This window comes from Halichoeres trimaculatus, unplaced genomic scaffold, assembly GCF_033239565.1.
Source record: "Halichoeres trimaculatus isolate MK-OKI-2021-1 unplaced genomic scaffold, fHalTri1.1 fHalTri1_scaffold_13, whole genome shotgun sequence".
Taxonomy (NCBI): domain Eukaryota; kingdom Metazoa; phylum Chordata; class Actinopteri; order Labriformes; family Labridae; genus Halichoeres; species Halichoeres trimaculatus.
The window spans coordinates 17952182-18074077 of record NW_027437191.1 but is presented as its reverse complement, the minus strand read 5'-3'; the positions used below and the strand labels follow the sequence as shown (position 1 = coordinate 18074077).

General features: G+C 39.8%; 6 protein-coding genes across 10 annotated transcripts; 3 read left to right on the top strand and 3 right to left on the bottom strand.

Moving 5' to 3' along the window:
* Positions 1-14051: 14051 nt before the first annotated feature.
* On the bottom strand, positions 14052-22368 carry cpsf2 (cleavage and polyadenylation specific factor 2). Its single transcript, XM_074685890.1, has 15 exons — positions 22231-22368; positions 21702-21868; positions 20911-21070; positions 20718-20823; positions 20501-20630; positions 20270-20385; positions 19892-20079; positions 19414-19704; positions 19156-19256; positions 18694-18897; positions 18390-18542; positions 17919-18141; positions 16984-17295; positions 16288-16422; positions 14052-14483 (listed from the first exon to the last, which is right to left on the bottom strand). Exons 2-15 carry the CDS (start codon positions 21848-21850, stop codon positions 14391-14393), a joined length of 2361 nt encoding a protein of 786 aa, XP_074541991.1. The 5' UTR covers positions 21851-21868; positions 22231-22368; the 3' UTR covers positions 14052-14390.
* A 207-nt stretch (positions 22369-22575) lies between these two features.
* On the top strand, positions 22576-24681 carry ndufb1 (NADH:ubiquinone oxidoreductase subunit B1). 2 transcript variants are annotated; one of them, XM_074684559.1, is made up of 3 exons: positions 22576-22655; positions 23290-23434; positions 24513-24681. In XM_074684559.1, the coding sequence occupies exons 2-3, from the start codon at positions 23295-23297 to the stop codon at positions 24547-24549; spliced, it is 177 nt and encodes a 58-aa protein (XP_074540660.1). In that variant the 5' UTR covers positions 22576-22655; positions 23290-23294; the 3' UTR covers positions 24550-24681. The 2 variants fall into 2 exon arrangements, with proteins under 2 accessions (XP_074540660.1, XP_074540661.1); XM_074684560.1 differs by lacking the exon at positions 22576-22655 and adding an exon at positions 22689-22855.
* A 62-nt stretch (positions 24682-24743) lies between these two features.
* riox1 (ribosomal oxygenase 1) lies at positions 24744-29466 on the bottom strand. Its single transcript, XM_074684558.1, has 15 exons — positions 29308-29466; positions 28943-29083; positions 28708-28853; positions 28334-28433; positions 27822-27935; positions 27434-27540; positions 27248-27355; positions 26849-26883; positions 26585-26763; positions 26148-26252; positions 25928-26069; positions 25718-25838; positions 25496-25595; positions 25324-25410; positions 24744-24976 (listed from the first exon to the last, which is right to left on the bottom strand). Exons 1-15 carry the CDS (start codon positions 29389-29391, stop codon positions 24917-24919), a joined length of 1629 nt encoding a protein of 542 aa, XP_074540659.1. The 5' UTR covers positions 29392-29466; the 3' UTR covers positions 24744-24916.
* A 497-nt stretch (positions 29467-29963) lies between these two features.
* On the top strand, positions 29964-74440 carry extl3 (exostosin-like glycosyltransferase 3). Its single transcript, XM_074685191.1, has 6 exons — positions 29964-30159; positions 63369-65991; positions 66604-66731; positions 68666-68810; positions 68930-69058; positions 71336-74440. The coding sequence occupies exons 2-6, from the start codon at positions 63853-63855 to the stop codon at positions 71543-71545; spliced, it is 2751 nt and encodes a 916-aa protein (XP_074541292.1). The 5' UTR covers positions 29964-30159; positions 63369-63852; the 3' UTR covers positions 71546-74440.
* A 982-nt stretch (positions 74441-75422) lies between these two features.
* syt14b (synaptotagmin XIVb) lies at positions 75423-94783 on the bottom strand. 2 transcript variants are annotated; one of them, XM_074685374.1, is made up of 9 exons: positions 94566-94783; positions 90768-90815; positions 86689-86835; positions 82565-82711; positions 81230-81489; positions 80152-80589; positions 78764-78944; positions 78359-78415; positions 75571-77492 (listed from the first exon to the last, which is right to left on the bottom strand). In XM_074685374.1, exons 1-9 carry the CDS (start codon positions 94576-94578, stop codon positions 77176-77178), a joined length of 1608 nt encoding a protein of 535 aa, XP_074541475.1. In that variant the 5' UTR covers positions 94579-94783; the 3' UTR covers positions 75571-77175. The 2 variants fall into 2 exon arrangements, with proteins under 2 accessions (XP_074541474.1, XP_074541475.1); XM_074685373.1 differs by lacking the exons at positions 86689-86835; positions 90768-90815; positions 94566-94783 and adding an exon at positions 82936-86659 and having other exon boundaries at positions 75423-77492.
* Positions 93784-107816, top strand: scml4 (Scm polycomb group protein like 4). 3 transcript variants are annotated; one of them, XM_074685376.1, is made up of 6 exons: positions 93784-93922; positions 101552-101754; positions 102694-102823; positions 105184-105396; positions 106230-106375; positions 106640-107814. In XM_074685376.1, the coding sequence occupies exons 2-6, from the start codon at positions 101557-101559 to the stop codon at positions 106763-106765; spliced, it is 813 nt and encodes a 270-aa protein (XP_074541477.1). In that variant the 5' UTR covers positions 93784-93922; positions 101552-101556; the 3' UTR covers positions 106766-107814. The 3 variants fall into 3 exon arrangements, with proteins under 3 accessions (XP_074541477.1, XP_074541478.1, XP_074541476.1); XM_074685377.1 differs by lacking the exon at positions 93784-93922 and adding an exon at positions 100475-100678 and having other exon boundaries at positions 105187-105396; positions 106640-107816; XM_074685375.1 differs by lacking the exon at positions 93784-93922 and adding an exon at positions 100478-100678 and having other exon boundaries at positions 106640-107812.
* The last annotated feature ends 14080 nt before the right edge of the window (positions 107817-121896 follow it).

Genomic DNA, 121896 nt, shown 5'->3' with positions numbered 1-121896 from the left:
ATACACACATGGCCTCCTTTGCCGTCTGCAGGACCCAGAGAACGGCTGCTGATCTGCAGCAGAGATTATATCCAGTGTGAAATGTGGTTTTAGCTGCAGGGAGGCAGCGAGAGATCTGCGCTGTAGGAGTGTTTTTATGTGGGCAGAATGTCAAAAGGAGCAGTCAGAGTAATGTAAATGCGTTGTTTGATATAAATGCCAAGCATGTGTCATGTCCTTGCACTGCAGATCACTAATGACTCGGTGTCAAGGGTGTTAACAATGAACTGTGTGAGTGTTGCACAACAATTGCCGATTTGACTCAGCGTTGTTCATTTCAGCTTCCAACACCATTATTACTGTGATGATTCATGAGGTTTATTCACTGTTTAAGTGCAGTGGATAAGAACCAGGCTTTTTAACACACAAAATCAAAATGAAGGGATGTGTATTCTACCTGTATGTTTTACACAAACAATGCATTGTATATGGAATACCTATACTCTGTTGTAGTTACCTTTTTAGTTGTTATCTCCATAATTTAGCAGTATCACCTGACTAGATAAATAAAAAAATATGATGATTATGTATGATTAATTCATTTACCCTGTTGGGAAGTTTGTTAGCAGCAGTCACGATGCATGTCAACAAAACAGCACAAAAGGTTCCAACAGACAAACTCCTACACTCGCAGATAATAAGCTGTTAAAATAACAAAAGGCTTGTGTATCAAGTAAAACTCAGGGACCATTGTAGTCTCCAGAAGATAGCAAATTTATTGCCAGCATGCCAGAATATATATATTTATGTTTGTGACAGCTGCCACCATAATCCACTTCACGTGTTCTGACACTGATAGAAATTTGACTAGCCAATCAGAGGAAAGGGGGTTTGTGGGGCAGGGAGTCTTAAAGAAACAGCAGCCCAAAATAATGTGTTTCAGACAGAGGTTAAAATAAAGTTTTCTACGACACCAGTGTGGAAAAAATAGGATTATATTGAGCTGTAAATCATGCAAGCTACTATGAGGGCACCAGAAGGACACTACAAAGCTTAAAAAGTATCACAAAACCCCTTTTCAAACTTTTGCCCACTGAGCAGGGCTTTAAGTGGGCCCATATTGTCACTTCTGAATTTTCATGTACAGAGACTTCTTCTGCATACTGGGTGTTCCCACCAGCTGTCAAAACACTTCCCTGGCCTTTTTGTGTAGTTTCTTGCTGGCAATTCATATTAACAACAAAAATAAAATACCCATGGTGCACCATGGGGTACTACAGTCCTATATCAGGCATTCACATTGCTAGGCGCCGCTCTGTTGGCTATGGCTGCATTTTGCAGCAGCTCTCTCTTCTTTATCCATTTCTTGTAATTTTTTCTCGTAACCTTTGTATTTGGAGTGGATCATTACTTTGTTTGGCTCATTTGTTGGTCATGGACACCAAACTTTTTGTGGCTTCAGTGATATTTTTACTACTTTTTCTCCTGTGTTTGTCTGGAGATCCTACATGTATCAATGCTAACTGGTGTAAGGCCTGATGTCTTCCAACAAGGTGAGGAGAAGGAGGTGAGGACGACGTGCTGGTTCTCAGGTGTGAGCTAAGAAGTGACGACATGGACCTGTCCTTCCATCCATCGTTATTGGGAAAGTAAGATCCGTCTCCAATAAGATGGATGAGCTAGCTGTGCTAACCCAGCAACAGAGGGAATACCAGAGGGCAGAGAAGCATCATGCTATTATCAGACATGGCTAACGGAGCTAACATCATACACCAACGCCATGTTGGAAGAGCTTCACCTGCTGTGAGCAGACAGGATCCAGGAGACAGAGATGGAGCATGACTGAAGAAGCTCAGTCCTGGACCCTGTGGAGGTGGAGGCTGGCTGAACTAAAGAATGATGGACAAGCTGTCATCATCTATTTTCTTATGGACCTTTTTGCACTTTCTATACAGTTTCTTACTTTTGTTTTCTTGATTGTTGCTGTGACTTCAATTTTGTTGTACTTGTTACAATGATGAAGTTCCATTCTGTTCTATTCTATTCTATTCTATTCTATTCTATTCTATTCTATTCTATTCTATTCTATTCTACATGACACTCACAGGTCTGTTTTTGCTGTTGAGTTATGTCAAATTTATACATACTTACTACTCTACACAAAGTTAGTGAAACAGAGAAATTCTGAGTATAAGTAGCCTCACTCCAGCTGAAGCCGATCTAGAAAATGGATGAAAAATGTTCAAATCTCGAAAAACTTTATAGAATAACTGAAACTCCTGGAATAGCTTTGAATTCTCTGTGTTTTTGTTTTCAGGTGGTACAAAAGGAGAAAAGGGCAGATGGAATACAGTATGTCCTTTCACAGTGGCTACACAGTGCTGGGATATCCCGTGTATATGTGGGGCTGATTCTGCTGACGTGTGTTTGTGGTGGATGGAACTAGCAAGGTGACACCGTGCCAAAGATGGAAGTGTGACACCGTCCATTAACGCACTGCTGGCATTGTAGCTAATATTTTACTAATTATCAGAAGCAAGTAAACAGATGGAGAGAGAAATGCTCTGAACCTTTTCCCCCCTCTCAATCTGCCAAATATTGCTGGGCCCATTTTAGCTAATGGCTGGTACTAACAGTACTGTACAAGCTCAGTCTACATGCACACAGGAAATGTCTCTGGAGACCTGCTGATTTTACTCCTTGCATAAGCTCCTCAGTCAGCTGTGGGGAAAAATCAAATATTAATCACTAGTGTTGAGCATTCAGTGGCAGCACTGCAGGTTTATTTGTATGCCTGCTCAGGTGTGAAGAGTAAACAGGGCAGAGAGGAGCAACATCAAGTCTAATCTGTGTATTCTAGAGGCAGCAGCCCTCTTCTGCACTCTTCATCTCCCAGGACATGAAAAATTACCCGTACAGCTGTTGACAACATAAGAAACTCAGTCACCTCAAGACAGCCAACATCAGCAGCTAATATTATGATTCATATGGTGCATTTGATTCTTTAACTACAGGGAACGTTTAGGTGCTCCAGAAAACAACAATTGATGATTTATGTATGTTCCATTCCTTCTGACTGTGAGCTTCCATTGCATCCAGAACTACTAGCAAGCTCCCAGGCTCTGTGTATAATGGCATCAGGACTTAAGAATTACAGTCTAAATCAGTGTTTGTGCAGAAAAGTGTACTCAACCAAATGTGGGATCTGAGTTGATGGATTGATGCAAAAAACATAAGGATACTTAGAATGCAGCTGTGCTACTGATATTGTTTTGTACACTGCAAGCACCACTAACCTCCATTTTAGAGCACTTTCTAGTAAAGGTTACGAAAGCGGTCCCTCGGCACGCCTGCATCTTTTAGTAGCTGTTAAAACTGTTTTGAAATGCTTTGTATGCCTCATATCTTCTTGTGGTCAGTGGCATTTTAAAGTGAAAATGACCAACAAACAATGTGTAGAAGTATCTGCAGCAGCTCAAGACCCAGAAATCAAACCTCCAAAAAACAATTGGTAGTTTGTCCTCATTACACACTGCTGATATTGTTGTTGACAAAGTTGATATCAGAAGTCCTGCCTCTTCTTCCCTTGGATTGTTCTCTGATGAAGAAGGCATTACCTTTGAGCGCAGAGGATCTGCAGCAGCCTAGACAAGCTTTGTTGGGAGAAACTTGCTGTGCCGTACTGAGCCAAATGCTGCGAATCCAAAAACACAGGAAAGCAGAAAGCATAAAGATTAGTGCTCCAAGCCTGTAAGGGTGCTAAGAGACACAGCTTTACAGGGTAGGAAGAAGAGCTGACAACTAGTTGTTTAGACTGATGAAAAGTGGCGCAGTCCATCGGGACTTGGCTTGTCAACCACCGGTTCAAGTCCCGTCATGGGCCAAGACTGGGAATTGAGCTGAAACCTGGAGAGGTGTTAATATAATATCCTGAGGACTATCAAGGTGCCCTTAAGCACAGCGCCAAACCTCAAACAGATATATTGCCCCCCCCCCTGAGGAGATTAATAAAAGTATGTCTAGCTTAAGATCGAGCTGTTTCTAATTGCCATAGTTTGATGGTGCAAGTAATATTTAAAGGTCCCATATTCTGCTCCTTTTCTGCAGTTAAATATGGATCATTGATGTCTTCAAGAAATGGTGGTAACATGTTTTGGTCCAAAAAGCCAATAAATCAAGCACAGCAGCATTGTTTCCAGGCTCTCATAGCCCCTCTGTTCAGAACGCTCTGATTTAGTGGGCGTGACCTTCATGTGTAAATGAGCCACTGCTGATACCGCCCCGCTCTTCCACGTCACTGAGAGCGGCGCCACGAGTGCCGAGGGCACCATGTTTAGAAAACAGTGAATCTCGTTTACCGTAACATTACAGGCTCAAACAACAGGCTAACCGCAGCAAAAGATAGCATCCTGAAGCTAACACAGAGACAGGGGGGACACTGAGGAAAAGCTCTTACATCTGCTCCACAGCACACAGCATTTAAAATACTCACATTTCCAAGGTCCGGGGTTTGTTGGTGGATGGTTGGTAATGTGCCTGGATTCAGGACCAGTCTATTGGCTAGCCCTCTGTTGTACTGTCCAAAGTTGGAAAACCAGTCGGCTGTGAAGTACTAGCACACACATGCACAGTTTTACTGAGTGTAGCTGGAACATTTCCTTGATAAATGAACTCTAGCCACTCAGTCTTGTCTTCTTCTGAGATGGGAAACTTGTGCATGGAACTATGTTGTTTACAGCCAAAAACAAAGCAGTAATGGCTCTTCAACTTTGGCATTCTCCTCCCCACTCTCCAGCAGCAGGGAGAGGAGTTTGGGGTATCTGCTCCGAGGGACCAATCAGGTCGGACTTCCTCCTGATTGGTCAAAAAGGGAATCGCTGACGTCGGCAAATCCTCAAAATCCAAACAGCTGGTTTTAGGTCAGGATTTTACATTCACAAGCACTACTAAGTACAGGTTTTGTCATTAAATATCACATTTTGTGGGCTGGAAGGAAAGCCAAACACCCACAAATTTCACCAAAAGACTTAATAAACTGATTTTTGCATAATATGGGACCTTTAAGTTTTCAGAAATGAGGTTGCAAAATGGTGGAAAATTTCCAGAAACTTTTGTATAGTTTAGAAAATGATGAAAGATATTGACTGTTTCATCAAAACTTATTTGATTTTGTGTGGTCTTCAGGTGGTGCCTTTAAATGATCTTGTGCTGTGGTGATGTGGGCATCATGCTCAGTGCATGAAGGGAGTGTGGCCTCAATAGCCCTTCAGTCAGCTAAGTGCTGCTAAGTGATTAAGGAAAGGCTAATGAAGTGAACTTGTATTAAATATGGTTGTTTTAGCCAAAATTATGCCATAAAATATGCACCTAGCTATATCTAAGTCACACATTATATTTTCCCAGTTTACTACAATACATTCCTGTTTATTCCCATAAATTCCTGTGGAAAGTTTAGAACTTTGAAAACTTTTATTTGGCAACCCTAATCAGAAACAAATTGGTGACATCAAGAGATTACATTCATATTTTTTTACAGTCTATGTGTGACACTGGTGAAAGGTGTACACATGAAGGGGGTGGGAGATGTTAGGTCATTGATTGTCTCTCTTCTTTGGAGGCCTTGAATCGGGTTTCTGTAAGACCAGGATGCCTACACCTAGCTCCAACTGTACAGCTTGTGTCCATAACATGTCAGTAATTAGCTAATTGTACCCAAAACTGGGCAGAGTCAGCTGATCATACAACCATACATTTGTATGCATATGGTGCAGACAGCCTCATTCTGATCAATGTATTGGTCTTGCTCATGTTAAAAGCTTGATAAAATAAAAAACTGATGGATTTTGATTGATTCTCCTTTAATTTAGAGTCTTCATTTGGACACCTACCTGTGCTTGACAAATATCAACAGGAGCCTAAGAGAGAGACAGGGAATGTGCTCTTTTTAGGAGATCTGTCCCTTTAATTCTTGTGATGAAAAATCTCAACACTTATTATGTTAATCATTCCCAAACTGTCACATCTTGTCATTGTTCTCCTGATAAATTCTGTTAACAGTTCCATCAGTCCTTTATTTTATTCATCTGAATACTCCCCCCTGAAAACAGTACTTCCACAATTGAAATTCCACCTGGGATAGAGACATCCATTTGACTTTTTGGAATAGTCACATTCATTTGAGTATGAGCAACAGCACTGTGTGAAATTGGATGAAGGTTTTGGTGTTTGGGGCTGCTCTGCTGCATAACAACAACAGACAGGCTGCAGGAAAAGACCACATCTGAGAGAGTCTTACCCTTTTGTAACGAGCTGCACACAAATAACTTCATTATTCTTTGTCTGCAGAGGAGGGAGAGGGGAAGTTAGGTAGGCAAAGAGCAACCCTTTCCCCTTGTAAAAGGACAGATGGGAATCCCGTTCAGACCCACAGCAGAGAATTTTCCCAGCAGAAACATGGAGCCAATTCATTTTAAGTTGATAGCATCAGAGTCTTCGAGATGAGGCTATAAAGTGTTTTTAATACAGGCAGCAGAAAAACAGAGGGCAAGTGAGGGAGAGTTCTTTCTCTTCATTCACTTGGAGCTGGAGGTGGAGGGGTGTGCAATAAAGTCAATGAGCCAGTAGATTTCCCTGCAGTGTGATTTGTTCACACCTCCATACTGGACACAAAAGTTATAGGCACAGTGTCGTAGGAGGATGAGTAGGAGTTGTTAATGTCATAGTGTTGTTATTCATGAGCAGGCACGAGGAGTAGAATGTGATTTTTGATGGAGAAGTCATCAGAAGGTTTTTTTTTTTTTTTTTTTTTTTTTCCAAAGTTGAACTTCATCAGTATTCAGGCACGAAGATCAGTTAACTTGTGGTGAGTTCCCATTTCATTGAGAAAATGTTGCTGGCTTCAGTTTCATCAGTTAATCTAATTGTAGACCTATTGATCATTTCAGTGAAAACCAGATGAGGGGGCTGAAGAATGGAGGTCCAGTGTTTGTTTGATAAAACACACATTTGTTTTGGTGCTACTGCACCAGAGCCAAACTGTAGTGACATGGGTCTTATTGTGACATCTGCGTCATTACATAATCAAGAGGCTGGCCTTGTAGAAGGGATACAGCACTAATCTAGTTTATTAGTCAAGTCAGTTTATCTTCTGCTTACATGCAGTTTATTCATTACAAACATGTCTTCTTTTACAAGTTACCACAAACTAGTATGTTCAAAATGTACAGAGAGAAGAAAAAGACGAGAGTAAGCGGATAATCGTCTGCAAATAAAGCAGTTCCAATAGTAAATGCATTACATTTGAATAGTTTTCTGATCAAATGCTTTACGAACTAAAATATACTAAATTAACTTAAATTATGGTGATCACATACATAAGCTAGTTTTTACTTTATATGATCTGCTCAGCAGCCAGGCAGAACCACACTGAGTGACATGTTTTATTGTTGTTGATCTTTTCTTGGTAATTACATTTTTTTAAATGGTTTGAAGTTTTGAGTTTTTATTTCACAATGCTTCTTTGGACATTTTTTAATCCCTGAAGCCATATCACAAAAAAAGACTACAAGTTACACCTGAGGTAATATAAACAAATATTCATTCATTCATTCATTTTCTTAACCGCTTATCCTGTTCAGGGTCGCGGGTGTCTGAAGCCGATCCCAGCTGTCATTGGGCGAGAGGCGGGTACACCCTGGACTGGTTGCCAGTCAATAGCAGGGCTGACACAGAGACAGACAATCATTCACTCACACACTCACACCTAAAGACAATTTAGAGTGCCCAATTAGCCAGGTGGGCATGTTTTTGGACTGTGGGAGGAAGCCGGGGTACCCGGAGAGAACCCACGCATGCGCAAGGAGAGAACATGCAAACTCCACACAGAGAGGCCCACCGGCCGAGGTGGGCATCTGAGCCGGTGACCTCCTTCTTCTGCTGCAGCCATTGCACCACCGTGCAGCCCATAAACTAATATGTAAAATAAAACTAAACTAAAACCATGCATCTTCAAAAAATGTGTACCTTACCTTGAAAACCCGCTTTAAAAACTAATCAAAACTAAATTGAAGTTAAAAAGAAAAAGTCAAAACCAAATAAAAAACTAAAAACTAATGAAAAATGTAAAACTATAATAACCTTGGTGCTAACTTGCTAGTGCAACTTCAAGCTAGAGTTAAGCAACAGACAAAAGTTTTTCAACTTACCTTGCTGACCTACTCACTCACTTTCCTCCATGTGAGCCCGTTCTTGTTCCTATTCACATAAAAATAGAAGTAGTGTTTAGGGAAGACACAACCAATATGTTTAATCTTTTCCCACATGAATTAATATTGCCCGTCTGCTGGTTGGCTGTTGTTGCACAAATGGTTTGCCGGAGTTCAGATTCGATTTTTTTAGACTTAACTCTTCAGCATAAAGCTAAAAGAGTCTTGACCACATTTGAAATTCTCGCCATTGGTCCATGTAATTCACATCGGCCAGTTTGCGTCATTTCATCCACCTGTTCACTTCTACTTGTGCCATCATGTTGACTTTAAATGAAATTAACACGTGCAAACAATTATATTCAAAAAGTACATCTTTGTGACAAATCTTTATGTAACCCCAAGAAAAAAAAAGTTGCACCCTCAAGATGGGTCACAAGAATCAACAGGACGTGTGCTTTTAAAGAGGCAGTATTGTGTTTTCCCATTTTAAACATTAACAAGTTCTGTCATGGACCAAGATTGGGTGTTGGGTAAGTAAGGATATCAAGCATTGTTGTGCTTAATGTCCTCACTTAAAGCAGGAGCCTTAAAGAGACAGCAGCTAAAGTGAAGCTCATGTCTTGGGAGTTTTAGGACGAATCAGGCGATATATAACAAAATCTAGCACTCTCTTGTTATTCAGCATTACCTGGTTAAGTTGGGAGCTCACTTGAATTGTGAAAGTGTTAAAGCATGCATAATAATTTGGACATCTGCTTGGCCAAGGTCTGCAGGCCGCCACTCCAAGAGCTGGCAACGAAACTAAACTGCACAAAGATAAACAGTCGTAGTGCTGAGTCACTTCTCTGGATTCACACTCCTCAGTCTGGCCTCGACTAGTTTTCACATTGACATCATTCTCTACTGATGATTCAGGCTCATTACACAGCCCCTTGTCATGTCAGGGACTTGTCCTGAGTTTAGGAGAGACGTCTGCAGGGGTAAACACAGAGCGGGCTAATCCTCATCATGTTTCCTGAGCTTGAATTAATCATCGGCAGGGTCCCCTCACAGCTCTCAAGGCAGTGTCAGCCATGTCACATCAGATAAGGCCGGTTACCTCTGATGTGCTGAGCGGAAAGAGCAGGCCAGCCAGGTTGCATTTTGCTGACTGGCTGGAACCACATGTCAGCCTGAATGCAGTTTGCTAAGAGGCTGATACTGCCCTCATCAAAGAGCGTGTTCCCTGATCCTATTGCCTGTGGCGCCTCAAGTTACGGACAACCAAACGGTCAGGTTTGTTTTGCTATGGGAGGAGAAGAATGTCCTGTTTGTACACAAGCCAAGCAAAACAATCTCATGTGATCTGTCCTAAATATCCACTCACATACACATGATCGCTAAGTCATCCACATGTCTCTGCCAGAGAGCCAGCCAGGATCAGTCCCAGACCTGAATGCACCCAACAAAACGCATTGTTCCATCAAACAGGAAAAAATGGCAGCTGCTCCATTGTGGACTGTGGATAATCTGGCGGCCAGTGCCTTCGTGGATTTGTACTCATGAGCAGTCCTGCTTTGAGGCCCGGTGTGGAGAGCAGTTTGCACAAGAGGATCACCTCTGTAATGGTGTGAAGCAGGGCTCTTGGTCAACACAGCCTTTAATTGTGCATCTTTAAGAGTAATGCAAGTAATGTCCCAGATGTAAATCAAAACTAAGATTAAACAAGATTTAGTCATGCACCACCGTAAAGTCTTAACATTTTCACCTTACAGCAATAAGGACAATAAAACTATTCATCTATATCAAAAACATTTTAAAACTATGAATAATAAGTTTGAACAGCATAACCTCTAAAAAGTATATTAAGATAAATCAAAAGTAAGCTCACAGAAAAGAAAACTTGTGTTGTGCAACTACTTTTACAATGAATACAGCAAAATACATTGTTCTGGTGTCACATAGCTATTTGATTTATTAAAGATTAAAATTACTGAATACAATCAAAAATGAAAAAATGCAGATTTTATTCTCTTTCTTTAAGAAAACAAAGAAAAGCCACCTACCGTTGACTCCAAGCGTAACTGTCTGAATTTGTGAAAGGCGAGCTATCAAACAAAACAAAAACAAAACAAAATTTAAGATCCAGTTGATTATACACATAAGGATTCAGACTCAATTTCTGTCAAACGTCATTATTTTGTTTTGGCCAACTATAGAACCAGAGTCAGGAGCTAGCGTAGCATAGCAAATGAAACTGATTCAGAGGCAAACAGCTAACAATAATCCTGTTCTAACCTTAATTGACAAATTTATCATTAACTACTCATTAAGATTTAGGATCATGCACCTTCAGGGTCAGACGACATCCAGAAAACAGTGAGAATCGAGGATAATGTAATTGAAGCAGCTAAACATGGGAGCACAGAGTCTGGGGTAAACAATGTCTAATTAGTTTATTAGGGTTGGCTAGTGCTAGCAGAGCTAGCATAACCAGCCGTCAGCTAATTATATGTTAATCAGGTCGAGGGGTTATATAAATGATATTCAAAGGTTTATTTTACTATAATTTACAACCTTTGTGTCTAATAATGAAAATAGAAACATCTCTGTAGCCTATATTTTTCTTTGGACAGAGGCTATTAGTTTTTCTATGCTGATTCCATGCCTCATGCTAAGCTAGCCAGCGAAGCTAGTAAAATGGGAAGAAATAAGAAAAATAGTCCTGCAACAAATCCAAGTATAATCAAAATAATCTGGGTTAAATTCTTGTGACCAAGTGAGAGATATCTTCCCAGCTGTTTTAAGAAAATGGTTTGTACATTTTTGTGACATGGAGTTAGATAGCGAACTTTTTAAAGACGCGGCTTAGACCCAAAATAAAAGTATTTATTTTCACATAAAGTGCGAAAATTTCTGCATTAGTAGTTACACAATCACCGCTCTGTTCTTTTATTGTGTTAAAGGTAATTAAAACCTAAGTCTTACTGATGCCTTTATAAACATGTTTCTGTTGCAAGCATAGCAGTAGTGTTTTGGTGTTCCTGTAAAATCATATCTGGGACTTAAATTAAAAAAAACCAAACTTTTAATGTAAGAATTATTTACCATCCAAGCGGGTGAGTTTCATCACAGGATTTTTCCATGTCTTTATGCTGCGTTTGCATATCATGAGATTTCATAGACTAGTCTGCTTTTCACATTATTACATTGATGTCACAGGCATTAAGTGGTCTGCTTAGTGAGTAGACCGGGAATTCTAAAGGGATTAAACTCATTTATCCTCCGATCTACACAGATGAATGGAAGCACACCACCAAGATGCTGTGTCTGGAGTGCAGCTCCGTGCCAATGGGAACAGTATGAGAGTCAGAGTGAGGGGTGTGCACCCTGCAGTCAGGTTATGGATTTATGCTTTGACACAAATGGCTCTGACAGATTGGCAGGGGCACTTGTTGAATTGAGAGCAAGTTTCTCTCTGGCCTCTAGGGGGCAGAGCTGCCTCTGTGCCCCAAGGCAACTCAGCCCTGTGCTGTGGGCTTAGCTGCTCGTTACATTAAAACAGGGGCTTCTGTGACAGAGTCAGCATTATGAAAGCTAAGAGGATTAGCTGATGGACATTTCTGGCGTTCGTGGTCAATTATCAAAATGAAAAGCAGTGACTGGGCAGGGCTGGCATGCTCTGTGCCACGGAAGAGATCCTCTCTCCTGCTACTCTTCGTCCTCTTCTCCACTCTCACTCTCTATCCTTCACTCAGCTTGTCTGTTACAGGTTACTGAGGTTCAGGAGGGAGGGGGCATAAATAAAGGCGTCATTCCTGAACTGGAAGGTTTTTAGTGTGTGTCTCTCTGTGAGCTACGGATTAAAAAAGAGCATTTAAATTTTAATGTTTCTAAAGTGCAAAACTGTATGTTATGCAACTGTATAAAAACAGGCCGGCACGTCAGCCAGCCATCCGTGCTCAAGTCTAACTCCTTCAACCATGTGCATGATGATCACCCCCCCACATACACTCCCCTACTTGTGTGAAAATGTGTGCACTCTTATGATTGCTCAGGCTGCCAGTGTAGGAGGAGTCTCCCCCACTATGGTGCACATGTACTGTTGGAGAGTTTGGGATGATGAAGAGGAGTTGTGAAGAGGCAAGGGAAGAAAGGAAGAGGGGGTTGTACCGGTGTATCCATAAAAGTAGCACTCCGCAGCTGTTCGTGTTAGGGATCTACCCCGGGGATTCACACAACACTGAAAACGTAATCAACTGAGTCAATGTGCCACCACGGCTGCAGTCTGCACATCACTCCAGCAGCGACACCTCCACCTCACTTCACCTCCATCCACCACTGCTGGCAACATCCCAGCTTATCACACAACTTTCTAATACACCAGTTAGACCTCACTGGAGCACGGCAGAGGTGAGGTGTAAATCCATGTGTGCCAGAAAAAGATAAGAAAACAAACTGCTCATGCATCACATTTACACATTTTTTTACCCTGTTGCAAACATCCAGCAAGGCAAAACCTTTTTTTTTTTTTTTTTTTTGAAGCTGTTAGAGACGATCGCCTGAAATATAAAATGATTGATGTTAATCCTTGTTTGCCCCATACATATCAGGCTGAATAATATTCAATCACGGTTATCACTTCAGGGATATTGTCATCTCACTGCTGTATGTGTGATGGTCCTGCTGCATGAGCAGACCTTATATGGGAATTTTGAGGCTTGCTACATCCAGCTGAAAATGTCTCCATCTGGTGTTAATGCAGTAACTAGTTGACATGGTACAAGGGAAATATAATTGCAGGGGCAGCAACAGAATGTGGGTTTTGATTGAAATATTTATGTACTGAAATATATTTTGAATAGATGCATGTTTGAATTCGGGTTTTACACAATGCATCAAAATTACATTAAAGAGTACTATTGCAAATTTCCCAGCAATTTACCCATTTTGCACTCTACTATTTAGCCTTAGGGAGAGTCGTCTCCTGCAGCTCTTTAAGCAGATGTCTGTATAAAAAAAAACTACAGTGATGATGCCATCAGGGTTATCTCAGTTCAGGCTTGAGACGTGAACATACGACAGGCTGCAGCAAGCATTACACGCTGAAGTCGTGGGAATTTATAGGGGCAGGGAAGATGTGTTTAATTTGATGATTGTTGCCATCAGAAGTGCATTATGGGGAATGTAGTGTAGAGCTTGACTTCTTTAAGAGCTCAAACTTGGCGTGCTTTGCACTTTTTTCTTTGACTTTGAATTTGTTTGGCTAATATTATGCAATTAAAAAGGTACTTCTCCCTCATGTTTTTGTCAGTTTATCTGTCTTTTTAAGTCCAGATTTCTTGTGTGCAAACCAGCAAAACTATCCCATGAAAGCTTATAACTCCTAAATGTTAAAACTAGGGGTGCTCCGATCACAATTCTCTGGCCATTCACCAATCTTTATAAAGCCTGACCTGTCAACGACGGTTGGGGCAGATACCAATTTTTATTTGTTATTTTTTATAACTGACAGCATATACCTTCAATGTTCCAATCTTATTTTGTTGAAAATCATTCAACACTACCTTTAAAACAATAAAATCTTTATGTTTCAAATAAAAAAATATAATAGAGTGTTCTGAGTTTTAGGTCTCAAAGCAAAAAGCAACAATGGCTGGCTGTCAGACCTTCCCAGGGGTATATAAGATCAGTTTCATATGTAAGGATGGGTCGATCGCCGATCACCCAAAATTAAGGAAATCGGCACCTATCTATTGGCCAGCTGATCAATCAGTGTACGTCTAGTTACAACTCTCAAAAAGTAAAAAGAACAAAAAAAAGGGAGGAAGTTTAGATGTGACCTGTGTAAGAATTGGGGTAAACGATTTCGACGCAACTTTTCTCTGAATCTCAGAGACAAACATTTGACAGTGATTCTTACTTGAAAAAGACTGGTTTAATGTCAGAATCAGAGGGGAAATGCATCATTTAGGAAGTTGCTGTACAGTTGGAGAGCCTCAGGATTGTTTGAACAGTGAGGTCAGTCTTCTGTCTGTCACACTATGCCAGTAAACTAACAATAAAAAAGAACTGGGACAAAACTATAAAAGGGGAAATGTACAAGGTTTTGCAGAGCCACCAATGAGTGTGTTTCACTCCTCTCAGTAAAGTCCTCGTGAGGATTGTCTCTGTATTGCCGTGGTTTGCTCTCTGCAGCATGTCCTCCTCCGCCTGCTGCTGCTGCTATACCACGGCGTACTGCTGATACAGCAGGTCCCGGATCTTATAGTAGTCGTCACACAGGCAGCCTTCCAGGCCAATGCGTCCGGCCTCCGTCTGGACACAGAGTACAAAGATGCAGGGGTCACATGGGTCCACATTTAACACTCATTTATACTTTGTACTGTGTGGTTTCATCTTTAAACACAGAATCCAAAGAGCTGGATTCTGACCTCTAACAAAAACAGAAAAACTCATTTTGTCTGCAGACGGTCACAGATTTAGGATTTAAATGTCTAATGAAGCAATCCACTTTCAAGATTTTAAATAGCACACTCACGCCTTTAAAAGTCCCACTTCTCTTTGATTTCACTTTCTGGGTTGCGCCTATTTTGAGTCCTTGTCAATTATGCATTTAGTTGTTGGTGTCCTGGCTCACTTCTACTCTTTCCTCTAACTTCAGCAGAGTTTGGCCTCACATTTTTCTGATGCGATTCTTCTGGGGTGAGATGTTCTTATGAGCCACAGAGATTTTTTATCCCACTTAGGAAAGCTGTTTGTTTACTCTCCATGTTGAAAGCTTGAGTTTGTGTTAGAGGAACTAGTATATTTCACAATTGGTTATGAATACTTCAACCTCAGAATCAAACCTCTTAAATTTTCCACTTGTAGACAAATTTCAGCCCTTAAACAACCTCACAGTGGCTCATTAACTATTCATAAAAGAGACGCTGCATCTCCAACTCAGACACACGGCATTTTATTTACTTTTTTTGTTGGTTGTTAAGTACAGCTGTGAATACTTAATTAAAAGCAGGTTTTAAGTGGGGAGGACTAAGAGTTACAGCATGTGAATAAAAGACACCAAGGGCCTGTTTCAACTAGCAGTGCTTGTTTTGTGCTGACAGTGTCTATATTCATGAACAGCAGCTCTAAGCTGAACTCTACAAAAATGTGTGAGTTAGTTTCTCATGAACTACAACTACTGTTGATGACAAAGTTGATATCAGAAGCCCAGCCCTTCTTGATTTCAGCTGGTCAGTGGTGGAAATAAAAGACACTCTCAGTGGGTACATGCCCTAATGAAACTTTTGGATCAAAAACAGCAACAACTCTGAGATTTGTTTTTCTACACCCCAGCACTTCACTGTTTTGGAAAGTGAGTAGATCACTCAATTCCAAACTGGAAAGAAACCAACTTTAATGTTTTGAATAAAAACTATTTCTTCAATGATGTATTATCGGTCCTATAACAAAAAAATACCAATCGTCATGCTGTAAAACAGTAACTTAAGCATGATGTTTTTTGTAAAGATAATATCAAAGGCGTCTTTAATAATGACAATCATCTTCTGGTTGATTGCTGATGCCGCTGAAAGAGAGATGTTTATCAGTAAAATCTACAGCATATTCCCTTTGTCTGTGTTTCAGTAAATTTCAGAGTGAGCATAATTCTTTATTAAGTGTAAGGGAGAAGGTTAAGAGCACAATTTCACTATTTCTTATGCTCAGTCAATGAAAACCAAGGGAATAAAATACTCACGTCACTGGAAATGTATTCTGTCTGTACCTTTTACTGCAGTGATAACTCATTCTCTTCAAGTGTTTCTATGGCATTTCAAGGTATAATACTTGGAAGGTACAGACAAGAGATGTTAAAGAAGTATTTATAGTGATACGTTTCTTTACATTGTTGTTTGTCACAATCCTTTAAGCCTACATTTTATTTTGTTAGAACACTGGCTACAAAGACCTTAGCATGGATGAATTTGGGAATCTTTTGATTGTGTGGTTTTGGCAGAAATAAAACAAGCCCGCGCCATATGTCTTCCTTGCTGGCCTCTTTTCCTTTTTATCAGGATTGGCTTTGCAGGGGACTGATAGATATCACGCTCACACAGCCTGTGGGAAGGACACTCACCCTGCGGACGGCCACCATGTTGTTGCACACTAGTACTCCTCCTACGAACTCGGCCTGGATGCCTTCTCTCAGCAGGACCTGCTTGAAGTCAGACAGGCGTGGCTCGTTGATGAACACCGACTGATGGCCTGGAATCTGCAGGGAGGACAGAAGACAGCGCCGGTAAGAGGGCTGTCTTGATTACTTGTATGTCCTTTAGGAGACATCCAAGTTGAAACATGACAAACTGTGGAGTCTTAAGGCATGAAAAGAAAAGTTTTTGTCCTTCTGGTGTCTGACATTAACCGGGCAGAATTATGTGTGTACACAGAGCTGTTCAGTCATTAATCTGCTGCAGGGGAAGCATTTCTCAAAACTGACCTTGAATCTCAATTTAAAGTGTTTTCACTGACATGATTCGTGATTTAGCAACTAGAGTTTAAGCCACTCATGCCCCCTACAACTAACAGTCATTAGCATACACAGTGAACATGCTTCTAAGCAATGTGGGTGAAATCCCTTTACTGATACTTTAACTCATTAAAAAATAACATTTTCCATATTCATGGAGTTTATCCTTCAACATTTAAGGAGAAGAAGAGGTGGTAAGAAATTTCAAAGGACAAGACACTCAAAATCTCGGAGAGATAGGTGGAGGGAACTCAAAAGAATCTGAAATAATGATCTATAATTGGTAGATGGTGTCCTCGAGCTGACCTCATGTGGAGGCAGAGGCTCCAGCGTTGGGATAACGTCACTCTCCTCAGACACCTCCTTCTCGTCCTCCCCAAAAAGGCTCTTCATCGCCCGCTGTGCCGCTGCTGCAGCGCTGTGCTCGATACCCAGATCTGGTGCGGTCTCCATGGCCACTTCACCTTCTTCTGCTTCCTCTTTTGCGCCTTCCTCCAGCATCACGCCCATGTCTACCTTCACCACCCGCATGTCCAGCACTCCGTCGATCCAGGCCAGCTCGGTGTCTTTGGCCTTGCAGAACTGCAGTGAGCTCACAAGCGAGTCTTTCAACCGTACCTTTGGCACCAGAAGAGTAGAAAGGATTAAAACACAGAAAAACTGGTGGGAGGGCTGAATCAGGCCCTTAAGCCATCTAAATTTTTCATGAGCTTTAATCTTAGAGAAGAGCTCAAACTTGGTGCTCTGTTTGAAACAAATTCACGGTTCAAAAGAATAAAAATGATGCTTTCATTTTCAATGCTTAGGAGGTGACGGATAACTAGAGGATCATCAACCTTTAAATGTTTATCTTTATAGTCAGATAAAGTTAAACTGAAAAAACCCAAATATTTAAGTCTTGCATTAAAACATCTCAATTTGTAGTCTCACATTTCCCATAAAGGAAATATCAAAACCTTGCTTCTTCTCCCCTCAAGCCTCTTTGCTCTTTTGAAAAATGTGGCACTTCTAAAACAGTCACTGAAAACAACCTTGAACCGCTGTTAAGAAATAAATCAAACAGCTGTTCAATCCTCAGCTCACTCTCCAAGCATTTGGAAAAAAGAATAATCACCACCTTGAAAAGACAGCTTTATCAGGTCAGTAGTGGAAAACTTTAGATTTCTGAAGCTATGAAACACATAAAAGGGATAAAATGAGAACACATTGATCTCTTCAGCCTGACTTAAGCTACGTCTGACCTGGTAGATGTGTGTTTCACTGGTAGCGTCTATAGTCTCCTGCAGTTTCGGGGTGTACACTTTGATGTCCTTGCTGAAGGCCTTGCAGGACTCAGCCAGGTCCAGACTGGCTTCTGGCGGCCCATGAACGATCACCAGCTGCCTTGGCTTCATCTGATTTATGATCTTCTTGATGGAGTCGCCATCAGAGCGACCTTCGTAGTCTATGTATGATATCCTTGCTCTGTAGACAAATGGAGACAAGAAAGGGAAGAGGTTTTTATCTGCTGATCTGTCAACGACTGAGTTTTGACCAGAGTGGGCAAGATAACTTGGTGGATTTGTTAAATACAGGAGAGGTTTTGTGGAGTAGACATTTACAGGAGGCTGTCAACTCAACCCTGTACCTTTGACCACTTTTGATGGGGAGCGAGAAATATTGGACACATCATCAAAATTGTTGTAGAAAACATATTTTCAAAGGTCACTGACCTGATTTCCAGATTTTCCATGCTGGAGATGCATTTTGTGGGAACAACAGACAGATCCTGATCCATGGGCTCATCACCATTCGTCAACCCAGACTCCAATTTATTCTTCTCCTCCTCTGTTGCCTGCAGTTCAGGCACCAGGAACTCTTCTAGTCTGTAAGGAGAACAATAATGGTCCATTTAAGATGACTGCAAATCCAGATCAGAGCAGTTTCTCTGTATCTTCAAATAACCTGGTGTATATGTGTTTTGTTGGCTCAGTTTCTTCTATTGTTCCGTTTTTTTCCCTTCACAAATTGTAGTACCTGATAATTTCACCGTACTCATCCCATTTGATTCTCTCTTCATGTGTGGGGAACATGGGATAAGACTTTTTGGCTTGTTTGAAGAAACTGCCTTTGCGGCTGCCCTCTGCTTTCATCATCAGGTCGTGATGTTTGGTTTTTGCTGCAGCCGGCTGATCCAGATCATCGTCCATGTCACTCTCATCGCTGGAGTCTACATCCACCCTGGAAGTGCGAGAAATAGAGTTTTCAAGTGTTGTGACTTTTTTTTCCAGTTCATGGATTGTCGTTAAAATTACTTGTTTTTTTGTATGCGACTTAGACCATTGTTTGATCATTCATTGTTTTATGAGCACTTTTTACATGAGCTGCTGTTGAAGTTGTTTACAGATCATGAGAGCACAAGAATCAAATATTTAGTCACTTTAACAGGCATGGTAAAAAAGACACTGAATCACCAAGGCTGATTCTGCTGAGACTTACTCTTTTGCTTGTTCCAGCTTTTTAGCAGCTTCTTTCTTTATCTTATCCTTTTCGAGGTAGTCGTCCAGCTCCTTGCCTTCAAGCTTCACTCTTTTCCTGACCTGCCATGACAATGAGTGAAGAGGTAGATGTTGCAAATGACAGAATGACACTTGGTTGATTCTTTAGGTGGGTTTTTGATGTGAAAAACAGGAGCTTCCCATGGGGTAGGAGGCAAATCTCACTACAGTAAATCAGCAAACCCACAGCTGAACTTACCTCCAGATCCAGCATCTTCTCTCCTGGGTTGTCGATGAGGTAGCGGGCAAGGGTTCCAGGTGTAGTGCGGTAGGTAAGGATGACAGAGTTCTTGGCGTCTTGGCACCACTGGATGAAGAGTTCTCTGGAGAAGCCCGACTCCAGGTCTGGCTGGCTGCAGAGAACCACTTTGGGGCTGGGCACCCTAGCCAGATCTGCCAGACTGTGGCAGAGTGTCAGGTGACGGAACTGGAAAGGGTTGTTTCTCTTGTCTTCAAAACACCTCATGAGCTTATCACTCATCCACTCCACCTACGGGACGACAGTAGATTAACAACAAATCTGGTTAATCACAGTTTAACAGGCAGAATTCGCAGCAGAATCTAAAACCAAGTTAACAAAGTTGTGAGCATTTAAGTGATCCTGTTTCAAAGTTTATCACCAACCAATGACCAAACAGTCATATCAAATGTGAAGAGTAATAATCCATAACCGATACCTGGGACTTGGAGAACTCCACCACATTATAGCTGACATTGTTGAGCAAAGCGAGTGGGTAAACTCCGAGCCCCGCATCTTTTGTCCTCCAGATCTGATCCAGCAGCTGAGCTAGCTCAAGCACACGCCCAGCTGTATCCACGGCAATAAGGACATTACCGTCACCGCGCAGGGTCTCCATTACATTGGCTGTGAGTTAAAGATTTAAGAACACCCATTAAAACAAACAACTTCTTTTTTCCATCAAAGTGAGTTTCACATGTTGAGGTTATATAATTAAGAGCAAGGGCTGAGAGATTAATAATCTATAAATGATGAATAACTCTGTAAGTGTAGCTGGATTAGGAGGACTTGATAAAGTCTTGTGAAAATGACTTACTCAGCAGCATCTCATCTCTTTGTTTGCGGCGTGGCTGTACATACGTTGCATTGAAGGAGTCTGTGATAAGTAATGAAGGGCGACTAATGCTCTCTAGTGTGCAACCGTTGAGGTGGCTGGAATAGAGAAACAGGAAAATAAGGCCACAGACATAAAGACAAAGTAAAAGCTAAGCACAACTTTAACAAAAAAGAAATGTTCTACTTGATATGAATGTTTCTTTCTGCTCACATCTCTCTCTTGTGGTTGAAGTCTACAGCATACACAATCTCCTCCTCCCCATCCTTAACAATTTTCCAAATAGTGCCTCCAATCATATGACCAGCTGGAAGTGGCATTATGGAAAGACCATGCCCTTTCCCTGTTGAGGAGAAAAAAAGATTTAAACACTTTGATGCCTGTGAAAACATAACTGTGGATTACTCCTAAGGGTCTGCAACTAACTCACCTTTCAGATTGACAATCTGAGAGTACTTTAGCTGCTGGATTTTATCAAAAGCACTGTCCACATCGTCAAGGGTGAAGAGTGTGAAATCTTCACTGTTGTTTCGAGACTAAATGAAGAAAAGGATGTGATTTTTAAAGAACAGGGGGTCATTCAAAAAAAAAAAAAAACATAACACATGCAACTCATTTCTCACCTGATATAGATCATACATGAACATCTGACCCATCTTGTAGACAGGGATTGTTGCATAGATAGTACAGTTTAGACCAAGTTTCCCCACAGCATATGGCAAGGCTCCCAGGTGTATGGGATCGGGGTGAGAGAGGAGTACAGCATCGACCTGATGGACATATCTGCGGGAGGAATGGATATCACACTTTTAATTTACAAAAGCTCAAGCACAGCGCTGCTGCAGGAGTCTTAACATGTTAAAAGAAAATGGATCACATCACCCCTCCATAAATTGCAGGTTCAATTTTACTTTGTGTTCCAGCTCAACTACTGACGTCCTCAATTGTCCCCTTCAGAAGCACATGTCTGAGAGCTTTTTGGTTTTACTCCCCTAAACTCTGGAACTTTCTGCCTCTGTTTATCAGGCCAGCTCGCTAGGTGTTTTTAAGAGCAAACTGAAGACCTACCTCCATCTGAAATAATTTCTATCTATCTATCTATCTATCTATCTATCTATCTATCTATCTATCTATCTCTACCTCTTGGCATCAATTATTCTTATGCAATCCATGTTAGTTTTTTAATTTTTACTCACTTTATTTGGCTGATTTTATGGAATTCATTAGATCATACTGGTTTTAATCTGCTGATTATATTTTTACTGTAATTTTAGGACTCTCCTCACACTTTGCAGTTTTCTCCTGTCTTAGTTCATTTGCAACACTTCACTTTGTGATGCATGTGCTATATAAATAAGTATGAACTGATTTTGAGTTACAGCCGATGTGATGAGAACATTATTAGAGTATTCACCGTTTCATAGCATCGATGATGTCCACTGAGAAGTTCTCGTCCCAGCCACAGTCCAGGAGGAAACGGAATTCATCCACCTGTAGAAGGTAACAGAGCGCCGACTCCTCGTGAACCCCCGACACGGCTGTCAGCTTTATAATGGACGTCATGGTTCTTTAGTTGTCACACTGAAATAAAACCAAGATTTGTATCAGGAATTGCTTTCCTCGCATAATAAACAAATAAAAATCACCATGGTTGGCTAATGTTGCACTCTAGCTTCGGCTAAAATACAACACAAAATCAACAACACTTGATGCGAAGGAAAATTGAACAACTTCGTCAAATGCTAAAACTGCACGAGTCCTGACTATGGGGCTGAGTTTTCGAGCAGAAAGTGAATTAAAAGCAAATAAGTTGGTTGCTAGCTAAGGCAGCTTCGCATGGTCTAAAACGAATTACCCGGCAGTCTTTGTATTTAGCATACAAGCTATATGCACTCAGCGTGTGATTACAAATGAAATTTTCCAAACAGGACTATGCAACATACCATTAATTACGATATAATAATTTCCCTCTCGTTGGAAACAGAAACACTTAACGTGAATGTTCTGTTAATCCAACATTATGACATTTTGTTTGGCGCTTCTAAACACAGATGCACACAGGACATGTTACCCACTGCGTCATGTGTCAAAGAGCACGGAGTGTACCAAGTCTAGGGGTGATAAACTAGAGAATTTTATTACAAAACGCTCTATTGACATCATATCTGAATCATTAGAGCCAAGTTCCCCTAATAATAATAATTTTATTTGTATTGGGTGCTCAAAAAAGAAAAAACACGTAATAAAAACATTAGGTAATATAACTGTTTATAACTGTAATACACCGCCCTGATGTGGGAATGGTAGGGTCCAATGTCCTCTGCCTGCTTAGTGAAGATCTGAAGGCCACGGGCTGAGTATACACAAGGTGATATATCTAATATTCCGATATTGTGCATTTCTCTTGTTTATGTCAGTGCTCATAAATATGTCAAGTGTTATAAATTAAATTAACGTTTATTTGAGAAAGAAATTTGCATCGACAAAATAACTAAGATGTATCATCGATGCGAGCCAGCTAACTGTTTAGCTAGCTAGGACGTGCAGGTTGTGGTTCAATCACTACAGGTTCGTGTTTAATATCAGAATATGATGCATTGCTGTTTTTTAAGATATGAAATCAATAAGGTTGGGAATTGTTCCGTATCAGCAATGAAATTACGGAGATGTTTACCCCAGGAAACGTAACAGTGAAACGTAAAGAGTTCTCTACTCCTGTATTACTTTTGGTAAGCATACTCTACAGATGCACTGAGACAAACTGATCAAAGGAAGAACTAAATCACGTAGTTCTTAAAAGCAGGTAGAAGTGCGATCCTATTGAGATGAGCTGAAAAAGATTCAAACGATTTGTCTAACCTGTAGTGTGAATTTTTTTGCCTTTACAGTATCACAAACAACTCGTTTGATTCTGTATATTTTGAAAGCATCGTTTTGTTTTTCTTTTATCACTGTAAACGTCAATCTAAAACACGGTACGTGTTTATTGTGTTTCTTTGCAGGAACCATGGTGAACTTCGCGGTATTCGCCCGGACTCATTGGGTGAACTTACTGGTACCCGCTGGCTTTTTGTTTGGAATGTACCTGGACAGACTACAGGAACAGGAGCTAACATTTTTCAGGAATAAAAGCGCTTTGTACAGCAGGTAGGTACCAAATTGCAAACCTACTTAAGCAGTAAAAAAAAAAAACAGTTCCATTGAAATTTAATACAGTGCTGTGTATTCATTTTTAAATCAGGAGATGTGGCGTGAGGGGTAGAAAAGATGAAAGATGTGACCTCCACATAATGTCAAAACACATTTTCTGATGGTAATAGTTTAAGAATAACCAATAGGACACCAATAGTATGTGAAGAAATTGATCTAAAAAACACTTGAATGAGGTTAGTGAATATTTTGTGTTGTCATTGATGATATAGACAGTCCCTACATCAAGCCACAGCCTGCTGTAAATAGAGTTCACTATGAAATGTCCAGTTTGCAGGACGGCTTGTTCTGATAAAGATAAGGTTGTTGCTCACATTTTACCAGTCAGACCACAGTCATGTGGCTGATGTACACTATGTTACCTTTCACTTTTTTATAACCCAGCAACAGATGCTTTCAAGCCAGGTTTACAGGAACTGGAGTAAATGTAATTGTTTACTTCCACCCTTGTTGGTATTATGTTGAGGTACTGTGTTAGTGAAAACCATAAACGTCAAACTTGAGACAAAACGACTTCATGATTTGTGTTTTTCTGGCAAACTAACATTTCACAAAGCCTGTGTGCTTTTTATTGAACAAGAAACAAAATACCGTAACTAGCAATGAACTTTTTTCCTTTGGCTCTAAAATTAACTTAACATTTCAATAAAGGTTTTGGCTACTATTTTCCAAAAGAAATAAATGATTTCAATGCTTTTTTGAAGATATGAAGCCAGATGATGGTGCAAAATGAAAACAACAGGGACACTGAGTTTTTCAGCAGTTCAGTTTTCTGGTACTTAAATTCGGCAAACCTAAACATCTATGAGTTGTTACCTGTTTCAGTTTGAAACAAAATACAGATTCCAGCCTCATATGTTTAACGTGCTGTCTGAAGTTAAAACAAAAATCATGGGACTGTGGAAAAGTGTGTAAATAGTTATCTGTTGAATTAAAAAATGTTCCTAATATGAGACAACCCCTGCTCATTGAAATCTATAAGCTAATGAAACCCTCTGACTTTTGCTCTCTTTAGGGAATTGAAGCCTGATGAGACGGTGACCTGGAAGTAGGCCGTCCCAACCTGGAGTGCAGCCCGTATGACTGATGGGTGGACGTCAAACCTATATATTTAGAAATACTTCTGTATTTCTGTTTATGAGTTGTATCAACCAGTAATAAACATGTTTGTCATCAAAGTCATTTGAAAATTAAGTGGTTGTCTTTGCACAGTGCATGATGACATAATTTCATTTTTGCAAAAGCTGGTTTATTTGTTTCTTTTCAAAGCGAGCTCAAATGAGTTTCTCAGAGTGAAAATTTCAGTCAAGCTAAAGAAGTCTACCTGGGACAAGAAGTGTTTTGCATCCAAGAGCTTATTTGTAAAAAAGAAATTTGAATCTGTTCATGCAGTCAGCATGACTGAAAAGTTTGTAGCCTCTACAGGGGTTCTGCGGTGTGGATAACTCCTCTCTCAAAAAGCAGCTCAACCAAGGGAATCTGGAGAAGGAAAAAAAGACACTCATGTTAATCAGACTGGATATCTGTAACACAACATTTGTTTTAATAAGTCTACAGAGAGTAGGGGAACCTTTCTGTGCCGGAAAGCTTGCACACTTTTTTCAAAGATACCATTTTCACTTTCCAAGTATAACTGACAATCATTAACGGTATGTAAATGTAGATGGCACAACTCTCAATAGGAGCTCTGAACGTTATGGCTTTACCATGGGGAGCTGTAGAACCATCCACTTTTAATACAGATCTGTACACAAAACAAGACAAACAATGCCTTCTTGTGCAGTTTTATTACATCTCTGCAAAAAAAATACAAATGCAGAACATACCCTGTCCTCTGCTGACTCACAGGGCAAACTTCCTACTGCCACAAATTTGGGATATGACTGGATCAGAAACTCAACGGCATCTGTGTGCTAAAAGAACAAAAGGCAGTTAATACTGGTGACGACCTTCAGAAAATGACTGTTCATCACACATAAAAAAAAACAGTCTGTATACCTCTGTTTGTATTCCAAAGCTCTTGGGCTCCTCTTTGTGGTAAACTCTGGAGTTGTCAGTTGTGTAGTAAAGATGTACAGCTTCTCCATCGCTACATAACCTGGGGAAATAGAAAGCCTACTGTATCACCTCATAAATCAATAGTTTAATATTTCTGTGTCACAGACCACACCACATTTTAAAAAGTCAAGGAGCTTAATTCTGCACATATCGATGCATTACCTGGCACATCCAGCACGGAGAAGTCTAACTTGGGTCTGTGTTGTGATTTGGGCACCTGCATCCTTGACCTGCCCTTGCTCCCACCTTGCAGGTGCTCCCTGAACACTGCTGGCCAATTCCTCTGTGGGAGATTCAATAAAATATTTACAATGAAAAGCATGAAATTCAGGAGTATCACTTTCTCCTTAATAGATTAGAACTATCACATACCCGGACTAAGCATAGGAGGAAGGCAGTCATGCAGGAAGTCTCTAGCTTTCTGATCCACAGCAGCATCAACTGGGGCGTAATTTGTTAGCTTCTTCATTAGACTTTCAACTCTGGAGAAAAACTGTGTCCTACGTGGGTCATCCTAAAAACACAGAGGAAATTTCAGCAAAAGCCAAGGATGGTAACAATGATAACTGGTGTGTAATGACTGGTGTGTTACCTTGTCAGAGTTCTGGACACCCATGTATGTCAGGTAGTCAAGGGGTAAGCCCTGTCTGAACTCCACATCCTCCTCCATCGCAACTTCTAATGCTGCAGGGACCAACTGCAGGGAAGACAGTTTAAAAGTTTACAGACTTTTACTTGAAGCTCTTAAGTTTTTGTTTAGAGCTTCTACTTTTATTTGTAGTTATAACAGAATTTGTTTCCAAGTCCCTTTTCAGCTGAGGAAATGACCATCCAGTGGTACTTGTGGTTTGCAACTTTGTTTTCAATGGAGATATTAACTGGGTAATTGTTTCATAATCTTTACATTCAGATCTGGAAATGTGCAGTAAAACCTTTCAATAAGCTTGACCATATATTAAGAAAAACTTTGCTTATGAACTTTAACTGTTTTTGAACCATGTAAATTTCTGATAAGACCACAATCATCACCTTCTGCAGCAGATCCCCCCAGCTGTTCTTCTGGTAGGAGGAGATGGTGATGTGAAGAGAATGGGCGTCTGGGAGGCAGTCGCCCTGGTGAATGAACCCTCGTGGGAAATAGAGGAGATCTCCTGCCTCGAGCACAACTTCCAGGATTGGTTTCCCAATGTCTGCCTGATCAAAATTTGCTGGAGAAGAAAAAAAAAGGCAAAATTATCCATTTAGCTGAATGGCTACACAAAAAAAGACCAAAACAAATAAATAACAACTTACGACTTGAAAGTACAGGTAAGACCTCATCCTCTGTTCTGTGGGAAAACATCAGAAAACTAAGTTAACAGCGGGTTTCTTGGTATAAATGTCCCAACAACTAACTTTTTTGAAACTACATTTGTACTAAAAAGCAATGATTAGTGTGTCATTTGATATGGATGGCAAAATGAGGTAGCCTCTTTAACCTGAAACCCCTTAATACCTGGTCAGGAAAAAACATACAACCTCAAAAGTCATACTGAGAAGTTGATGGAACACTATGTTCCTGGACTTCTTTTTAAACAGTCGCTAGCTCAGGTGATAACAGCAAAACATAACCCATTTAACTGTTTTTCCATAATGTTTATGTCCCAAAAACAACTTGGCATGAATTCAGTGTGCTGCCTCATAACATCTCACCTTGGGTTGTACACTCTCCAATGTTTCTTCCCTTCTAGCTGCACCACAAACGCCTCAATGTCGTCATAATGTGGAGCAAAGCCTTGTGTCCCAGGTGGAGTCAGATATCTAGACAAGATGAGACATATACTGTATGAAATGATGGTTTGACAGAGAATATGAGATGATGACAGAACAGTTACTCACACATTGGCTCCTGCCATGCTGCCAAACTGCTCCTGAAGGATGGAGAGCACGTTCCACACAGTGGAGGAGAAAGCCTGGGGGTTCAGCATGCGGAGGGAGCAGCCACTCTGGGAAACAGAGATACAAAGATGAAGATAGTTACTAATCAGCAATGAGTGGATACGCTGTACTTAACACAAAATGCCTTCATACTCGTAACGCAAGCACCTTCTTCTAACTGCTTTTTAATGATAGTGGTGCTGAAAGTCTTAAAGTGAGAAGAAACCTAAATGACTATCACAGAAAAAGCTGGTTCAGCTAATGTGAACAAAGGGTCCATTTGCAAGAGATGTTAAAGATATTAAAACAGTGCAGAATCTGCAGATATAAAGTATACACAAATCTGTACCTCATAAAAGTCCCACACAGTGAACGGCAGAGCTCTTCCTGGTGGATTGTGCGTCTCTCTTTTGCCATTTTTATAGCTTGTCACATCAAGATTCACTCCATATTGAACATCATCCTGAAATTAGACAAAAGCTGACTGTTACATGAAACATAATCATACTGCAACTATCAAACAACATGCAACAGAACAAATCTTGAACAAAGCTTTCAGGTATAAAACAAGACCATATTTTAGATAAAATCCATACCATAGTATTCATTAAAAAAAGGGTTTTTAAGTTACATTAAGTGTTCTCCTCTACATGTAGACTTCATATCAGTATTCTTGATTATGAGAGGACACTTGTTCAGAACATGGAGTCCTCATTTGAAAAATGAAGTTCAAAAAATTGAACTCTTATTTGAGACATACATTGTTAATGATTTTGAAATATATGTCTGAGTGAGGAAAATAAAATGGCTTTTTTTTAAGATGAATGTAGTGTCTTTCTGTGTATTCAGTCATATCTTTACCTTTCTTAATATACGATCGAACTCTGCCGTGGAAAATAGTCCCTTGTAGTAATGTGGATTCTTTCGTTGAACAAGAATGGGCTTCTTTTCCCATGTATCCCTTGAAAAAACAGGTTAAGATTAGCTGGTATTGGAAAAAAAAACATCCAATTTATGTATAATCCATGAGTTTGGTACAGCCCACATACTTTCTTTTTCTTCTTTTTTTTAATATTTAGACTACTATTTTAACGGAAATAGAACAATATCTGAAGTACATGTCACAATTATACCCTTACAGAATGACACAACTTGCTTCTAAAATGTGCCCAAACATACCATAATAACGCTATCAATATTATCACCAGTGCATTATGAAAAACATAAATCCGTACTTAAAGAAGGACTTTGCAGGGATGGGGCTGATGAGCCACTGGAACAGCTTGCTAGCTCTCTCCCTGCTGTTATTGACTTTCAACAGGTCAGCCAGCAAATCATCCAGATCCTCACCAATCCCATTTACACCCTCCTCATCCTGCAACTGAAGCAAAAATAAACAAACAAATAAATAAACAACAGCATGAAGCTTATTGATGATGATCTTGTGTCTTTGCATTTTGTTCCCCTTACCTCTGTCATTTCCTCAAAGCTCTCCTCCCTTTGAGCTGCTTTCTGGGGCTTCTTTCGCATTTTCTTCCCTTCAGGCTTTGGATGGGGTTTGTTGATCTTACTGATGCCATTCTCCTTCTTCTTTTTCTTTTTTTCTGACACCTACAACATAATGCAGGTAAAACTTAAGACTGGACACACAACCAATATAAGTTATACATAAAAAATTAAACAATTAATTAATAACGATGAAACTAAAAAGCAATCTAAAGGTTGTGATGACATGAGCACTGTTCCTACACATGTAACTGTAACATAGACGCCTCTATAACACAAAGCAACAAACGTCAAAGCAGCATTTATGACGTTAACTTATTGCCTTTTACCTGCAGGGAAGGCTTCTTGGGAGGGGGCTCGCTGGATGAAATACTTTTATACAAAGCAAAGGCTGACATGTGTTTTCTCTCCATTTTCCAGTCTCACGTTATCACGCTGCGACTGCTCGAGCTTCTTCCTCGAAGGTCTTTTTGCGTCTAATGGACTCGCTACCGCCATCCAAAGAGCCGTTGGAGAAGTTGAAATAAAGATAAATTATGAAACAAAATTGTAATAGAATAACATAAAATGTGCACATTAAATTGATACAGCAGCCTTCATATGCCTACATCAAAGACATGTTGAGAGTTATCTCGCAGCCTTATGAACCGTTTTTTTTTTTTTTCATTTTCCAGTCCTGAGTGCTTCTTTCTGCTACATGTTTAGCTTGTCGTCCCTCCGATTCCATGTCATGCTTTCACCTATCAAAGCAATTTGTAAAAAAAAAAAAAAAAAAAAAAAAATTAAAAAATATAAAAATATTTTTTGGATAAATAATTTAATAAACCTGTGCCAAATCTTTCAATACTTCATTATGCGTCACTAAGCAACACCAGGACTGACAACGACCACAAGGTGGCGTAGTTTACTTGATAATTTGTGTGGTTTCAATGGCACAGTTAATCAACACCGTTTCCCACAGTGCTTTGCGGCGCGCTGTCGGTGCTGTTTGTCCATCCGTCGCTCCAACAATGCAGCTTTTAATGGTGCTGTGAGCTGTGCGAACTGAAAACGCAGCAGCATCGCAAGCTTGTCCGGAGACTGTTCGGAGCAAAGTCTTCACCACGAGACTTTTACGTTTTGACAAACCTACCGGAAGGCTGTGGCTCGTTTTGTTGGCCACACTGGACTCCTGTGCTGGGGTGAGTAGCTCATGAAGCTAACATTACTGAGGCGCTGTGTTGAGGAGCATTTTGTTGTGACCACTGCTGCTGGCTAGCAGGCTAGCTAATTGGCCAGATGAGACATATTGCCCCTTGTGTGTGTGTTCCCCCTGCAGTCCTTCTTTATTACAATATCCCTGAGCGCTCTTACATTGATCATCATGCGCCATTTGTAAAGATTTAGTAACAGTAAAGTAGTACAGTCAAATCGTTCGTTGTCAACATTAAGACTTAGTTGAGTTGTCCCTGTGGACGCTGTTAGTCGTGAGTATGTTTTGCTTTGATCTCTACTGAGGCACACGTCAGCCGAGCCGGTGTTACTTTGCCGCGATGTTACTTCAATTTGGGTATGACCTCCAGAGCTTGTCTGAATCGTGTTGTGTTTGGAGCACATTAAAAAAAATAGATTCACCTATTATCGTTGTCAAACCCATAACAGTGTTACAACGTGCTGCTTTTGTCGTGTGAGCAAATGTCAACCTGAGATCAAATAAAAAAGATCAGGCAATTTATTACCAACTAGCATTAAACATTGGTACAATTATAAATGCTATCGTTTAGAAAAAAAAAAAACGTCATTAGATTTTCCCGCTTAATATATTAACAGTTTTTTTGTGACTGTTATTGTTCCAGACTACCTCTGGAAATGTAACTTCTGTTGTCTGTTTAGCATAACGTTAAAAACATTTGGCTCTGTCAAATAATAAACACACCTTTGCCACAGAGCAAGATTGAGTTACTTCTAATCTCTATAATACAGTAAAATGCAACAAGAACAAGCTACTGCTTGTTTTTATGTCTTTTTAAATAAACATGTCCAATAAATGCAATATTAATTACATCGGCTCATCTTTGTAGTTCACTGTGTTGTACAATGCAGTTCAACAGCACCATAAACTACAGCCCCCTTAAGGACTAGAAAATTGAATCAATACTTGGCTTCAACACTTTACATTTTATTACAAACAACCAATACGATGGTCTGTGTATTATGGAGCTGTTTTATTAATAATGCATTCATTGCTTGTAGCTAGTTTTGCCTTTGAACTGTGCCCAATCAACCAATGACTGGTGTGACAAAAGCCCTCTTTGAAGTTTGGGAACAGTAGCAGCTTTTAAGTACAACTTTGGCATGTTTGAAGGAACAATGAGGTTACTAGAAGAGGCATTACTCTGACAAAATGTTTCAGTAACCAGTAAATCCCTTTCTCTCTGATTTCTAAGCTCATACTTGAGCACTTAATAGCAGCCCTACCAGACCTGTCGTCAAAAGCTTTGTGGTCAGTTTGTGTGTGGCTGTATGGAATTGAGGAGTATGCCTGTGTGTGTGTTTCACTTGGTCCCATCATTTAATACAGGTAATCTGGCAAGTTTTGATACTAGAGGATAAACTTTAAAAACATTTAATAGTATTTCATTATTTATGGCTGATGAATTTCAAGGTCATTTTATTCAAGGTTTGATTGAGTTGGGGCCTGTGTCCACCATGCCATTTAATTTATGTTGACAGGGCCTGTTTTCTATGTAAAGCTAATTATGTTCAGCAGTTTTAGCAATCACGTGCCTAAAAGCAAAAAAGTTCTTGGCAATAGGTGGACTTTAGTAACATCAAACACCAAATGTCCAATCAAAATTAAAAAGAGGTAGGACTTCTGATATGAACTTTGTCAGCATTAGTGGCAGAGAAGAGACCAATCAGCCTTGCTATTTTGAGGTTACAACTTCCTAGTCGTAAGCTGCAGTTATCACCAAGAAACTATACATCTGCATGTTTTGTTTGTTGTAAGATGTTCTTGAATAAAAGTGGATGTGAGACATTCATAGAGAGCACTAAAAAAACTGGGACTGTGGCCATGGGTGCTGCTTGCACCAAAAATGTAGTTAGTGAAACCAGGCCCTTACTATCAGACAGAGGTGTATATGTTGTGAAGTTTTTATCCGCAGATTGTTCCTAATCATTGGTTGCAAGTGGATTTGATTAGTGTTTTTATGTCGAATACTTTCTTGTCCTCTGGTATTATGTTTTATACTGATACAAAACAAAGCAGCGTTGTATTAAAATGATTCTAAGCAGTGAATTAATCAAAGGCCTTTTGCAGCTATTATTCATTATAAACTCTTTCACAATATTCCAAATGATTTCAGCCATGACAAATGAGCAACAAATATTTTTGAATTCAATCAAGCAGCTATTCCTGTAATAGCAATATTGAATCACAGCATGTATTAATAAGAACTGTATGAGGCTTTATGTATCTCGCTGTGGACAAAGGTATTGATCTTTTTCTCACAGAGGCATGATTGCAACGCTGTCTGTGAATGATTTTTTTTTCCTCCTGTGGTCACACAGTAATGAGCGAACGCCACGATGCAGAATAATGGCAATATCAGCATTTCATTCTGTGTCAAGGTGCTTGTAGGTGTGCTGCCCTCATTAAACAGCCTGACACCTGCCTGCTGCTGCAATTTCTTGAATCTTCATGTGTGCAGGGACCATTCCTGTGCTGATGCTCAGTGGTGTTTGGCCTTATATAACGGCTGATAATTGGATGGGCAGTTTTCCTGCTAATTTAATTTCAACTTTGAGACTTAGTTTTAAAAGTTCTACTTTTGTATAAAACTAAACATTTCTGCACTTTTGTAGAAACTGCACAGCCTTTGAGTCAGTCAAAGTGCTTTACATAACAGCTATCTCACATACACTTGCAAAGATTTCTATTTCGCCTTTAGAGCCACTTCACTGTTTAGCACCTCTTATTAAGTCCCCACTTGAACGTGCACATTGATAAAGAAAGAGGTTGAACAAATCTTCTGATTGGAGGACAAGTCACTATATTCCCAAGGTAAATCCAAATCTCGCAAAAGTAGCATAAGACAGTAAACAAACTTTTTTGGGGTACAAAAAAAACCAAAGTACCAAGGTAAAAACAAAATATAGAAGAATAAACTGAGTCCCTGTATGGTGGATGCAATGTTTTTTCTATAGATAGACACATTTTTTTATTTGCACACACTAATCCCTACATGTCCAAACAGGCACTATTCAGCCATGCATGAGCAATGCAACGGCAGCTAAAGAAAAAAGAAAACAACATTGAAGATTACAGAATATTAGATTAAACATACTTTTCTGAGCCCAAATCAAAATTTCCTGGCAAATAGTGCATAAAGAAATAAGTTGAAAAGTGTAACTTTATGTACCAGAAAAATAAATGAATAAAATCAATCAATAATAATAAAAAAAAGAAAAACAAATCTGGCAACAATCAATACAGATCAAGCAAAGCATGGAGATAAACAAATGAGAAGAAAATAATTCACAATCATGAAAAACTGAAACAGTGAGAAAACTTAGCTCCCACAGTTGGTGGTGGGGACCAAAAATGAGCTAAAAGAGCTTAAGATTTGTGGGAATTTCTGCAGAAAATGGTTGTATTATTCTGACGTGCTTGCACCAAGAAGTCAGTATTTACAGGCATAAATAAAATAAGGCAAGATTCAGTATTACTAGTTAGACGCAGTATCTATACGTCTAATATTGTCTCTTTTACATGTCCCCTCCTGAACATTTTTAAAAACTCCCAGTAGCTCTTCCCCATAGTTGCTCTGAAGTTACTCGTTCACACATGTCCCTCACAGTGTGCATGTTGAACAGGGAGGGGGTCTAGTCAGGAGAAGTAGTAATAAGTCTTGTAGGCAGGATGTGACATCAGAAGCATGTTGTGAAAGCCACAGCACTGCATATTGTTTGTAACGTGGTGATGAATTAAGCAGCAGAGACCTTTACTGTGATGACAGTTTTAACATATATGTCAATAGCATGTGTTAATAGATGTGCAAACATCTTTGCTTTCCTTGTTTTGAAAACAGTTCTCTTACATCTGTAGAAGTTTCCATTCATCCTGTTGGATCTGCGTGTTCACTCATATTTTCCCAAATATTTGCCCTCAGAAATTTTACCAGTGTGCCGGCAGGATATTGTCAGGACGACAATTTCAGCTTTTTGTGTTCACACTTGAAGCTTCTCCCCAAAAATCAGGAATATTTTGGAAGTTTTGTTGGATTTGTGAATTCAGTGGATTTGCATGTGTTGTACGCTTTTGTTTGGAAAAAAGGCGTGACAAGTGACGTACTAGATTACTCATCAAGAGCGTCATCCTGATGTAATAGACTTGCTTTCACAGCAAGCGAACTGTAATGTAACTGATAAAGATATTGATTGTATTCTCTAGTGGAATCGTCTCATTGACCACAGCAGTGATCCACCAAGCAGAATACCAATGCACTGGCACTGTGACAACATTTTCCATACTGACATGCCAACATGACTGCAGGAAAAATTCTTCGCTGTAAGTAAAATGGTTGATCCCAGTTCTTCACTGTGTTGACAAACAGTGCAAGAGCTATCAATTTTGCAGTTCCAGTCACATTTATGTCAGAATAAGTATCTTAACTGTTACACGCTTGTAGCAGCCAAGGCATGATCTAGCTCATCAAATACCATCAAGATACATTTGCTTTCCTTTCAAAACTTGGTGCATGTCTGAGAGCTGCCTTTCATGTGGATTACTTTGCCTCTGGGCATTCACTGAGTGTATGATGTGGTTTTTGGTGCCTTTTATGTGGTCAATTCATATCAGCTGAATAAAGCTGTTCTGGTGAAAAGTTTTGTCCGCTTCACTGAATTAACAATCTTTCTGTTAAGTATCACCTCAGAACTAACAGGCACAGTCAAAGCCTGTAATTTATTTCAGCTTTCTGACACATGCTCACTAGTTGTGCAATGTGAGAGAAAGTGTTGTGTTAACGCCAGACAAAGAATTAAGTCCCATTATAAAAGGCTGTCAAATAGGTTATTAAATGGTACAATCAACTGTTATAAATACCAAATTAAGAGGCTACTGTTCATTTGTTTCTGTTTATGTGTAATAAAAAATGTGCTAAATTTTGACAGCTCTTACTTTTAGACTCATTGGCTTTTTTGAAATTCTATTTCTGCAAACCAACAGGGAAATTAAGCCAGAAGTGACCAAGGTTGCAAAAGTTAACTAAAACGAAACTAAAAATGAAAACTAAAATTTAAAATACATTGCAGTTAACTCAAACTAATAAAAATTAGAAAAGAAAACAAAAACCATAAGTAAACTAAAACTTTATCTTGTGTTCACAAAACTAACTGAAACTAACCAGAATTATGGACAAAATGTCCTTAGTTTTAGTTTCTGACAATATTAATAGCCTTTAGGATTTAAATTAATCCGACATATTTTCTCAACCAATTTACCAGCAGTTTTCTGCAGTTGTCAGCGCCGTACGGCACCATCACAGCGACGTACTGGACATGCTTGTTTACTGCACTGACTGGCTGTGCGTTGTGCTGCGATGAAACGTGGTGGAGCAATGAATTAGAGTATCTGTAATAGTTTAATTTCATGTGAGTCTGACTTTATTGTTACAGAGTCCACGTTTCTAATTATTAAAGCTCATATTATATTGTTTTATATTATTTATGTTTATAATATTTTTGTGTAATTTTTGTTAACATTATTTTTATATAATTTACGTTTTTTTTATTTTTTATACTGAGTCCATGTTATTTTCTTGTGTTGAAGGCAGCAGCCAACAGTTCAGTATCAGCATTGACTGAGCAGTGAGCACTATGTTGGACTGGAAAATAAACAGTATCACAAAATATTTACTCTGACCTTCTTCAATCCTGCACCTGGTTAATAAGATATGAAAAACTAAAACTAAACTAAAACTAAGCCTTGCTGCGAAAATCAAAACTAAATAAAAACTAGAAAGCCCACTCTAAAACTAATTAAAAGTAAAGTGTAATGGAAAAAAAAAATTCAAAACTAACTAATACTAAACTATAATGGAAAAAAAAATTCAAAACTAACTAAAACTAAACTATAATGACAAATTAAAAACTCTTATAAACTTGGAGGCGACTTGTGTGTCAGTACTGTAATAAAACAGAAATTAAGTTCAAAATAATCTATTGGTAAGAAGGTAGGAAACACCCAGGAAATGGTCAAATATTAACACGGCCAAACACTGTGTGGCAGTCAGAGCATGCAGCTAGATGATGGTTTTACAGATTGAAGCCTGGTTTGCATTCCTGCATTGACCAAACAACGTAGTGGCTGAGGCTCTGATGAGCAACACGTACTTCTGCGACAATGTGCCCATGTTGCTCCAAAATACTCCTCTAAATCACACGAAGGCAGTGTAGTCTGTAGGGGTGGGAGAAAAAAAATGATTCACTTAAGTATCGGGAGTTTTTGATTTATGATTTTTTTATTGCAATCCTATGTTTAAAACTCTTTTTTTTTTATGTAAATTCTTCTCTTTAGTCTTTTTCATAAGCTGGGTTGGAAAAAGGTTACTGCTTTTTTTCGGCAGAGGGTAAAATGTTTGTCTTCGACTTTCTAGTAACATGATGTCATTACCCCTGAATAAACCTAAAAGCTGTCTCACATGTGATGTGCATCTTTTGGGAAAATATGGCTTGGGATAAAGCACATTACACTATTATCATCATCAGTCAACTTTTTCAGTTGACTGGGGTTAAAAAAGCAAACTAAAAGCAGGAGAAGGGCATACCGTTCCAGCCCTAGTTGTCCGTAAGATTAGTAGATCACCTGGTTCTGGTCCTGCTCTGTTTTCTGCTTGCTGTTTCAGTGGACCAATCAAAGAGCTTGTGGTCTGCATCATTTATGGTGCATAGTAACATTTTACAAAAGGTGCACATCAGGACACGCACGTAAACTTTTACTTTTTTGATAAAGCAGGAAGCAGAGCAACGCCAATTCACCGCGGAAGCAGAAACTGTAGACCTATAAATAGTCAGTGATGATCGGAGGTTGTTGCTTGGTAGAAACAAGGCTTGACATTGGCAAAGCTTGCACCACCAGCTTTCAGTCCAAATTGAGAAAAACATGAATTAGTGGGATTTTTAAAATGGTGAACTCGGTATTAGAGCTGTAATGCTCCTCAAGTTGTCCATTTAATGGACACTGCAAAGTCAGTCATCCAACGAACATCGTCCATAAATTTCTGCTAATGTTGGACATTTAGTTGAGCATCATCACTAAGTGAATGCAACCATGCATGCTTTGCTGATATCCAGGATGGATTATACATCTTTATGGCAGCCCTGATATGAGACTCCAGCCTGATATAATTTCCCAAACCCACGTGGGAGATTTCTAGCTGTGGAGCTGAACTCTGAGGAGCGGGCATTAATTGCAGTGTCCTTGTAACGCGAGTCCTGATGAATCACGGCGGGGAGCTGCTGCCTTTTGGCTCGCACGCTGTCAAACCGGCCAGCCTTCGTCTGAGAGAGAGCAGAGGTTTAGCTCTACTTGAATAGCTGAGTGCTCCCTTGTGTGGAGGCGCGAGCGCTTCTACTCTAATGAACATCTTTTTTTTTAAGAGGCGAGGAGAGTGAAGCTGCATTAACCCAGGATGGCCTGCTCTGTATGTTTATTGAACAAAAGCAGGTTTTTAAAGGGTGAAATGAATGGCATGGATGAAGTTCTGAAAAGAAAATTGAGAGCGGAGGTGAGAAATGCTGGGGAGGAAGCGAGATGTGCTGGTTTTATTTCTGCAGAGTAAGTAAACAGCAGATCCCCATGCTATGCTTGCTCGAGAAGCAGAAGGATTTCTCAGCTAATGCATTTCCAAGCTCTAATACATCCTCAAATTGAAGCAAACCTTCAGCTTTTCTACAGGGTGGCCCTTATTTAATGTATGTCAATGTCAAACTAAGTGCTGTGTGTCAGCGACGTAGGTAAAAATATCCACTTTGTTATGAGGCAGAAGTGGATAAGTTGTCTCAAAACGCTCATGCAACAGAACACGTTGTCCTGCATCCTCTGGTCTGTCTTTCCTCTCGATGGTGACAATTAGATGACATAATCCCACCACTTGTTGGGAGCGTCGCTGAGTTCAAGCTGGGGTCATTTGTAAGGCCGAGCAGACATTAACAACATGACAAATAGCAGCGCGACTGCCCCGTGTTGACGCTCAGGTTCAGGCTCTTTTGGGGAGCTACTCTGCAATAATTCTCCCATGTCACGGGGCTAATCACCCTGGCTCCCCTCCCACAATCCATCAGTGTCTGGAGGACGGGGCTTGCAGGGTTCTGGCAGCTGTTGTCGAGCTGAGTCAATCTGTTAGGGTCTACGCCAGCCTGCACAGGAGAGGGAGAGGAAGAGCTCTCCGGAGGACACAGTGAGCGGGGCTGCTGCCGCTGCTGTGGCAAGATAACAAGAGGATTTATTTGTAAGGGAGACAGGATTTTCAAGGCTGTACATTTTGCTCCGTTACCCACAAAGTGTTTTAATATGAAATATTTGCTGGCAGAAGGAGGGCATCGTGTATTTTGTATATATTTTATAAAATAGAGCATCATGGCTTCATTGAATGACAGATGGGTGCCGTGTGTCAGCTATTTCAAGCCAAGGTTATAATAGTTTACTAAAACTAAACTAAAAATGAAAACTAAAATTTAAAAAACATTGCAGTTAACTCAATGTATTTTAAAAACTAGAAAAGAAAACAAAAACGATAAGTAAATTAAAACTGTATCTTGTGTTTACAAAACTAACTGAAACTAACTAAAATTAAAGACAAAATTAGTTTTAGTTTCTGACAATATTAGCAGCCTTTAGGATTTAAAATAATCCGACACATTTTCCCAACTAATTTTACGACAGTTTCGGCAGTTGTCAGCACTGAAAGGCACCATCACAGCGACGTACTGGGACATGCTGGAGCAATGAATCAGAGCATCTGTAATAGTTGAATTTCATATGAGTCTGCCTTTATTGTTACAGAGTCCAAGTTTCTAATTATTAAAGCTCATATTATATTGTTTTATATAACTTATGTTTGTATTATTTTTATTTAATTCATGTTTACATTATTTTATATAAATTAGGTATATATTTTTATATTAAGTTTATATTATTTTCTTGTGTTTAAGGCAGCAGCCAACAGTTCAGTATCAGCATTGACTGAGCAGTGAGCACTATGTTGAACTGGAAAATAAACTGTATTACAAAATATTTACTCTGACCTTTTTTAAATCCTGCACCTGGTTAATAAGGTATGAAAAAACTAAAACTAAACTAAAACTAAGCCTTGTTGCAAAAATCAAAACTAAGTAAAAACTAGAATGCCCGCTCCAGAACGAATTAAAACTAAACTGTAATGGAATAAAAAGAAGTCAAAACTAACTAAAACTAAACTATAATGACAAATCCAAAACTATTTTAACCTTGTTTTGAGCCCTCATTTCCAATATGGTGTCCGTCACTGCTGGCTTTACAATACCTCTTCAAAACCTAATCAGTGATGTCATCAACCTACATCTGTGCTTTTACCATCCATGGGTCATGTTAATGTATTGTTGACACCTGAAAGTGTTGGTTCCTTTCTTTTGATTACACTTTCAAGTTTCAAACTCAGATAGTCAGCTCTTTCCAAAGTAAACTGAAGCATTTCTATAAAGGAAAGTCCACAATCTGCTCAGTTATTCATGCTAACAGCATCAAAGTAATGTATGCTCAAATCGGTCTTATTTGGGGAACGAGGACAGTACTCTGTGGATTCAAACCAGTCTTGAACTAAAGCCAAACATCATCTATTTTTCTATGTGATTATTCTGACTTATAAACTGGTCCTGATTATGGATTTAACCAAACTGCTGATAGCATGAGGCTGGCATAGAGTTGAGGCTGCTGCTGCTTAGAGGGGGGAAGTGGCGCAGACCTCATGATTAGATTCAGCCGTCAGAGCAAATATTTGGAGTCATACTTCCATTTGTGGACTGTCGGAGTGCACAGCTGTTCACAACTCCTCAAGGGGAGATGGAGGAGAGATGGAGGCACAGCACCTTATTTAAGAAAAAAAAAAATCTCACCCCAGTGACATTTGTGGATGTAGACTGAGGAAATGCACAACCTGTCGTGGTCAAAACTTAAATAAAGCCTTTTCACTGAGACTTTTTGACATCCCTTCAGCAGGAGAAAAATGATTTGAGTATTGAGTGGACCACATGATTTAACGTCTGCCATCACTCATCAACAACAGAATTACTGGCCAGTTAATGAGTTATTCATAATTTTATGATGTTAGCCTGCAGGCTGTTTGTTGTGTTTCCCTCAGTCTAAAAATATGAAGCTTATGAGGAAGTGCTAAAAACTGCAGTTCTTCGAGATCCTGCTTGAGGCTGACTGCAAAAACACAGGAAACACACACACACAAAGCCAAAAAAGATGGTTTTACAGCAAAAATAAACACATTAGCAGCCTGGTTAAAAAACACTTTGTGTATGAGTAGTTCATTTCCCTATCACCACAAACTGTGAAGGGGGTGAGTGTATTGATAAGTTATTATTTTTGTAGATATCAAACTCATAAGTTTTGACCATATAAAGGCATGGCAGCCTGCAAAGACACAACAGATCCACCTCATATCCTCCAAACTTGAACAAAGCTGGGTTGAATTCAGCATCTCCAGTATGGCGCCCGCTGAACATGGTTTCAAAACTGCATCAGAAACAAATGGGTGACTTCACAGACACTACATCGATGTGTAGCAAACACACGTTTGGATGTTGACCTGTACCTGGTTCTGCTAGGTAGGGGTGGGAGAAAAAAATTGAAAATCGATGTACCGTATTTTCCGCACCATAAGGCGCACCTAAAAGCCTTCAGTTTTCTCAAAAGCCGACAGTGTGCCTTATAATCCCATGTGCCTTATATGGATCTATATTGATTAATCATGGCTACCGTAGTCGGGGGGCGTCGCCGGAGTAACAGTGGTAAGTGTTAAGAACCTGTAAAGAGGAATTCTGCTAAGTGCTAACATATGCTCACAGGCTGGCCCGGGCTTCTTCTATTGTTTATTGTTAGAGCAATACAGCGCCCCCCAAAGGTCTGGCATTTGAACTGATCTCTGGAAACGGCTTTTGTGGACGGCAGAAACGGCTTCGTCTTTACAGCGCACTTTTTTTGAAAACGGCTCAGAAAATAGTTGGATAGGAAAATGTGCGGTGTGGATGTAGCCTGAGTTTGACTGACTTATTGACTGTTTTGTTGACATTCCCTTTAGCGCAGCTCCATCTAGTGGATGCATAATGCAACCCCAGCCATTACTATAGCTTCTACTCTATGCGCCTTATAATGCGATGTGCCCTATATATGAAAACAGTTTTCAAATAGGCCATTCATCGAAGGTGCACCCTATATTCCGAAGCACCTTGTAGTGCAGAAAATACAGTATTAAGAATTTTTTGTTTGACAATATCAAAATCGGGATTTTTTTAGTTTTTTTTTTTTCAGATTTAAATTCTTCATTTCAGTCTTTATTTATAAACCGGATTGGAAAAAAGTTACCACTTTTCTCCAGCAGAGGGTGAAATATTTCTCTCTGACTCAGGTGATGTGCATTTTATGGTAAATTTATGGCTGCTAATATCAGGGACGGCCAGATACCGATATCAGGTATCAGTATCGGGCCGCTCCAGCCTTTTTTTCAAGGTATTGGTACTCGTGAAGGCAGCAGATACTCTGGGCAAAAAAATCTTAGGTCGAGCAAGTCCTCCTCGCCACTTGATGCTGGTAATTGCTGCAGTTTAACACCACTGCAGATGTGCGCCAGGTCCTTTTCAGACAATATGAATGTACCAGGAAGAGTTAACAGTTAAACTTTTTTATTTTGCACTTTAGGTTACTTAAAAAAATACTTAAACTCTGACAGTTGTTAGTTTTATTGTGCACTTTTAATATCATTTTTTAAAATATTGATCAAAAAAGTTCTAAACTCAGAGAGAGTGTTTGTGTTTTATTTGGACTTAATGTCAGAGTGACTGTGCTGTCTTTGATCAAAATGATCTGTCACTGTTAATTGAAATTTTATGTATCAAAAGTACCAGTAGTATTGGTACTCTGTATCGGTGAGTACTCAAGAAGGAGTACTCTTACTGGTATCAGTCTGCATAAAAAGTGGTATGGAACACCCCTACCTCATATAGTCTATAGACATTATCATCATCATTTCCCTTTTTCACATGGTCTGGGGTTAAAAAGAAAAATAATCGCAAAAATCGTGAATATGGAAGAATCACCATTTAAATTGAATTGGCACCCCAAAAATCATAATAGAATCGAGTCGTGAGAATAGCATATCGTCCCAGCTTTACTGCTAGCCTTTGCTAACATAACACCACTCTGTAAACCTTCACATCATTTACCCACTTAATTTTGACTGATAACTTTTCCTTACCTTTGGACCAGTTGACTCTTGAAGATTAATATTTGCATGTAAACAACTTTGTTTCATAACCTCCTTACAGAAAACACAGGTGTAAATAACAGCCTTGATGGCTTTGTTTCCTTTAGGCAGAAGTTAAAATGCAAATGAGCAATTAAGAATGCAACCAGCATCCTGGCACTTTTTTCAGCACCTGTTTGTAACAGCTGAGCATCTGCTGTATAAAGAGACCTTCTAACATTTGTCTTTCATGGCTTTATTTACATCCGTGAGACAGTTGAGATAGTGATCGTAGATTGGTGTGGTAACAGCTGTCCACATCAAAGGGTTCACTGTCACCAGCACTGTAAAGCTGTTGACAGTTGTTCATCACCAAATGAAGATCCCCAGGTGTTGATTTGAATACCACTCTGGTGGTTTGATGTGTGCGGTTTAGAGTATGAGGCTCTGCTTTAAACTAGTTCATGTTCTCATGTGAGAGAAAGATCCAGTGTGCAATGACTAATGTGTAATAAATAGATTTAATTCCCCAGTTGTGTCAAATACTGGATTCTTATTGGTCAAAACAACAAACCAATGGCATTAAATTCCTAAGGGCAAAAGTGAAACCAAAGACAACCAATGATTTAGCTGTAAAATATTTAGATCTGGTAGAAACAGTTCTTCCTGTTTCTTCCAATGCAAAAAGTGTTTCTGTCCGTTTTACTCTTCCTTCTCTTCACGCTTGCTTCAGAAAAAACAATTGGCTCTGCTGTCATGACAGTTAAAGAAAGACAAATGCTCCCTTTGACACGCAAGAGGCTCTGCTGCCGTGAACTTGACACAAATTCAATCACCGAGGCAGCTCTTACTCTGGAGTACAAAAAGACCCTTCATATTTTTTCCCCACCCTCATTCTTCTTCCCGTCTTGGACTTACTTATGTTTGGGCCAAGCTGTTGAAGTTATTGTAGTGTTGTCACTACATTTCAGTGGGTATCCCTGACAAAGCTTGATTACAGCCAGATGACCAATTAAGGAACTTCACAAAATTGCGACAGTTTGGCTGGCATACTCAAACTCTTGTTCTATGAAAGGATATTTCTCCTCAGAGCTGATGCAATACACGTTTGATATGCTTAAAATAAGAGTGTAACCACAAAGACATATATCGGATCAAAGATTTCCAGCTAAAAGAGGGAAGTTAACTGCTAAACTGTCTGACCTGCTTTAAGGGAACACGCCAGACAAATAGGCATCAGTGTATGAAAGTGAATTGTAGGAAATAAAATGTCACATTCTACTGTAAAACTATACATGCCAGTGCTTCTTTATTTTAGGGTGAATGGTCTGTGAGAGGGCTGTCATAGCCTCAAACTTCTTTGTCCTTTTTCATCTTTGACTCAAGTAATTATGTCAGCGTAAGTGGTTAAACAAGTACCATGTGGCAGCCTGTAATTAGATTTTTGGTAATGAATGGGTCAAATACCAGTTGAGGGTATTCAGGCAGAGAAACTCCCTCAAAAGAAGGGGTTTGACAATAAAGTTGGTGCTGTGTCACACGGGACTCACACATGCCCGATCACAGGACATAGAGACCTGTTTGAACTTTGTTGGTGTTCCACTCTCCACAGACCCATGTATGAGAATGACAGATTAGTGTTAGTGTGCACTAGCAAAACATTTTCCTGTAAGTGCTGTAGGAAAAATCAGATTAAAATCAACCTTGTCAGTGTCATTCTCAGAAGAAACTGTCAGCAAGCCCCAATCTTTCCATGAAGTTATTGGGCCAACTGTTAATTCTGAAGAAATAAGATTAGACAAATCTAGTTCAGCTAGACCACAGTTTGGGCTACGTATAAAAAGTAGATTGAACCCATTGATTTATAGGTTATTGTTTTAAAACTTTTGCTGTCTTATCATTTGGGACCTTCTGTCTGTCTTCAGTGTGTGATGCGCATACGCGCTGCGTGTGTACACGACAGCGCTCTCTCTTCAGAACAGGAGAGAGTTCAGGTGGAGGAGACTGACTGAGCCAGTGAAAAAGAGGGAGAATTCAAACCACAATGTCTTGTTCAGCACCCGTGATAGATGGAGTACTAAAACATATGCACTCCCACGAGAGTGACCAGATGAATTTTTTACTCGCACACGCTGGGGGAGTGGATGGTTTTTGAGTTTTTGATACAACGCCCAAGTACGGGACTTGATTTGACTTAGAATAATATTAGAGATCACAGGAACACACTTAAAGTTGGGGGCAATCAGGAGAAATCACAAGCCAGTAGACCAGCGGGAAAAAAGGTTAAAAAAATGAGAGACTCCCTCCATATTCAGGAGTGTTGGCAGTCAGTAAAAGTAACAAGTTTATGTATGACACAGATTGACAAAGACGAAAACTCAAGACATTTTCTCTGTTATTTTTAGTAAGGTTTTTTAACTCACTAAGGAATTTTAGTCATTGTTTAATGTAAAGCCTAGTTTTTATTTCATATTTCATTTTTTCAACAAAAATGTTTTTGTTAACTACAATAACCCTGATATGTACATACATGCATGTCTGTTGTTATCATTTGCTTTTATTTAAGAAGCATTTTTATTGTCTTCTTTTAGAGTTACATAAGAGAAATGACCTGTTTTGTCAGCCACAGCTTGTTGCAGACAAACTTCATATTTACATTAAAATATTTAGCAAAATCATAGCTAGAGCTACTACACAAAAATAAATAAAAAATAAATAAATAAATGGTGCGACCAAATCATGTGCTGGTGCGACCAACTGAGAAAGTTGGTCGCACCAGTGCTACCAGTGAAAAAGTTAGTGTAGAGCCCTGAATACACATTTTTAGATTCATCAAAATAACATGTCGGTCTTTTGTGCTTATGTCAGCATTCACGGTAACATTGGAGCGCTGATATTTTCCCACATTTTTTAAACTTATTTTAAGGGATACTAAGTATGACGGGTAGCTTCAGAGTCTGCTCACTCAAGTCATTGAACGTATTTTCTTGGGTTCTCCCCAACAAGTAACTTTCGATATACAAAAAAAAAAAAAAAAAAAATAGCCAATGCTGAAGGGTTACTTCCCACAGTTCTTCAAATGTCCACTAGAGATTCATCCTTAAAGAAACCTATCAAACACACGTTAAAATGTCTTTTGTTTTTGGTATGATATAAAAAAATTAAAAGATTTTGGTCTGATTTGCTAATTTTACTGTTCATACACTGAGAGGTGGGTGAGATTTTATCAAGGTTACAAGTTTTGCCTGATCAGACGTAGTTATATCTGCAAGTGTCTTGTCTGATGTAAGATGTGTTTAATTCCTGGAGGTATTTGCCATATTTCCATGCTGTGTTGTATATAGTGTGTAGTTGTGTCTTTGGTGTAACTGTAACTTTGCTGCTGCTGTCTTGGCCAGAACACTCTTGGAAAAGAGATTTTTAATCTCAATAAGCCTCTTTTTCCTGGTTAGATAAAGGTTTAAATTAGGGCATACTTCACTGACATAGGGCACATCGTAGCTATTAGCCAGGATGCTAAAGACTTGCATTGACTCAACCTCTTGACTCTGACTCCAGAACAGCAAGAGCTGTCATTATGCTCAGAAACATTGGTGAAACCAATTAGGGACAAGTCCTCTTCCACTTTATTGAGTCTATGATGCACACTTGGCTGGCTCAAAAACCAAAGATGGTGTCAACTGAACTGCCAGACTTAAGGCCATCAAATGTTTGTTTATTCATGGGTGATATCCTATATTTGTCCCCAAATCATTCATGGCCATATATATGTAGAACTTTTTTGTTGACCTGTATATATTTCACCCTGTTTCAGGACTGCAGGATGTGTCGATTTGTCCATGTGTTGCTGAAAGTCATGTGACCTGAAATATGCCACCCTGACACTTTTTGTTGTTGGTTGAAGCAGGAAGTCAAACTCAGCAGTTCCTAGTTTTCTATGATTGGTGTGCTGAAATAAAACTCCACCTGAGGACACTTCAGCTCTTGACCTGATTGAGGAGTGGACTGTCAGCTGCATGTGTCACTTGTCTATAAACACGCAAACAGGCACATAGAGGTGGATTTAGATGGAGTATACTTCTGAAATCAGCAGCACACTGAGGTATCTCTGATGAACGCTGTGGCTACATATAGACTGGGCTGATGTCCAGCAGAGGGTTTACTTTTAGCAGCTACACCTGCAGAGTGTGTGGAGTGTTGAGTCGCTCAAGTCTCAGGTAGCACAAGACGTTGAGCTCTCCATTTGAGAAGTTTGTCGGGTCATGCTGATTAGTGTGTCTGCAAAAAGGTACTGGAGTAAATTTCTTGTCATATTTTTTTGTTGCAGTTCCTCCTTGCTGCTCTGTAGCTTCATGTTTACGTCTCCTTTCTCCTTAATCAGTCAAACAGTATCAGCTCCAGCATCCCTGATTAATTCAGGAAGCTCATCATCATCAACTTTGTAGACTAATCAAGAATACGAGGTCAGATCATTTATCTGAGATCAGAAAGCAAACCCCAACACAAACAACATTTGCTTTCCTGCATATTACAGACTCTCTCTATTCCCACACATTAGAGGATGATTAGAGTTTACTCTCCGTCTCTACTGGTGTGATTTTTTTTTACTTTGCTCGACTCTGGTAGACTTTCAGGAGCTTTCTGCTTAGTGTGAAAATGCAAAAATGATTAGAAACCAAGTCAATATCTTGGTCTGATATGTATGAAGCCTCTTCACAGTCCGTCAAGCTTTGGTGCCGTTTTTCAAGGATAAAGGAGATGTTACAGAAAATAACCAAGAATAAAGAAACCTGACTCTAAAGTGAAACTCAAGAAGCCAAATTTAAAACACAGGGTGTGCAAGACAGAAGGAACACAGCTGAGAAAACGGTCAGATGTTCCTTTTTTTTACACTTCATCAAAGATGATTAACTTTGCATCATTGGAATCAAGTCATACATCTGTTTATGAGTAAAGCAGAATCAGTCTCCAGTTTTGGAGGGAAGATGTTTAAGTAAACACCAACTTGACCCCAATCCAGAGGGGAGCTTTCAGTTTGTGTTGCCTCAAGAGGACACAGACATGCCTGCTTTCAAAAGTTCTTTATGTGCATTTTTGTATTTATTGAAAAGAAACATTGGGACTAGAGATTCAGGGAAAACATGCTGCAAATTGCCAGGCATTGAACCAGCAACCACAGCAAAAAAGCCTTTGTGCAAGCTTGGACAGCTATGCCAACTGCACCCTCAATCGTTTGATTTCTGGCCTGTTTTTTTTTCTTTTCAAAAAACATGCATAGATTTTCTGTTAAAGCCAAAAAAATCTTTTTCATTACAGGATAAAAACTACTCAAAGGACCTTTAATGAAAACTAGATTTTCACAGAGCAAATGCTGGATTTTGAAATGCTGAGCCCTGTTTCAACATTCATAATTAGACAAAACATCATAAATACTGGCTTCAAGAAATGGAGGCGTAATTGATATTCCAGTTGCAAGCAGCATAAATATCATTAACAATAATTGTGACAATAATTGTTCATCAATAAAACAGTTTTTCACAACAAAGACAGAATGGTGACTAGCTGAAATAATCTACCAATGATAGAACCTCAAACAAAAGTTGGTTTTGTTTTTTCTTTTTTCTTTTCCATTAACAAGACAATGACAAGACGAAAATGTTCGAGGTGGACCGTGGTACTTCCAAAACCCTTATTTTCCCTTCTGCATGTCTATGAAAACACGAGCAGTGCATTCCTGTAACATTTCTGTAACAAGCGGTCTATGGGTGCATTTAACCCATTTAGACTGATGCAACATTTATGCGTATACCTTTAAGGCCAGATGCCATGTATGCGCGTTAAACCTTTTTCAGACTGGATGCAACCTTGAGGCTTTTTCAGTGTCTTGGATCTCCGCATGTATCAAAAAAAACCTAAAACACGTATGTCATTCCCCCAACATACATTTCAGCGAATCACAGCACATTTCTTGAGGCACCTGTTTGAAATGACCCACATGTCGTATCCAGCTTTAAAGGTAAAAACACTGCAATGATGCTTCCAGTCTAGATGGGTGAAGTACCGTCACTAAGATGCAATATAGTCGTTGTTATGTGTCCGTAGCACTTTATTTTGAAGCAAAGGACTAAAAATAGAGCCATTGGCCTTCCTTTTTCAAGCATGTGTACAACCGCAAGAATAGGTGCGCTCTCATTTCCTGGCAAAGTCTCAGTTCGGGTATGGTAGTGGAGGGCAGTGCAGCTTAATTTCTCCCTCTATTACTATGGTATTGCAACCTTGCAGAGCAGACGGACCTGCCTGATTCAGTTTCTGAACTCCTGCAGGTCCTTCTTGCCAGGCTCCAATGACCAACGATTTCACTCAGTTAAATTCTAACCGGCCCAATCAGGGAAGAGAGGCGGGAGCTGTGGGAGCAGATGTGACATCAGCAGACTTTCGTACTTGTCAGTGTTCCTTTGATTCTTAAGTTAAATTTATAAAAACGGAAGCTGTCGTCTAACGCCTTTTTCACAGCTGTTTCTTGTGATCCAGTAGTTGTTCATCTATTGTTTCTTAGAAGCATCGGCTCACATAAGCCAAGTCATACCGTGGCTTGATGTGGATTGGTCCGTGGTGAGTGTGTTAATCAGAATGGTCGCCCAATCACCAGCTGCAGATTTTTTTAAAGTCCCGCCTCTGAAAACAAATCGGAAGAGCTGCTACCCAGATGGACTTGTGAAATATTTCCGTGGCGGATATATGAAACTGTCCGTCTGGCGTGTCAGGTGAATGGTATTGAGCTCCAGCACAGAAATGTCTCTTTTTGACATTAATGCATCCTTCCATGTCGTAAATTTCCGCGGGTTAGGCCGGCTGAACTTTGAATATTTAGGGTCATGTTATTTAAACGATTGTTTAAACAGATTTATCAACAGATAATGAGCACCTATGCAGTAATTTGCCCAGATACGCATGTTTAATAGATCACACATGAACCTTGACGTAAGCTCTTTTCTCCACCACTCTTTCCCTGGTTTCACACAAGATTGATAAATTAGGGTCATGGTGTCCACATAAAGCGTTTTGTCTCTGTATTTGACTTCAAGTCAAGGATCATCTTCCACTTTTCTCTGCTTATAATAACCTTTCCTTACTCTGCAGGCTTTCAGTGGCAGGAGAATCTGTGCTAGATCATTGAACTATGATACACAAGTGTTAAAAGTGAAAAGAGTTCAGATGTGTTCAGATTAGAACACTTGGTACAACCTTAATACAAATCCCCAAACTGCTACATAAATGACTTGAAAGAGATTTCTTTTTTCTCTGAATGAAGCTTTGAGTTTTTATCGACAAAAGGTAAAATAAAAATGTCAAGGTCAAAAATTTGAACAAAACTAACAAGTATTTTTTATCAGTATACAAAGACGTCATCTGAAAAAGCTGACAAAATAAACACTGCTTGCAAAGTGCAGACTTAGTTTTTATGTTTTATCAAAAAGCAGAATAACAGTGTAATCTAAACTTTTCGGGAAACCAAGCTACTATGCTCAATTAAATTCCTGCCTGCTGAGTTCCTGGTTATGAAAAGACAAGTGAAAATTAAAACTGTCAAAGTTGTTTTACAGAAGTTGGAGCCTGTTAGAGAAATGTGCGAGCTGTTGTGTGCTGAAAAACAGGGGCAGTCCTCTGTGTCTGGACGTCTGCTGCCACTCTAATTGGCTGTCACATCTTCAATTCTCACCAACACAGCGAGAGCCTCTGTGCGCCTCAGCGGTGCAGGCCCGCTCTTGCCACAGCAGTTTTACAGCTGATGCCTCAGTGACAAATAAGCACCCGCTGAAAGCAAGAGTGATGCATTTTGTTTATCACTATTCAGCGCATACAAACACATCACCCAAGATGTTCGCAGAGCAGTTGAAGGATTCGTTCAATGTGCCACAACGGCATCCGTCACCGCGTACGTTCAGGTTTTTTCACCACTCTTCACCGTGTGCATCCCACCAGAGTCTGGGTTTCTCTTTTTGGATTGCTCTCTGGTGTAATCTTTGTCGTACTGCAGGAGCTTTGGAGGTTGGAAATCACCCAGGCCCATCTGTCATTATGAACTCATTCCTTCCCCTGCTCTCTTTTTCTCGGGTAACCTCCCTCTCTCTTTTCTGTGTATCTGCATATCTTTTTGTATTGTGCCTGTGCAAAATAGTGCTCAGCAGTTATGAATATGTTGTTTGTTTCACAACAACAGGGTGATGATGGGGGTCTCTCTTCCTCTATCGTTCTTCTTTGTTTAACGCGCACACTGAGACATAAAGGTCAACTCCATATATTTTGCACTGTTGGAGATGGTTCACTCAGAGAGCGCACTTAATTGCTTCTGTGGCAGGCCATCACCATGCTGATACTCCTGATAATCGTAACGTCCTCACTGTCATCTCTGCAGTGTTATTAGAAAGTCAAAGAACAAGAGAGCGCTGCACCCACCAGCCTCTCTGAAAATGTTACAACAAGCTATGTTCCTTTAAGTCTGACGCATTCATTGATATTGATCACCATTTTCACCCTGCTTGCTTGCTCTGTTACCTTTTTGACCATTTTGCTCTTTCATGGATAATTACTATTAATACCTGGGGCACATTTTCAGAAGTGATATGTGTAATGATGATGTTCAGCGCCAGTGCTGTAAATTGTATGCACAAGCTAATATGCTAGCACGTAAATTTCAGATGTGTACAAAAAATGTTAAAAATTGAGCTTGTTAGAGCTTACTGTACTCCACTGTACACTGCTCATTTATGGTGCAGTAAAGCTATAATGAAAAAGCTACAGGTAGCCTATAATTATGCTTTCAGAATATTTCTTAAATCACCTCAATGGTCAAGTGCAAGTCACATGTTTGTTTATAACAAAGTGCCCACATTTGATGCTGTTCTTAGAAACTATATGCACAAATTCGTAGGTCGTTTGGTTGATTCAGACAATGAAATAATAATGTCACTTATTCAGCTCACAATGAGCGACACAAGGTTTACATCCTGCTACTGGAAACATTGGTACAAATGTCTCTTTGTGTTTTAAATTGCTGTCAACATATGAACTGTGTTTTTCCTTTTTAACTTATTTTTATTAATTATTTGTATTTATATGGACCTAAGGGTCTGGAATAAAGTATAACTGACTAATTTATACTGTAAACTTTATATCATATAGGGATGGGTACCCAATTAGGTACATAAGTACTGACCAAATTCTGTCAAAAGTACCAGGTACCGATTCATGTATAATCAAAAGGTACCATGTTTACGTACCTGAACACATCCTTGTGACTGTGAGAGAGTAGAAGAGTAGGCGATTTTCCTTGCTGGACATGAACGCAGCAATGTTATATAATGAAAAATAAATATGTTAAATTGAAAAAAAATGTTTTATTATTAAACAAATTGATATTTTTTACTATATAAACACAAAAGAGTTCTGAAAATTGGTACTTTTGAGTACCAGTACTGATTGTCAGGTACTGGGCATCAGTACCGTATTGTTTCAAATGTGAAAGGTACCCATCCCTAATATCATAGCATTAAAAAGCACCAAAAAAAAAAAAAAAAAATCTGCATTCACATTTTCAACCTGAGAGAGGGAGTGTCCACTACGCAGCCAAACAAAAAAATAAAGTTCCTTTCATTCACTTTAGGTCACACTCGTTCCTGCTTTCTGAGTGTGTCTCTGCTCCACTCTCTGTCACAGCTACTACACTGCAACTTAATGCAACTTATCTCTCCATAGATTGGCGAGTACTGATGTTTTTATTCATCATAGTTTTTATGAACGACAACAATCTATTTTATTTTGCGTTTTATCTATGTTTATAGTATGTTAAATGCTGGTCTAATTTTAGAGACTATTTCTAAACAGGCACAAAATCCAGGATGATAATAAAAAAAAAAATCAAAATTATTTTTTTTGGATGCCCATGCACTCATTTCTAAGACTGTGGTATTTTTAGCCTTTGTTTTTACTGGCGAGTTCAGAATTCTGATATCGTGACAATCTCAAATAAAACATTGGCAGCACCATATTAAACAACGCCATACGCAAGCTGTTTGAAATTTTCAAAACTGCATGGCTTTAATTTTCAGTATTGTATGTAATGACACTGGACTTTGCTGTCACTCATTTTTTCATCAAGTTTGTTTATTCACTGCATGAAAGACAGACATGTCTGTTTGCTGCTGTAGATTTGAGAAATGGGCCCTAGGTTAGATTTCTAAGAGAAGAAGACCATTCATTCATTTTTTTTGTACCCCTGCTCTCTATCCCCTGCTTTCTGGACTTTTTGGGATGTTAGAAATATCTCTTACTGAAGGTAGACCTGCATTAACTGGATGAATACAATATGACAAGTTTATGTCAGCCAAAGCTACACCGCTCTTCTAGACTGAAACTAAGGAGCACTCATTGTTTATAATAAATTAAATGTGTTTTTTATTTCCATTTTAAACAAAAAAGAACATAAAGCATAAAAGTCTTATTGGTTGGGTTGATTAATCTGAATTAAATCTGAATTATTTATTCAGCCCTCAATCAGATTAAATCAGTATTTTAGATTCATTGACCACAAGAGGTAAATTTGTCGACTTACCATATAAAAAGTCTCTTATGCGTCCTTGGATTATCTCTTTGAGTACCTCTCCACAGCTCTAAAGTTACATCTGCAATTCAGCAGTGAAAAAGGTCCTTGAGAAGGCTCATTCAGCCGTCTGCAGATGAGCTGTGAACCATCGCTTCAACAGCTGCTCCACTCACACAGCCCTGTGGCTCCAACTTTTCCTGCAGCTGCCTCCATCTCGTCTCCCCCCCACCATCTCCACATCTCCACTGGGAATGCTTCACCTCGATCCTCTCCATGAAATTACAATTAATTATTGGAAGGGTTCTTTGCAAGCAAAATGAGCCAGATACCCTTAAGGGGAGAATTGCATCAGGGTAACCTGGTGTCCCACAGGGCAAGATTATTTTCTGAAGTGCAGAAGCATCACCTCCAGTGAGCTGCAGAGTGTGTGTGATTACATTAACAACACTTGAATGCATCATCTCAGTGTTTTGTTTTCTTGAAAGTGTAGCTCAAGACTAAAAATATTTGTTGAAATTTTCCTTGTTAACTACTCTGTATTTAATTTAGTGCTTTTATTTTGTAAGACAAAATAACCAGTGTGACTTTTGCTTATGGATTTCACTATAGTGACAGGTTTTTATGTACCCTCTTGACTACAGAAGGGAAAGTCTGAAGTGTCTGACTTTGGAGGAGAAATTGAAAATGAGTAAAGCTTTATTGGGCCTTTAGCACCCCTGGTGGTGGAAATTTTCATGTACTGGTTTCTTTGTTAGTTGGGTAGTTGGCAGGTCGGTTGGTCTGTCACTCTGTTATTGTATGGTTGGTTGGTGGGTTGGAATTTCTGTCTCTTGGTTGGTTGGATGGTCGATTTGTTGGTCATTCGGTCTGTCTCTCACGTGGTTTGATGGTCTGATGGTTGGCTTGCTGGTTGTTATTTTGGTTGGTTGGCCTATTAATTTGTTGAAATTGTGGGTTAGTTTTATTTTCTTGTATGTCTCTAGGTTAGTTGATTGGTCTGTCTTTCAGTTGTTGGGGTTGTAGGTTAGTTGGTTGTTTAGTGTATTGGTCTGTCATTTTGGGGGTTTGGTTGTTTTTGTGAGTGCTGCAGTTCTGAAAGACTTTTGCTCTAACCACCACCACCATAAACCCCATTTACTTGTCAATTTGAGCAGTTATGATAGGTATTTTCTAAAATGTTGTTGCATTCCCATCAGCCTCTGGGTAAATGTGGTTATCCAGTGCCAATGAAACTTCAGCTCAAAATCACCCTTTATTCAGGACAGTCACTAAGACTAAGATGAATGCAGCCAAAGTTGACCAATTTGAACTAGCTTTCTGTGAAGATTTCTTTTTAGATGATTAAAAATGGGGCACAATTCCAGTCATACTTTTTTAATAAATGTTTCTTTGCAGCCATTATAGTGGTAATTTTATGAAGTTCAGAAACATGTCTTGCATGCATCTGTTTGCTGTGGGCGTCCATATTTTCACACTGCGATGCTCCATTTGCTCTGGGATTTCAAATTGGGACTACAGGCTGGGTACTATCAGCTTCCAATTTAGAGATATCCTCTGCCAAACTCCAGCCTCAGGATTCTGTTTGCTATCCAAAACCAGACAAATTCATTATGAAGTAAGCTGTCTGAAAAATTAAAAATTTCTTTATTATATTTAGTATTTTTATCATTTATTCCCAAATTAATTTTGACATCAGTTCTGCAGTATAAAAACAGCATTTGAACCTGTCAGCCAGTTTATAAGATGACATACAAAGAAAAATCAAAGCTCCATCTTCTTAATATTTCAGTCAAAGCAGAAGCTACAGTCCCTCTCTGAGCTTTGGTATCCAGGGCCTTATTAAAAATACAAGCTCTGTGATCTCCCTGTCGGCCCTCGAATCCATCAATTCACCTCACTACCTGTCAAAAAGCTCCCTCAGATGCCTCATAGACAGGGGGAGAAACGCCAGAATCTCAAATTTTTAACTTAGAGTATGCCAGAGCTTTCATGCTTCTTTCTCGTGTTGGACTTCACCCTCCAGATGAATTGATTGTGGTCAAGCAGAAACCTGTTATATTTGGATGTCAGTTCTGTCCATGCTTCCTGTTCACAAAGGAATTTCAGGACCGCCTCAAAAGGCCCTGCCAGTGTGGGGAGAGACTGTTCAAACATTTATTCAAGCGCTCACCCTTAAATGTCTGGGAACTTGGAAGCAGTGTTCTCATTTCTTCATTCAAACTCTGCACCTGCTGCTGTTATTCATGGATTTATGATGAAGATGTTTTGCTCAGACCTGCTTTGTATCAGTCACAGCATGATGCTTCTCTACAAACACAACACAAGCTAAGAACTTAGTCTTATGTTGTAAAAGCTTTTCTTAAATCTCTCTCTCCACGTTTTAAACCTCTAAATCAAATTAACAGACTGCTACACTTACTCTGTCCGCGTTATTCATAGGCCTGGCCAGTGTTTTGCTGACCAAGTCATTGCTTGCTCGGTGCTCACCATGTAGAGCAAGAGGCTTTCTATCTGGGTCATCAGTGAGAGGTGGCTGTGCTTTATACTTCTCCTTCCCCTGAGAGGACGACAGAACAATATCTGAATATGTAGCAGGATTCTAACCCTGGATTCGCAATTAGCAATGAAATATTTATAAAGTAATGCAAAGAAAGTAGGCATCAGCAAAGATTCAGCTGCAAGTTACAATTGTTTTGATTAAAGTGACTAAAATGAAAAGTTATTTGTTTGCCAGGTAGGTTGTATTTGTTAAAGTAGTGTAGTGTTCTGTCGTCTAACACTGTCTTAGCCCTAATAATGGCATACCTTACCTTAAATGTGTTGTAGAGGGAGAGAGCAAGGGATCCTGACTGATGCGCCCTCTCTTGTCCATTCTTCCTGTACATGACCTGCAAACTTAAGTCAGGACTAGGGCTGAACAATTCATCGAATTTAAACCGACATCGCAATGTAATAAAATGCAATTTTCAAATCACAAAGGCTGCAATTTAAAAAACAAACAAAAAATTTTTTAGTGCATTTACTTAAGTTTGTGTTTTGTTACTGATGAGGGATCAGTATGATTTCTATACAATTAATATTTGAATTTATTTTCACACAGTGTTTCTTTTTCATTTTATAAAAAAGTACATTCCACATGTTGACATATTTCAGTGGCTGACCTTGAGATTTGGTCTTATTTACATTTCTGCACTGTATTTTATGTGCGATTCATAGATGAGAGGCTTCATATTTATTTTTTATTCTATTGTTCATAATAGGCCTGTTATTCTGCAGTGCTTTGTTCCTTTCTCTGATTTTATTTAAGGTATTTAATGATAATTTTATCTAATGCTAAACCACAATTGCAATATCGGTAAAAAAAAAAAAATCGCAATTAGATTATTTTCCAAAATCGTTCAGCCCTAGTCAGGACCACTCTTGTTAAAGAAAAAAAAATCATCACATAGCCCACATGAAATGCCAAAGCTTGAAGTGGGTAGGGCACACCTCACCTTTCTTTTTTATATGCATACACAAAAAGCCAAGGCAGGGAGCGCAACAGCGAAGACCTTCAAACTCACTGCCCATGGGCCATATACAGCCCAACACTTGATATCAATTTATAGTGAAATCTAGCCTGCCATCTTCATGGCCCAGTCAATTTTTTGGGACTAAGGAAGAAATATCTGATTTCTGAGTTGACCCTGAACACAGCACAATCAATGCGTGAACCCAACAAACATTTGGCATTCTGCCAACATCCTTAGATCAATGTTAAATCAAAATTTCTCTTACGAAAGCCTAATTAAAAGTTGACGTCTGACACCAAGTGTTGCAAGAGTTGTTGAAGAATAATTATTGTTGTATTGAGTTTAGTATATAACACGTCTCAAATGCAAAGAGAGTAAGAAGAGTATAACCTCACGCATAGACACAACAAGCTGCACAGTTAAGGAAAGAGCTGTCAATGCAACAAAAATATATTCCAGAGAGCAAGAAAGGAGCTAAATCAAAGAATAAGGCCCCGTTTACACGAGAACGTTTTATCTGAAAATGCTGAAACGCTGTAAAAACACAGTGAAACAAATCTGTGTTTACAAGGAAACGCTGTAGGACTGAAAACGCTGTAGTAGAGTAGAGTTTAGCTGATCATCTGGTGTATTGGGGAATACTTAGTTAAAAAGTGGAGCAAAAGATGCACATTTTGTGGAAAGACAGTCAGCAGATGCAGCAGATTCAGCAGCACAAGCACGACACGGTAGTTTACGAGGATCGTAACAACGGTACTGTTGTCCTGTTGTATGTGCACGCGCGAGGCAGAGTGTGACGTCAGTGTTTCCACTGAAAACGCCGGCTTACTGTTTACACGGCAACGGTGTTGGGAGCATTTCAGAAAAATCCCACTCTGGTGGCCATTTTCAAAAGTTTGCATTTTAGGTCGGCTGAAACGGCGTTTCCGTGTAAAAGTGAGGCTGAAACACAACAAAACTTTAGCGTTTCAGCCTAAAACCGTTGTCGTGTAAACGGCCCCTGAGTCTGGGTTTAGTGATGTCCATCTTCAAGCTATACTGAGAGTTTTGACTAGCACCTCTCAGAGCCAATGTGGCCAGGCTGTCTGAGAAGAAGCGCTCTTAGGTGTCTGCAGCAAGCATTCACTAAAAAAAGCCAAATATGACAATAGAATAGTTCATTTTTTTGTGGAACACCTGAAGAGTAGCTCCCTTGACGGTAATGCCCGCTGTTGTGATCCCATGAGCCTGGGGTCTCAAAAACCTACAACACTGATAAAACTAGACACAGCATAAAGAAAGAGCTAGGGTGCCAGTTGTCTAAAAAATTGAACTGATGCTCCATGTTTACACTGTGCCATATTTGGGAGTCAATTTGTGTGGGATTTTCTTTCGTATTGGCTGTGCTCTGTGATAAGTGGGCCCTGGTTTATGATACTAGTGGACTTCTCTTGGTATTACAATGTGTCAAAATGACAAAAAGCCTTCAGATTGTTCAGCAAAATTCCATTATAGGTGGAGAATAATCACAAACCCTGTACTAAAAGTACTAAAAGCCAGATACTTACAAGTGACAACATGACAGAAGAGAGATAACTATAGTCCGTCTTCACACACATCAAATCATACGGAAATTGCCCAGATTTTTTTTGTGATCCACTTCTTAAGTCATTCATCATTTGTGAGATACTGCACTGATTTAAAAAACCAACACACATTTGCTCTCTCGTCTCAAAGCGCAACTACACTTGTTTTCAATTTCATGTGAAACTGTAAGCTAGTCAGGAAATTAAGGATCAAAAGTGGAGAAACGAGCAGATCAGAGAAAGTTATTGCTCTTTGTGTGCACTAGAAAGGAAGTCTAAGGAATTCTTGGACCATAAAAACAGCAACCATGTGAAACACCATTTGTAGAATTGATACTCAAGCATCATCTTAATACGCAACTGTGACATCTGTGGCTGCCTAGGCTTTTTTTTTTTTTGCTTCCTGTTTTATGATCTTTCAGCACATTGACTTGTGGTTTAATGTAAGTGTGTGTGTTATCTGTGATTTATGAGGCAAGGAAGGGCATGTCAGAGAAAGCTCAAATACTTTTAAAGAGCTCACTCTGAAACCTGTGCTGCCTTGTATGCTCCAAGCTTACAAGTGGTAATGAAAAAGACAGCAACTACTCCTCACAGGCTGCTCAGCCGCAGGTAACTATGGCTCATCATCAGTGCCTACAAGACGTCTAGCTCGATCACTGCTGCCCTGTGTTTCCTGAGCAGAAAGCAGTCAGATTAAGGCCAGAGTGGTGGAGAGAAGGAGGCACTCTGCAGATCAGGACGCTGCAGAGAGAGATTGAGATTTAGCGCCTATCTGTGTGAATGTGTGTTTCTCTGTTTCTACAGGCAGGGCTTTAAACCCAGCATGTTTTTTTCGGCTTCAGATTAGGCTTAGCTGCAGCATTTGCCAACATCTGTCTGCCATTACCCCTGTGACACTGGCAGTCATGCAGCAATTAATCAGAGTGTTGTGATAGTCCCCTCCCGGTCACTCTGCACCTCGGGCACATGACAGAGCAGCAGGGGGAGGATCAGTGTTCACAGGGTCACCTGTTCTGGAGGGTTTTACTGTACACAGTACCTCTTAGCTGCTGCAGAGCCCCCAGTGGTAGTTAACTCTGAGAGACTAGAGCTTGTACTTGTGTAAAGATAACCTGAATTTCTCTGTCACATTATTTAACTGGGGCTTTCCCTCTAGCTCTTCATATACTTTCACTTCTGCATTTATTTCATACCAATGCTCTTTGAGCTGAATTTAGGATATTCAGATGAGAAGTTAGGGGGAAGGTGATCTGTTTTTTAGAAAAACTACAGAAGCAACAAAGTGACCTTATGCTGCTGTATAATACTGCACACTCTGACAACGTTTTGAGATGTTGCATAGAGCATTTCTTGGACAAGATACTTGAAATCAACCTGGAAAACATGATTTGTATTTGAGTTATGCACTCAAATTATCTGAAATGTTTGAATTTAGAAACATTCATCATGTGTTGCATTTCAAGTCCGGAAATGTTTTTATGAAACAACTTGAGGTTGTACGTCAGAGAGTTAGCAGTACAGCTGCTTTTTCATAAGAATAACACGACTTAACATAACTTGAATAAAACATACATAACCTTTACTTATGAAAGTATTTCAATATATTGTTGCCTTGGTTTAAAATTTGTAGATTTTTGAGATACATAAATTATAGTGGAGACATCACAGTCTACCTAATGGCGTTACCAAACAACAACTTTGTCATTGTTTTCATTTCAAAACTGATAGGAAAAACATCACATTCTGCATAATAGTACAATTCATGAACCAAACATATATTGTTTTAGTAGATGACTATTGTTTGCTTAAAGATATATGCAAAGAAACAACATATTTGAACATAGTTTAAGCTGACCAGATGCTAAATTTGTAAAGTTTAACAAATAAAATGAAAGTGTTGTCACTTTAAGAATCAACTGTATGGGCAAAATGATAGAAAATATATTGTGTTGTTATCAGATTAAGAACGTAGTGGGCCAAAAAGGCAAATTAAATAAAATGTGTCCTCAATCTTTTCACCTGCAGGTCAAACAGTACACCCTCTCTGCCCTACCACTATCTGTAGCAGCTAACGCTAATGCTAACGTTGGTTTAATGATCTCCTCGTGGTTTTCAAACAGAGTGATGATTTAATAAAAAGACGAAACGAATCCTAAAAGACATACCATGCATTTCACAACATATAAAAGGAGTGTTTATAAAATCACAAAGACTGCAATTAAAAAAAAAAGACAATGTTTAAAAATGCATTTAAAAAGTGAATCCCACATGTTGACATATTTTACTGGTTGAGCTAGAGATTGGGTCTTATTTATACTTCTGCACTTTACTTGGTGTGGGATTCATAGAGGAGAGGAGTCATGGTTATTTTTCAAATTATTGTCCATACAATGCCTTTTTTTCTGCAGTGTTTTTCTTCCTTTCTCTGATTTTATTTAAGGTATTTAATAATAATAATAATGTTACATGTCTACAAGGCTTGAAGTTAAATCAATCAGTCAATATCCTGCTGTGATTGTAATAGTTACATAAAGATATGTTATTCATATCAATTCATCTCATTACATCTTAACATGAAGACCTGGCCTACAGTAAAGAACTGTTTATATGTTGACAGTATCCTTTGTCATATTGGTTGTTCTATAGAGTGATTTATTGCTTGTGTTTAGTGAATAATGCTGAAATCGCAACATTGGTTAAAAAAAAAATGCAATTAGATTTTTTTTCCAAAATCGTTCAGCCCTACATGAAATACTCCCAAACTCTGGAATTTTTTTGACGAACCACTTTCTCCAGCTATGCCATTATTTGCATGTTTACTTGTTTCCCTCAACTGCTGGCTCGGCTTCTCCTCCACCACGCTGATCTGTTTACATGTGACGCACCTTTAGCTAGTTACCAACCGCTAAATAATACAACAAAAAAGGAAGAAGACAAATAAACTGAAGAGAAATTACTGTAACAGTAAAATACAATAATGGCGCAGCACAGTGCATCGATTATGGAAAATCACTGTCACTGTCACTTGAAAGTCTTCACAGGGATTTTAAGTTGGATAAGGACATCTTGGATAAAACATCTAGCCACTATAGAGTATGATAGTTTTTTTTATTCTTTTAATCAAATAACATGAGCGCTGCTGTTAACAAATTTAGCTAAAAGTCTTTTTTCTCATTAAAAACTGCCAACTGTTTTGTTTTATTCTCACTATTATTCAAGCGGTTCTGTTTTAGCCTCTCAAATATCAGTTTGTTGATATATTGCTGTGAATATCTCATTATTCAACATTGGCTCAGCAAAACAACTAAGAAAGACAAAAGGGTTTATTTTGGGGTCTGATGAGGCAAATAATTACCGTTTTTATTTTCTGGCATAACAATCTGTTGGGTAAATTAGGAAATTAGCAGCTAATGAAAATAATCATTGGACTTGTTGGATGTGGTAAAGATAAATCTGTTGAGCCAATTGTATGTATTTTAGTTTCTTGCATGGCATAAAGAGCTTTTATCCTTCATCAGAGAAGTCAGTCACACTGGTTTGGCATCCCGCAGTCTGATAATAGGAGAGGTTCAGTGCTCATTCAGACAAGTAGCAGCATGATGTTGGTCATTTTAGGCTAGATGAAAACGCATGCCTGTCATGTGATTGGCTGGCACATTTCCTCATTCCTCTGCTTGACAGATGCACATACACATGCCAGCTGTATAGCAGGATGTAGTATTTCAGGATGAGAAGGGGGGCGTCAGTAATGCCAGTCACATGGAGGCAGCAGGGAGAAGCGATTACTTGATTTAGACTGAATTAAAGCTGTTTTTTTTTCTATTTGTGTTCTAAGATGGTATCTGTCTACACCATGATCCAACCAGTCTGTCATAAAAGCATAACAAACACTGAGGTTTGGGTTCAGTAGCACGGTGAAAAGTTCCCTTATCAGGGGGAGGTTTTATGCTGTCGGAAGGTAAACACCTTCCGACCTCGCTCCTCTTTGCCTCCAGCCTGACTGTGTCACCCTGAACTCCACAACTTAATCAAAGTTCACTCTCACTGTTATGGCTTCAGTTGTGAGTTTGATAAGGACTGTTTGGCACATGGCCTATCAGTTTGACATCCGCAGGGCTTGTGCTGTGGTGTGATATCTGGCTTGTGCTCAGAGAAGAGACTGTCTGCTGCTCGTGGAGAAAGTTAGATTGTGCTGATGACGTAAGAATCTTAAGGGATGTTTAGAGGGAATATCATTTCCAGTTTTGTTTGGGCTTGTAGCCTCAAGCTTTTGTTAAACTTCTGCACACTGAACATTCAACTCCGGAGGGCTTCAATTTTTGCATTCTTTGCATTTTTGAAACGAACTGACAGCTAGTTGGAGACACCTTTAGGTGCAACTGCTCTGATGTGAATCTTGTCATGTGAGTCACATTTTGCTTTGTAACACACATGCCAAGAGTCTTTTTTCTGCTAGGGACACACATAACTAATGTGTTACGCTGCATGTTTTGCCTCTAACACACATATCAAACTGTGTTCCATCTGTCAGCCTAACATGAAAATACTTCTATGTTGTGAGGATAAGCACAAACCACTTTATCCTAAAAAAGCCCAAGAGCCCAGTTGCCTCGGGGATATCTTGAAAAATTAATTAACAAAAACACTAAGAGCACTAGTGCATCAAAAAGTAAGTTTGATTTCCTTTGTTAAAGCCTTTTCCCCCCTGAGCAAGAAAGGATGATTCCGCATCACCCTGTGTGATGGACTGTTATCAGGGGTGTTCAGTAATTTGAGTCAGCGACGAGGTCTGGGTGCAGGAGGAGGCCTTTAATGAGATTTGCTGGAGGTGTTGGCTTGCAGCAGCGTGTAGTTTACCCGTGATGGCTCTCTCCTGTTTTGAGCTCTCCCTGTGTGACTTGGGAGTAAGAGGAAATTTGAAGAAACAGATACCCCAGGTATTCTGCCGCATTTCCTGGACCAGGCAATGATGCACAGTGTGCAGAGAGATACAGACTGGGTCCTGATACATTTACACTGAAGACTGGAAAACCTCATGCAACTGTATGTTAGTGTAAATTAAAACCTAAGGACTCAGGATTGTAGCTATGAATTTCACAAGAGGTCGGCCATACAAGTGACAGAGGGAAAAACAGGACTTGTTTTTTCTTGTAGTTTAACACTTGTCAAAGATCTTTCCCAAATCATTGCACTCACTATTTCCTTTCTCTCTTTCAGGTTCTTGTTCAAAGAAGAGATTTCCCAAACCTCATCTCCTGAGGATTCTCCGCCAAGGTACCACAAGATGCACACATCTCAGATAGAAACCGGCCCACCCAACATCCTCAATGACCTGTGAGCAGCCATGCTCTCCCTGCATCACCTACTAAGAGGCAGCCTCGTTTTCTACGTGGGACTGTTTTCTGACATAGATTAGTAATAGATCAACCCAACAACAGAAATGGCATTAGTCTGTGAGGGCTATGACATAGCACAAGGTGTTTTAGATTTAGATGAGGCGACACCTCTTGCTGAGGTCCACACGACTCTGTAAGAAGAGGAAAGCCTCGGATGACCTCTGCAGAAGGACGCAGCCACAGCCCAGCCTTGATGATTTAGTATCCATCCAGCTACCTTGCTGACAAGGTCGTACTATGGCTGCTGCTGATCACCATAGCAACTGTTCCCAGGTGGGATGAGGAGCTGACTGAGAGAGTCAACAATGCAGCGCAACGGCGGTGGAGTTGGTGCCGGTGGCCAGCCATGGGTGTTGCGCCGTGTGCGTCTCACGTGGCTCAGCTTCATGCTCTTTTTCATCCTGGTCTTCTTCCCACTCATCGCTCATTACTACCTCACCACGATAGATGAAGCCGGGGGTCCTGACAAACGCATCTTTGGTCCACGGCCTGGTGGTGAACTGTGCGAGGCCAAGCATGTGCAAGATCTGTGCCGAATCCGTGAGTCGGTCAGCGAGGAGCTGCTTCAGCTTGAATCTAAGAGGCAAGAGCTCAATGGAGAAATCGCTCGACTCAACCTGCGCATTGAAGCCTGCAAGCGCAGCATCGACAGCGCAAAGCAGGATCTTCTGCAGCTTAAGAATGTGATTAGCCAGACAGAGCATTCCTATAAAGAACTGATGGCTCAGAACCAGCCCAAGCTATCGCTGCCAGTCAGATTGCTGCCAGACAAAGAAGACCCAGGACTCCCTCCACCAAAGTCTGCACGGTCCTGCCGCCTTCGCTCCTGCTTCGACTATGCGCGCTGCCCACTTACATCTGGATTCCCTGTGTATGTCTACGACCCAAGTTCCTATCCATGGGGGGATTATCTTGACCCTCTGGTAAAGCAAGCTTTTGCAGCATCAGTTAAGAGCAACATTTATGTGACTGATAACCCCAGCATAGCTTGTCTATATTTGGTGCTGGTGGGAGAGCTACAGGAGTCTTCCTCCTCTCCTATGCCGCCTCCTTCAGAGCTGGAGAAACAACTCAAAGCTCTCCCTTACTGGAGATCAGATGGACACAATCATGTGCTGGTGCATCTCTCAAGAAAGTCCCTGACCCAGAACTTCCTGTATAACGTGAGCACAGGGAGGGCAGCGATCGCTCAGTCCACCTTCCTGGAGCAGCAATACCGTGAGGGCTTTGACTTAGTGGTTTCCCCACTGGTGCATGCGCTCTCAGAGCCAAACTTTTTAGAAGTGCCACCTCAAGTTCCTGTGAAAAGGAAATACCTCTTCACCTTCCAGGGAGAGAAGGTGGAGTCATTGAGGAGCAGCTTACAGGAGTCACCTCCTCAGTCTTTTGAGGAGGAAATGGAAGGAGATCCACCAGCTGACTATGATGATCGCATTATCGGCACTTTGAAGGCAGTACAGGACAGCCACTTGGATCAGGTGCTGGTAGAGTTCACCTGTAAAAACCCAAGGTCAAGTTTGCCGACTGAGTGGGCGCTCTGTGGAGAGAGGGAGGATCGACTGGAGGTGCTCAAGGCTTCAACTTTTGCTCTGGTGATTGCTCCAGGGGACGGTCAGGTGGTGGCATCAGCCGGCTGTGGGATGAGGCTCTTTGAAGCTCTAGAGGTGGGTACAATCCCAGTTGTGCTAGGGGACCACTCAAGATTACCCTACCACCAGTTTATTCGATGGAGTGAAGCTTCCATTATAGTCCCAAAGCCTCGTGTCACAGAGCTCCACTTCCTCCTGCGTAGCCTATCAGATAACGACATGCTAGCTATGAGGCGGCAGGGCCGCTTCCTGTGGGAGACCTACTTCTCCACCTCTGAAAATGTCCTCAACACTCTTTTAGCCAGCATCAGAACCAGCATCCAGGTTCCTGCAGCACCCATAAAAGAAGAGCCTGCTCAAGAGATTCCTCATAAAGCAGGGAAGCTGGCAGGGACTGATGCTAACCTTGCAGATAATGGGGATCTGGATTTGGGTCCTGTTGAGACAGAGCCCCCTTACGCCTCTCCTCGCTTCCTCCGCAACTTCACGTACACAGCTGCAGACACCTATAGAGCATGGAACAGGGCGCCTGGACCTTTCCATCTGTTTCCTCACACTCCCCTGGACCCTGTGTTGCCCTCTGAGGCCAAATTCCTGGGCTCAGGCACTGGCTTCAGGCCCATCGGTGGAGGTACAGGAGGCTCAGGGAAAGAGTTTCAGGCAGCTCTGGGAGGGAATGTGCCGAGAGAACAATTCACTGTTGTCATGTTGACTTACGAGAGGGAGGAGGTGCTGATGAACTCTCTGGAGAGGTTGAATGGACTTCCATATCTCAACAAGGTAGTGGTGGTGTGGAACTCACCTAAGCCTCCTTCAGATGATCTTCTGTGGCCGGACATCGGCCTGCCAATTGTGGTGAGTTCATCTTATTTCTGCTTCCAAAGAGGCAAACTGTATCTCTTCTGAAGTACCAAAGGTGTACAAAGTTAATTAACATGTTCTTTAGTTGCTTAGATCAATGTGTCCTTCAAAGTCTCCAGAAGCAAAAAAATATTACCAGCAACCTTACTCTGAAAGAGGTCTGATATCCATGAATAATGAAATTTGTGCTTTTGAATTGAGTCTTGAGAATAAAATATTCATGTGGTTTATATTCACACCATTAGTTGGTGACAGGGACAGGACAAGTAGTAAGCCGCGAGAGAGAAGCTAAAAAAGCCACTTTGCATTTGTTAGTGCTAGAAAAATCCCAGGTACTATCTGGCACTGAGCTCTGGGGATGTTTAAAGGAGGGATGTTGTTGCATCTCAAAGCTTGTTTGTTTGCTGGTTTGCAGCTTTTCTGTGTAGTTCCCTTTCAGTTTTGGGAAGTATTGGGTGAAAACAGTAAAGCGCTATAAAGCTATAAGTCTACAGGCACTTCAGCAATGCACAGCACAAGCAACACTTAAGATGCTTTGAGTGGGAACATACTTCTTAAGTCACAGCTTACAGAGATGCCTCACAAGAAGTGGTCTTCCCCCTGCAGGTTGTCCGAACAGAAAAGAACAGTCTCAACAACCGCTTTCTGCCCTGGGACGCCATAGAAACAGAGGCCATACTGTCAATAGATGATGATGCACACCTCCGCCATGATGAGATCATGTTTGGATTCAGGTATGTGGACGGAACAAATTGCACAAGCAACGTAAATAAAACATTTTCCCATGATCTGGGCTCTGTTGATTGAGATGATTGTCACTTCAGTGTTAATTTTGAGAGCAAATTCTTATTTAGTCTTAGTCTCAGCTTATTGAATAGCACACCATTTAGTTTTAGTCTGAAATACTTTAGTCTTAATCTAGTTTTAGTTAACTAGGGATGTCCCAATATTACATTTTCACTTCCGATACGATACCGATACTGCAGCATTGAGTATTGGCCGATACTGATATTAATCCAATACAATATCAGCATTTAACATGCATACTTTTATTACTGATTTTGTAGTATGTCATGTTAGAAAAGGCTTGATTAAGTGATATTATTCAAACAAAGAACAGTAATCAGCAACAGTAGGTATGAGGAAAAACAGACCCATTTGTTATTAACCAATGGGTAACAGAAATTTTAACATTAAACATAAAAAATACTAGTAATTGAATAAAATAAAGAATAAATTAGAAAACCCAGAAAATAACCTAAATAAATCAAATAAAAACAGCAGGAGCGGAGTCTGGAATGGACTGCTTATATCGGAGTGCTTATATAGGAGATTTTAGATGCATTCCAATACGATACCGATATTTGTTCTTTTGCTGATATCGGACCGATATCCGATATTAATATCGGACTGGGACACCTCTACTAAATACCATAAGAGTTTTAGTCTCAGTCTAGTTTTAGTCAAGTAAGTACTAGCAGATTTTAGTCAGATATAATGTAACCAACCTAAATTTGTCTCAGTCTTTGTCATCATCACTGAATTTTTATTTAATTTTATTTACCATTTATCTGTGAAAAAGGATAATTGATAAATATTTTTCATCATAGTCTATGTCAACGAAATGAACACTGTGTCACTTAAAACAAAATGTGCCTACAAAATGAATTCATCCTCACTGGTATCTTTAATATTTTATTATCTTAGAGTGGATTTATTCGTTCTTTTTTTTTCAGAGTTACAAAAATTATACTTCTTGCTTTTTTGATAGCTCTGTATTGTCTAGACTGTAAATTAATTAAAATATCAATAATTTATGTTGACACTCCAGACATAATTTCATTCCTCTGTGATTAAACACCTTGAAACACAAACAAAATGTTTGCCTCCTATAAGAAAATGTGCTTAGAAAGGTGCCGCTGAACCAGCCATCAGAGAAAGAAACGGGGAATAAAAGTTAAACACGCTCTGTGCATCGTGTCTATGATTTATTTGCTAATGCTGCACTCAGATAAGCTGAACTTGAAGGCCATGTTTAAACCAATTAAATGATCAAATAAGCTGTTGTTACTCCTGTGCCATACCTTCCCCACTACTTGTCGTCTTTGCTACTCTGTGCTGCAGCAGCTTGTCCAGACAGGCAGAAATTGACTCTGTGTGTGTCTAAGTGTGAGCGGGGTCATTTGTCATGAATTATCTCAGACTTCTTCGAACTTACCCGGGAATGTTTCCTTACCCCCATTGCCTGTAAAGATAAAGCATCACACAGCAGCTGAACTTATGCACATGAGCGCATAGACCCGATTCCTTTCATTTCTGGAAACATTTTTATGTCCAAGACTTCCTTACAGCAACGGCACTACAGTATGCGTACATTTAAGCCGAGAGTGATTTTTTACTACAATATCTTATTAAAACGGTCACATGCAACAGAAGAAGACGACACAATGGTTACTTAATTGCTCCCAAGAGGCAGATAGTCGTCACATTGCTTGTAAAGATGACGAGTTGAAAACAGATGGATGAAAAATGTGGCGCATATGCCCAAACAGACACTTGGAAACCAAACTAATGATCATAAAAAAGTAACACAACCACAAAATATTTATCAATCCCTTCCAGTGAGTTCTAATTAATTGTTTTGAAATTCTTACTTTGTGGCTCACAGAGTCTGGCGTGAGGCCAGAGACCGCATCGTGGGATTTCCTGGGAGGTATCACGCGTGGGATGTTAACCATCAGTCTTGGCTCTACAACTCCAACTACTCCTGTGAGCTCTCCATGGTCCTGACAGGAGCGGCGTTCTTCCATAAGGTCAGATCTTGTGCTCTCTATTAAAAACATAAAATACAATAAACCAATGGAAAAAAGAAATATGAGGGCCTGATTGATGAGCCGTATCATTCACATGTCACTCTGTATTGTTGTTGTAGTACTACGCCTACCTGTACTCCTACGTGATGCCCCAGGCCATCAGGGATATGGTGGACGAGTATATAAACTGCGAGGACATCGCCATGAACTTCCTGGTCTCTCACATCACACGCAAACCTCCCATTAAGGTCAGAATCCCCACACTGTGCATCCCCCTCAGGCCTCAGTGTATTTATATTTCTGCTCACTTAGCCTCACATTACTCAAAGTGACATGTCCAATACTCAAACACAAATTAGAAATCAACAACACAACATCAAATTTGTGTGTTCTGCCTCTTTTTTTATGCCCCTGGATTTTTTTTCTATTGGAAGCACATTTATAACCAGAGTGCATATTTATGGCGAGACAAATAATTACAGTAAGCAAGCTGGAGGAAGCTGTTGGAACAGAAAAGTCGTTGCAGTTTTCAGTTTAAGTTCTTTTTGATTTGGCAGGATGTTAATATTCAGGGTGTTACAGGGGAGAATTAAGGACGTCTTTTGATGGAGTGTGTTTCATGACAGCATTGCACTGTGAGGAATAAGCCTTGTGAATAATGAATTTGGGGCAAGTTTGAACGTGGAGTCCTAAATAGTGAGCAACTTTCTCAGTATATCTCTCACAGACGAATAAAACTGAAAATAAATTGTTCTTAATGTGCCGCCGGTGCTGATTTAACAACATTCGAACTCAGCTTTAGGGGGTTTTTCTTTTTCTTTATTTATCATCTGCTGAGATTTTACTAACTGCGGCTGGCGAGCTCATTAAGCTAAAATTAGATCGAGGAGTTGGTTTAATAAGCGAATTTCTTCTGAATCATAGTTGTTCCAGGCTGACTTGTTTCAGGAAAAAGGTTTTATTTATGTGTCTTCCATACACCGGACGCTTGTAATGTAATAAAAACTGTAATGGATGAACATAATGGGCATGATGTTTGATAGCACTAATAATCATGTAGATAAAGGAATTTCCCCTGAGTATGAGGGTGTGTGTGTGGGTGTGTCTGCATCAGTTTGTGCATGTTATTAAGAGGAGGCGCACATCAAAGAGAGGGGGCATGGTGAAGAGATTGGTGAGTGTCTAGTTTGTAGCTGAGGGGAAGCAAGCCTTTTAGGTGATAGTGATGAAAAATGACAAAAAAAAACAAAAAACTGACGCCTCCTAAGTGTGACACGCTTCCCCTCTTTAAAAAGCACGTATACATCAGAGCAGCGAAAATTAGGCCGCTATTTGGTTTCCGATTTTTGATTTGAAAACGAGAAATGAAATAACAAGTCGTCAGCGGTTTCCGAGTTTGGGTTCTAAAACGATTATGGAATGAATGAATGATACGCTGATATTCAAGGGATCAACAGGCTTATGACTGCTAACGTGGGCGCAAACTCACTCACTATTTAAACATGTGCACTGAGTGTAAAAATGAGAAGAGCATCAGGTAAAAAAACACCTTGACACTTGTGCACTGCACTCAAAGAAATTAGGCACAAGGTGTATAATCTCACTATTAATCTAAATATAAAGCAAAGGTAAGGTTCTGCTGTCTCCTAAAGGCTTTCCACCCCAAAATCCCCTCCTCTCTGATTTGCCAGCCCTATGCAGGCCTGTTGAGGACAGAGCTTTAAGCAGATCTTGACGTCTGAGACTCAACCTTTCAACATGTCATGAACTTGTTAGTAGATCAGTATGCAATGACCTCATCTTTTTTAACCCTAGACAGGATCTTCAGTTGCTATTTTTAGAATGGAATGTTTTTTGTAGTTTACAGAAAGATTCTGATTTTTTTTTTCCACCACAGGAATATGTAACAGTTTGGAAAGTTGCACATATTGTTTCTTTTAGACATGCACCAATCGATCGATGCCGATTTCCCCAATTTTGGATGATCAGTGATCAGCCTATCCTTGTGTATGAAACTGATCTTATATACCTCCGGGAAAGTTTGACAGCCAGCCATTGTTGCTTTTTGCTCTGAGACCTAAAGCTCAGGACACTCTATTGGTTGTTTAAGTTAAAACATAAAGATTTTATTGTTTCTCATATTGTTCAATGGCTTTCAATAAAATAAGATTGGAACATTGAAGGTATATGCTGTTGGTTATAAAAAATAAAAAATAAAAATCGGTATTGGCAGGTCAGGCTTTTTAAAGATTGGTGATTGGCCAGAAAATTGCAATCAGTGCACCTCTGGTTACTTTGTATCAAGGTTTAAAATATGGGGCAGCATAATACCCCCTCTTTAATTAAAACAAGATTTCTCTAAATGTGGAGATACTCCTCAATAAATGAGCAGGTTTAAGCTTTGTTATATGTTGTGTGATAAACTGTTTTATCAAGCAACACTTCCCTATGCATTAATGACATTATGATGCTGTATATTGCAAAGTAAACAACACATCTACAGACGAGCTTTCTCTCTTTCTCAGGTGACGTCACGTTGGACTTTCCGCTGTCCTGGCTGCCCTCAGGCCCTCTCACATGATGACTCACACTTCCACGAACGCCACAAGTGCATCAACTTCTTTGTCAAGGTGTATGGCTACATGCCGCTGCTGTACACGCAGTTCCGTGTGGACTCTGTGCTTTTTAAGACTCGTCTACCCCACGACAAGACCAAGTGCTTCAAGTTCATCTAGCATCATGCTGAGCAGCTCAGCAAAGAGCCCAAAGCAGAGCAGAGTGAAGGACCTGAGTTATTTAAAAGAACAGCAGCACCCATGGCGAGCGGTGGTGATGAAGATGGATGGCTGGGCTGTCAGGTTAAAAGCACAGGAGGGAAGTTTTTAGGTTGAGATTTTGCCTTTGGGGAAAAAAAAGACAGGTTATCTCAAAAAGCTGTTGGCTTGTGGTCTAATACACAACTCTTCTGAAAATTTAAAGAGTGGAAGCTGAAAGGAACCACTGCCAACAAAACAAGCCTTTTCAGTGGATGTCACTCCTCCCTTTTCATGTTCTTCAATCATGCTCTTCATCAACCACTACAGATGTCATTTGCACCTCTTGATGTCCTGCTGAGGAAAGAGGACGCTTGTACACAGTGTACAGAAAAGACTCAATGAACTCTACCTGACAAAGGAGATATCAGTTACTGACTCACTGACAGACTGATGTAAGGCTGCGTTCAAGGCTGCCTGTTGACAGGTTCAGTGAGAGAGCTAAAGTGGCAAAGGCACATGGCTGCCACTGTGCTTTTTTTTTGTTTGTTTTTTGCTTTGTTTTGTTTTTTTTTATTTTACAGTTTCAAACTGTACTTCTTGTACTTGACAGAAGCACTGATGGTCAGAAGTATTTTATTGAACTGTTTCTTTTTTTAATAATGTTCAATGTGTATAAATCTCTTTTTCCAGACTCTCTGCCTATGGGAGATCAGAAGCAGACTTCATAGTCTGAGGAACACACAGGACCTCAACCCAAACATTTTCAGTAGTTTTTAGTGTTCAAGAAGGAATTCACTTCAGCGGTCACCATAATGCCTCGAATTTATCATGAAAACCAGCCACCGTTCTGTCATCTAATTATGCTTGCAGGATCTGCACTCATTGACGAGTGTTAAAACTGGCAGTTTTTTAATGCGACGGGATGCTAACTTATCTTTGTACAAAAAAACTGATCTGATATTGAAGTAGTTACATTTACGTGTAAAAAGTATTAAGCAATTAAAGGTTACAATGTCCCTTAATCAAATGCGGCAATGTGAAGCTGCCAAAATCAACAGGAAGTAGTTCTGGATGTCTGATTAATGTTGTGATTATAAAGAAAAATCAAGTTTAATGTGCTTCTAGAATTATGGTTGAACAAAAAAGTTATCTTTAAAGGGAAAAGTTTGACATTTTGGGGAGTGCTCTTATCTGCTGATGAGGACAAAACATCATAACCTATCAAATAAACAGTTAAAGCCTGATGTCAATTAGTTTAGCTTGGTCTTGCTGAGCTTAGCTTATTTTAGAATTAAGATCAGGGAGAAATAATTCATCCAGGCTCTGACCAAAGGTTACCAAATCTGTCTACCAGCAAATCAATCTAACACATCAACATAATGTAGGCCAAGTGCTAGAGTTAGTCAGCTAAAAAAATAACGCTAAAGAGTTTTGCTGCTCAGCTTAGCTAAGCTTTGTTAACTAGCTGCAGGTTGTAATGGTTATAGATTTCAGAGCACAAACAGTCTCCGAGCAAATAAGCACACAGCCCAGTGTTTTGAACTCCTCCCTTTAACACATTGCCAGCTCTGGCTTTGCAATACAAGCGTTACATACTGTATGCCCTGCCACGTTCATTTTAAACTTCTGTGTAAAACCTTCCAAGCTAAGATTGAAACGTCACTTTACAACGTCGCCATGTTGGTTTCACTTTGTGGTTTTGTTTTGTTTTGTTTCTTTTTTTTTTTTTTAAACTGTTGCTCAATGAATGTTTTCTTTGCCAAATAGGTACGACTTCTGCTGCTTTACACTTTAATTTGCAGAGTGCAAAGTGTGAATGAATGCTCAAGGGGAGCCGTCTGGTACACCATTATCCAATCTGCTTGGTACTTTACCCAGATTCAAAACATCATGTATTATAAATCCAAAGTCTTTTTTTGTCCTTGTCAGACTGAATCTGTAAACTGAATTCAAAAGATTAAACCGTAAAAATCCCTTTTAAAAAGAAATTAGGTGCGAAACGTGAGGATGCTTTTATGAATCAAAAGTTAACGGTTCCTGTATATTTATTGAATATAATATCAAAAAAAGTTTTTTTAAACTGGTGATGACATCATTAATAAAATGACAAGACGCTGAAGATTATTACTCTAATGATTTGTAAGAGGTCCCAGGTTGGTTTAGCTGTTGGCTCATTTAATTGCCAAGGAAAAGTAGCCTGTGCTTTAGAATGCATGAGGAGGGGAACTCAGCTGAACAAAGAACGGTAAATTTACCGTCTTGGACAAAGATCAGATTTTTAAAAACTGACCAACTGCAAAAGTCAGTGGTCAACAGTCAGGTCTTTTTAAAGCCCAATCTTTACCAGTTCTCTACCAGTGGGCGTTGCTGTTACACACCATAATGTACAGAGGATGGTTCGCTTTGATTCACTACACTGGTCTTAAACTCCAGTACTTTAACGAAGCTGAATTGGCACTTTTGTTGCTCCAGACATGAAAAACTGGCCTGACTTCAAACCCAATCATCACATCTAAACACTTTATTGGACCCCCAGGGACCTTATAATTACCTGACTGGCTCTGAAACAGTCCTCAGGTGTAGACAGGGTCGGCTGTAACTTTTTGAAGCTCTAACCTCCCATTTCTCCAGTCCTGGGTTTCCCCCCTTCAAGGCTCTGTTGCACAGCTGGTTTTCCATGGCCCTGAGCTGGATACATTTCCCTAGAAGGCTGCTGTCAGTCACTCTTTTCAGGTGTAAGGAGATGAGAAAGTATGTGCCCCTGGGTCTGGGTGAGACTCCAGCCACTTGGAAGTGCTCCCTGCACTGTACTGGACTGATGACAGGATGATACATACCGTTGAGGGCAAGAAAAATGGAAATAAAAAAAACTCTCCACATTGTTAAAATATTGTCGATTTTCCTTTCTCTTTTCTCTGTTTTAACAGAACACAACCTGAATCGATCTGACTAATACTTTGGGTAAAAAATAACAGTCATTACTGCATTTAGAAATATTGCAAAGACTTGTTTTATAGAAGTTTTAGCAGTCATCTCATTAAGCTTGCTGTAAGGAAAGAAAAATCTACCACACCCATCTGTACAGCAAATGTATGGAAGCTCATTTCTAGTAGAAGTAGAAAAAAAAGTAAGACAAAACAATAAGATGGTAACTTATGTAATTGTAAAAAACTTATTCACAATAATAATAATAAGATACTAAATGTTGTGAATGAGATACTAATGCTAAGGCATAATGCAGAGATACTTGGTCATAATAGTGAGATATATTGTCATAGTTAATAGATACTCATAAAAATGACGCACTTATTCGCCACAATATGAGATAATACGCCATTATGAGATGCAAAGTCATAATTATGATACACTAGCTCATTTTTATACTGTCTCATAAAAAAGAAACGCAAAACGCCAAGTTTTTGTAATAATAATGATAATAATTATAGTCAATATTAATATTATGTCAACTGGCGGCAATGGGCTTGCATACCATCGGAACATCATAGCTAGCCTTGTAAGCTATCTTCGCAGGTAGAAGTTTGCTTAGCACTTCGACTCAAAGCGTGTAACTGTGGGTGTAACTGTGTCCTTAAAATAAGTTGGAATAAGATACCGACTATAATTTTATGTTAAGCCTCATGAAATGCTTAAAACCGGTAGTTACATTAAAAAAAAAAAAACTTAGTTAAACGTCCTTTTTAGCGACTAACGTCATATCGAGTCGGACCTGACTATTTCTTGGAAACGACAAGTTAAATACACGTATTTAGAATGAAACCGTAGCAGAAAAATGATAAATTGCATTGGGTACTGGAAAAAAAAAAGTTAAAAATTAAATATGTACACTGCTAAGCCTTTAGTTTACTTGCGTTAGATTGTTTTATCTGCATTTTTGTGTTGCATCTATGCTACTAAACTAGCTTTTTTTTGGTCATTTCCGTTCCATTGTCGGCGAAAGGATTTGCTTACAAAAAAAAAAAGAGAGAAAAAAATAAAAGTAAATATTTTTTTAAAATGTTGTAACCGCTAGTTTGGGGGCTTTCAATAGTTATATTGTAGGTAATATGATAGTAATCAGTTACTATTCTCAGGCAAGAATTGTTGACACCTGTGCATTTACCTTAAAATGAGTCAAATTTGACCTCGTATAATAGAACTTGACCCAGCAGAAGTACTGGAGAGGAGGCGTGTGACTGCAGCATCTCAAACCCAAATCTTCACTCTGTTCAGGTGTTACATCAGTGGAACAAGGGGAAAGAAAGTATCCCCTGCAGTGTTCAGCTTCAGCCAACAGACAGAGGAGTGTCTCATAGTGTTTAAAACATGGGTGTTGCAGTGTAGTCTTCACTAGTCTCCTGGGAAGACTTCTGACTCACACTTTACTTTTCACATTTAATAATGGTTGAAGACTGGCGTTGTTCCAAATAATGACAGCACGGCTAGAAGACGTCTCACAGCTCCAGACATTTTTTTTGCAATTCATTTTAGCCTTTATTTCATAATACACCTCCCATTCACTGGTAATGAGAAAATATGATTTACCCTTTTACCTGTAAATTTATTTTTGCCACTCCAATCTTCTTCACAGCGAACACAGCTGAGGCTGTTACTGACAAAAACGTCCAGGTTTTTTGGACTGTGCAGGCTGTTGCATATTCCTCCTCAGCGGGAAGCACCGTGTTTCTACATGAATGAACATGGCTGAGTTGTTAGAAGGCTGAATGGTGAAAGAGGCTCAATCTGTATTATGCAAGGAAAAGGAAGCTGCTCTTTGATACCAGTGGCATGCAGAGCTGTGTCCAATTCAAGACAGGATTTCATTCCTCTCGTAGTGACATCAAATGCATAGTGTACCAAAATATGCAAGACTTGAATAACAATAAAAAAGCTGTCTTTGTGTAACACATTTCCAAGTGAGACACATAAAACTGAAAACTATTTGATCATTCCAAAACAAAACAAGAGGACACAAATGAATAGATCTTGCATAATGTTGTGTGCGTGTAAACAAACTGTACAAAGCGTAGCTTGTAAGCATAGCTGCAGCATGTTTTAGGCCCTTTGTAACAGTCTTTTCGTTGCCTCCTCCTTCGTCAATGGCTGTGACTGATAGAGAAATGTCTGGTATGCTGGTGGTAGCTGAAGTCCAGAGAAGCCCAGAAAAAACAGGGAGGAGTCTGCTGGTCCCGGACCGTGCTCTTTGGTCCAAGATTCAGAGACAGAAGACATTTCAAAGAGTCTCTAAATTGTCCTGTAAACGGTAAGTGTAACATGCAGATTTTGCTTTAGGCAGATTTACTGGAAGACAAATAGTTTCCCTCTGATCTCAGCTCAGTGATTATAGTTTCGTCAGTCTTCATTTGACTGTCAATAAAAAGGCTGACGCTGGAGCTCACACCTCCAATAAAATCAGTCAGAGAAAAGTGGCAGATTAAAGGGTAGTCACACAGTTTCTGGCAGTGAAGACTGGGTACCCACGCCTGTCCTCACACCTGTCTGCAGCACACAAACACGCACACACACACACTCACATCTGAAAAGGTGCTTCCTGCTCCCCTAAATCTCTGCCTCTGCTGGGAATGTAAGTTCAGTTTCCACCACTTTCACTTCTATGTGTCAGTCAGTGTGTGCCAGTGGCAGACCTGCTGTCCCTCTGCCTCCTTCATCTCTGTCCAGTGGGCTTGCTGCTCCTCGCTGGTGCTGTTGAGGCCCAGGGAGACCCAGCCCACTCTCTCCCTGGGCCTCATGCTGCTCCGGCGGCAAAATACTGTCACCACCAGCGACACTTCAGACAGCTGGAAAAGAGCCACCTGGAACACAAACGTCTCCTTGTAGGTGGGGTTAGGGTGTCCTCTGCTCACAGCTGTCTTACACTTGGACATCTCCTTTCCCTTTGAGTCCAGCATGGTGAGCTTCACATAGGTGTCTGAAAGGAGGAGTGGAAGAGTGGTCAGACAGTGACACCATGTGGTGGAATCTTGGTACTGCAAGACATACCAGGACGTTTCTGTCATCATACTGTTACCAAAACACAATTTAAACTAAAAACTATGACTGTGAAAACTCATTGCATAGCAGTAAACCAGATCCAGACAGACACATAAAGACTTTCTCCAAGAGATCAGATCACTCAAAAGACATCTCGAGCAATTACTCTCATTATCATAACTGCCGATTTATTTCACATGCTATATTTGACATTCAATTTAATTTTTGTTGCATGTGGTATCATAAGAGGTAGGTGTCTTAGTTGCTACAGATCCTGAATGAGATGGAAAAGCTCATCTTAGTTCAAACAGCAGTCACCAATAAGAACATATCTATGCTCGAAAAAATGGATTTGGGCACAAATAAAGTCACCCATCACAGAAAATAACTGAATTACAGGACAGAGTCCCAAATACAAAAAAATGTCAAGATATAGTTAACCTTGATCATTATTGATTTACCAACAAATAGAATCATTATATGAACTAAATCACAGATCATATCAAATCATGGTTGTGAGGCCATAATATAGAGAGCTCCCCCTGGGGACCAAATAACATGTACAATTGTTTCTTTTTTGAGGGGTTTGATTCTGAAACAGAGGATATGACATCATGTTTTACAGCTTTGTTGACGAACATGCGCTCCTGCAGCGTTATCTACCTGATAAGCAGTGCAGAGGAAAATAGGTGCGAGATAACATGACAGAAACTTTCAAAAGAGTCATCAAACAACAAACAATGACCTACTGGTGACAACACCGGGCTCAACTATGTTAACCTTCACAACTTGCTGCCGACTTACCTCTCATGATATAAAGCTGTCCCCCTACAAAGTGTTTCACACAACAGAACAGACCATCTTTGGCACATGGTGCACAAGATTGGAAAAAGAGAGGAAAGAAAGAGAGGAAACAGTCAGGTTTAACAGATTAAAGACAGAATAAAACACACCAGGCAGTAATTTTTTTGTTTAGCAGTTATTGCTTCAACTTTCTGACTTGAAGCATTTGGTTTATCAGAAAGTTCTTTTAACATAATGGTGCACAATACTGCCAAGAATTGTTCCCATTTGTTTTGCAATGGCAACTGCCTTGTATGTTAGCATGCTTCAGGAAAGAGACAGTGTAAGGTAAATCTACAGTATCCCTGAGCACCTCAGTCCAAACAAAGAACCCCAGCGGTTAGAAGTGGAAGCTCGTGTACGTACTGACGGGTTTATCCGTGGCTGTGGATTTGAAGTGGCTTCCCTGGATGACCTCGGCAGATAACTGTCCTGTTGCAGAGTTGTAAATGAGACCAAGGAGGATCTCTGGCAATGAGGAGTCCTCTGTGGAGCGGTAGGACACAGCTCCTGTACTGCGAGACACACTCACCATGGAGCCACAACCCTGGCAAGAAGAGACAAACATGACGTTACACGCCTCAGGAAGAGTTTGCAGTGTGTATTAAATCTGTTGTTAATCTCATCAGAGCATTCAAAGGAAGTTTGGCCTAACATCCTGGAGAAACAGGACATCAAATTAGCTGGAGAACTTCGCCAAAATAGCAGATTAGCTACAGGGATGGGTGCCAGCCGGAGCACCGCTTTGTTTGAACAAACATCTCTCCATTATTATCCAGAGACATAAATTTCTGTTAATCGATTTTTTAACAGTTTTTATGCTCCACAGAAGATTAACCCATCAGAATTTGATCCTGTAGCATTACTGTGAAAATTGTGTTCCCTTTAGGTCCACTTATTGATTATCCTCCAAAAGTTGTATCTAAAACACAATCAAAGTTGTCCTTTTTTGTTCCACTCTGGGGTATACATTACAAGAGTCTCCAAATACATTTATCTGCAGCTGGATTGTACTTTTGTGTTAATTAGAGAATATTTGCACTTTAAATTCAAGTCTGTTAACATCATCCTTTTAGCACAGTCACAGCATGTTAGCAAAAAACGTCATTGAGTTCAGCTGTTTGGTAGGCCTCACTTAGCTAGATTTAAGCTATCCAAAGATTAGTAATGTGACAGGCTACTCTTATTGACATCTATGTTTTGTTTTGTTTTTTATATAGGCAATAGATAAAGAAGCAGCTACTTCTAATTACTCATTATTGGTCAATCTTTAAACAACAACAACAAAAAATGGTTTAATTTATGCCACTAAATCCTTAGAAATTTCTTAACTCTCATATATTACACTGCCAGTTGTGTGGATGACAAAGATTTTTAAAAAGTATTACAATAAGGCAATGAACTGTATGGCAGAGGTTAAAGCTAAAATGAGACGAGCTTGAGGAACCTGCACCAGTACCCTATACATATGATCCAGAGTCTGACCCTGAACAAGAGCAGGTAACTGTTCATTACATCCTACATGAGCAAATCAATTTTGCCTTGTTTAAGCTTTATTTTTTCCCCTATAAATCAGGCAAAGTAAGTGTGTTTTCCATTATGTGAAAACATGACTTTTTCGGCTGAAGCCTTGGACTTATTTGCAGTTACAGGAAACAATGCCACAATTGATTTTTCTCTTTGTTAAACCAAAACCCAATTGAGTTATACGAAACTGTGCACAGTGTAAAATATAAATCACAAAACGCTCTCACTGTAAGTTCAGAGCCTGGCTCCAGGGTGACAGGAAGAGCGATTTTGCCCTGCAGGTTGAGCTTAGTCAGGTAGAACACCTTCTCCCCCAGGACCTTCTCTTTTTTCATCCTTCTGATGCTGTATAGGCGGAATCGAACTGCGTAGTCCCCGAGCGCCTCCTGTTCCACCCTGGAAAACTTGAACGTTTCAGTGAAAACAGGACACGGGCCCTTCTGCACGCCGGTTTTGGCCCGCTGCTTCTTTGTGGGCAGCAGGACCAGGTGGACTTGCCACGCTATGTTACCCGTCTGTTTGAGTTCAGGTATGTCTGTTGCTGCTGTGACAGTGACGGCCAACCACTGCTCGCTGGAGTCATACTCAAACGCAACATCCAGTGTACCGTATTTCCCGAGGACCTCGGGCTCATAGGCAGTAGGGAGCTGAGGACCAGAGCCATCCTGAACCAAGAAAGAGAATCAGAGGAGAAGAGATTAAACTGGGGACTTTTGCAAGTTTTAACTGGTCGAATGCTCTGTTTTTTACAGTGTGTAAATGTTTTAGAGTCGTATCTGCGCAGGTTAAACTGTTTCCCCCTTTGACATGTCAAACCACTTTGTAACCCCCGTCCCCTGATGCCCAGGGACCTGTTACTGGAACTGACACTGTAATACAAGAAACATCTCGACAGTGAACAAGCTACTTCTTTACAGTAGTGGTCTCACATAAACACCTAATGTATAGTTAATAGAGATGGCTTTGCATACAGTGGTTGAGTTTCACCACAGAGAAGGAGGAACTTTCGGACTGCATTAATCTTCTCCCCAAGCACAAAGCACTACCCCTTATCTCTTGACATGAACTCTATGTATCTGAGTAATGACACCTACCAGGTGGCCATGGTTCTGAACATTAAAAGTAGCCATAAATAAAAGATCAGTTTCATTATTCATGTTTTTTTGGCTGGTGTAGGTCTTATAGAAAAATCAGTGGTAGTTGAAGTTTGTTTCATAACCAGCTGAGCTCTCCTCTCTGGGGCTTCTGGTTTGTTTTGCTGCTTGAGGACCTTGAAGGTGGAACGTCCTCTATCTCTGCCCTCACCTCTAGTCCCAGCACAGCAGTGCTGTCACTGGGTATGTCCTCCTCGCCTTTATTGAGGTAGCTCTCAGAATCCTGGTCCACACTGGCCTCACTGGAGCCGCGAGGGCTGTCGCAGTGCTGCGGGGACGAACTCCTCCTGACCCCTCGCTCTGGGCGGGACCGAGAGGACATGCGCATGGCCAAGCGGTCGTCCTGATAGGGAGGAGGCTTGTGCTCATTGAGGGAAGACTCCTTTTTTATTCTCTGAATGCTGTTGGTTGCTGGAGTCAGGCAGAGATATAGAAGAAGTAACGTGATAAGAAAGACTTTCACAACCACAGGTGAGCCTACCAGTGTTACAATATTCTAAAAACTTGATAAGTATTGTCATCCTCTCTCAGTTTTAGGAGAAATATGAGAATTCAAGTCACTATTAAGTGAAGTCTTTGTATGATTTATTAACCGGTAGGTTTTTATGTAAGCCCCCTCCTCGCTGCGCACTTGCAGACATAAGGAGGGAGAGATAAACGACTGTGCAAAGTCTTTGGAGATAAATGTGCATAGATAAGATCTAGATTTGCAGGTTTTACCTGAAAAAGGTTAATCTGACCTCATTTTCGTTTCCATACAGAAGTCTTCTACAGTTTGAAAGTTTCCCCTATTCTGAATCTCGAAGCACTGCACCCTTCACTTCTCTTTTTATTTAATAGTAGTTAGAAAAGAGCTTTCAGGTGTGGTCTCTTGTTGCAGAGGATTTGCTTTATGCATCCCCCAACTCTCAACTTCCCAAGTTTCCTGTCTCTTTTTTTTTTTTGTTTTGCTTGAGCTTCTAGATGGCTGTTACTATGTATCATCAGAGCACTCAGTAAGTTTTATTTTATTCTGTTGTGCTTTTTTCTTTTGATGCTGACAGTCAGTGCACACAGAGGTGTTCAGAAAGCTGTTCTGTTTCTCTTGTTTCAGGATTTTGGTGCCATCTGCTACTTCTTCTCTTTCGTTGTCTTTGTCTCTGTTGTTGTCTCTCTCTTTTTCTTTTAATTTCTGGATTTTTTAACAAGAGACAGCCTGTTTGTTTCAGTGCATGGACTTAAAGTCTCTTCCCTTTCCTCTTGGTATGCTTGTTTGTTAAGTGAATTTTGCAACAGAGAACAAACAAACCTGAAAGAAAATCACTCAGAAGTTATTAAGACTAACTTTTTTGGTGTGTTTACAAGGTCAAAAAATGTGGTTGTTAATTTGCAAAAAGTAACTTTCAATCCTCATCAGTAAATCTTGTATGTTTGGTGACCTTTATGTGCTGCGTTGTTATCTCTTTTAGCTCTAACAACATAAATGCGTGTTCATGTTCACACTCACCGCGTTCACTTGAGGCCTCACTGCTGTAGCCGGCCTGCTCGGCGGACTGTTTACGTTTATTGCTCCACGCAGACGCTGTTGAGTTCTGTTGGATCGTCTCCTCAGGCTCAGGCTCCTTCTCCTCCTCGCTGTCTGATAAAACTCCCTCTGTGAACAACACATGGAAACTCTGAGTGCAACATTTCATTCAACACACAAACATATTTGTAAGAATAGCACAGACTCTGATGCCTTAAAAACGGGCACACAAGACTTTGGAAAGATGAATTTAATGATAAGAAAACAGGTTGTTATGAATATTTGAGGAGTTTGCAGAAAAGAGAAGAAGAAGTAGAGATCCAGGTGATGGAGCAGAGGCAGCACACTCTAACCTTTTTTCCCTTTCTTTTTCTTCTTTTTGCCTTTCTTTCCTTTCTCCTTTACTTCTCCCTCAGAGCTGTCCTGTGATTTCTTGGAGCCCTTCTTTGCTCCTTTACTTTTCTTCTTGTCAGACTTTTTCTTTTTCTCTGTAGTGGAGGGTTTGGAAAGTTCAGCCTCCTCCTCATCATCTCCCTCTCTTTCAAGACTGCCCTCCTCTTTTTCTTCCTCTCCTTCCTCTTTTAGCTTGTTCTCTTGTTCTCTAGGAGGTTCACTGCACTCATCTCCTTCTCGCTGAGGAGTCGACAGAGTCTGGTTGTCATTTTCCTTTCTGTTCTGTCCAGTGGCCTCCCCTTGCTCATTTTGGCATTCCTCTTTGTTTTTCTGCAACATGGCCTCTTTCTGCAGCTGCTTCTCCCTCCGTTCTTTCCTCCTCTGCTCTCTCTTCTCCTGCAGCTCCCTCTCCTCTTTCTTCCTCTTCTCCTCTTCTTCCAGCTCAGCTTCTGTCTTTTTGACTCTCCAGCATCCGTCCCTCCATTCCCACTCCAGCTGGCTGGCCGTGTACTCTGCCTCTGTGCTATCACTGGCCTGGTTGCTCTTTGAGGCTGAGTTGCTGATTTCTGAGTCTCTGGAAATTGGCCATATACTTTTACTGCTTCCTTTGCTTTCCTGTGCCACTGACGCCTGCCCCGCCCCCTGGCTGCTGCTGTTCTCTCCATCCTCCTCTTCTTGCACCTTGTTGATGATGGTGCTAACTTGCTCTGTCAGTTGGTCACTAACAGCGTATGTAGCATCACTGACAGCAGTGGCCAGGTCATCCACATGGCTGGTGACTGAGTCCAGGATGGAGGATATGTTGACAGATGGAAGGTTCTGCTGGAAGCTCTTGAAGAAGGCCATCTCTCAACAGGGACCACGACACCACTAGATTAGCTCATCTGAGGCACTGACATGGACATGTGTTTGTTAGCAGGGTGTAGCGCCAGGGTCACAGTGTGAGCACAGGTCAACACATGCATGTGTACTAAAATGGGGACTGTAAAAATAATCACTCATGTTTTCTTTTTCTCATAACCAGCTGAAACAATGTTAATACAGTACATAAATTGGTTCCACTGTCAGAGCAGAAAAATAAAACAAAAAATAAATTAGGGTTCCTGAAAAATTCAGTGTGGGAAATTAATCTGTTTAGAGAGCCTGGATAAAAATTTAAAAGGTGTGGGACAGATTTTCATAAACTAACAGCCTTGTATAACTCAACAATTTTAAATAAATTGAGGCTAAAGCCAGGTTGAAGCTTGTAATTATCCTCCTGCACTCTAGTTGGCAGTGTGATTTTTTTTTACGCTAGCCACATTGCTATTTTGGGTTCCACTGCAACCTGTGCTTGTTTTTGCACATTAAATCATGGCAACTGGTACCAAATGCAGTTGTTGTAGTTTAAGCTGTTGAATGTTGAGCAGCAGTTGATGTTTCTCCAAATCTTCCAAAGAGAAAAAGAGAGGCAACATCGCTGGCGATGGGATTTACTGGTGATGAAAAACAATACTGTTCATTGCAGGTAACACAGTGTTACCCTGTGGTTCTATCACAGTGCTAATGGTCTTTAAGTGCCATCCTACATACCTCTGCTTCTTCGTTGGTGCAGGGCAACACAGATCTAGCATATGCTATGTGTATACTTTTAGCTATGGCTGGGCTGAATGACAGGTGGGTACACTGGTTTCTTCATGATTTGGATTAAAATGCCTCTTCAAGAATCAATCATTTGTTGTTTAAAATAGGGGACTTCACCAAGACAATTTCCCCGTTTGATACAGTCAGTGTTTTCAACAAAAACTCAACTCTTTCTGTTTTACTTGCTACAATCAAAAGCAGGGCACAGAATGAAAACTTAGAGGTACATTTTTCTAAAGTAGGCTATATATCCAAGACCAATGAAGGGTCAAACATATAAAAGTGGTAGCGGTGGCTCAGTGGTGGAGTTGGTGATCTCTCAATCAGAAGTTAAAGTTATGGTCTACGATTTGGAAGCTTTGTACATCTTAATAACACCGTTAATAGGGCTGTAATGGTCCTATGGTCCAATCTATACAATATAAAGACCAAAAAGAACGAAAAAAATCCATTCAGCATATCCGCTGCAAAGCTGTATACTAGTTGACCAATCCGAACCGTGCATGGCATGCGCGGTTGGGATTGGTCCATGAGTCCATCCAATCCCTGTCTCCCTTGCTTCACACCGTCATGCCCATGGTCCCACCTCGTCCTTCACCACTACCCCTCTCACGTCAGCTAGCTGCTCAGCTACCAAAGCGTCATGGAGCCAGAGAAGACTGAAACCAGGAAGCTGTTACTGTTACCCTCCACTGGGAAGGGAAGAAAACAAATAAGTTTCAAGGAAGAGGCTGAAGCAAGGAAGAATAATGAGCGATACAGGTGCCAACAGAGACTGAATATTGGAGAAATGTATGACCGGTGGAAAAAGCTGCAGAGGGATTTGGGACTGAAGACTGACGCTGAGACAGCTGAGTTTCTGTTGAACAGGTAATGACTTTGTTTACCACAGATTTTAGCATAAGTTAGCCACACATCTTTAGCATTGTAAACTGAGGTGGTGAAGACAAGCCGAGAAAGGTAAAGCCTCGCCCACAGTTGGCACTGCTCTGATCAGCTGGCAGTGGCAATGCCAGACCTGCTTTGCCGGCTAATTCATGGTTTTGATCGCACCGGTCCAATTGAAAAAGCTACCACTGTGTGTTACAAGGAGGATGACTGTCTTGTTTGTTACATTTTCTGCTTCTTCTGGCTTCTTGCTCTGTCGGAGGGGGCGTGTTGTCAGGAGGCGAAGAAGGGCGATACGAGCTGGGGGGCGGGATCTTGGAACACGGAGGGGAGGGGTGAGTGAGGCTGCGTTTTTCGAATGTGTCTCATCAGCCAAACTGGGTTTCAGATCGTAGACCACAGCTTATAGGGCTGTTTCCCTGGTCCACTGTCCACTGTGTTGTCCTTGGGACTCTTGGCCCCAAATTGACCCTGGTGACTGTGCCAGTAGTGTGTGAATGGGATTAGTTTATACTAACCAGATTACACAGCTAGATAGCAGGCTCTGCCATCAGCTTATGAATGGGTGAATGTGACACGTAGTGTAAAAGCACTTTACATGATCCATGCTACCTGTCATGCATCACAGCAGCTTCACCCCTCCAGTCCAGAATCTGACCACCAGATACTGCTTAATGTTCCCATTTCTACACACTGTACCTTTAAGTAAGGACCACAAAAGTATCTTTTTCTAGGGGTCATGGTGAACTTATCCACCACATTTTGATGATGTCATCTCTGAGTACAAGTGAACATTTGTGTCCTACTCAAAGAGTTTCAACCATTTGTTCCTAAAATATCACACACAGACGAGAACTGTGCAGACAGGCGGGCTGCAGCTGGAGGGGAGGCATTAAAACGTTAATTCATTTATGTGCTTGGATAACAGAACTCTGAAAGCAGAAAGAAATCTGAAGCTGTAGCCCATTTTAGTTTTTCCTTAATACAAAAAATATCAGACACAGTGTTCTTTGAGTTACTTCAATTCAGCTTGCCTCTTTGATTTATGGCCTTTAATCTACATAGATCTATGATCACTGAGAATGTCCAAGCCTTTCAGGTTGATCTTTGAGTTGTACATACAGCCAATTCAGAGGCACAAAAAGGTTTCAACGTGTGACAGTGTATGCAGCTGCAGCAATAAGTTGGAGTGTCTGGAGTACCTGGCTGGTTGTTTTTATAGCTGCTGAGGTGCGTCAGATTGTCAGGACTCTCCACTGACAGCTTGTTGCTGAGGTAAAGAAAAAACAGAGCCATCAACGCCATGAAGGCTGCTATGGAAGACAGGACACCCAGCAGCTCTGGAGAGACTGAGGAGAAAAGGATGAAGAAAAGAGAGAAAAGAGAGACACTAAAATTAGGCATAGATATGTGACAAAGTTTCACTCATATTAGGGGTATTTACAAGTTAAAATGTTGATTACAAGCTAAGAAATATGCTCTTAAAGCTGTTAATAACCCCACTTTGATTCCACAAATGATACCAGATGATGATACACATCTCATTCTGAAATTAATCAGTCCAAATGTTGCCTTGTCAGGGGAGCTTAAGCCATTGCTTTTAAAACACCCAGTTTCCACTTCAAAGACAAACCAGATACAATTTACAGCAGTGTATGTAGGCCAACTATACTTCATGTTACCACACAGCTCTGTACTGCTGCTGCTGCTGCTGAGCTATTTTTATGAGAGCCTCAAAGGGGCTGTATCCGACTACAACATAGACTCAGAGAGCTGGGCCTGCACTTAATAAGGTATAACACAGACACACCGCAAGGAAATAACAAGAAAACTGAGAAATTTGAGGAAAAAGAACCACGAGTAGCATTTCTTAAGACCAAATGACCCTGTAGTAAGGGCAGCTTTCCAAATCAATCCGAAGAACTTAACACAGTTAGCAGTAGCAGCAATTTTATCACCACAATTTTGCTGAGAACAGTTTGGCTTGGTTTAAATATTATTTCTGAATCAATGTGTTAGAAAAATAAAACGTTTTTTCCTTGTAAAAGGAGGATTGGAATGATTATTGCCGCAGTACTTCTTGTGAGTCTTTTTACAGCTCCTATGAGCGGAGGAGGTAACTTTGCTGGAGCAGCAGACCCAAGGTGGAAAGACTTCTTTAAACCTAAAGATAGTCGAAGGTACCAGTGATACGGCTTAAATAAGATGCCAGGTATAACTAAGGTAGTAGTAACAAAAACTTGCATTCAAAAACGCACATCTTCAAAGCAAAAATAGCATGTTTACAGACTGTTACAAAAAGATTTAAGTCTGAGTATCTTATTTATCATATCTAGTACTATACATGTTTTTATCCTTAAAACTCAGTAGTTTAGAAAACATATAGATTCCAAGTTTGGCATCAGTAAAGGGAGTACAGCTGACCTGACTGACATTGTAGCTGTTAGAGAGGAGCTAAAAGCTCAGCTCCAGCACTTTGACACCTGCTAGACCAACCAAAGAGAAGAAGAGTCAACATTTACAATATGGTAATAACTAAACTAGGCTTCAAAACTCCACTTCAGAAACAGATAAGTGATGTCATAGAGACTAAATCTATGTATTAAACCAGGGGTGGCCAACCAGTCCAAGACCAAGAGCCACAAAAATTACCGTGATACAACAAAGAGCCACATCCCACACGTGGTCTGACAAATGCACTTCCAATTTTCAAAGTGAGATTTACTGTGTTTGTAAGTGTGTTTAAATGTGTACTTTGTCCCTTCTGTTTTTACTGCAGAAGGGACATAGACATAGTTCCATCGGTCTATCTGTCTATCTATCGTCTGTCTATCTATCTATCTATCTATCTATCTATCTATCTATCTATCTATCTATCTATCTATCTATCTATCTATCTATCTATCTATCTCTGAGCACATGAAGGATTGAGAGGAGAACGTATAGAGAAGAGAAACAGAAACTTAAGTATCAGTCTCATTACCAAAGTATTGATCAATACTGATTCCAACGTTGGCATCAGTTTATTAATATTTGAGACTGATCAGCACACCACTAGTCATAACAATATACATATAAATATTTCTTTATTAATGGTTCAAAGAGCCGCACACTGAAAGTCAAAGAGACACATGCGACTCCCGAGCCGCAGGTTGGCCACCCCTGTATTAATCAGTCTATGGGCATAACACTGTGACAATTTTAGAGTCTGTTGTGGCCCTATGCTAAAATTCACAGTGGTCTCTTTATGGTGCAATTTTGACCATTTCAGCCAAATTGGACTCATTAGGCTAGTCTGCTAGCTAAGATAACTAATAAAACATGCCCAAGAACAAACACCTATTTCAGTCGATCTATCTCATTAAATAGATCTAACTGACCTGACATGTCATGAAATAAAGTTCAGAGAACTTTATGCTCTCCCTTTTTTTTTTACTAGTTTTGTTGCAATTTAGTTGGTGGAAATATGTGTTTACTTCTGTCTTTTTCCTGTGGTGTGTTCCATGCTAAAGCATCTGGTGAAACAGATACAGTCCAAATGTTGCAGCAGGTGCTCATTTCAGACACAGCCATCACTCAATTCATCAGTCACAGCCATGATTCAAGTAGTCAAAGTGTAAAAACTGTTTTTGGTTTGTTTCTTTTTCCACAAATAAGAGAGAGAGAGAAAAGAGAGACAGGGACAGAGATAGGAGGAAAATAATAGTCTTAGTTTCCAAAAACCTCCTGACAGCAGGCTGAACTTATGGATAGACTTGTTTCACCATGGCAACAGGCAAAGGCCTTTGCAGCCTGACAACTTGTGCTGCTGTAGATTGCCAGAATAAGAAATTCAAAAACTCCCAAGAATGGAAAGAGCAGGAGGAGAGAGATGCGGAAGCAACTTGGTCACATTAGGCTTACCGTCTCCGTGAATCCTCTTTAAAATCAGCTGTCCCCAAAAAAAGCACTCAGAGCTCTTCCTCTGCTAAATGATCTAAGAGGACGGGAAAAACAAACCTGCTCCGAAGTAATCCGACATGTAATAAATCCCTTACACTTAGTCCGGTCCAGCACTTTCCAGGGTTACATATCAACTCTCACTGCTGACATTTCTGTTGATTGAGCCAGGTTGACCTCTGCAGCCGCTTGTGGTCCTAACGCAGGGATTCTGGCCCTGTTTCCCCAGGGTTTGATAGCACTTCATACACAGCCCTGCTCTGTAAATGTCAACGACAGCTGAATTATTTAGACACCTGGGGTAACCTGACCCCTCTGTCAATGTACACTGCAAAAGTGGAGCAGCTTTGGACACAGCTAACCCTGCAATCATTTATTTTTAAAATAATCCCTCATCTTTCTTCGGAAAGTCTGACATTTCTTTGAACAGCACAGGAGATTAATGGATTTTACATTTTTGGCCACCTCTCCTCCTCATCTGCCTTTTGTAATTTCCCTCTCACACTGATGCTTCTTTCCCTGGGTGTGTGAGTTTAAAATTTGAGTCCAAACAAAAACATTAACCAAAAGAAAAAAAAAAAACTTTTTTCAATCTGTGAAAGCCAAATTCAAACTGAGCCTCGGGGTTCAATCTGCCTTTTTCCCTCAGTTAATGACTTAAGCAAGCTAACAAACAAGAGAACCAAGCCACTGAAGCATTCACTGTGAAAACTGCAAATGAATAAACAGCCTGGAAGAAACATGAGCTCATTTGGATGAAATTCTTTTGAAGAAATAAGAAGGAGGATTAATTATTGTCCTTTATCCACATTTTGGGACGCTGACAGAGACAGACAATCTAATATTTCCCCACTATGTTAACCTCCATCAACTCAATAACTCAATCATGTTTCATTCTTTTTGGTTTCAAGATTACAGAACACCCACCTGGCTGAACTTTCTAGGGCATTCTTGTTTAAAAAGTGGGTAGGCAATCTGGAAATGTTGCTTACACATAGACCTCTGATACGAAACAAAACCTCGGTGCTGAATAAACCATGAACACACAGCTGCTTTCTTTTGCTGAAGTGAGCCAAAACTTGATATGCCATGCATAATTCAAACACAGACATTATGCTTTCTGAAGTTTATGCAGGGACACTTTTCTCCTCACCAAATTTCAGAGAATATGCAGTAGAGGGCTGGGACCTTTGGCAAAATATTTGGACGTGGCAAACCTTACAGCCTGTAAAGAGATGTTGTGGTGCTCAGCCAAGCATGCTGGTCATGATGCACAGGCTGTAAAACAAACACACACACCAAATGTTCTCTTATGAAAATGAGTGCAGGGACAAGGCCTTACCTCGTCTGGCACAGATGAGCTCATGAACACCACAGTTCCTCCCCCCTCCTGAGAGAAAACAAGACGAGAAGTTGCAGAGTCACAGGTTAAAATTTGATTTAATGTGAAAACATGTGTTCAGGCCTCCCGCTGGGAATACTGAAAATACAATCTGCCTGAAAACACAAAATAATTAACTGGAACTGACGGAGGAGACTGAAATCTAAGGAGGTTTTTGCTCATCAAGTTAATACATGTGCCATGAGCGGGTGAAAAATAATGGGTGATGGTAAATGTAGGGTCTCAGGAGTTTGTTGGTTCAGCTAACTACAGCTAGGCTAAGCTAAGCCCAGCGACCAGCAAAGGAAACTGCTAGTCTATAAGCTGCACAACACAACATCAATCCGTTATCTATACCACTTAACCTGTATGCGTGTTGTTGGGGAGGCTGGAGCTGCCATTAGGCGAGACCCTGGACAGATCATCGATGAGTCCCAGGGCTGACATATAGACACAAACAACCAGTCACTTATTCAGAGTCAACAACTGATCTAACAAGTTTGTCTTGAGTGAGCCCACACGCCTAGATGAGGAACATGTCAAGTAAATATCTTGTTTATGAATCAGTAACTAACTGAGTAAACTAAAAAGAAATGTTTCACAATTTTTTTAACTGAATTTTTTTCAGCCCTAGATTCCACTGTTGATGCTTTTCTGTTAAAGACTGCAATACAATTCAAATAGAACCATTTTTTTTTGTAATATCAGTTCATTTATCTTTGCCAAATAGTAATTTTAATGCATTAATTCTGCACACATTATCACACCTTATAACAGCTTGTTTGCTTTAGTAACTTGTATTACCCTGCCAATTTCAACACAGGTTTCAGTGCTGGATTACTTTTAATGATCAACGAGACTAGCTACAAAGTTTGGGTAGACTGACTCCAGCTCTTTGTGGAGAAAGAAGATGACTGTTGAGCAACAGCAGCTGGAGTTGTCAGAGTTTTTTCAACTCACAAATCAAAATCATGATGTGCTTGGCCATGAAGGTTCTGCTCCCTCTTTCAATAAATAATTTTGCAAAAAGAATTGCATTCTGCTTCCTCCTTATTCTTTTCTTTGGTAAAATGTAGCTGAATTAGCCAGTTGCCAGTTCAGCACCCTCCAGATTTCTTCTTTTTGTCTTTAATCACTTGTTTGTTTGTGGACCAGTGCTACATACGTGTTGCTATGTCACAAGACCTATAAAACCTGATGGCAGAACTAATAAGTTTAAGTGTTGTTGACTATCTAGTTTTAAGAATAAAGAACCTGGTCTTCAGTCAAAGTGAGTTTTGATCCCCATCCAAAGCCACTTATCATCTCATCCAATTTTTGGCATTTAAGCAAATACATGTAATTTCCCTATGTCCTGCCATTCATCAAATATATTTGGGTGTATCAAGAACTAATGTACAGTTTTCCATTTTGATTCTTCTCACCAAGAAAAATTAACTGCTCACAACAATTAATCTTGGACAAAGGTGAGGTTTCTAATTCTTTGGTCAAAATGTCCCACGTTTTCATCTCAAGTCATTCACCTGATTATGAGTAATAATATTACTGAGAGAATTATTTGTTCAAGATTCGACTACATCATCTTAATTAGTCTAACCTTTCATATTTCATCATAAGTTACTCATGCTGACGAATCTTTCTTTTGGTCTGTATTTGAGTTAGCTAGCAGTATTTTCCTTTCTGAGCACCACTGATTAAACATTAACAAATCCTCTTAGTCAGCCTGATTTTTTACTTTAAGAGAAAATGAAATGTTATTTGGTCTGAAGTGAGGACTTTATCAGAAGGGAGAAAAAAAACCTTGGAGGCAGACAAACCATCTCCAGACCAATTCACTTAATGGCAAAACGAAAAAAAAAAAAAAAACTACTTTGAGCAGACGTCTTGCCAAAATGAAACTATAAATAATACAAAGGTCATTGTTTTCTTAGACATTTAAAGTTTCACATTAATAGCTGTTCATAAAGCAGTGGATAAACCTCAAAGATACACCTCCCAGCGTTATAACCCACAAAATAAAAGATAAACTAGCTAAAAATTATCACACAAAAACCTGACAGACTAACAGATATCATCTGATACTCACACATTATACTCAACTTTAGTTTCAAGCCACCCACTTATGTTTAAATTTAAATATTAGCATAACTTATTACTTTACATTTCACTTTAGAGTTTGATAATTTAACACCTCTGTGGCACGTTTACAACATATAGTATTGAATATTTTGAATAGATTTTAAGTTTGTTGCTCTCCAAGAGACTGAGTTGCATCAACTGTAACTTCTCAGATATGCAATAAAAAAAACACAAAATCAGGCAACATGTACCTTTTCCTGTCAACATAAAATACAATATATAAACATAAATAACTGAAAACAGCCAAACAGTGCATAACCCAGAGTATTTCACTCCTGGTGTAAAGTTTATTTCCAGTGTGCTCTCGAGGTTTTAAGGTTAAACATAAATGCGGAGTAAGTCACAAATTGGATCACAAAGGATTCCAGGTGAACAGAGGTCTACACAAAGAAACATTTCCTGCTTGCGTAAGTGAATGGAAAAAAATAACCTGAAGTTATAGCTATTGTAGGCTGCTCTATATTGAAGGTCAAAGAAAGTATTGAGATAATGAAAAGAGACAGATGATGTAGGAGACCTAAATATACTGTACATACTGTACATACTGTATATAGAATAATTTCAAAACAGCAAATTAAATCAAAAATTTGATTTTAAATTTTGAATTAAAACACGTTTTTCATCATAAAAGAATGAATATGTTCTTCATATGAATGCCTTTTTTTATTTCATAAAAAATAAATTAAACTTTAATTCCACATAATATCAATATCCCTAGCACAGGTTCCTTTAATGAGATAGAGCTGATGAGTCGTAATGATGCCATGGCACCTCACTCGTTGCCTCTGTGAACAGTCAATGATATAAACACTGCTGCACGCATGGCTGCACGTGACACAATAAGAAGTGTTACGGGACGGGGGGCGAGAAGCACGCGCCTTCTCCTGTCTGATTCACACATCTCTGTCTCGAGCTGGTGATATCCTCCGGCCACATCAATGTAAACCTTCAGAGGACACGAACCCTACGTGATCCAGGTTTGTAAACAGGTTGAACGCGTTACCCATGAATGATGGGGACGATACGCTATTCATAAATGTGCATGCAGGAAATTAACGACAAAACAGCAGCAGAGTCATTTCACAAATCCCCCGTGTAGTTCCATCTCGTTATATGACGCTGGTTTTCGTCGGTTAAGCAATATTGTCCTTTAACTGTATCAAAACAAAGTCACGTGGTGCCAAGTCGCAGCTGCTGTAATTTTCAGTTCAAGAAAATATTTTATTAATTGGCTCGCGTCATTGTCACATGCTTGTCTTATATCTTCAAATAAACCAAGAAATAGCAGTCAACTGTCAAACAACACAACGGCACCTACAGCGTCTCAGTCCATCTCTACAATCACTTCACGCGGAAAGGAGAGCTCGCGCGCATCCCATGAAGGGATCACAACATTCCTGCGTCGGTGCGGGTGCCCGCACTTCAGCATCAGCTGCTAGCTGTCCCGGCTACAGAGCACTGCGGTACTCACGGTGTTATTTTTAAAAATTGACAGTTTTTCAAAATAACATCAACACGGTCACTCAGCGCGTCTAACATATGATTTTAAAGAGCGTACACCGTTTGTCCCAAGCAAAGTTTCTCACGAGTTCCGCAGTACACCTGAGAGCGACTACTTACCGTCAATCGCCATGATGCTCCGTCCCGGACTCTACCAACTATGGGGGGAGTGATGCAGGAGGGAGGTCATTCATGTGCTAGTGGACGGTGTGTGTGTGTAGGTGTGAGTGTGTGAAGAGAGAAAGAGAGGGAAGGAAAGGGAGGAAGAGAGAGTGCAGTGTATTTTCGACTGTCCTACAAGGGTAATACTTACGTTTCAATGTTTCTCACGATATGAGAGGAACAGGAGATAAACTATTGTGTATGACTCACCTCGCCCGGACGAAATTCAATTGTCCCAGAATAAAAATAAAACCACAATCAGAAAAAATAAAACACATTTGAACGTATCAAATTAGAAATTTTACAAGAAAAACATGTCATCATGACATTAGTGTGATAAGTCACAAAAAAAACCATCTAATAGCCTATATGGGGGCTGAAATTATAGAGATATGATGTGCAGTCTATTACATAAGCTACAATCTAAGATAATTTAACAAGAAAACCTTTGGTCACATTGAATTGAATTATTTCCATACTTTTTTTCCGTTTTTGTTTTTTAGTTGCTGATAATGATCAAATATTAAGCATTCCCTCGGATCATAAGACATCACTACAATGGTGGGCAAGCTCAGGATACAGCAAGCAGACTAATAAAGCAGACATACGTCAATACATCAGTATTAACTCAGGCAAATTGTTCTTGTAGAAGATTGCTGACTGAATATTCACATCAAATAAAGGAAATGCAACAATACTAAAGTTAATCTACAACTAGCTAATGTCGTCTTAGTCATGTGATCATATATGTTGACCCTATCTCAAAACTCAGAAACATGTATTTAAATGAGAGCACCAGAACATCTCACCCACCTCTGTTTGTTTAATATCTCATCTGATTTCAACTTGTGTTGACATGTAGCTATTACAGCCTCCTGTCTTCTGAGAATGCTTTAATGAGATTTACAACTAGGCAGCAGGGATTTGCTTTCAATTAGTCACAAGGACACCAGTGAGGTCACTAAAGTAGGATAGGATCAGACTGAATGCTTCATAGGTTTGAAACTTAAATAGATTTTTTTTAGAAGGAAAATTAGCAGGGTTATTTTAAAAGGGAGGAAAGTGCAAAATTTTTTATACAAAGAAATTCTTCAGAGTAATAAAATCACTGTCTTATTTATGATTTTCTTTCAGTGTATGAGTAAGAAATGATCATATCTGGAAAACACAGGTCAAAATGGCGAGGGATGAGAAATGATCATAATAAGTTGCACCTGTAGTTTATTGTAACTTTAATACACATATTCTTACATAATTTTCCTAAAACGCACACAAGGAAAAAGTGGACAGCCAATTCCCAAGGCTTGTTTGTACTAGAACTAGATTGCAGCATCATTAATTTGGTCATCTTCAGGTAGACTAGACTTCATCCATCATGGTTTATCTTACTGTAAACAAAATGTTAACTTACAAGACTAACATCTGAAAAGGCTTTAAAACCATAAATTAGTTGGTGGAAAAAAAAGCTGACTCAGAAAAAACATCAAGTGAGTTGGGGCCTTTTCTCACTGCCTCCTGTTCATTGTGTTTGAGAGATGCTACAAAGTAATCTGAGTCCAGCAGTGACCTGTTCTCCCACTGGGAGAAGCATGTGGTCTAAAAGATAAAAGAATTTCTTCACACCATGATCCCACTGATGCTGTGTTTATTAATATTGGCTCAGCAGCTCCACACCAAATTTTTTATTTACCCTATCAAGGACTCAAAACTGTATCTTATATTTAGTCTTTGCCTGGCAATTGTGCCTGTCGTTAATTTTGAAGCCACAGGGGGGTGCCAGCATCTCTGCCTATTTGCTGATATTTATTACCTCTGACAAACTCAGAGCCCTTTTCACAGCAGGCAATCTTTTTTGTGGTATATCTGTGAATTAGGGCTGGGACTTTAACGCGTTAATTAGATTAATTAATTACACTGCATATTAACTAATTTTAAAAATCAACGCAAGATTAACTCATTGGCTGCCAGACATTTTCAGAGCATCTTGAATGATCCTTTAAGACCCAAATAATCTTGTTTTCTCTGACCATGTAAACACCAAAGTTACTTAAGAAGAGTGGACTCTCTTCTTTTATGTCTCTCTTCCTGTTTTTGGTCCAAAAAATAGAAATATCAAACTTTTTTGATCGTGTTCATCTCGAGCGCTCCATCCTTTGATCCTCTCCATGATCTCCATCGTCTTTTCTCACGATGGCGCCGCTCTTTCTCTCTGAGCTATCGTGACATATCCTCGTGTCAGCGTGAGCTGCCTGAACTTTCCTGACCTGCAGCGTCTCTCTGTGTCTCTGTCATCTCACATTTCTCCTCATATCCATGCTGAGCTCTCATCCAAACAGCGCACCACCCACAGTAGTTTACGAGCAGGATTTTGATTGACAAGCTCCACCAGACCCCGCCTCCCTCCGCTGAAAAATATAAGTTACTTCTATAGACGCAGTAAACAGTAATCCAATGTCAATGGCAGGGAACACAGACATTTTAATTAATATTGTCCAGCTAAAAAAAAAAAAAAAAAAAGGATTAACAAATCTTCTCTTTTTTGTGAATTCATTTGATTAGTCATGCACTATAATTTTGTAATGCCCCACAGTTCAAATTCTTTATGTGGGGACCTTAAGCAGATATAAGATTAAAATGTGATTAATTAGATCACTTAATAACAAATCCTGTAAATAATTTGATTATTTTTTAATCTCCTGACAGCACTATTTACCACATTATGGCTGATGAATGTACTTGAAAGTAGTGTCCACAAAAAAAAACAAAAAAAACATCTTCTAACCAAAATAAACAGGATTTTGTGGTGTAAACTTGTGTATGAGAATGATTTAGTCTTCTACCAAATCTGTTTAGCTTGAAAAGTGTTGCTTCTGATGTTGAATATTGATGTGATTAAAATGCGATTAATTGCGATTAATTAATTACAAATAGCATAATTAATTCGATTAATTTTTTTAATCAAGTCCCACCACTACTGTGAATACTTCTCATTCAGTAGACTGTTAAAACTACAAGACTTGGAGACTATTGTTTTGTTTGCAGGTTAAGTTATTGTTTTTGTGAATTATATTGTTATTTTTTGGCCCCCCATTCAAAGGCCTTGGGAAAGTTATCCTAGGGTCTTCTTTCACACTTTATAACCTCAGGTGAGGTAGCTTATGCTGTACAAAGTAACTTCTAGTCTAGTCTGTTTAGAACTAATTCCTGAGGGTAGATCAGTCTTTAAGTATTACATTCTGTCATGTTGACTAGCCCAAGTTGCAAGTTATTTCATTTGGGTAGTTCAATCTACCACTTGAGGTAACCTGTTTTTTCAGGGAGCTCATGCTCTCAAAGCAAAATTTATTTGAATTATGCTTTTGTCATTTAAATGATTTTGTTACATAGACAGGTAACTATCCCATCAGGGACCTCATTCTGACAGTTAAGGTAGCTCATTTTGTCAGGTAAGGCAGTTTGTTCATTTGGGTTAGGGAGCTTAAGATTTCAGCAACAATGGTTTATTCTGTCAGGTAACATGAGTCATTCTATGAGGTTGCCTGTTCTTTCAGATAAGGTGGCTTAGTCAGGTCTGTCAGGCAAGGCAGCACATGACTTTTGGGAAGGTACCGCATTTTGTTAAATTGTTCACTCAATAAGGTATTTCTCAAATTTTTCTTTTTTCAAATATTTTCTTTTACCCTGACCTGAAAATTGCACAATAAGAATCATCCTATTCACTCCCTCTTGTGGAGTGTGATTTGTTATTGCAGGGATCCAAAGAGGTAGTGTGTGTGTGTGTGTGTGTGTGTGTGTGTGTGTGTGTGTGTGTGTCAGCATGTGTATATAATGCACTTATTGTTATTTATGCGTTTATTTATTCACACCTTATCACGTGACTCTGGCGCAGGATCTGATTTCATCGTCTGTTACCATGGTGACGCCCTGCCTGAGCTGTAAATAAATTCAGGGGGTTTGTAACACTGTTGCACTGATTAAAAAAACACACACATACACACACAAATTTACACATTTGCTGCTCTTTCACCAAGCTAGTTCATATAAGTTTCTTGTTTGAATGACTCATTTAGGCATGCATTTTGGTGTGTGTGTGTGTGTGTGTGTGTGTGTGTGTGTGTATGTGTGTGTGTGTGTGTGTGTGTGTGTGTGTGTGTGTGTGTGTGTGTGTGTGTGTGTGTATATTTTAGTAAGGAATTACCATATCTCACTTTAACGCAGTTTCCCATCCGCACAAGTGAAAACAGATACAAATCTTCAACCCCTGGAGCTGGTGATTAAGTTATGCTAATCCTTGCTGATCATTGCAGCATTACCATAGCCATAGCATGGAGCTCCAGCAGCTTTCTAATGCCCTCTTCTAACATTTAGCTTCAGAAAAAGGGACATTACCCCTTAGTCAGAAGACAAAAATGGGCGCAGGGGTCCACTGATCGCGTAATTGCTTAATTAGCCATAAACAAATTAGGCTTCAGTCCCAAATGTATCATGATAGGGAGCAGAGCAGTGGTGCACATCTTTTGCCCCATATCCAAAAAATGGTGTTGTCTAGGAGCAACAGTGGGTGTTAATAGGCTCCCCCACCCTTTAGTATTTTTCTTTTAAGGAAAAGATGATTATCTATTCCCTTTCAGTCTGTATGTGTATGTAATGTGATGCAGAGTAATAGGACGGGCCTGATTGAGGAGGGGCATCAGGATTAATCTTTCTGTGTAATTACTTTTATGATTTATGGATCCCCCCCCACACACACATACACACACGTCTCCTGCCACCACAGCCACTGCAGATGAAGTGTTTGAACATGTGCCAGCATCCAGCCTCACTGCGTCATTGTCCTGACCTTGCTGTTTATTGTCTTTGTTTTATCACCGTGTACGGACTTCAGGTAATGAAACACTGCAATTTGTCCAGCCTGTCACATCCAGTGTTAAAACATCTCGTGAGTGACTGCTTTACAGCCGGATCCTTATAAATCCTCCCACACGCTGGGAGCTGTTGTCCCTGTGAGTAAGGCCATGCCAGTGTTTGATCCTCCCTATGAGAGGTTAACCTGATTTTGATTGAGTGTTAAAACCCACGGATGTGGCTGCTTAGAGTGATCACAACTTAAGCACAACTAATCAATATGAAGTGGGGAAGGGGCAAGACCTGAGCTGTACCTGTAGCCAATATGAGTACTCTGGAGCAGTCTTTTCCCTTTGAATACCTGTGCCACAGCAGGTATGATGTGCCTCCCTTGCATTGGGTGTGCCTTTTATCTTATGTAGATATTTTATCAAATACAGGGATGAAAACAACATGCACTAGCTGACATGGAGGCAGGGGGAGGTTTTAAATAAAGGAATACAATCTTTCTTCACAAAAGCAGAAGTGTAATCCTGATGGGATTCCTCCTGACAATTTTAATTTTCACAGAAACCTCATGCCCTCCACCTGAAACCAGCCTGCATCAGAAAACAAAGAAAAGTGATTAAATGAACCTGGAATTTTGATGCCTTATTTTGGGGGAAGTGGACTTTTTGAAAGAACACACAACCTTTTCAGGAATTCTTCAGGAGAATCCATTGTACAGATTATAACTTGTAACACCCTGAATCCCTTGTTACCTGATTTATGCTTCTTCTTTTTTTTTTTTCGAAGACGGAAAAGAGAAACCCTTAGCTTCAGCAACTGTAATTACATTACAGTCACACACACACACACACACACACACACACACACGCAGACATCGTTTTGAGCTCAGCACGTCTGCCGGCTGCCACGGGATGTTAGAGGCGTGTTGCCATGACGACTGAAAGGGGACACAGAGGAAGGGGGTGAGGGTAAAAGGGGGAGGGGGTTGTTTTGGGGGGATGGCGATTGGGGAAGAGAGATAGAGAGAGAGAAAGAGAGGGTGACACAGACACACACTCACACACACACATGCGCGCAGAGTTGCCGGTGTCTTGACAGTGTGTCGCGGCAGAAAGAGTGAAGGCAGACTGCTGGGGATCCAGTGAGGGGAATATTCAGAAACCTGCTGCTGGAGCTGGAGCATCACAGAGGCAGATAACAACACACGGCTGTGCATGGTAGGCAACACTTAGAATATTCCTTTTTTTCTACATTTTGAAGTTTTTTAAGCATGATTTTCTCTGAAAGGGAGAGGATCGATGGGATGATGCATATTCTCGGTGCCCTGTCTGTGCCACTTTGTCATCATAGAAGGAGGAGGGTCTCAGGCAACTTCAGTCTGATGTTAGGTCAACAAAAATAGTATATAAAGAGGTTGACATTTACACTGTATAACATGCATATGACAGTTAATAAAAGGAACATCTGCCTGTGTAGAAGCTCAGAGCTAATTAGCCTTACATTTATAGGGCAATGTCAGGTAAGGGGTGGTGCTGCATGGATTAAAAAATGAGGAATCAGTGAAAAAAGAGTGTAGTGTTAAGGTCTTGTAGTATAAATCAGTTATACAAGCAAATAAAATCAATTATGTGAGTGTGTTTGCATGTTGCGTGTGTGTGTGTGCGTGGAGCACAAATTGTTTGATGTTATGAGTGCTGTGGGTTTGTGTGCTGTGCTTTCACTTTCTGTCTGTGTCTTTGTCTCCTCCTTCTCTCTGTGCAGTAATGATATTTATTGCAATCTTTGCAGTTGAAGAGGGGGAGGGGTGGAGAGTGCAAGGCTCAATGTGGCTTTGTACCATTTTCTATAGTTATTTTCTTGTGTGTGTGTGTGTGTGTGTGTGTGTGTGTGTGTGTGTGTGTGTGTGTGTGTGTGTGTGTGTGTGTGTGTGTGTGTGTGTGTGTGTGTGTGTGTGTGTAAGTAAGAAAGGGGGAAGTCTCACATGTACATCCAAGTTTCCGCTTCAGTTATAGACAGAGGCAGTGTAGCGTTCAGTCTAAAGCTGCCATTTCCTGTTTCTTGAAGTTATTGAGACTGTCTGCCTCTCTCAGGTCTGATGAGCACCTTGTCTGCGGGCTCAGAGATGCAGACTCCGGCTCTTGGCCCACAGTTCATAGCTGGGCCACAGGGTAAGGTACCTGGCAGGAAAAGAGGGCGACCACCCATCCGAAAGCTGGACTTCCAAAGTCACTATGTCGAGCCTGTGTCTCCCCTGAAGATCCCTAAGAAGAGAGGAAGAAAACCTGGTTTTAAGGTCAGTTGGTTCTAAAATTATTTGCTTCAGTGTGAGAATTAATCACTTCCTGTTTTTGGGGGTCTATTAAAAAAAGGAGTTTGGTTGGTTGATTGCACTGTGGACGGCTCCTGCAGCGCTCTGTATCAGATTAATAAAAAACAGAGGAGGTACAATGAGAGAAAGTATAACAAATACCACCACAAGAGCCAATGGACTGAACTCTGTCGTGCAGTAAACTGTGCATAACTAAGGGAACTTTGACATTTTTTGTTTCATGTTAAATGTGTATTTTGGTTTGCAAATAGGCTTCACAGGCAAGATTATCTCTGCACATCTTTGCTTCAAAATATATCAACAGCACAACATGTCAGCAGCCATTATTGCAGAATTTTGGCATCACATCTCCAATGGGACAAGATTTAAGTATGCTTTCCTTTCTGTAGTCCATAGTTTTAATACACAACAGCATTAAACATTTTAACCGAGGATCAAACCACATTGAGATATTAGTATTCTTCTAAAAGACAAGGTTGATGTAACTTAAGCAACACTGATGTTATCACAACCAACTGAATTCAGTCGTAGCTGGTACTAGCATCAATAACTGTTTATGGCATCATTAATATTATTTACATTATTTTAAAAATATGCTATTCAGTAGAGTTTAAACTGGTTCTAGTGTTGCCCATGTGTCAATACTGATGATATTAGCAAGCCATTTCCAGCAGGATTCTAGTGTTGAGACTCTTCCTATGCTGATGACCATTTCCTGTTTGCTTCAACTGTATTTTCTGCCTCATCACAGACTGCTTTAATCTGCTGGCAAAACAATGTATCTTTCCAGTTTCTTCCTCTAAGTAGAAACAAATAACTTGTAAGTCTTCTTTTTTTGTAAGGTTCTTTTTTTTCAGACAGAAACTTCATTGATTGATCTCTCTTTCCTGTGTGTTTGTGTAGCTAAAGCCCAGGGAGGTGATGCCCCCTCTTGCAAACTCTCCTCCCAACAGCACACCAGAGCCTGAGATGGGCTCCCTCCCACAGGATGCTGCTATAGTCCCCCATTCTGCCACACTACAAGTCCTAACAGGTGATTATACACAGACACACTGTGATTTTATATGTTCAATAATTAATAATAATGGAGGCAGGTGACCATGCTGCAGTGCCTTACTATTTTTAAAGCTTGAGCCATTTGACACAATGAAGGTGATCCTAATATTTTTACACGTATTATACCCTATTTCATACCCTTAAGGGTTGTAAAATTTGCCCTCCCTTCCTTTCTTTCCTTTTTGTGTTGTATCTTTTCATCCCTGGGCTGCCCAGCTCTGACTGAGCCTTGCATTCTTTTGTGTCAGTGTCGAGTCTTTGTTCTCTAAATAAATAGAGGACTTATTCTCTGTGATAATATGCAATGGAGGATTTAAACCATTACACTCGTGTATTTCTGCACATAGAACCAAAAACAGAGCTTACATCTCTTGGTACTCTGTCAATGTTTACATACTTTACATTGACAAATACAAGCCTTCAAATATAACCCAAACACATCTCATTATGTATTCTATTTCAGTCCTCTCCTCGGCTTTGCTTTCACGTCTTGCCTCCAGAGAAAACCAGACATTTTTAAAATTCTTCAACAACAGGAAAACACATTTCATACAGCCGTCCTCTTTGTCTCGCTTCTTTTTTTTCTCTGTGTATTTTTTATGCCCTCTTGATCCATTTGCTCTGAATGAACAAATATTTGAAGACTGTTTAAAGTGTATTTGAAGAGGAAAAGGGAATTCATTTATCAAGGACCAGCCTTTGCTCTTTGTTCATGCACATCAGGACTAGTGTTTGATGTCAGACTGTAGACTTATGGAAGCAAAGCGCTACTACACACATTTATGAGTAGTAGCGCTTTGCTCCCAGTGGTGCCATCCAAACACGTGTTTTAATCATTTTTTATGAGGAACAGGGAAAGCATTTCAAAAATAGTCTGGGTCATACAGTGTTGTTTGTTTTGAGCTGCTGTAAGTACAAATATTTTTTTCTAAAATAAAGTACATACATATTTCTTGTATTATTTATTTTCTTTTTTTTAAATCATTACATTGTAACACTTTATGTAAATATGAGAAGCGTAAAATATTGACCAAATAATTCCCGAAAGCCTCAGAGCTCAAATGCACAGATCAGATCACCCCATTGATTTTCTAGAATACATACATATATAAAACATTTGACCTTTGTATGAGCACAAAGAAGAGGTTATTCAGAATCTCCTCAGTGGACTATTTACATCTTATAAATCTGTCATCAGGTAAATCCATAACCATCTAGCTCAGATGTGAAACCATCAAGCACCTGCATTACTGAGAAGTGGTGAAATGCTGTACACAAAGAGAGCAGATTGCCTATCTTTCTGCCATTGCACATCCATAGAGAGGATTGTGGTGAGGGAGGGGAAGTATTTAGCCTCCTATCTAAAAATTCTTTGACATATAGTTCAAATCAATATTTGGTACCAGTGTTCTGATTTAGTTTATTGGTTTAATATACAGAGACAATGCACTTGAATAAACATTTCTGTAAATATGCCAGTTTAGCCAAGTTGCTCAATTTTCAACTGTAGTCCCTGGGGCAGGTGACATGAGCACTACAATAGATTAAATGCATTAAAAAATAGAAGAAATAAAAAGAAAAGAAAAAAACAGTACTAAAGTGAATGAAAATTATAAGCAAGAAAGTGATGTTTGTTTCAGTGCTGTACTCCAGTCTGTTGACACTGTTTCTGGTCCAGAGCAGTGTAAAATTAAATTAGTAATGGATGGATGAACTCTAGTTTTACAAAGCTGTTAGTATAATTGAGAATTATGCTTAGTTAGTCAAGATACTTAGCCAGCAGCTCTTTTTGGCCATACTAAGGCACAGTATTCAAGCTAAAATGCTAGCATCAACACCTAAAGTTTGTTAAGCGAATGCTAATATTGTAACATTAGCATATGTAGCCTAATGTTTACATTGTTTGCATCTGTTTTAGTGTGCCAGTATGTCTGCTCATTAGGGCTGGACACAAAGTACAGCTAAGGCTGATGGGAGAGTCATTGCCAACATGTATTTAGCAAGAGGCAACATCCAGTTGAGAAAAATGAAAGTGCTAAAAGTCGCTAATAATCGATTATCTGTTTGAGGCTGGCTGCAAAAAGACTGGAAACCACAAACACACCAAGCCAAAACAAAAAACAAACAAAAGAAACAGACTTTTAGGGTCTAAAATGCTAATTTTACTGTCAGCACACACACACTGTGTGTGTGTGGGGGGGGTGTCACAAACTGAGTTATGTGATGAAACTGTGAGGAATATAAGGGTCATAAACCTCCAGCCAGTCTGGATTTTGTATACCCAGGAGAAGTACAGCAAGGCCTCTATAATGTGACTTCCTGTCCATCTTCCTTCAGCAGAGACACCAGTCCCTGATGACTACTTGTGTGACCCACCAGTGGACTCAAAGCGCTATGCTGTGGATCCCAGTGACTCAGCCTTCAACCTCATGGCATCACAGTACCCACAAAAACCCTCCTATGGTTACCGTGGCAGCAGTTGCTCTGCTCCAGTGGGCGTGTTCCGACAAGCATCATGCCCTGGGAGCTTCCAGGATGGAAACAGAAATAGTGAGGCTTTGTTATAAAAGTCTGATTCATACTGTCATAGAAATTCTGCATAAGTGCTGTTTAATAGACCACAAATGGTAGTGATACATGTAGATTTATATATTATGATGGATAAGAGAATATTAATCCTATTATCTAACTCATAGCATGGATGCTGCATGGACTTTTGAGCAGCATTTCTAAAACAAAATTAGCCAGGATTTGACAAAATGTTGCAACTTTTCTTGAAGTTTTAATATCTGCTGCAAGACCAGGGCCTGTATGCACGTTTCCCATTTGCAATGAAAATTTCAATTTGAATAATGGTGAGGGGAGAAATAAAGCGATATGCATGAGCCAGGTTAACACCCTGACAGAGCCACCACTACAGGTACAGGCAGATTTACCACACCTGTTAGGCTGTTTTAAAAAGGGCAGATGTTATGCTCATGGGTTATTTAGGACAAAATGTCTGACAACTAATATCGACGGATATTTATGATGTTGAGATATTTAGTAGAGTCAACATTTTTCATTGTTACTGCTATTTATGCACAGTATGCATATGAAATTCAGACTTGATGGATAGCGGTTTTCCAGGAAGTTCCCCAGACATGTGACTTCTGCAATTTCTTCAAACAATTTTTTGCAGTTGCAGCCATCACTATGGCCAAATAGGCCACAGTGATGGCGTGCATATGGCGTGCAGTGTGTCTGGACGTGTATATAGGCCCGAGTTGTTTCAGTAATTGCGATGAGGCTGTCAGTGTTTTGCTTGATGCTTTTACTTGTTTGAATCTCCACTAAGTGTAGCTCTTCACCATTTTTCTCAACCCATCCCCTGTGTTCCCTAGCTTACAGTCTGATGCCTGACAGTGGAGAGTGTAAGCGCCCTGCCGGTAAAGGCCCATCCAGCTGGAGTGTTGAGGAGGTGGTTCGGTTCATCAAAGATGCTGACCCCCAAGCCCTTGGACCCCACGCTGACACATTCAGGAAGCATGTGAGTCCTGACATACATGTGGTGACTCTATACTCCATCAGAAGTTTATAATTCAAACGATAAAGTTTACGCTGCCCTAGCTATAAGGCTTTAGGTAGTGTTCTCTGATGTTTTAACTTAAATATCCAACATTTATCGTTGTGTTGTAGGGGCAGAGATTAAAGCATTGTTATAAGAAGTTAGTTGATCCATAAGTCTTTCTATACAAAAGCAAGAGTTGTAACTTTGTGTATCATACCCTCATTTTTCTGTCTTGTGCTACAGGAAATTGACGGAGATGCTCTGCTTTTGCTAAAAAGTGAGATGATGATGAAGTACCTGGGACTGAAGCTTGGACCTGCCCTCAAACTTTGCTACCACATTGACAGGCTCAAACAGAATCGGTTGTGATTCCCTGATCAGCTTTGCGTAAAAATAATTAATTTTAAAAAACTGCACCATTGCAGAGTCTCCAAAAACTCATCAGCAATACATCAAGAACGCCACTGGATCCTGAAAACCAACTTTCCAGCTTTGACTGCATCTACAACATAATTTGTAGACAGACTGGACACGTTGACTGCGTATTCTCACTGGATGGCTTTAGTTGTAAATAGTTTGGCTCCACCAAGATGGCAGCAACTGTATGTTTAAACCTGCCGTCTGTTTAAGTTTTGTCTACATTAAACTGCTCAATGCATCTTCCAACAGTATGAATTTGTGCAGATCTGAATCATGCACAATACACACCTCTCAAGACCTACAGAGGTAGGTGACTTACTGGTACATGGTGCTTTTCCTCAATATCACATTTACTCTTAAAGAAGGTACAATACTGCTGCAGCTCTAAGAAAATGCTTTGTAAATAAGTTTTACTTATAAACTCATGATAATACTGACCCTGGAATTACTTTAAGACACAAGCTCTGCAGTCAGAAACAAAATCTTTTCACTCTGATAAAAAAAAAAAATTGTTGTATTGTTTTCAGTGTTCAGAAAACAAGAAATGTTTCCCACACAGTCAAGGAGTGAAACAAAGATACCTGCTCACATAAGCAAATTTACCACAAGCCACAACAATATACTGAGACATTATGGTGCTTATAACATATCGTGCATATAGTCACATGCAATGACAGGAAGGATACGAGCTGCAGACAGACTGAGGTTTTTGTACTTCTTGTTAAAAAAAGGCAAACCCATTCATCTTGGTGCTAAATAAAAACCATTACTGCCACTACAAATAACAAACTGGATTATTCATTAATTTTCCCTCAATCAAACCCTTTTACAAACACACTTTACTTTACATTCTTCTCATGTAATACCTCTCTCCAGTCATTTTAACTACACATGCCTCTGAGATGTGTTATGTTCTCCATAATGATATAAAGCAATGTTTCACATCCATTCTGTTAAGTGACAAACTGTTAAGCATTTTTTATAACATTAAAAACCTTCTTTCTTGTCAGAAGTTTTGTGTGTGAAATTCTACAACCTGTGAGCATGCTGATGATAAACTTTATGCAGCATTCTTTTTCAAATTTATGGAGACTTGTTTTCTAAATTTGTTTCCCTTTTCCTTTTATCAAAGTAAAATTATGTGCCTCTATCGGGTATCTTTATTATCTCTATATGTGTAGAATTGACTTCCCACCAGAGGGATGATTGGCTTCATTTTACATTTTCTCATTTAATAACTTTAATCACAGTGACTATTTGTAACATTCATCACACAAAAGGTGTTTCCCCAAGGAGGGAATATATTTTTCTTTCTCACCGTCTCAATCCATTTTGTAGATTTTTGCATAATATTATATTTCAGTGAAGAATTCTTATGAGCTATTGTAATTTTTTGTGTTTTGTCGGTTCTTTAATTGTTTTAAACTATTAAAAGACAAATTTAGGGGAAATAGTAAAATAATAAAGCATACAGTATTATTTCATTTGTATTTTTTAATTTTCGAACACCAGAAGTTGCATCGATTTTAAAAATTAATCTGGAGCTGATTTTTTCTTTCTTTCTTTCTTTCTTTTATTTATTTCTTTTTTTTGTTGTTGTTTTGTTTTTTTATTAATTTTTTTTTGTTTGTTCTTTTTTTGTTTAACCGTTCATGGACATTGGTGAACATTTGTGAACAGAAGTGATTCTGGAGCTTTATTTTGAAAGGGACGAGAATCACGCTGCGGTAGTATCGCGCGAGTAGACGTGATTCACTTCCTGTGTCGCATTCCTCCAGTGATACTCGCGCTACTCTTACAAATGTGCGAACCTGTCAGGCGGAGGTGAACATGGCAGAGGTCTCGGAGAGGACACTTCAAGTCGCCGTCGTGGCTTCTTTCGCGGCGGGCTTTCTGGCGGGCTGGCAGGCAAACAGAATGAGGAGGAAGTTTCTTGACTGGAGAAAGAAACGGCTGCAGGACAAACTGTCAGAAACGCAGAAGAAGCTGGATTTGGCTTGACTGGTAATGTGAAAGCTCACTAAATTAGACCATATGGTATCTTATTCTGTCTCAAAAGTGAGACAGTGCTTAGTTTGTACATTCAGAGCTCTATGATTGAGACCCTGTCTTTGCCTTTCATTCATTCGTAGGCCCTGTTATGTAAGACTACTTGTTATCCAATCATTCTCTAAGCCATGTCGCTTAAATTATCAGACACTTGTTTTGTAATACACTACCTAAATTTTAAGCTGGTCTTCTGTGTGTAGAGGATATGTGTTCATGTATTATTTATTTCTTTACTTGCAGGTTGGAGTCTGTCTGTTCTACAAGAATGTCTGTCTCCCTTACCAAGCTGTGGGATCCTGGACACATCTGCAAAGAGAACATAAGATGACCTTGCTGTTGGCTATGTTTCACCACTCCACCTTTTTCTAACAATACCAAACTGGCTTTCACTGGCATCATTGGACACTATCTGTAGACACAAGCTCCTCAGACTTTACTATGCAAAAAGTTTGAGATGTAGCTTCAGTGTCAGTTTCTATCTGTGCTGTATTTGGTCAAATAAATTATTTAGTTTTTCCATTTTCCCTGCAGTGTTTTTTTTCAATGGTCTTTGTTAAAGCAAGGTTTTTACACTGAGGATACAGCTCTCGAGTTGATACAATTTGATAGTTGCCATGGTTGTATTTTCTATTGACATAAATCATCATCCTTGACAGAAAAAGACACATTAAAACAATTTAAGGAAAATGTATTCAACACTCATGCACATTTCTAGTGGTATGGTATGGTATCTCAGTAACATGCTGTCAATGCCTTAAACCCCTTCCATATCAAACATATATTTGAGCTTTGACTTTCTGCTTTTCCCACTGCAACACCCATGTAATTTCTACACCATAAGAGGCCAGTTTACCTGCATGAAAATCTTTTAAATAGCATTAATCTAAGATTATTATGGGCCTAGACTTTTGTTATTTGTGTACCAAAACCCCAATCCCATTGTGATTGTTTACTAAACTTTTAGCTATGGCACCATCTGCTGGGTCACATTGAGAATCACAATTGCCAACTGCAAAATCAAAGTGATTCAAAGATTACATCAAGGATATGTCCCTTCCAAATAAATTTTGAACTGCAAAATTACCTGTCATATATGTGTAAGACAGCATTAAAGCCATGTGAATTTGATGCATCATAAACAATCAGCAAAAACAACAATTTCATCTGTTGTCAATAAGAAGTTAAAATTTTCAGGATAAGACCATTGTGGGGTTTTTTTTTTCTTTTTTTGGGAACCATAGGTATGGCTATGCTTTGCTGCACATGCATACTAACAGAGATTGTGGGGTTTAATAGCTTTAAATATTTAAATAGCTTAAAGCGTTTAATGTGCACACTTGTCCATTAGGGGGTGCTCGTGCACTTCAAGACTTTACACAAACTCAACAAGTTATTGCCCACAGCATTCTGCTCTGCTCTGAAATTAGATATTGAGAGCAGATCTTTCTTTTAGATCTTTGCCAGTCTAGGAGGCTTATTACCACTTCTCTACAAGCTTTTGACAAGACCTTAAGAAGCCCCTCTCCCTGCAGCACTCCATCAGTGGCTTGATGAGAAATAAGGTGGAAAGGGCTACTCAAGAGGCATCGGGGGACATTAAGATGCCAGACAAATACAAAAGGTATTTTTTCCCAGCTTCACCCGTCAAAGGATTTGAAATTTGCATGTCTCAGTGAGTTCAGTTAAAGTCCTGCATACAGCACTTTGCTGATGTAGCTCGCAGTGCTTAATAAGCTAAATTAAAGTGATGTTTCTCTTTGGGCATTTTACGAGAGTTTTCTGAGCTTTAACAGGATGGGAACATTAACACAAAATATAAAGTTTTTGGCACTTTGTCACAGTAAACATCAATCCGTTTATGTATTAAAGTGGGGTCTCATTTTAAAGCACTTTAACTGAGAGGTGCAACTTATATGTTTACCTTTTATAAGCCTTATAAAAATTGCTGGGTAATTGCTTATGAGCACAGATGCCCTGACATTCTTGCTGTTGAGGCTGGTAGAAAACGTATCACCAGGTGGTTTTTATGATTTAAGCCAACACACTCTAGTTACATATTTTAGATTGCCAAATAGTTTCTGTGGCACCAATAAGAACTGTAATTTAAGGTTTCAGCATTTTCCTGTCCACAACTGTCAACTTAGATACAATGACATTTATAGCTGGTGCAAATGTCTTAACTTTGCTGTTGGTGTGCTCTGAGCTTAAATTTTAGGTATCCATATCGTCAACCAGAATGAACATTTCACGAACCAGTCATGTATTTTGATTTTTCAAAGTTACTTGATTGATACCTGGAAGTGTTCATCTTTCGAATATCCTAAATTAAAATATGGAAAAACAAAAGTTATGAAAGTTTATGAATACAACTGACATTTAGGATATTCAAAATGACCAAGGTGGATTTAGAGAATGCCATTGTGCCATGGCAACACAATAGGTGGAAATGGATTGTGACCAAGGGGCAACATTTGGTTAGTAAAAATGAAGCCGATGCGGAAGTGCTAAAAGTCGCTGTTCATCAAGAATCCTTGAGGCTGGCTGCAGAGAGACCAGAAGTCACAAACACACCCAGCCATAAAAACAGACTTTTACGGCATTAAAAAGCATATTTACAGCCTGGTTCAAAAAATGGCTTGGGTCAAAAAAGCTGATTTCTATATTGGCACACACTGTATGGTGAGTGAGTTTTTTTCGATCGTTCGATTCGTCAGGTCACGTGAATGGCAGTTGCCCTGCAGCTGTTCAGAGAAAAACTCACAGTGGGCGTCATCACAAATGTGGCCGCACCCACAGTTTGGCTTTATTTCACGGTTTCAGGAACAGACAGGTGACGTTGCGTGTGCTACATATATATATACAGTCTATGACTGTGACCTCATCGCCATCCATGACTAATGTCAAATGAAGTACAATAGCATCTGTTATATGCCACTCTTTATGTCTGAATAAATCTAGCAAGAAAAAAAAGTCCAATTAAAAAAACTTAATATTAAAGACCATATGGTCATAGCTACTTCTAACCAGTGAGATATAACCGCCCAGCTTGTGCATTCAGCCCCTGGAGCTCATGGCACTTAAATGCAGCCTTGGTTGAACCCATTGGACTGCCTACAGAATATGTGATCAACTGCATCAAAGAAATCATAAAAACACCAAAGAAGCATGGTAAACAAAAAAAGTGAAGCTGTAAGACCCATACACACCAAGAACAACCTCCAGTGATTATGACTACGCTCTGTAAGCCTGCCACATAACACATGGATTATATGTTCTTGAGCATTTCTCTGTTTTATTGACTTGCTCTCTGAATTCCTTTGAATGCCATACCCTTGTTTTAAGAAAGAAAGGGAGAGACAACAGAGGGCTTAGCCAGAATTAAAAAAGTGCGAAGGAGAGTGTTCAAAAATGGAGGGGAATGTGAGTGTCACAGGAGGAGAAGTGTGTAGATGTTTGTGTACCAGCTGGGTTTCTGGAGCAGGGTGTTATTGTCCCTCAGTGTCTAATGCTGTGGCTAAAGTGTGATGAATAGCTTGTCTGAGTGTGGTGTGTATGACTATCTATTCGCTGTTTATTTTGTAACAAGCTGTGTGTGAATAGTGCCAGTGAGTGTAGCTGAGAAGTACTTTGGACATCGACAAAAAAAGAGAAATGGTGATAAAAGGAGATAGCAAAGAGACATGGAGGGAGGAAACAAAGAGAGAGAAAGTGAAGGAGAGCTTGACTGCCATGATTGATCAGATTTTCCTAATTGGCACGTAGACCTCAGAGCTCATGTCCTTTTCCTATACGGAGTGTGCTCAGTGAGTGTCATGTTTAATAAGCTTCCTGACTTTCTTTCTGCTCGTGTGATTGTGGCCCCTGGCTATGGGGTGACTGCAAAGAAGGGAGGGGAGAAAAGAGAGGAGAAGAGGAGCTAAAAAGAGAAAAGAGGACTAGATCGACATAGTATCAAATTTAGGCTTGGTGGAGGGAAAATAAAGAGCCTCTGCTAGCTGTGCTGCTAGTTGTGCTGCTGAAAAACAAAACGAACAGCCTGCAGCTTTGCTAGCGGCTATGTGAGGCTGTACTTTCACAGAAGTGCGAAGAGCAAATTGCTAATATCAGCACGCTAACATGCTTACAATTGCAATACAACCAGCAGAAAATATGTTAACATTGTTCATTTAACTTATCTAAGCAGGTTTGCAAAGATTTGCCAATAAGTGGTGTCGACAAATGCAAAAATTGAAATTGCAGTGCAGGAATTTGGCATAAACTGAAATATTTGTCAAACTTCTCTCACTTGGTGGTCACTCTTTTGTTCAATGTTGTCATGTTTTTTGTATTCATGTTTGTAAGGTCTTTGAAATTGGCAAATATTATTAATTACCTGCTCTTCAAGTGCTCAGCTGTCAAAAATAAAGTTAAGGGAAGCCTACATCTGCTCACAAAAGGCTAAATTCATTGACCGTGGGTACACACAAATACGTGCTTAAACCTTACTTGATATTTCTTCTTACACTGCAAACAAAAATACAGCTTACTCGGACCACTTTTTTAATCATTACATTATAAGCAGTGATTACTGGATGTTGTTGACTGTTGATCTGTTGATTTTTTTAGTCATGGTAAGTTGTGGCTACATTATTTTAGACAAAAAAAAACAAAACAACATCCATCTGGCACTAGATGACATCACTCGCAGCCAAAATAACTTGAAGCACTTGTCGCACCAACTAAGGTTTTGCCCTTCAGTCTAAATTCTTGCATGTGTTGTACGTAGCTATGCATGCTGCTAATTGAACTTGTAGAATTGGAACTAAATGCACAACATATTTAAGAATCCTTCAATAGACTTCTGTGATAAAAACTGTGAATTGACTCAATGTATTAAATGAACATGGAACTGATGCCTTTTCACCCATCACATACTTTAAATATTGACTCTTAAATTTAATACCTGGATCACAATTAAAAAATGTGACAATGTACGCATTGAAATGTCAATTTTTGATGACCCTCCTGTCAATTTAGATTTATTCTGATTACTAGTATGAACAAGGTGGCCAGAACAAAACTGGCTGGTATAGAAGTCATGACTTTGACTGTGACTTTACTTAGGCATTTTTTTTTGTTTGTGTAGAGTAAGAACATTTCTAGTGAACTAGGCCCAGTGTTTGTTGTTGTGCCCAGGAAAATAACTTTTGATTCATGAAATACTTAGGAAAAGTGCAAACATCATACCTTTTCTCATACTTTTTTCTTACTAATGTAAAACTTACATACAGAGTGCACAGTTTAAATCCCAGTTTGGGCAAGGTGGGCCTCTCTGTGTAGGGTTTGCATGTTCCTCCTTGTGCATTCGTGGGCTCTCTAAAAGACAAGCTGACAGGCTCCAGCCACCCGTGGCCCTGAATAGGATGAGAGGTAGAAAATAAATGAATGCTGAGTGCATACAAGCATAGACTCACACACATATTGGGCTTTAGTCCAATACACCTTCCTCTCCAGTGAATGTTACATTTTTAGATGATTAGGACCATGTCTTAGAAAACTACTTAAAATGTGGTTGGAGAATTTGGCAGCAGAGATTTCCATTTAAATGGTTATGTGATTGTGTCTCACTGTATTTGATCAAGGTTTATTTCATAACATCCTTTCCCGGAGGCTTTTATGTAACGGGAGAGTGCAGGAACACCTCCATCTTTTTTGACAGAGCTGAATTCACATTATCCAGTGATTACATCAAAGACAAAACAAACCCTAAAAGAAGAGTTCAGCATCACAGATAAATCCATATTTTATTTATATTTAAAGTAGATCCCAAGGTGTTTCTATATTCATGATGGTCAAGTTTGGCTAAAGATCTGATCCCTGCATAAACAAAAGAGCAACAATGTGATGCTTTATTAGAGATAGAACAATTAATAAAGGTGATTTATGAGGGTCTGAAAATATCAGATTGGGTGCTCACAAGACTGTTTGAAAAGAATAAATTTAACATCTCTTTAAATGATCACACATCTTTACCAACTTTAATGACAGAATATCAAGATCCAAAACAGCAGTGGGCTGGTGTCAAATGTACAGTATTCTCTACCATTATACATAATGCAATGCAATCTAGTATTGATTTGATAAAATTATTAGTCATGTTTTGAAGTCTATAGTATGGGACAATGTATATTTTGGATGTCATAATTTAATTAAAATAGCTTATATAGTACCAGTTTTAAAAAAAAGTTTTCTAGATTATAGAAAAACGGGATAATGGATTAATTAAAAAATAATACTCTAAAAATGCAAAACAGGAGCAACAACAAAATGGAATATCTGCATTAAGTCTTGGCTAGCACCCACATGAGCTGCTCTCAAATTTCAATTATCCCCAAAGTATGGCCTGAAAGATGGACCAGTTTATCCCGTATGGATTCCCAGAGGATATAATCAAGGTTTTTAAAATCTTTTTTTTAATCTTTTAATCTCTAAATGTGTTTAATAATTTCCCTGTCTGCACTCTCTTACGATCACATCCTGTGAGATACCCTTCAGTGCATCACAGAAAAAAACAAACCATCTTTAACACCTCAGTTTTCCCTTGGCCACTTATCCACTCTGGGACAGCACTGAGGACACATAGCCTGGCGTCATAGCATTAACCTGTTGGGGCATGGGATGCAAGCTGTATTGGACATTTTCCTATCTTTTATTTATCCAGCTGCACGTTAAAAACACAGAAATGACACATGCTAAATAAATCTAAAAGTACCCAAGCTACTAAAAGCTACTATCGGTTGAACTCTAGATGACTTTGTATGCACTGATTCAATACTGAAAATCATGTTCTGTTTTGTATACACACACAGAAACTAACAAATGATAACAGTTGGCTTTTTTGCTGCTCGAATACGGTGTAAAATATTACATTGGTGATGTACAGAACATCTAGTCAACATGGTTTCATTTCAAATCCACTGATGTAGGATCCCATGAAGTCACTCCTGGATGCTCCTTTCAACTCATTGTAAGTTGCCACATTACTGTAGGAAATATCTTGATCTCCAGCTGTGCACCAGCTGGTAGCTTACTTAGTCATTTTAATAGTCCTTTCTGGGGAAATAGCCTAAAGTGGATTTATTTGAGCATCTTTGCTGAAAACAGATGCCACCTGATGCTTGAAACAGAGAGTGTGAGAAAGTGAACCTCAAAGTAAACTTGAGATGAAAGACACTCCATGGAGCTCAGGGGAACTGCAAAGCTGAGTATCAATTACTTTTCAAATGATCCCCTCCTATGACACCTTTTAAATGTACTTAGTTATTCAGCCTATTGTCAACCCGAAAACATGATTCATGCAGCTTTTAGAGCTGGAATCAGGGCTGAGTAATCCTCAGCAGGGATGTTATGACGCCGTTTGATTACTCTGAACAATAAATGGCTTGGTCCAGCTGCTCTCTCACTGTCAGAATGATTCACAGTGAACTTATTTGCCTTAAATGAGTCCAACCTGCTGTTCTGAGAGTTTGTTCAGGGCTGTAATGGTTAGAGTGGGGTGCTGGTTGCACTACAGGGTTATGGCCTTATTTCCCACAGGGAGCAGCTGGTCTTAATGGATGCTCTCAAGATGCTCTGGATAAAAGCACCAAATAAATTGTAGATGTGGCATTAAGCTATATACAGCTTTGGTACAGGCTGTCCGCCCCACTCATATCCTTTCATCTTGTTATTTTTTTCCTCTCAGAGTACACTTGAACAACCTGAGCTCACTAAATAAGTGTTTATTGTTTATGTTCTTTGGTTATGAGGTAAAAATGCTGAGAGCCATGTGCTATTATTCATTATTATAGCAGAACCTTCATGTGAAGTTTTATCACACAGATCCACTGATTTGAGCTTTAAATCACATAGGATCTGACATAGAAAATATAATATAGTCCATAAATATATCTATCTAAATGATGCATTTATGTCATTTATTAAACTTGGTTGACGGTTGGGAATCTTTTTTTAATGACCACAGCTCCAATAGCTCACTCTCCGCACAAACATTTTTATCTTTGAAAGATATCAAGCACTGCATTCTTAATAAGATCATAAAGTTTAAAAAACATAAAATTAAAATTTAAAGATAGACTGAAGACCCGCTTGAAGTACTCAATTTTGGATTCGCTGAAGAATATGAATTTAAATACATTCTGAACAGTTTCTCATTTACAGACTGTAATAACTGCAGGTTTAAACATATATTTTTAACCACTTTAAGAAAATGAAGTGAATGCAGTGTGTCCATATTCCAATTACTATATTAGCATAGCCGTTACTTGTATTTCCCTGGGTAAACTTTAGTAGAGCTAAACAAGCTGCTGACTGTCAATAGTTAGCTTAGATTCCTGGGGGTGCTTTTTTTTAAAATTTTATTTCATTTCATTTCATTTCATTTTATGTATGTATGTATGTATGTATGTATGTATGTATGTATGTATGTATGTATGTATGTATGTATGTGTTTGTATGTATGTATGTATGTATGTATGTATGTATGTATGTATGTATGTATGTATTTATTTATATATTTTCCAGAGGAACTCTTCCGGGACAAACTTTTTGACCTCAGGAACTAGGGCCTATATTTAGTTCTGGGGTAACTGATGTACCCTTTAAAATGGTCCTGCCCTGGTGAAGGATCAAGCGACTTCCACCGGTCTAAAAATATAGGATGCGACCCTCTGAAAGTAGTCAATCAACTGAATTAATGCTGAACCACTGGTTGATCTTTTCGTCCTTATTTTTCTAAAACAGCAGAGATTGACCAGAGTTTTGTAGGTGAAAGCACTTGTGCTTTTGTCCTTTTAAGTGCGGATGTAATATGCAGTCGAATAAAGTGCAATCAAAACCAGCACGTTGCTGTCTTACTGCCCTCTACTAGTGTTGCGGCCTCTTGCAATTAGTCTTATTTTTCCCCATACTTTACAGGCTAGATCTGCATAATCTTCACAGAACTTCAGGCCTTGTTCAAACTCAGACAACAATAGACAACAGGAAGTATTTGGTATTTATAAGTGTAGGTGAAGGGCTGCATGGTGGCGGGACGGTTAGCGCTGAAGCCTCACAGCAAGAAGGTGACCGGTTTGATTACCAGCTTGGCCTGTGGGCCTTTCCGTGTAGAGTTTGCATGTTCTTCCTGTGCATGTGCGGGTTCTCTCCAGGTACTCTGTCTTCCTCCCACAGTCCAAAAACATGCTTGTCAGGTTAACTGAACACTCTAAATTGTCCATAGGTGTGAGTGTGTGCGTGCAAGGTTGTCTGTCTATGTGTCAGCCCTGTGATTAGCTGGCAACCAGTCAAGGGTGTACCTCGCTTCTCGCCCAATGACAGCTGGAATAGGCTTCAACCACCTACGACCCTGAACAGGATAAGCGGTTCAGAAAAGGAATGAATAAATTAATGAAAGGTAGGTGAAAAAGCACCTTTAGACTGTATGTACACTCCCCTAAAATGGGGACAAATAAAGACAAAAAGTTCGCTGAAATTTCTTCTTTGACTTTAAAGAGAAGATGAATGAAAAAAAAGCCTTTCCTCAGATAGGAACTCACAGCAGGACAGAAATCAAGAATTCATCCCAAATCACAGGGCGTCAGCGGCCCATCTGCCAGCCTGACCTCGACACAGTTACTCCATACTGTTTGATGCAGAGCTATAGTCCTTATTTTAGCTCTGTCAGGCCACCTCCTGTTAGTTTTATTTACAGCATTCCCCCAAAACATGTGACACAGTCCAGTTCATAGCTTCGTAGTCTGACAGGCTGACAGAAACAATGCTTTGTTGAACTTTTATCTATTTAAATGTATCCATACACACAGTCACTCCTAAAGGAAAACCTCTCATAATAGAATTTACTATTCACTGTAGTATGACATGTTACACAGTGGTTTGCACTTGGCTGTTACCTCTTTGTGGGAACCTTTTTTTAGTAACTGTTGTCCCAAAATTACTTTTTAATGTGGTACAGCGTTTATCGATGGGTATAAACGTGTGTGTGTGTGTGTGTGTGTGTGTGTGTGTGTGTGTGTGTGTGTGTGTGTGTGTGTGTGTGTGTGTGTGTGTGTGTGCGTGTGTTTGCGCCTTAAACATTAGACCATTTCAACAAAGGCAGTACGTGCATACAGAGTCAGCTCATTGGCAGAAACTGCTTATTCCAGCTGACAGAGTGTATAATTCCTACATTGGAATAATAATGACAGCATTGTAATTCAGATGGATAGAGCAGAAATTAGATTTGGGGCTTTTTGCATATTGTCATTATTGAGTTTTGTATCATTCTCACGGTGAAGGCAAAATGAATCGAGAGGAAGGATGGGTTTACATGTCTAAGTTGCTGCAGCGACCCATAAGTCTCACCTTGCAGAAATCTGAGAGTCTAAAGTGAATTTCAAATGCGTCTTAATTATATCCCAAATGAAACTGCAACAGACGTGCACAAAATTATGTATGTATCAACTCACATATTCAGAGACACGCAGAGCTACCCTGATGCTTTGCAACCTGAAAGTAAATGGCTGCAATTACATTAAACACCCCAGCAATTACGGAGAGAAAAAACAGCATTTCTTTGCAGCATTTCTCATAATGCCACTTCCCGCCGTGCCCTAATTGTGCTTCATTTGTGGCAGAAAAATAATCTATGTCACTGCCGCTTTGCTTCACACAAGAACCCAAACAGCTAATCAAAGAGGCAAATTTCCCTTTTCTGTGCTTTGCTCAAAGCTGTCAAGTGTTTTTGAATGAACACTGAGCATCCTGGTGCCATCTAAGGCCTCATCAGAGATGGAAAAGACGTTTCTTTTTTTTTTATGTGAGGCTGTGGGATGGCCTGTGGCGAGGGTTTAGCTAAAAGAGAATTTCACAGTGTGGATCAATAAAGTCTTGTGTTATGATTATTATCACATAAGGGACTCAGCTGTCTTTTTATTTTTATAGGCGAAAGAAGACGGAAGATGAAGAAGAAGATGTTCCTCTCAATATGTGATCGCAGCTTTTTCAGGGACACAAAGGATATTTGTTATTTAAGTATTTATCAACCGTGCCAGCGTCCTTAAGTTACACACGCAGTTGACATCTCAGAGCTCTGGGTGACTTCTCATAGCAGCCTCAAACTTTATAACCAAAAGACTGTTTCTTTTTCAACCACTTGTTAAATTCACATGAAGGTTTAGTTCTGAAAGGACAGAAAAATCAATCCATGTTTTAGCTGAAAATCACTCTGGACCAGTGGCGGACTGGGACTTAAAAACAGCCTGGAACTTTGACTCGGCCCAGCCCACAACAACGGGACCCCCCCACAGCATCGGCCATCAACAGACCCTGTTCGACCCTGACGTCATTAATTTAAAAAAAGAAACTGCTTCGACCACCGTCCGGTTAGGGTCTGGAAAAGACCGTCTGTTCGGGAAAAGTCCCATATTTCCCGATGGCCAGCCCGCCTCTGCAGATTACGCAATCTTCAAATCCACCAACAACGCTGTCAGGCACTGTCCCCCGTTCGAGCAGCGTGATTGACAGGCCACTCTGCCATAGCCTGATCCGCCCTGCCGCCTCTCTCTCATGTTGTGGCCGTGGCCCACCGGCCCACCGGCCCATCGGCCCACCGAGGAAATCCTGGTATCCCCGTACGCCAGTCCGCCCTTGCTCTGGACCAAGGGGCAACATCCGGTTAGTAAAAATGAAGCCTATGCAGAAGAGCTAAAAGCTGCTGTTGTTTGAGAATCCACTTGAGACTGGCTGCAGAAAGACTAGAAGTTACGTACACAACAAGCCATAAAAATGGACTTTTATGGCATTAAAGAGTCTTTACAGCCTGGTTCAAAAAATGGCTTGGGTCTAAAACCCTGATTTCACTATCTGCACACTGTACAGTGAGTGTTTTTTTTTTCTATTTCTGCGGTTTAGAAGTTATTAGGATCGTCATGCTGACATGTAGGAAGACAGTTTTGAGATGCCATCTATCCATCCACCCATCCATCCATCAATCCATCTAACCATTCATCCATCCATCCATCTAACTTTCAATTCTCAGTCACCCATTCACCCCTTCCTCCTTGTTGACCACATGTTCACTGCATGTTGCCTTTACATTGTGGTCTTGAATTTTGGTACAGTCCCTTTGCCATCCACACAAAAAATGTTGTAACAAAAATTTTTGTGCCCTGGTCTACTCATTGTACACCTGATGGAGAGCTTTCCCAGAAAAGGACAGCCTATCTACAGTGAGGATGGAAACTTTTATGACTCCTTAATCATTCACTTTTGGACAGCCTACATTGCCTCCCTTTTAGGTATTCTGTCACAGGCTGTTCATCTTATAACTTGAGATACTGTTGAAAAATTTCCAAGGGCTCCTGAAGTTAATAACAAACGCAGGTATCATGAAGTTTTGAATAACAAGTTACAGCTTTAACACTATTTGAGCCCCAAACAAAGAACAGCAAACATATAACAAACCAGGGATGTACGATATAAACTGATTTCTGCACCTTCATTCAAAGTCACATGTTCACCCTCTGGATAGCCCTTTATTTTTGCCCCTGTTTAGCTGAGCCACTGGTGCATAGAAGAAGGAGAAAATAGAATTAATGAGCCTCTGGGTAAATAAATGGATTTTGTTTTGCAGCTCCCTCTTTTTCCTACTCTTTCATCCACCACAGCACTGACAGTCTAATCAGTTCTTTATCTAATGATTTAATCAACCTTTGAAAAAGGTATTTATCTAACCCAAATGGCTTTCCTTGCTTGGCTTTTTGGGGTCCTGGTGGTAATGGAATAAAGCTCTCTCTGCCCTTCCTAACAGGGTGTTTGGCCAAAATGACTTTGAGGAAAGCTCCATTGGTGGAGAAAGGAATGAGTAATGCCAGCCTATAATGAAATCCTTACCAAACCATTTTGTATCCCTTGTGTAGCGACATGGCTCAACATCCAGGCATTGACAGGGTTTCCTTAATATGGGCAATTTGTAAAGCTAAAACAATTCAATGGAGACCTCAAGGGCAACCCAT

What these genes read in the sequence shown, in the direction of transcription:
- cpsf2 (XM_074685890.1), bottom strand. Translation starts at nt 21,850, where the DNA reads ATGACGTCCATTATAAAGCTGACAGCCGTGTCGGGGGTTCACGAGGAG. An exon ending in TCAGATTGTCAATCTGAAAG is followed by an intron (nt 20,631 to 20,717) that starts GTGAGTTAGTTG and finishes TCTCCTCAACAG; the next exon opens with GGAAAGGGCATGGTCTTTCC. An exon ending in AGCCTCTGCCTCCACATGAG is followed by an intron (nt 16,423 to 16,983) that starts GTCAGCTCGAGG and finishes TCCTCCCTGCAG; the next exon opens with ATTCCAGGCCATCAGTCGGT.
- syt14b (XM_074685373.1), bottom strand. Translation starts at nt 83,821, where the DNA reads ATGGCCTTCTTCAAGAGCTTCCAGCAGAACCTTCCATCTGTCAACATA. An exon ending in GAAAAAGAAAGGGAAAAAAG is followed by an intron (nt 82,712 to 82,935) that starts GTTAGAGTGTGC and finishes TGTTGTTCACAG; the next exon opens with AGGGAGTTTTATCAGACAGC. An exon ending in AGCCACGGATAAACCCGTCA is followed by an intron (nt 78,416 to 78,763) that starts GTACGTACACGA and finishes CATGTGCCAAAG; the next exon opens with ATGGTCTGTTCTGTTGTGTG.
- scml4 (XM_074685376.1), top strand. Translation starts at nt 101,557, where the DNA reads ATGAGCACCTTGTCTGCGGGCTCAGAGATGCAGACTCCGGCTCTTGGC. An exon ending in GAAGAAAACCTGGTTTTAAG is followed by an intron (nt 101,755 to 102,693) that starts GTCAGTTGGTTC and finishes GTGTTTGTGTAG; the next exon opens with CTAAAGCCCAGGGAGGTGAT. An exon ending in CACACTACAAGTCCTAACAG is followed by an intron (nt 102,824 to 105,183) that starts GTGATTATACAC and finishes ATCTTCCTTCAG; the next exon opens with CAGAGACACCAGTCCCTGAT.
- ndufb1 (XM_074684559.1), top strand. Translation starts at nt 23,295, where the DNA reads ATGGTGAACTTCGCGGTATTCGCCCGGACTCATTGGGTGAACTTACTG. An exon ending in AAAAGCGCTTTGTACAGCAG is followed by an intron (nt 23,435 to 24,512) that starts GTAGGTACCAAA and finishes TGCTCTCTTTAG; the next exon opens with GGAATTGAAGCCTGATGAGA.
- extl3 (XM_074685191.1), top strand. Translation starts at nt 63,853, where the DNA reads ATGCAGCGCAACGGCGGTGGAGTTGGTGCCGGTGGCCAGCCATGGGTG. An exon ending in ACATCGGCCTGCCAATTGTG is followed by an intron (nt 65,992 to 66,603) that starts GTGAGTTCATCT and finishes TTCCCCCTGCAG; the next exon opens with GTTGTCCGAACAGAAAAGAA. An exon ending in GAGATCATGTTTGGATTCAG is followed by an intron (nt 66,732 to 68,665) that starts GTATGTGGACGG and finishes TGTGGCTCACAG; the next exon opens with AGTCTGGCGTGAGGCCAGAG.
- riox1 (XM_074684558.1), bottom strand. Translation starts at nt 29,391, where the DNA reads ATGGAGAGAAAACACATGTCAGCCTTTGCTTTGTATAAAAGTATTTCA. An exon ending in TGGAGAGTGTACAACCCAAG is followed by an intron (nt 26,884 to 27,247) that starts GTGAGATGTTAT and finishes GTTTTCCCACAG; the next exon opens with AACAGAGGATGAGGTCTTAC. An exon ending in TCCTCCTATGCTTAGTCCGG is followed by an intron (nt 25,839 to 25,927) that starts GTATGTGATAGT and finishes AATCTCCCACAG; the next exon opens with AGGAATTGGCCAGCAGTGTT.